The sequence below is a fragment of the Dermochelys coriacea genome, chromosome 3, assembly GCF_009764565.3.
Source record: "Dermochelys coriacea isolate rDerCor1 chromosome 3, rDerCor1.pri.v4, whole genome shotgun sequence".
Classification (NCBI taxonomy): domain Eukaryota; kingdom Metazoa; phylum Chordata; order Testudines; family Dermochelyidae; genus Dermochelys; species Dermochelys coriacea.
Window position 1 is genome coordinate 177,745,356 of NC_050070.1, and position 131,624 is coordinate 177,876,979.

At 42.6% G+C, this 131,624-nt stretch overlaps 2 protein-coding genes and 1 long non-coding RNA gene across 8 annotated transcripts; 1 reads left to right on the forward strand and 2 right to left on the reverse strand.

The window, feature by feature from the left end:
• Positions 1-25,975: 25,975 nt before the first annotated feature.
• LOC119853508 lies at positions 25,976-36,728 on the reverse strand. Its single transcript, XR_006280301.1, has 3 exons — positions 35,414-36,728; positions 28,883-30,586; positions 25,976-26,304 (listed from the first exon to the last, which is right to left on the reverse strand). It is a non-coding gene; the product is annotated as an uncharacterized LOC119853508 (long non-coding RNA).
• An 8,598-nt stretch (positions 36,729-45,326) lies between these two features.
• Positions 45,327-84,979, reverse strand: LOC119853507. 3 transcript variants are annotated; one of them, XM_043511890.1, is made up of 6 exons: positions 84,842-84,978; positions 80,434-80,504; positions 77,444-77,501; positions 48,228-48,461; positions 47,391-47,726; positions 45,327-45,806 (listed from the first exon to the last, which is right to left on the reverse strand). In XM_043511890.1, exons 1-6 carry the CDS (start codon positions 84,896-84,898, stop codon positions 45,597-45,599), a joined length of 966 nt encoding a protein of 321 aa, XP_043367825.1. In that variant the 5' UTR covers positions 84,899-84,978; the 3' UTR covers positions 45,327-45,596. The 3 variants fall into 3 exon arrangements, with proteins under 3 accessions (XP_043367825.1, XP_043367826.1, XP_038252573.2); XM_043511891.1 differs by lacking the exon at positions 80,434-80,504 and having other exon boundaries at positions 84,842-84,979; XM_038396645.2 differs by lacking the exons at positions 77,444-77,501; positions 80,434-80,504.
• Positions 56,081-98,203, forward strand: TMEM247 (transmembrane protein 247). 4 transcript variants are annotated; one of them, XM_043511894.1, is made up of 5 exons: positions 56,081-56,186; positions 57,026-57,105; positions 60,171-60,259; positions 75,081-75,401; positions 95,361-98,203. In XM_043511894.1, exons 2-5 carry the CDS (start codon positions 57,057-57,059, stop codon positions 95,364-95,366), a joined length of 465 nt encoding a protein of 154 aa, XP_043367829.1. In that variant the 5' UTR covers positions 56,081-56,186; positions 57,026-57,056; the 3' UTR covers positions 95,367-98,203. The 4 variants fall into 4 exon arrangements, 3 of the variants coding, with proteins under 3 accessions (XP_043367829.1, XP_043367827.1, XP_043367828.1); XM_043511892.1 differs by lacking the exon at positions 95,361-98,203 and adding an exon at positions 78,017-78,974; XM_043511893.1 differs by lacking the exons at positions 56,081-56,186; positions 57,026-57,105; positions 95,361-98,203 and adding exons at positions 68,939-69,294; positions 78,017-78,974 and having other exon boundaries at positions 57,346-60,259.
• The last annotated feature ends 33,421 nt before the right edge of the window (positions 98,204-131,624 follow it).

The window sequence follows — 131,624 nt, forward strand, 5'->3', positions numbered from 1 at the left end:
AAAATTCCTTTAGTTTTATTTTAAAAATCCAAAAATATTTAGTAAATTTTGAAAAAAAAGTTTGATTTTGTTCACCCAAACAATTTTCCCCCATGGTTTCAATTTGCTGAAAATTTTCATTTTCAGTCAGACCCAAAGTGAGCTTAAAACAAAAACCAAATCCACCCACCACCAATTTTTTGAAAATTGCCAAATGAACCAAAAAATTCCTTATTCGCTCAGCTCTCCTCTTGTGCAGCTCTCCTGTAGGGTAGAGTTTCTTTATACCAAAGATTTATATTGGAAAAAGTGTTCAAATATGGATTAAAAAAATGACATTTTTACCCAAAATGTTTTCTGTCCTACTCTCTTGTGTATACATTCCACAGTTTGGTGCTATGAAATAAAAGTCCATCTGGTGGATGATACAGTGGGCAATCTGCAGTGTTCAGGGTCCAAGAGCTGGTATACAGCCCATGTGAATTCCCTTGGGCTCCAGCCTGCCCCCACAGAACAACTTGCAGGATTAGGGCCATAGTAATGGATCTCAAATGCACCATAACCCTGATTAAGAGAAGGGAAGGTTTTTAAGCCCTATCTGCATAAACTTGTCCTGCCAAGAGAGTAAATCCTGCAGGTCTACAAATGCAAAACAGCAGCAAAACTGTGGTGAGATCATTCCGGGAAGCTTTACAAACCCCTGGTGCCCTGGGGCACGGCTCTTCAGCACTTCACCCCAGCAGTATGGAAATTCTGTGGGCTGTTCTTGGGCTGGAGAGTGGAGTGTCTAGTGTGTAGCTACTGGTGCTACCAAATATGTTCATTCACTGGCCACAAATCCCACTTTAGGGAGTTCCATGGGTCACAGGAGCAGCTGTGCCCTGGCAGGGCTGCTATCAGCCCCCCAGTGCCTGGGTGTCAGGAGAAAGATTCTGTCCCTAATATAGGTCATATGAAGTCCATTTACTCAGGCTTTGCCTGCATTATGTGAATTTCATAACGGGAGGGGGAGGGGGAGGAAAGGAAGCATAGCAAAGCATTCCTTCCCAGGTCATTGAATTAATCTTGGAGGTGTACATTACACATCTACTTTATACAGTGAAAAGGTTATCTTACTGGAAGCTGCCCTAAGAAACATTGTGAAGCTGCACATCTGTAGGAAGCGCATTTTCCTTTCACATTTTATCACTATCCAAATACAGCTATATTTTTCAGCACATCTTACACTGCATTTAAACCAAGGTTACTGAGATTTTTACAGTCACATTTTCTTATTTTTAGAAATGTTTTCCTCCCCTTTCTTGTTGTGTGATGTTCATGGGATAGTAATTCAATACCTTTTTTTATATTTTAAAACCTCCAGCCTGGTCTCTTTCTAAGTTATTAAGATGGCTGATTCAGTATCATGTTGTATATTGTCAGATTGTCTTCCCTGAACGTTCAATAGTGTTCAAAATAATTTTCAAGCTGCTTTTAAAAAAGAAATGTAGATTACGGTCACAGTTGAGTTCTGATTTTATTCATATTGTCCTTCCACAACTTTGAAATTGACTTTCCTTCTGCGTCAAAAGATAAATTCAAATTCTCAATTCAGTTTCAAAAGTTAGCTACAGAATAAAAATAATTTGAACCCCCTCCCCCTGAAAGACCACTCAAGCAAAGCACAAAACAAAAGTTTTCACAGCTGTAGTTTTGGTATGGGAGGGTACAGTACACATAAAAAAGGCTTAGTTGCCATTCAAGGAGATTAGTGCCCAAAGAGATAAAGTTTCATTACACAGCACTTTATTAAGAAAACTAGACACCAAAAAAAAAAAAAAAAAAAACCAACCACCTATACTGTAGCTTTAAGGCTGTAGTGAGGTCTAAAAAACACAATGCAGCACCTGCACCATAAGGAGTCAATGAGTAAAGAAATAGTCAAGATCTCCAATCAAATTTCAGCCCTTCCCAAACTCCGTTAAAAACAGTATTTTTTAATAAGCAAGAAAATGCAGTAAAGCACAGCTGAAGACATAGGTGGGCAGGATGGTAAGAGGGTTCTCTTTAGAAGAGTTAACTATACTCTGACTTTACAACACAACTATTTTCATCATGTTTACATGAGGTTTAATCAGCATAGATTTTCATCCATTATTTCATCATGTTTTCCTGTCCACTGTTTACTTCAGACGATAACTACACCAGGCCCTCCTGTATTAAACTCAGCGGAGTCCGAGCCTCTTGTAGCATCTCTCTTTAATGCATTGGAGCAGGGTTGTTTACAGGCCATAAAACTCAGCTACATCTAAATCTTAACAATTTAAACTGGTCGGGGAATACTGCTATCAACGTTTTTCCACTTTAAAAGCAACACAGTTTAGACATTTAGTACAATCAATGCATGTCAATGTCATGCTTCATTTCCATGCTTCATTTTACCAACCCGTTAATCAGACTAATGAGGCTCAGTGCGAAGAAATCCTTTTGTTTCAAGCTAAACTGTCCATGAAACAAGCTTTATAATGGTCTTCATTTGCTTTTGCAGTTTATTATTTACTAGTAATAGCAAAACTGCTGTAAACTTCATCTCCTAGACTTTAAAGAAAGAAGCTATATCTATCTATCTATATCTATATCTATATATATATATAACAAATCCTAGATTAAATTTGCAAGCACTGTGATAGTATGTTAATGCAGAAATGCTTTAACAATTCATTAGAGGGTATTTAAAATAAAGACAGATATTTGTAATCATATCTAAGGAAATAAAAAGTATGAATTTGTAGTGTATGATGACAGGATGAATGAAAATACTAGCAAGCAATCTATTGCCTGTGATTTAATGAACAATTCTCCAGCCAGCCAGTAGGAAACCAATTTTTTAAAACATACACAGTTTTGCCAGTCTTGGCCTGAGTAGTTAACGTTCTGATTAATTAAACAATCTAAGATGTGGGTCTCACACACACATACACAATCAATCACTATAGGAGAAAGACACTAATAGCAGGGGTGGGAAATCACGTATTCCTAGCTATGAACTCATTACAAGACTATATTTCAAGTCTGTGACATAACAGGGCCTGATCCTTCAATCTCTCCACACATGGACCTTCCATTGGCTGTAATAAGAGTTTTGCAGGTGGCGTACTTGCAGCATCATAGGAATTGCCATACCGAACAGAGACCAGGGCTCTATCTAGTTTAGAACCTAGTCTCTGACTGTAGCCAATACCCCATGCTTCACAGGAAGATAGAAGAGAAATGGGCAACCATTGAATAACCTGTTCATAGTGGATGTTTCTTCCTCACCCCTCAGTTTGTGGATGACTTATGCCTCAAAATGCAAGGGTGTGTTTTGTTTTTTTTAAACTTCTATTCTACTTTTGTGCTGGTGCATGATCTCATTAGCCATGTAAATATCCAATCCCTCTTGAAACCTACTATATTCCTGGCTGCAGTAATAGATCTTGTGGAACTAAATTCCACAAGTTAACTATGCATTTGATCAAATATTTCCTTGCATCAGTTTTAAATATGTCAACTTTCAATCTCATTGAATTGAATGTCCCAAAACTTCATTAATGCAGAGTTAAGATTGCCTAGCAGTGCCTTGTTCCTTTCCAGAATGTGGAGCATGGCTAAACTTAAATCCTTGAAAAACAGAAAGTGAACAAATAAGGCACACACCACTCCGCAATGCAGCCTTTGGAGCTGACAACAGCCTGTAGGAATGGTTCACTAAGGGGAATTCCAGAATAACTAGTAAAAGGGAGATATTTGGGCAATGTGATGGCAGATGATATTTGCTTTTGAAAAATGCATGAATATGTTGGTTGGGAGAAATAATTTGAACTGCTTACATACTTTATAGGGCTTTAACAGAAGAAATACATTTTGCAAAATCACTTAGTTCTTCTATCTTTTTTGTGCACATCTGGGCTCACCTATATTTCTGATCCTACCCAAACTCATCTCAGTGGTTCGAACTTATCTCAGCTAGTACAAAGCACCAAAATATGCCTTTGGGGAAGCACGGGGATGTTATTGAGGTTAAAGTTTAGGACTCCAGGTCAGAACATCAGCAATTCAAGCTAAAGAGAATAAAATGCACAACAAGACTAGGGCTCTGTTAATAGCTGTTGGGTTTCTAAGCAGTCTGTTGTCACAACTAGTGTTAATTCCCTAATCTTTACTAATCAGTTTGTGTTATCTCCAAATGCTATCATCTTACAGTTCACCCTCTCTTCCAAATCACTGGTGTATCTGTCCTAATACAGAACCCTCTGGTACCTCACTGTTAATCTTTTGCAATGCTGCAAATTAACCATTTGCTCTTACTTTGTTTTCTGTCTCTTATTCAGTTCCTAATCCATGACAATATTTTACCTCTCATTCCATGACTATTGAGCTTCCTTAACAGCCTTTTGTGAGGGACTTCCTCAAAAGATTTTAGAAAATCTTAGGAAATTTTTAATTAATCAGTTCTCTATTCAGTTCTCTATTCTCTATTCAGTTCTCTATTTTACCAACACACTCAAAAAATTCTAATAGATTCAATTTTCCTTTACAAAAGCCGTTAGGAAATACAACTTTTTGAAAGTAGCAAAAAACACCAAACCAAACACCAAACTATTACATTTTATCCAATGGGATCAAAGCACATAAGTGAATTAAAGTTTGCTATCTGATAATGTTGAAAATGCCACAGCTCAGCTATAAACTTGAACTCAGAAAATTAAAGCATTTAAGACCATTTGTGCACATCTGGACTCACGTACAGTTTAAAAAACCCTCTGCCTTAAATTGCCAACTCTAAAAAAATGTCAGTTTTTGTTGTAAAGTATGTTGCAAAGCAGGACAATCTTTGGTACATGATGATAAATAGAGGAAGGGTTTGTTAAAAATCTCTCTGACCCTCTACATATATAAAATACAGTTCAGGAGAACTCTGGAAAAGGCAATAGGCACATGATAGGTCTCTGAGAAAGTAAGTCACAAAGCACTGCCATGGTTACAGGGCTGGATTATGATATTCTGAGGCCCTAAATTATGTCAAGTGTAAGAGGCCCCATAACATAAAAAAATGAATTTGTTATTTTCACAGAAAGGACATTGACTATATAAACATGAAAGCTTTATATTTGCATATATACAAATGTGAAGTTATAAAACTAGAATAATAATCTTCATTTTCAGCAGCCCTCTCTGTAAGATGACATCATGACAGAAATAAATTTTAGACAAATTCTTTGAACTAATTGCATCTGTAAGTAAAGTAGGAGTAAACAATAGAATATAAAAATACAAAATAAAAAAATGCAGTAAATAATACAATTTACTAGAAGAGTTCTCAGGAAATTTTTCTTTTCTGTTGAGACATCTAAATTGTGGAATTCCCTGTCTGAATACACAATGGGACTCTTAGAGGATATCAGATGGCAACAGAGGATATAGGATGCATATAACCCACAAGCTTAAATCTCAACTATTAGTTATATTGATATGAATTACACCCAGGTAATAAGCAAACCATCAGAAAATTGTACACGTGTTGTATTTTTCCAATAAATTGATTTGCTTTGTTTTTATAGAAGGTTATGCTGAATTACCTAATATTGGTACTAAAATTAGTAAACAGAAAGTTTTTATTGAAATCAGTAAAAAAAAATAATTTAATATTATAAATATTGAGATTTATAGATCTATACAACAACAAATATATTTTTTTACAAATATCCTGGTAAAATAACATATATATATATGCCAAAAACCTGTTATTTTACCAGGATATTTCTGTGAAAGCTAGTGCTATTTTGACTATATTCTCTCACAAAAACAAGAGAGGATATATAATTTCTCAAGAGAGAGAGGGAGAGGACACCAGGCTGGATATTGGCCTTGTCGATACATGGGAGAGGAAAAAAGAAACAAAGCAGAAAGAGAAAGGGTGTGTGTGTGTGTGATTGTATTTAGTGTGAGGAAGCAGGAGGATTTGCATGCAGAGGATGCAATGATAATGTTCTCTTTATCCCATCCTTTGCTTGTTTTGTCCATTTAGATTGTAAACTCTTTGGGATAGGAATTCTCTCTTATTTTGTGTTTGCAGAGCGACCAGCACCATGGAGCCTGATCTCAGTAGGAGTCTGCAGGTGCTACCATAATAAAAAATAAATAGCATGAGGAAGAAGAGGAGCTTCACGCGCTGGTTGTTGATAAGGAGGAGTGATAAGAATTATTGTGCCACAGTTTAAATCAGACTATCTCAAATTCCTGCAACTAGTAAAAACCACGTGCGTGTTTCTCTGTCTTCCATCTATAATGCTTTTGCTTTAGTGCCTTGCAGGTTTTAGTTAACAATGCATTGCATAGACAGTTCAGCAGAATCCTCTATGTGCTGTATTTATTTCAACTTTTTCATGCCTATTCCAACTAAACAGTGTTTTGTATAAAAGAATTCATAACTGATAACACACTTAATGGACCACACCTAGGCAAAGAAAAAAACAAAACCAACAGAAATACCATAAGCCCACGCCATCAGCCTGGCTTCTTCCCTAAATGCCTGAGAAAACAGCTGTATGTCCATGGGATACAATGGCTCAGACTTAAGTAAACATTAAGGGCCAGATTCTGATCTCCTTACTCATGCTGAATAGCAACACCTTACTCCAGGAGTGGCTCCACTGAAGCGAGTTTAGATACAATAGCTTAAACCATATGGATGTATAAATGTTCTCTTGGGCATTTGGAGAGGTGGGCAAGATGATGGTGTGGGGATGAGGGGTTCTGTTGATAAGTTCCTTGTTAAGGTGGTTGGGTTTTTTGTTCTTTTTGCTTAAGCACAGTCCATACAATTAGGCGCTGACCATTTGCAAATCTGGCCCTAAGTGTGTAATTCAGTTTTAATTCTGTGAATGAAATGCTGTTGAATTGTGGAAGTCAATGGAAAACTTGAGTAGCAAGGTGCTATACAAAAAGTGTCTGGCTCTACGTCATTGGATTCAGAGCCATTTAGAGCTGCTGTTACTAAACTTTTCAGTTTAATTTTTAAACCTTATCCAGCTATACATTAGGTTTTGTGGGCCTTATACTTTCCCTTATATGGGGAAGTCCAGTCATGGAGAGGTTGTACAGGGACACTGGGCAACACCTGCGTGGCATACAGTTTTGATTTAGAATAATAGAATATCAGGGTTGGAAGGGACCTCAGGAGCTCATCTAGTCCAACCCCCTGCTCAAAGCAGGACCAACACCAATTAAATCATCCCAGTCAAGGCTTTGTCAAGCCGGGCCTTAAAAACCTCAAAGGAAGGAGATCCCACCACCTCCCTTTGTAACGCATTCCAGTGCTTCACCACCCTCTGAGTGAAAAAGTTTTCCCTAATATCCAACCTAAACCTCCCACACTGCAACTTGAGACCATTACTCCGTGTTCTATTATCTGCTACCACTGAGAACAGTCTAGATCCATCCTCTTTGGAACCCCCTTTCAGGTAGTTGAAAGCAGCTATCAAATTCCCCCTCATTCTTCTCTTCTGCAGACTAAATCATCCCAATCCCCTCAGCCTCTCCTCATAAATCATGTGTTCCAGTCCCCTAATCATTTTTGTTGCCCTCTGCTGGACGCTTTCCAATTTTTCCACATCCTTCTTGTAGTGTGGGGCCCAAAACTGGACACAGTACTCCAGATTTCTGGCAACATCATCATGACAATGGGGAAAGTCTCGGAGGCACAGGTATAAATCCAAAGTATTAACTTTGAAATATTGGTTGTTTCTAGAGGTTATCCTCAATTTAAACTTTGGATCTTCACTGCACGGTCAGCTGGGGATATTCAGAGTGGGCTCTGTAGATGGGATCTACAGTTTTTGGCTGGTTGACACAAAGCCCTGTATATAAATGTCTCAAACTCTGGTGAACCTTTCCTGATGTCCCACCTGCAGTAGTTACACCCTGATCTAGGCCAGTCATTGCATTTATAGCTCTAACGTTCTCTAGACACTATTGCTTCCCTAAACAGAATCATTTTTAAGGCAGCCTGTGAACACAGTTATACATCTCCCCCTGAACCACCTCAGTGGCAAGTAGGGGCAACAGATATTCAGTTCAGAAGTGGAGAAAATAGATTTCCTGTTTTTGAAGTATCACAGAGCCATTAAAAGGGACAAGTAAAATAAAAACAATATAAATCGGTGCTTCTGTCCCTGAATGTTTTGAAGCCACAGTTGTATATTTGTGCTCTCAGACATGCAGTTTTTAGGCCTCAATCTTAACTGAGGCTGAGCCCTCTGGCTCTGATTCAGCAAAGCCTTTAGGCATGTGCTTAATTATGACAATATCTCTAGAGCTGCTCACCTACTCTGAATTAAGTACCTTCTTAAGTGCTTTCCTGGCTCAGGGCCAGAGTGCTCAGTACTTGTAGGATCGAGCCCTAGTTTGTTGATAGAGAGAAGTCTAAATCTGTTTTCCCTGCATTAAAGTCTTGGCTTTGCTACAGCTCCTGTTTGGGTGTGTTCTGAAAGTGACCAGATGCCAGCTCCTGAGTCATCGGGTTCCATCTGAACTAATTGAATTGTTCTTGACGGAACATTTCACAACAGGTAATCACTTGTAGATCTACAAGTTGAGATGTGATTTACCAGTTCAATAATTCCCCAAATTGAGTTTAGATTGTTAAACAGTTACTTAGTTGCCCACAGTGATGCGTAGGTGTACTCCTGACTGACCGAGGTAGCAATTTCACCTCAGAGCCTGGAAAACAATACCAACTAGTAGACTTAAGGAACCTGGCCATGCTCCATTTCATAGCTGCCAAGCAGGCCACTGGGATGTTGTGCTGGGATCTCTCAAAACTGGGTGATTGGGGAACAAAATGGCGGATGAAATGTATTGTTGATAAATGCAAAGTAATGCACATTGGAAAGTATAATCCCAACTATATGTATAAAAAGATGGCGTCTAAATTAGCTGTTTCCACACTGACTCCAAGATCTTTCTTGAGTGGTTAGTTCTCTGAAAACATCCACGCAATGTGCAGCAGCAGTCAAAAAAGCAAACAGAATGCTGGGAATAATTAAGACAGGGATAGATAATAGGACAGAAAATATCATGTTGCTGGTATATAAATCCATGGTATGCCCACATCTTGACTACTGTGTGCAGATGTGGTCACCCCATCTCAAAAAAAGATATATTGGAATTGGAAAAGGTTCAGAAAAGGGAAACAAAAATGATTAGGGGTATGGAACAGCTTCCGTATGAGGACAGATTAATAAAACTTGGACTTTTCAGCTTGGAAAAGCGACAGCTAAGGGGAGATATGATTGAAGTCTATAAAATCATGACTGGTGTACAGAAAGTAGATAAGGAAATGTTGTTTACTACTTCTCATAACACAAGAACTATGGGTCACCAAATGAAATTAATAGGTAGCAGGTTTAACACAAATAAAAGGAAGTATTTCTTCACACAATGCACAATCAACCTGTGGAATACCTTGCCAGAGGATGTTGTGAAGGCCAAGACTATAACAGGGTTCAAAAAGAACTAGATAAATTCATGGAGGATAGGTCCATCAATGGCTATTAGCCAGGATGGGCAGGGATGGTGTTCCTAGCCTCTGTTTGCCAGAAGCTGGGATTGAGCGACGGAATGGATCACTTGATGATTACCTGTTCTGTTCTTTCCCTCTTGGGCACCTGCCACTGGCCACTGTCAGAAGACAGGTTTCAAAGTAGCAGCCGTGTTAGTCTGTAATCGCAAAAAGAAAAGGAGTACTTGTGGCACCTTAGAGACTAACAAATTTATTAGAGCATAAGCTTTCGTGAGCTACAGCTCACTTCATCAGATGCATTTGGTGGAAAAAACAGAGGAGAGATTTATATACACACACACAGAGAACATGAAACAATGGGTTTATCAGACACACTGTAAGGAGAGTGATCACTTAAGATAAGCCATCACCAGCAGCAGGGGGGGGGAAGGAGGAAAACCTTTCATGGTGACAAGCAAGGTAGGCTAATTCCAGCAGTTAACAAGAATATCAGAGGAACAGTGGGGAGTGGGGTGGGGTGGGGTGGGGGGGAGAAATACCATGGGGAAATAGTTTTACTTTGTGTAATGACTCATCCATTACCAGTCTCTATTCAAGCCTAAGTTAATTGTATCCAGTTTGCAAATTAATTCAAATTCAGCCGTCTCTCGTTGGAGTCTGTTTTTGAAGCTTTTTTGTTGAAGGATAGCCACTCTTAGGTCTGTAATCGAGTGACCAGAGAGATTGAAGTGTTCTTCAACTGGTTTTTGAATGTTATAATTCTTGACGTCTGATTTGTGTCCATTCATTCTTTTACGTAGAGACTGTCCAGTTTGGCCAATGTACATGGCAGAGGGGCATTGCTGGCACATGACTCTATCATGCATTCCTACAACTACAATACCCACCTGCTGAAGTGAAGAAACAGATTGACAGAGCCAGAAGAGTACCCAGAAGTCCCCTACTACAGGACAGGCCCAACAAAGAAAACAACAGAACGCCACTAGCCATCACCTTCAGCCCCCAACTAAAACCTCTCCAACGCATCATCAAGGATCTACAACCCATCCTGAAGGACGACCCATCACTCTCACACATCTTGGGAGACAGGCCAGTCCTTGCTTACAGACAGCCCTCCAATCTGAAGCAAATACTCACCAGAAACCACACACCACACAACAGAACCACTAACACAGGAACCTATCCTTGCAACAAAGCCCGTTGCCAACTCTGTCCACATATCTATTCAGGGGATACCATCATAGGGCCTAATCACATCAGCCACACTATCAGAGGCTCGTTCACCTGCGCATCTACCAATGTGATATATGCCATCATGTGCCAGCAATGCCCCTCTGCCATGTACATTGGCCAAACTGGACAGTCTCTACGTAAAAGAATGAATGGACACAAATCAGACGTCAAGAATTATAACATTCAAAAACCAGCTGGAGAACACTTCAATCTCTCTGGTCACTCAATTACAGACCTAAGAGTGGCTATCCTTCAACAAAAAAGCTTCAAAAACAGACTCCAACGAGAGACTGCTGAATTGGAATTAATTTGCAAACTGGATACAATTAACTTAGGCTTGAATAGAGACTGGGAATGGATGAGTCATTACACAAAGTAAAAAGAAAAGGAGTACTTGTGGCACCTTAGAGACTAACAAATTTATTAGAGCATAAGCTTTCGTGAGCTACAGCTTACTTCATCAAGTGAGCTGTAGCTCACGAAAGCTTATGCTCTAATAAATTTGTTAGTCTCTAAGGTGCCACAAGTACTCCTTTTCTTTTTGCGAATACAGACTAACACGGCTGCTACTCTGAAACCTACACAAAGTAAAACTATTTCCCCATGGTATTTCTTCCCCCCCCCCACCGTTCCTCTGATATTCTTGTTAACTGCTGGAATTAGCCTACCTTGCTTGTCACCATGAAAGGTTTTCCTCCCCCCCCGCTGCTGGTGATGGCTTATCTTAAGTGATCACTCTCCTTACAGTGTGTCTGATATACCCATTGTTTCATGTTCTCTGTGTGTGTGTATATAAATCTCTCCTCTGTTTTTTCCACCAAATGCATCCGATGAAGTGAGCTGTAGCTCACGAAAGCTTATGCTCTAATAAATTTGTTAGTCTCTACGGTGCCACAAGTACTCCTTTTCTTTTTGTCAGAAGACAGGATACTGGGCTAGATGAACCCCTGGTCTGACCCAGTAGGGATGTTCTTACGACAGCCTTTTACATAGAAACAACACCAACTCCTCCACTCTTCCAGCACTGGTGAAGAGACCCACAGCATTTTTGTTTTAAACTTGTTTTAAACCAAGATTCATTCACAGGTTCTTCCCCTTGCCTCCCCCTCCTTGCGGTGCCATTGCATCCTGTTTACTCTGCTCTTCATTTAGTCTCCTGTCCTGCATTCAGATCCATGTGGGCAGATACCAGTATAGACTCTCACTGACTGTGAGACTGTGTAGGAGTAAGGGCCCACTGCTCTGACCTGAATAAAAGATTAAACAGTATCCATTTTTAGGTGTATTATAAGATACCTTGCATGTTTATGGTACTGTGAGAGCAGGAAATAATAATAAATACATACCTTCCCCTAGGATTCTGGGCTAAACCTATAACTTGACCTATAACTGCTTTTCTAGAAAGAAAGATAAATAATTTAAACAAACCACAACAACAACTCCCCTCCTATTTTTAAAGCAATTTTCAAAATCCAACATTGCTCGAGAATCTCTTGGAGATGGATTCTCACCTTGTGGAAGGAAACCATTTCAGTCATGCACAAACACATGTTTATGTTTCACTTTTTGGAGGGTGGGGGCAGCTGAGTAATTCAATGTTGGGAGATTTTCAAAAGGCACAAATGGAAAATAAGTGCCAGTCCCCATTGAAAGTTAAGAGGAGCAGGACACTTATCTCCTCCTGTATTCCTAGATTTAAGCAAGGTAAGCAGCGCTAAAAGGTTAATTAAAGGCTCTCAGAAAGCGAAATGCTCCCCCCCTCCCCCGTTAAACAAAACATTTCAAGCACTATATCCTTAGCTATGATGATTGACACGAGCTTGAGAATCTGGCCCAAGGTTTATTATATGACTAAAATATTTGTCCTCATCAAAAAACAAAAACAAAACAAAAAAACCTAAGGCTATAAGAGCATAATGTAGTCATGTAGCATTTCCATCACTAAGGCTATAACTAGAGCCTGTTGAGAATTTTCTGTCAATGTTATTTTTTGTTGACAAATGCAGTTTCTACAAAACTCAAAGTTCCCCATCAGAGAACATGAAGTACAACATTTTGTTTGGAACAGTTCAATGCAAATCAAGAGACATTCCAGTTTGTTGAACTAAACGGATCCATTTCATTTTGAACATACAGTTCAACATTAAACTGTATCTGCCTAAGGTGCTATGGTGTTTCTTGAGAGTGATAGTTCAGGTGCTTCATGCTCTCATTTTCTCCTTTGGGCTGGGCTTCATCTTCCATGGTGCAAAGCAGTCTCCAGTTCGAACAAATTGCATTGTGTATCATGGGATTCATATGACTGTGGTTTGTTAGCCCAGTCCATAGCTGTGAATGAAGATATGAGGGATCTGAACTACAACTCCCATGAGGCACTGCAGCACCTTTGGCAAATGTAGTTTAATGTCAGTCTGACTTGAAACAGAACATCACAATTTGGCTCAGCAAATGGAAACTAAACATTTCTGAACTGAACTTTTTTAAAGAACTTTTTGTTCCTGAAAAAAAAGTTTCCATATTTTAACATTTCATCCCAATTTGGGACAAAAAACAAATATCAAATATCAGAAATTCTCACAGGACAGAAATTCTGGTTTCTCTCAGCACTAGTTATAACTTTTCATAAATGCAAAATTGCCCCAGAGCAAAGAAAATTATTATTTATTAATAATACTGTGTTAGCACCTAGAGGCCTTAATCCATGATCAAGCACCCATTGTGCTAGGCACTGTTTACACTTACATAATAATAATACAGTCCTTGTGTTTAATCAAAAAAAAAAATAGATACGTCTAGACCAACTCTAGCCTCATACAATAAATTTCTCTAAAAAAACAAGTACAAAATAATAAATCTAAAATGTGATTTTTCTGATTCTTCTCCTCTGATAAGAATCAAGTAAAATGTCTGGATCATTTCAGACAGATACCAGTTGGAAATATTCATTTGCAGGACAAGAAACTAGGTGCAAATGGACTCTTCATCATCCTCCACCACTACTGAAATAGACCAGCTCCGGGAGTCAGTTTGCATGTCCATATGTTCTTCTAAGCATTTGCCTATGAAAAAGGAGATAACGCACACAAATGCCTGGGTTTATATAGGAAAATTCATGTGCAAACAGGGACATGCACACCAGAGGCACAGACTCTGAATCTGGTTTGAAGGTAATTTAAATGGAAATGTGAAGACTTGGTATAGATGAGACTATGAACTCAATACTATAGTTGCTGGAATTTGCAAAACTCTTATGGTGATCAGATGATTGTGGCGTTATGTCTGACGTGATTTCTAAATGCATATGCACGGTGCTATGTGTGAAAAGTCAATTGTTTTGTATGTATTGTTGTGAACTGGCTTAAGGGGTGTTTTAATTACAGACATATGAGAGACTAAAATTTGTTCACTTTAAATATCACATGGGTGGGAGGAGAGCCACACAACTTCTGCACCCAATGCACACCCAGATACACAAACACAGCTCTGTTCCATGGAGGGTTTTCAAGCATGGCAGGAAAAAAGTCCCATCAACTCTTCCTATCTTCTGCCAATGCAGCCAAATTTTCAACAATGCCTTCTGAATTCATCCCTGCTGTTTTGGTGCACAGATGAGGGTAGTTAAAATACAGGGCTAGAGGCCCTCTGAAAAATGTTCTCTGTGAGACATATTGCAATTTACAGGAAACTTTCAAAAGCTATACTGCCAAAGCAAGCTGCACCCCCCAATCCCTGAGTTGTCCCAGGCCGGGCCTAGATTTACCCAAAATGATTCAAAGTAACTGGGCCTCAAGAAATCATGGACCCAGGTGAGTTTCCTGTGTCCTGTCCTACATTTCCACTCCCTCCCCTTTACTCCAGTACCTGTTGTAAATACTCATCGCAGAAGGTCACGAGTGTTTCTTCCCTCCCACCCTGCTCCTGGTCCCAAAGTTGTTAGCAAGCAGATCCAGTCTGCTCATAATCTGAATGTCAATGAGGAGGAGAAAACCCTTTTGGATAAATTCCCACAATCCAGAGCAACACTATCTGGAAGCAGATCCAGCCGACGCTTCTAATGGCCTTTGCTGCCAAGCGTGAATCCCTTTGGAGTTACCCAGGAGGTATTTTTCTACCCAGTTCAGTACCTTCTTAGCTTCTAAGGACAAGCTCCTGCTTTTCTTTGATGACTGATACATGCATCTTATTTTGACATGATTCACCGCTCAGCAAAGAACGGTGTCAAAGATCACTGGGTAATGCCATAAAACAGCTATCTTTGCCAACAGATTGATAGAAGCAACTTCTTGAACACCTGGCTTGAGCTATTGCTAAGAACACAATTATCCCCCTTTCATATATAGCAGAAAATGGTATCCTTTAAGATATTAATGCCCCAATTTAAAAAAGGATTTAAGCACATGCCTAGCTTTAACCATGTGTGGTTCTGTTAACATTGAGTACGTGCTTCAGTACCTTGCTGAATCAGGTCCTAATTGTCATTCCCCAACTAGACGGAAGTGGGGGAAGAGGTGAAAGGTCTACCTTCCTTGAGAAGACAATGTGTGACTTCTTCTAAATGGTACCTGTTGACTGACTACTCTGTCACAGTGTGACAATGAGGAACACTTCTGTTCCAAAGAAAAGAACTTTTAGTTTTGTTATGACTAAAGTACCTGGCTTCCATATGAGGACTGTGTGGTTGAAATAATTAGTAAAAGCAATAAGCAGGCAGAGGAGATAGCCTTAAGGGACAGAACATTTTGAAATATTATGCTTATTATGAATTGGTCATATGGGTTTTTTATGAGTAGAAGTGTGGGTGTGACCATGATCTCAGTGTTTCTACTGTGTTATGTTTCTTTAATATTTATACCAAAAGGCACTGGCATTGTTTATGTAATGTAGATGTGTATCATCGGAAAATAGCTTTAGAAGGACTCCTTCTTCTTCTAGTCTGACAATTGCATAGCAGGAGCAGGAATTAACAATTACAGACTTGAAAAGTATAATGCCTTTACAAGTTATAAAGACTTACTGTGAATAACAAAGAAAGTGAAAGCAAGGATAAGATCAGTAATAATCCATACATACAGAGACTTTCATACAAGGATCTCCAAGCACTTACTACACATTAAATAAATGACCAAGTAAATATTACTTCTATTGTACAATTGGAGAAACTGAGGCATAAAGTGGTTAAGTGATTTCCTTCCAGGATCCCCCAGCAAGTTCATGTCAGAGTCAGGAATAAAACCTAGTTCTACCCTACCATTTTCTCCCTCGATCACAGAGTAAGACAATTGGCAGAAGGAAGGTATAAATGATCAACTATAATAGGTCTTTTTCATCTCCAGATTCCCTCATTGAGAAAAACCTTCTCAAGGAAGCTACAATAGAAAGTTAGAATTAAGTAGCAGATGAAACCTTGTGGTAGTTATTCAGACCAGCCAAAATCCTGAGTCACTGTCTAGGGAAGTTGGTTTCCTATCCACTGGGAATAGGTACTTTGTCCAATGTCTTTGCTTCTGCTATTGCTTTATTTAATGTTATATTGAGTGTAAGAAAATCTTGGACTCATTCTGCAATGCAAATTATTTTCCTCCCACATATTATTTGCTTCAGTCTGCATTATTTTCACATCTAGATACTGGCAGAATCTGCTGATCCCTTGGTTTCAGTCTGTAGCATTTCCTCAAGGATATTTTCAGTTAGAGCACCCATCTGGTTCAAATGTGATCAGAAGACTTGTGCTATGGAGATAGCTTGTTCTGACTGTTAGGCCTTCTCTAGGTTACAATCCTGATCCCTCTTAGAACCGTGTAACAAAAAATCTGGGAAAAGTGACAAGATTTTTTGTGGCTATAAGCAAAGACAGACACAGAGCTAAATACTTTGCATCAGTTTTCACCAGAGGATTTTGGGGAGACTCCGACCTTGGATCTACTTTTTTCAAATGCACCTGCCAGGGATAAAGGAGGTGTTAGAATAAATTGAAAACCTAAGAGCATCAAGTCAGCACTAGGCCCAGATGATGCACACTCAACTGTTTTAAAGGAACACAAGAATGGAGTGGCTGAACTGCTAAGAAAAATATTCAATTGCTCATCAGAATCAGCTTATATACTGGAGAACTAGAGGGTAGCAGGTTTTCATACATTCCAAGACCAGAGGAGACCATTGTGATCATCTAGTGTGACCTCCTGTATAACACCAGCCATAGAACTTCCAAAATAATTTCTAGAGCAGAACTTTTAGAAAAACATCCACTCTTGACTTAAGATTGTCAATGACAGAACAATGCTTTACCTCAGCTGTGACTTGAGCCCACAACTCCTGGCTTAGGAGATCAATGCCTTATCCATTAGGCCACTGGGTCTACTAGCTATAACTGTCTTTACGAATGGTATTAGCAGTGATCCTAGGAATTTCAGGCCAGTAAACGTTATTCAGTATTGAAAAGTTTGTTAAAACAGACTTATGAAGCTGCAAGAGGAATAATAAGGTAGGGACAAAGAGCATGGCTTTTATAAAGGAAAATCATGCTTTCATCTCTTAGAATTCTTTGAAACACAGAAATACCAAAAAGAGATTGAAAAAGACTGACACTGATCAGTTAGAGAGGAAACAATAACTTGTGTCATGGTAGAGGCATACAAAATAATGGATGATTGAGAGAAGGTACATTGTTGCTCCTTGTTTACCCCTCATAATACAAGATGATGGGGGGATTCAGTGAAATCAAAAAGCTATAAAAATGTAAAACAGATCAAAGGAAATACTTTTGCATTGTGTTAAAAAAAAGGAACATACAGAATTCGCTGCAATGTGATATCACTATCGATTGTACTTAAATGGCCTCCATTACCATAGTATGGGATTCAGAGTAGCAGCCGTGTTAGTCTGTATTCGCAAAAAAGAAAAAGGAGTACTTGTGGCACCTTAGAGACTAACAAATTTATTTGAGCATAAGCTTTCGTGAGCTACAGCTCACTTCATTGGAGTGCTTCACAATCATTAATATAGTTCTCCTCACTACACCCCGTTGAGCTAGGGAAGTATGATCATCCCCATTTTACAGATGGGAAACGGAGAGAGAGAGAGAGAGAGAGAGAGAGAGAGAGAGAAAGATGAAATTACTTGCCAAAGCAACATAAGACTCCTGTGGTGGAACAGGGAACAGAACCCAGTCTTTTAAGTCTCAGATTAGCACCCTAAGGAGAGGAACATTATTCCTCACTGAGGCCAAGAGCTTAGTAAGATTCAAAATAGCATTAGTCATTTATATAGACTACAGGAACACCCTCCGTTATATCAGGTATGATTTATATAATTAGAGATATAGGCCCTGTTAACCCACTAATACAATGTTGTTGTTCTGGGGTCTCTAATGCTGCAGGATAAGGTTTACATTCTGAAGATTAAAAGAAAAATTTCACTTGTCAATGGCAGCTCTGTATCTCAGATGTACCATTATGGGACTGCTGGGTCAGGCTGGCCCCCTGCTTGGCAGTCTGGAATAGTAGGTGAAGATTTTGTTCTGCTGTCTTAGAAAACAGAGGTTTTAGCCCCAAGTAAGCCAGGGCATAATCCTAAATAAGATTTTTACAGCTGTCAGAGATGTCCTGAACGACAGACTAATGGCTTGAAAAAGATGCCATGCACTGGCATACTTCCAAGCTGCTTAATTTACAGAAGCAGGCTACATTTAAGCAAAGATTGGAGCCTGTGACATAAAACCAGCAAAAGCATAGAAATTCAGCTTTAATGCTGACATCCCCTTAACCTCACACCACAGTTCCAGTTTCCAAATAGAGCTCTGCAAGGTTAGAGTCAGTCTGAGTGTCATTGCTTTGTGTCACCATCTTTCTGTTATCTAAATCATACACAACACAACCTAGAGATTGAAGATAGTAAGCTTTTCTATCCAGCCATTGAAGTACAAGAAAAAAAAAGATACAGCAAAATTTCTAAGATAACAATACCAGAAGGTTAAATTATCTGGGTGACCTATCTCTAACCTGAACATTATGGTTAATAGGTTTCCTGTAGCCATCATGTGATTAGACAGCTCTTGCACCTGTTAACATATTTAGGCATATTTTTTGTTGTTAACGGCCACTGTTTCTTTCTAAATAAACCACTGCTTTATCTTAAATTGCTAAAGTCAACTTCCTCAAGCAACCACAAAATGAGAGGTTCTCGTGGGAAAAAAATGAGTGCCAGGCTTCGGCTTTCAATTTAAACCATCACAGTGAAATGTACAAGTTATTTCATTGGAGGGAAGAAAAAACAATCAAACTGATAAAAAATCCATAATAAAATTAGGTACAACAACAAATAGTAGAAAATCAGATCATGTGGATGTAGTTACACCACTATAAAAGTGCTTATTCCAACCTAGTTTAAGATTCCAGTTTGTTGAAGAAAAAAGGCTATACTGATATAAAGCACCTTATACTAGTACAACTGCATCTACACTGGGACTTTCACAAACAAAACTATGTCAGAAAAATAAATACCTAAAATAAATCACACCCCTTACCAGCATAGTTATGGCTGTAAAACTTTTACATTTAGATAAGCCCTTAGCCATGTTCCTCCCTTCTCTCACATACCTCATAATAAAGCAAGAATCTTCATTTAATTTTTTCTTCCAAATTATAATTCAGAGCCATATTCTAACACCCTTACTTATGTTGGGAAGTGAATTAGTTCATAAGAGACCCATTTGAATCTGATTCTCATTTATAGTAAGGTTGCTTTACAACTTCCTGACAGGGAAAAGAGATCTTGAAGTGAGTGTAAATGTACCTGCTTCTCACTTTTCACCACTCTGGCTGCCAAGGGGCCTTTTAACTGGCCTTAGTGTGACTGAGAATCAAGTCCATTGCACAGAGACTACTCATATGGAGTAAGGCCTGGTCTACACAGAGTGTATGTCAATAACTTGTTGAATATCAGAAGTCTGATATTTTACTGAAATAGTTATAACCCCTAGTGCGGATGCAATATAAAGGGGTCTTTTTCCAGATAGTTTATTCCTCGTCCTGCACAGGATTAGATATATTGGTGTAAAGTACCTTTGCATTGGTATGACAGAGTCCACACCAGGGGGTTGCACCAAAATAGTTAAAGCAGTACACGTTCAGACAAGGCCTTGAGTATGATGCCATCAGAGTATCAGAATCTTGTCCCTAGTGAACTGGTCCTCTCTAAGGCCATGATCCTACATGAGATCTATATTGGCAGAGCCCTGCCCCAGTCTCAGCTCCATGCAGGACCGCACCATTCATTATATAAGGCTACTCTATGCTAACTATGCACACACCAAAAGGTCACAAAGAGACCCATAACATGCACCATGCCCCTCCCATATCAATCACTTATTTTAAAAAGAAACAAATTCTGCAAAATCCAGAATGTGAGGCAAATAAACTTTCTTTCAAGTGTGGTGTTTGTCTAGGCTGCCAGACAAGTTTGGTAGCTTGCAACAAAATTTGATAGCCAGACAATAGAAAAAAGAATGAGAGAGAGAGAGAGAGAGAGAGAGAGAGAGAAAGGAAGAGAGAAACCACAGACCTTTTGCCTTAATTATTTAAATGGTTTATATTAGTAGTCAATGCATATGTGGTCTGATCTTGCACCTCGGAAGTCAATGGAAAATTCCCATTGTCTTCAATAGGCACAGGATCAAGCCCTTGGTTTTTGCATGGATTTCATGGTAATCCTTACAAAAACCATCTCTCTCCCCTTCATGTGAACTCATTCTTTTTGAAGCTTCAATTTTAGCGTAATCATTATTGCCTACATAATACCTGAGCAGTAACCAGGATGTGGTTAGGTTGCCTGGAGTTGTCTTTTGCTTATTTTTGAATTTACAGTATCTTAATATATCATATTATATATGAACTATATATAATATATAAAAATGTTTTATACTTACGATTTTGAACAATGACTTAATAAGGAATGGTACAATGAGCTGCTAGTTTGTAATGGTAACACTACAGTTTTACTTGCATTAGACTATATCCCTTTTGAAAAGATAGATTGCATCCCAGATTTGTGTATGATGTATTGGGTGGCCTCAAAATTAGTCAACCAGAGAGCTTGTTTTTGCTGCTTACTCAGTTCTTCCCACCTACTTATGTAGTGCAGCAAAATGCTCCTGAATGTTTTTTTAAATATTGCTTGCCTTCAAAATGTTGGCAGTACCCCATGCCACCCAACTTATCCAATACCTTACTAAAGTTTGCTTTATTTGCAAATGACGTGTAAAAATATAATTAGGAAGGCCAAAAAATAATTTGAAGAACAGCTAGCCAAAGACTCAAAAAGTAATAGCAAAACATTTTTTAAGTACATCAGAAGTAGGAAACCTGCTAAATAACCAGTGGGGCCACTGTATGATTGAGATGTTAAAAGAATATTCAAGGATGATAAGGCCATCATGGAGAAACTAAATTAATTCTTTGCATTGGTCTTCACGGCTGAGGATGGGAGGGAGATTCCAAAATCTGAGCCATTCTTTTTAGGTGACAAATCTGAGGAACTATCCCAGATTGAGGTGTCATTAGAAGAGGTTTTGGAACAAACTGATAAACTAATCAATTATAAGTCACCAGGACCAGATGGTATTCACCCAAAGGTTCTGAAGGAACTCAAATATGAAATTGCAGAACTACTAACTGTAGTCTGTAACCTATCATTTAAATCAGCTTCTGTATCAAATGTTTGGAGGATAGCTAATGTGATGCCAATTTTTAAAAAGGGCTCCAGAGGTATTCCTGGAAATTACAGGCTGGTAAGCCTGACTTCAGTACTGGGCAAACTGATTGAAACAACAGTAAAGAACAAAATTGTCAGACACTTAGATGAACATAATTTGTTGAGGAAAAGTCAACATGGTATTTGTAAAGGGAAATCATGCCTCACCAATCTACTAGAATTCTTTGAGGGGTCAACAAGCAGGTGGAGAAGGGTGATCCAGTGAATATAGTGTACTTAGATTTTCAGAAAGTCTTTGACAAGATCCCTCACCATAGGCTCTTAAGCAAAGTAAGCTGTCATGGGATAAGAGGGAAGGTCCTCTCCTGAATTGGTAAGCGGTTAAAACGAGTAAGAATAAATGGTCAGTTTTCAGAATGGAGAGAGGTAAATAATGGTACACCCTAGGTGTCTGTACTGGGACCAGTCCTATTCAACATATTCATAAATTAGCTGTTACAGCTCAAGAAAGAGATCTTGGAGTCACTGTGGATAGTTCTCTGAAAACATCCACTCAATGTGCAGCAGCAGTCAAAAAAGAGAACAGAATGTTGGGAATCATTAAGAAAGGGAATGTTGGGAATCATTAAGACCTCTATATAAATCCATGGTACACCCACATCTTGAATTCTGTGTGCAGATGTGGTAGCCCCATCTCAAAAAAGATATATTGGAATTGGAAAAGGTTCAGAAAACAGGAACAAAAATGATTAGGGGTATGGAACGGCTTCCGTATAAGGACAGATTAATAAGACTGGGACTTTTCAGCTTGGAAAAGAGATGACTAAGAGGAGATATGATAGAGGTTTATAAAATCAGGACTGGTGTGGAGAAAGTGAGTAAATAACACTTCCTTATTTCTTCTCTTAACACAAGAACTAGGGGTCACCAAATGAAATTAATAGGCAGCAGGTTTAAAATAAACAAAAGGAAGTATTTCTTCACACAGTGCACGGTCAACCTGTGGAATTCTTTGCCAGAGGATGTTGTGAAGGCCAAGACTATAACAGGGTTCAAAAAAAGAACCACATAAATTCTTGGAGGACAGATCTATTAATGGCTATTAGCCAGGATGGGCAGGTGTGATATCCCTAGCCTCTGTTTGCCAGAAGCTGAGAATGGGCGACAGGGAATGGATCACTTGATGATTACCTGTTCTGTTTATTCCCTCTGTGGCACCTGGCATTGGCCACGGTCGGAAGACAGTATACTGGGCTAGATGAACCTTTGGTTTGACCCAGTATGGCCATTCTTATGTTCTGAAGGAGACTATATACAAAAAGAAAATTATTACATGTCTCTGTAAAAATTATTACATGTCATCCTGTACCTAGTACTACACTTTTTTTTAATTACAATTCAGTTATCTTTCTAGAATCAGGTATATGTATATTTGATAACTATGTTGATATATCTCTGGAACTACATTCAAGATAACTTGGTTGGCGAAAGCAACGTGAAGATTCTGGCAAAATATTACTTTTATAGAGGACACATGTCTGATATTCATGGGCATCTGGTTAGCTCACCAGGTCCTTATAAATGAAAGGGTCTCATAAGTGACCAAGATGGACTCCCCACAGCCCCAATCTCCTTCTTAATTTGTATATGGTTATGCATAGTGGCCCCAGTCAAGATTAGGGCCCCATTGAGCTAGACACCATACACACACATAGCAAGAGAGAATCCTTGCCTGAACAGCTTACAGTCTACATGGACTTGAAAGGAAACAGAAACACAGAGAGGTGTAGTGATGTTTCCCAGTTACACAGCAAGTCCATGACTGAGCCAGGAATACAATCCAAGCTTCCTGACTTCCACTCTGGTGCCCCACCCACTAAACTACACTGCCTCCCATCTCTATCACACATGGACATAGTTCCAGTCATCAATGTCTTTGTCACCTCAAAAATCAGTCTGCTGCAACATGCCCTATGGGGGGGGGGGTTCATCTTTAATCTACTCAGGAACTGAAGCTACAGCAGAAAGTTACTACCTATGGAGGTACACAATATACTAGTGCTCTGTGATCTGAATTGACTGTTTGTTAATTTCTGGATGGGCTTTAGGGTCTTGGTTTTGACCTCTGAACCCTCATATAACCTGCCTATTTAAGTGATCGCTTCTCTCCCTGTGTGATACCACCACTGTTGCTGTTAGCATACACACACAAGCTGCAATTGCTCTGCTGGCAGGGGATTCTCCGTGAAGGGTCCTTTACTGTGGCAGCTATGAAAGAGGCTCTCATTGTTCCAGTTGTGTTATTAAGTGAAAGATACAGTACAAGAGACCATCCTAGCTCGGCAAGGACCTGTCTTTACAGACTACTTGCCCATACCCACCCCCTGACCCCCCCAAATACTAGGAACATCTCTACTCCACCTCTGTTGGAAGGCCACCTCAGTTAAACAGCCAGGTTTTGTCGGTCGCTGAAGCAGTCACTTGACACATTTAATTGTAACAGAAATTTGAATCTTTTAAAGTCAGGCAAGCACTTCAGACATTTTTGGGGCCCAGGTCTTGCCCTTCTTTTTGCAGCAAGACTCACTGGAAATGTTAGGAGTTAAGGAGAATAGGACCCAGCCTTTATGGCCCTTTCCTGAAAGGTGCTGAACACCCACAGATGAAGTCAGCAACTCACTGGACTGGAACATTAGGCAGTTCCTCATTCATGGATAGGGTTTCAATCGTCCACAGCCGCATATGTAGGCAGAGCTTCATTTCATACTAATGCAGAATAGGTTTAGGGCCAATATTGTGGCAGGAAGCAGATCACTTCAGCTTTCTCATTTCTGCTTCAGTACAAGGATTCTGAGAAGGTTTTGAACTGTCACCCAAGGAAACCACACACGCAGCTTGCTTTCGAGCACCTGAGTTTTTGCTTAGCTCAGGTATGCTAAAACTAAGCACTGCTTTCCATCAGCAGATTGTGCTATCTGAAAGATTTAATTTATTCAGAGATTATCAGATTATATAGAGCCTCCTCAGACTCCCAGCATGAAGCCAGGTTGTGTGGCCACTGTATAATCCCTTATCTGAACAGAACATATGCTTCTCTCTGTAGTCAGTCAGTTCTGCTGGTTGCCATGGAGGATAGATGGGGGCATGCAGTGACCAACCTCCTCCCCAGCCATCCTTCTTGCACTTTCCCGAGGACAGGACAAAGCTAGGACTCTAAGTGTAATGGGAGGCTTCTCATTCTCCCCCGGACTTTTTCCCCACAGTTACAGGATGGCTGTTTATCTGCTTCCTCAGGGAAAAACAAAACAAAAAATCCATTAATTTTCAAATTGTTCCTCTTAAATGTGCTAATGCCATTTTTCATTGCCATAATCAAACACTTTGTAATTAGTCCCCTCAAACATGACCTTGCACCTAAACTAGGAAGTGAAGGGATTGTGTGGTCTTTTTTAACTATGTACATGAATTTTCCATCACTGCAAGAAGACAGACCAGAGTAAATCAAGGGCTAATAATGATATACCTGAAAAGTTGGTTGCTCATAGTCACTTTGTACATGAAGACAAAGGCCAGGTGCCATTAACCTCCAAGACATATTATTAGCCCACAGCACACAACCTGTCATGTCTCATTGCTTCATTAACATACTAGAGAACCTCTGACAATGGCAGTGAGGCTTTTGCCTCAAAATTAGCAGGGACTAGAAGGTGTGATTTTCCCATATATAGAATGAGGAAAGGAAGATGCATTATTATATTGCCTAGGCATTTTGTGGGGGGAAAGATTTCTGTATATTTTGGGCCTGATCTAAAGTCCATTGAAGTCAGTTGAAAGACTTCCACTGACTTGTATAGGTTTTGGATCAGACTCCTTATGAGCTGGTAACTGAGTTTTTTCATAAAATTAATGAAAACACCATCCCCCTACTCAGTTATTAAATTAAATTAATTGTTTCCCAACCCTCGGAGAAACCTGTAATGCACGTACCTAGATATTTGTATGGCTGATGAGGTCTGTCTTTGAATCTTTGTGAGTGGCATATAATTATATTTAATACAATTTATTTTGCATTAGAGGAACAAGCTTTGATCCAACATCTTTGCAACAGAGATTCAAAGCAAATAAGACTCCAGGTCTATTTCAAAACTTCTATGTTTGTATAAAGTTTAACATTCCATTGCTTACCTTGCTTATCTTCTCTGTTCAAAGTATTTATTTCCAAATGGATAGTTTTAGATTTTATTATGTTTACGTTCTTTTATGTCACATGTTTCTGTTGTTTAGTAATTCTCAGTTGGGCTACACTTTAAGTTCGCGAGTGTGTGTTTATATATATATATATAAAAGGGACTTTGTCTGGTCATTTAGTCTCAAATGGGGGAGAGGGACAGTGTTCTGTGTTTGAACAGTGCCTAGGTCAATGGGATCCTGGTCAGTGACTAGAGCTACCAGGTGCTACCAACCAGAATACAAATAATAAAATTTAGTTTAAAATAAATAAATAAAAGGAGGCATTATAAAACTGAATAGAAATGTTTTCATGATTGTCTGAAATGTCAGTGAAAATAGTTTGCCTTCGTTTAAAATTCCCCGTTAGTTTGCAACCCAAACACTGGAGATTATGCTCCTACCAAAGAAAGTGAAACTGATAAGTCAATTTTTAGTCCAAGCAAGAGGAGAGCAAAGCAAGAATTTTCCAAAGTAGATTTGATTTTTTTTGTTTTAAAAACCTTCTCCATTTTAAAAAACAGAACTTTGCAACATAGATGAGATGTTTTTTCCCTGTCAAGTGCCTCCTGAGACAGCTGGGGAAACTTGCCATCTCCTGGGAACATCCTGGGAACCTACAATATACCAAGCCAGAAGGAACAGGGAGAGTGAGAACTACATCATTTCACAAGCAATTCAATTCAATTATCCACTTTTCTTTTAAGTAAAAAAAAAAATCATTCACAAATCAGGACTGTCTTAAAAGACCTTGGAAATTATGCCAATTGAGTAACATATCAAATTGGTCCTACATTCCGAGTTCCTTTGTAATGTAGTTATTTTAACTGGAACATTTTGAAACAGAACCCTTGTCCATCTATGTCCTGCTGGCTTCCCTGTGGTTTATCCCCTAATGCAAGTCCTCCCCAAGGTTGACCACACTGGAACAGAGCATGAATTTGTGCAGAAAATAAACAGGCATTTGCATGGCACTTTTGTAGCCAGAATTGCAAGGTATTTACATGCTAGATATGCTAAACATTCGTATGCCCCTTCGTGCTTCGGCCACCATTCCAGAGGACATAGTTCCATGCTGATGACTCTTGTTAAAAAAATAATGTGTGAATAAACTTTGTGACTGAACTCCTCAAGGGAGAACTGTATGTCCCCTGTTCTGTTTTACCCAAATTCTGTCATATATTTCATGTTATAGCAGTCTCGGATGATGACCCAGCACATGTTCATTTTAAGAACACTTTCACTGCAGATTTGACAAAACACAAGGTACCAATGTGAGATTTCCAAAGACAGCTATAGTACTCGACCCAAGGTTTAAAAATCTGAAGTACCTTCCAAAATCTGAGAGGGACGAGGTGTGGAGCATACTTTTAGAAGTCTTAAAAGAGCAACACTCTAATGCTTAAACTACAGAACTCAAACCACCAAAAAAGAAAATCAATCTTCTGCTGGTGGCATCCGACTCAGATAGTGAAAATGAACATGCATTGGTCCGCACTGCTTTGGATCATTATCAAGCAAAACCGGTCATCAGCATGGATGCATGTCCCCTGGAATAGCAGTTGAAGCATGAAGGGACATATACATCTTTAGAGCATCTGGCATGTAGCTGGCATTGCAAGATATTTACAACAGTGCCATGAGAATGCCTGTTCTCACTTTCAGGTGACATTGTAAACAAGAAGTGGGCAGCATTATCTCCTGCAAATGTAAACAAACTTGTTTGTCTGAGTGCTTGGCTGAACAAAAAGTAGGACTGACTGGACTTGCAGGCTCTAAAATTTTACATTGGTTTATTTTTGAATGCAGGGTTTTTTTACATAATTCTACATTTGTAAATTCAACTTCCATCATAAAGAGATGGCACTACAGTACTTTCTTTTGCGTTTTACAGTGCAAATACTTGTGATCAAAAAATATAAAGTGAGCACTGTACACTTTGATTTCAATTACAAGACAGAATACAATATATTTGAAAATGTAGAAAACATCCAAAAATATTTAAATTGTATTCGATTATTGTTTAACAGTGCGATTAATCGGACAATTAATCGTGATTCATTTTTTTTAATCGCTTGACAGCCCTTCTGCTGATACTGTTAGACATTGAACAAAAAAAAAATCCAGCTTTCAACTTTGAGTCAAAGACGTGGACGCAGCAGGTCAGTATATAGCCTTACATATGATATGACCTTAGTTACAGCAGTGTCAAATCAAAGTCACTCAAAAAAAAAAAAATCAATGGAGTGACATCAGCATGAGATCCAAATTGTCTCTTAATTTTTCAGTGGAGTCCCCCAAAGTTACAAATTGTTACTTTCAAAGAGCAAACGCATAGAAAGTCTCTTTTAAGGCTTCTAGATTTTGGAATAATTTATTAAGAAATTAATATTTTGTTTAAAAGAAAATGTGCAGCCCTGAAACAGAAATAGCAACATTAGCACTTCTACTCTGTTATAAGCCATTTCCAAAAGCCTCATACCAATCTTAATTTTCATTCACACTAAGGTCCTTTTCCACCATCCAGATAGCACAAAGGGGCCTTAAAGTGGGCATAAATTACATTTACAACTGCTGTAAATCCCCTTCAGTGTCAAGGGACCTCATAATGTAAATGAGAAACAGGCCCAATGTATTTATTATATTTTCCCTTTTATTTATATGGTTAATATATTTAGGTTTCCTTTGTCAGCTTAACTAAGCAAACACATTGCCCTGTCTTGGAAACAGACCCTCATTGCAAACTAGCAGACCTCAGCTCCAAAAGGTCTGTCCTGTATAAAGGTTTTAATAACAGCCAGTTCATGCCCTGGAGAGCTACATACAAGGAGGAGACCTACCACGCACAGATCTCCTCTCTCCCCCATAGAAGGCCAGCTGCCTCCTCAGCACAGACCCTTACCCCATTCCCTGGGCCCCACAGGGGACTGAGCTAGAGGTAAGCTAAGTGTGGTGGCACTACACACACTGTGTCCTCACTGTGCCCCTATGGATATTCTGGGCTTGATCCTGTGAGGGGCTGAGGGGGTCTTGGAAGTGCTGAGTGCCGTCACCTCCCATTGAATGCTTAACTCTGTCAAGAATTGCTCAGGGTCTTGCAGGATTGAGCCCTGGTAAGGAAGGTAACTGATATTGGTAAAGAAGGGGGCCAAGGCTTCAGAGCCTGCACCAAAATAAAGGGATACCCTTTCGCACCTGTAGATCCTCTAAGGTCCATGGAACTTGGGAAGTCAATGGCAGTTCTGCCAGCATAAGGAGAGACGGATCAGGCCCTTGATAGCAGATTTGAAGAGCTGTGATAAAAAGAACATGCAGCTATACTATTCCAACCACAGTTTTGGAGGTGAAGTATTTAGGGCATACACTTAAATATCTTCTGTTTATACAGGTTTTGTATACAAAAATAGTAACTAAACCCAATTCCTTTTTGTGTGGGAATCTGCTCCAGTTTTCACTCAAAGGTCATTTTGAAGTCTGTATGAATTTACAGTACTCTACAAATATTTGTCAAACACACAGGCTGCTGGTCTTCTTTGAAAGATAAAGATTATGAGAAAAGCCCCACAACTGTATAAACCTAAAAAACAAAGAACGCATGTCTGCTGGAGAACAAGTTTCCTGCTTGCTGAGACTGCCATCTCCTGGAGCACAGTTTGAGAGCTCTGATCATGAAAGATGCAGTTTCACCTTTCCTGTAAGTTTCCAGACTTGGTTTTATAGTTGCTTTGCAAATCAGCTGATACCTTAGAACTGTTCTATTCTGCTACTTCCAGTAAAGGGAAACAGACTGTTTGCAAGAACATCCCTCCCCAATGGATCTTTTCATCTTTATAGCAGTACAGAGTTGGATTCCACAGTGAGAAGGAAAAAATAATGTGTTGCAATGTTCTGGGAATGAGGAGAGGGAGAAAAATTAAACCGCTTGTTTGCGATGCCGTGTAAGTTAGATCCCATCAGGTTAGGAAAATATGGATCAAATTTTCAAAAGAGCTAACGTTGCCAGATTTCAAAAGAGCTCAATATATTGCATGCTGAGCTCTTTTGAAAAATCTTCCCAGAAACGTCACAATGAGAGCTGCTGGCTGATGAATACTTTGAAAACATTGGACCTTGTGTAGCTGACTAAATTGGAGATGAGCTCTTTTGAAAATCTGGCCCCTGTTGCTGGTGCTGAGCACTTGGAAATCTGACCTAATATTGATGTCCCTGTCCATGAATTTTATCTCATTTTATTTCATATCTCATTCCTTTTATTTTAGTCCTGTGGTTGTTGCTATGTGTTTGTATTTTGAAGGATCCACGGGTTTTTTTTGTATTTGTTTGGTTCAGTTGCCAAGAGCTTTGGCAGGGGTAAAGCACTATTTATTTTGTTATTTTCAAGATCTCTATCTATTTGTACAGCCCTTATCACCAAAGTGTACCATCACCCTGCAAATGTTAATAATTTATCCCCACAACACCCATGTGGAGTAGGGATGTATTATTTTTCCCTCTGTAAAATAGGGATAGAAACATTAAGTGATATGACAGGAATTGAACCCAGGCACTTGAGTGCTAGTTTAGTGCTTTAATCACTTGGCCATCCTTTCCTTTCCGGAGAGAAGTGATTGTTTCTTCTCCCCTTGTCCCTGTGAGTTATCAGGTCTAGCCACCTCCCACATCCATCACTCTGGGATGATGGATTGTTCTTTCACTCTAGATTAACAGCAATGGAAATTAGTGGCAGCGCTGGCTACTTGGGCACCTCATCTCCTGATGCAGACTCTAGCACCACAACTCCAGCGACTAGTCTCATTCTGCCTTGGATGGCGAGGGCTATGCAACAGCACTCGTCATTTCTTATGCTCCTTGTAAAGATCTTTGTCTTCATTTTGACAGAGAATTTTCTTCCTGTTTGACCTGGTAAAAGAACAAAAGAAGTCCAAGGTACCCATTCTGTAAGTTACCTTTGCAGTCAGTATAGGCAGTTCTGGCTGTTTCTGCTGTGCCACAGTCAATGAACAGCTTGGCCCCAGTCCATGAGAGAAGCCTCTTACGTGAATGCCCAGAAAAAATACCTCAAGGTTCCCCTCTTCACATTGGTCTAAGCTGTCATTTGTCAGTCAAACTGCCTTACAAGCCTGACAAACAAGTAGATTCTTCAGAGACTTCCTTAACTAGCCCCTAGGCGAGTTTCAAGAACACTCTTCTGCACCCACAGAAGACAACCAGGCAGTCATCTTCTTCCAGATGCTATTCCTATAGTCAAAATGCCTCCAGATATCCTTCTCTGAAGTAGAAGGACAGCAAGAGAAAATACCAGTTCTCAGTCTCTCTCGTGGTGTTTGAGAATAGCAAAGATATACAAAGGCTTCCTGTTGATCTTTCTGCCTCTTGCTTTGTGTCCACTGACTGACAGGAAGTTATTGAACTTTACAAACCATGGGCCACTGATCAGTTGATGACGTGCATTGTCTGCACACAAGTGGAACCTCAAACTCCAACCTACTCAGACTGTTAGGAGGATGAGCTTTGGATTCAAACTCAGCCCCAAACCTTTTCTTGCAGTTTTAGCACTACCCTGGATCCAAATAAAAAGAAGCAATTGTTGCAGTTCCATTGTGACAAACATCAGGAGAACAAATAATCTTGCTAGATTTCTTTCATCTTGGGTTGAAATCTGTGAGAGAATCTTATATGAATTTTGTGCTCTTCAGTACTAATCTAAAACATTAATCTTAAATATCAACCTTCACCTAATCATGGCCTGAACACCAGGTTTCTTAGCCCATCTCTGCTACAGTAGCTATCAAATAGCGTTTAGACAATTTGTTACATCAGGTCCCCTCCACACTTCAAGCAGAATATACATTTACCACATAACATGCAGTGTTACAAAATCTTGAGCTGGTAAGCAAAGAGGACAAAGGCTTGTCACTTCCAGCCCAAATTCAAAGTTTTCATTTCCACTATTCTGACACCTAGCAAGGCTGTGTTTGCCATCCAGGTAGAATTCAGAAGATAATTTCACCAGTCAATTGATACAGAAGCTCTGCGTCTCCCTGGTCTTCTTTCCTTGTCTGGATCTTGTCCTTACAGCATTGTCAGGGCCACCAGGGAGAACACAGGTTAGTGAGCTTCTTCACCGTATTTATTTGTTGCCCAGGAACAATTAATGTTTTCTTAATTGTGGGCTCTTCCTAGGCACACTCTGCAGAAATCACAGGAGAAGGCTGACAATGGATACCAGCTGACTGAGCTGGGCAATGCCCTTTGGAACAATGGATGGTAAAGACTTCTTTAATCGTAATCTGTCCCACAAACTGCTGCCACAGTAAAACCAAGCTGGGGTAATACAAGGCCCCAGTACCCTTTTAAGCAGAACAGAATCTGAAACAGCCCACAACATGATTCTGCACAGGGCAACATACAGCTGCATCATCTTCAGAGTCAACTGATCCAAAATTCTCACTGTGGCTTGGCAGGCTCAACCTGGACAACATATCCATGAAGCTTGGTCCTTAGTTTATTGTGGCCTTGGTGAGCCACTACATCTCTGTTCTGATTCCTGCACCACAGTGATATCCTGGACTGGGGAGTCTCATGATACCCCACTATGAGAGGCTGGAAAATAGAAGCACTTGATCAAACTGCTGTTAAAGTAGATGAAAGGACTCCCCTAGATCTGGACTGGGTTCCAGATTTGGGGCAGGAGAGTAAGCAGGCAGGCAATAGAAAGAGAGAGTACAGTGGGACAACAAAGATCAAGCAGAACAGACACTTCATTTTAAACAGGAGAGTGACTCTTCTCCTCCTGCCGCCTTTGATGCCCTGGTATTGTCATTGGCTCTCTTCCGCCTCTAGGTGCATTCATTGCACACTATATAATCCCTGCTTAAAAGGTTAGCTGATCTAGGAATGTAGGTGTTTGAGAGGAGCCTTCAGTTCCAAATCCAGGATGTCCCATGGAATCAAGCACAATGAGGATGCAGGAGAACTTTCTTTTATTCACTGGAATGGACTTTAAACAATAGAAATAAGGTGGAACAACTTCTCTAGACTAGTAGAAATATTCAACTATCCTCCCTTCCAACAGACAATGGACTGTCCCCTGAACCTTCTCAAGATAAGCTTCAAGCTTACTAGAGGCCAGACCAAAAAAAAAAATGTTTCTTTAACCCTGTATGACTGGAGCCATTGGTTAAGCCAACCTCACAAATTTCTAAGCACCCTCATGCCTTGGGCATTATTTATTTTGAGGGATAAGTAAAAACCTCCCATCGTCCTCCACCCCCACCATCACCTATCAGGGTAGGCATGCAAATTTTGTACTTTGGCTGGTAAGTTTCCATAACAATTTTGCAGCTTTGGTTTAAGCCATAGACAAATTGTTGTCTGGACCCCATCCTACTCTCTGCTTCTATAAGATAACATATCATCTGAAAACATCTTCTAAATGTTCTGCCTTAGACCACGTACCATCTTATTTTTAGAGACCTTTGGTTAGAAAGCCATCCAGGAGACACCGTTCATTGTCTGTTGACAAAGGGTTAAAGGAAATGAGATACCCATATCTCACTAAAATGTAATGAAATTTGGGTTCCTATCTTCCTTCGGATCCTCTGGAAATCATAGTCAATATACCTGTTTATATCAAACTAGAGCCTCTTTTGCCACTTCGGACTGACAGCCCAATTACATGTAGAGGTCAAAACACCACTCCTCGTTGATATCGCATTGGAAACAGCACAGGGTTGAGGACTAAGGTGAGTGCTGCAATAAACCTGCAAAATCAGATTACACCTTCTGATTTTGCATTTAATTGCGATAAAAGGACTCCTCACATTTTTAAAAACATACCTAAAACCAAAGCCCTCAATTACGGAGTGCAGATGTTAGCAAGAGAGAATGACTGTTGAAGATACATCTGAATCCAATGCAGTGATTCAGAAGCTCCAAAAGAGGGCACCCTGAGACAATTCAAATATTAGTAATTCCTTCTGCCTTTGAATCATTCCCCCCCCTGTACATTTGTGTAAATCTTGGCACTGGACTAGCACCTTTCAGCAGAGTATCCCAGCATAGTTTATCAACGCTAATGAATTAACCTTTACCCTGCTTCTGAGGTAGGGAGGTATTAGTCCCAATTTACACATGATGAAACATGAGTATTGAGTTAATCAGACTAGGCCACGGGGCTCACATAAGCTTGGATCCAGTAGAGCACGTAAGCACATGTTTAAGAACGCAAATAGTATCATTGAAGTCCATGGGACTACTCTTGGCCTTAAAGTTAAGTACTTGCTTACGTCCTTCGCAGAATAAGGGCCATCGGCAACTACTCAGGTTCTAGGTTTCAGAGTAGCAGCCGTGTTAGTCTGTATTCTGTGAGACCAAAAGCCAGAGCACTGATAAAGAGAATCATTACTTTTGTTATATTTTTCAAGACTCTAAATAGGTTTCTTAAGATTAAGCCAGTTAGGCCTTAGCAACCCTGCTTTCTCATTTCCATCCAAGCAGATACTCTTCCATATAAATCACAGAATACAAATTATTTATGACAACAATACACACATACTCTCTGTAATTAGGGAAAAGAATTCAATATATTGGGATTTAAATGGAGGGGCATCCTCAGAGTGAGGCTAAGTCCATTGGTAGGCTCACTACTCATAAGAGTGAAGTTACTCACATGGGCAAGTGTTTGCAGCATCAGGGCCTAATATTTCTAGCAGCAAGGCCCTGATTGTCCACTTACAGAAAGTGAGAGATGTGCTACCAGGAAAATTCTGCTCTCAGTTATATGAGTGTAAATCAAGAGTAACTTCTGTAGCTTCAATTACACCAGTACAAATGAGAGCAGAATCTGATTCCACATGAACCACAAGTCATAGCGAAATCTGATGACATTTGAGCTAGAAGTCGGGATCTAGAATCATTATTCTCCAACACAACTATATTTAATTGTTTTTATAAATCCAAATGATTTAAAAACTCTCCTCCTCATCCCCCAAATGAGAATGATTACAGTACACTTGGAGCTTGGGAAAGTTCTTATGCTATGAACAACCACTGTCCACCATCCCCTCCCCCCCATCCCCCCAGACCTTGGGAAAGTTCCTATACTATGAACAAACAATGTTACGTATACACACACGTGCTAAAGACATCAGTACTGGCACTTGAACTATTTATCAGGTGACCAAGAGAAAGCATCCAATCAGGACTAATAAGAGCAATAGTTTTAGTACTCCCTGCATTTAAGCGGAGAAATTGCACCTGATCATTCCCTTCTATTTGTCTGCAAGCACAGGCTGCCTGCTAAAATAGCAGCGAGTAAGAACAAGGAGGGCAGAAGATTTGTCATCTTTATTTTGTGGCTCTCTAACCAACCTCCACACCTGTTGTGCACACAGAAATCGGCAGCACAGATGCTATTAACCATCCTAAAATTAGAGACAATCAAGTGTCACACACATCCCACAAATAAAGGCAGGCAAACAGTTCCCCATACTCTATTGCTCACTTAACCTAAGGGGTATATGAGATAAGGGTGCCTTTAAAAGTAGGTCACTCTTACCTGTTCTGTACAGAATACAGCACCTGAGAGCAAACCGAAGATGCACCTATAGTTAGGAGCCCTAGATAAAGGGCAATACACTCAATCAATACTCTCAAGGCCACTAGTTAAGTGCTTTTCCTCTTTCTCCCCTTGTCCTCCCATGCACAGGGGATCAGACCACCTACCTCTGCAGCTTGTTGAAGCCTCCCAAGACAGAGTTAGTAGCAGGTGTCCCCTTCTTCTCCCTAATAGAGACAGGCAATAACCTTCCCTCAGCTGTAATTCTGTTCAGTTGCCTCTCCTCTATCTTCCCCTAAAAGCTGCTGCTGCTCCTCACTGGTACGGGGTGGAGCTTTTTGTCAGATATGTGATGCTATAATCAAATGATGCAGACCTCTGAGATGTTCACTGGGTCAGAGGATCACACATGATCTTGCTGAGGTATAGCTATGTCTAACAGAAGCCTGATGTCTTTTCAAACCCCTGGCATTGACTAGCAAGAAAATGAAACTACTTAAAGAGACACTGTCAGATTAAAATTATGTGTTGTTTTTTAAAATTCCTGTGTAATAAGTTTACATTATTTAAAGTACAAGATTTTAACTTATTTGATTTCCTTTCTACTATTAATGCTGATTGCTTGCTTTTTGTATTTCACCCAGCTGGGACAAATAAAATGGAGAGGTATCATTTTTATTCTTAGCTAAACTTTCACTTTGGGGCTTACTTGTCCTGGCACTCCCTCAAAAAAAAAAATTACTGGAATTAAGATTACAAAATGGGAACATTTCAACTGGGCTTTGAAAAACCTTGTATATACAATAGTTCATCTTAAGTTCAAAATGTAGCTTAGGGGGATTGGAGCTCAGGCAAACTCCTTGTTAACAGAGCTGGCATTTGAGCTTCATGAAACAGCTCAGCTTTAATTAATAATTATTTTAAAAAAACCTTTCCAGACTACTTCCTTGCAAAGAGTGGCTTGAAAATGAAACCTTATGGAAATTGATTTTGAGGGTTGAAGGAATTAAGCAGCTGGGATTCATTTCTGCAGCAGAAATCGGGGGAAACATAAGATCCCTCCCACACACACATGCAGTCACACACCCATTTTAATTCATACGTAGGCACCTAATTTAGGTCATTTCTTGTGCTCTGCTTCACCATAGAACTTCTGCCTAGAGTAATAATTAAATAGTAAATAATAGTAACAGCCTACCCTATTCCTCTCCTGCCTGGATTCCTGCAATAGATATAAAGAAATAGCACATATATCCTCATCCCTGAGCCTCAAAATTTGGATTTATATCAGGATCAAAACTTTTCCGGTGTTTCAGTTGAAATTGAGTCTGAAATTTCAGCTCAGTGTAGAGGTAGGGGACAGCCAACAGATCCAAGTTACCCAAAGTTAGGGGATTGTTTAGATTTTTAGGGTTTTGCTTCAGGCTGGTAACACCAGGTGCATTTCACTAATTAAAACAAAATCATCTACATTGTGATATCTTTTTTTATTTAGAATAATTTGCCCTTCCCACAAAAAGATTTCTTTAAATTTTGTTTCCAATGTCTTATCCTCTTTATTTAGCTGGCTGTTAAGGATGAAATCCTCTTCTCAGACAGACCCAGCCCTGTTTCTCTCAGGTTCCTGCAGATCTCCGCCTACTAGCAGGCCAGTGATTTCTATTGCCTCTTGACTATGGTGGTGCATACCTGGCTCTGAGGGAATTTGGGAATAAAGCTGTGAGAAAGTTGGTGTTGGCTGACAAATGTTTTTGTTGAGTTGAGTACTGTCAATGTCAAGCATTCAGAAATAATGAGACAGACCTCAAAACAGTGGGAATCATCATGCTTTTTTCTTTTTAATAATTCATTTTGTGCTCTTTTTATTGGCTGTCCAATTTGTGAGGCTTTAGGGTACAATGACATCGTGTTTTCCAGCTTTTCTTTGCAGATGTAAGCAGGGTCTGAATGAATTCTCCCCTGACAGCTAGCTGGGAGGAAAAAGAGACTTTATGTGTGTTCATGTAAATACAGTTTGCTCCTGCTCTGCTTAGATATCCAGCAGATAGAGTGGTGAGTTGCTCCAAGTAATCAACTTTGACTGGTGTTGGGTTACAAATCACTTTAGTACTGAATGCAGGGGTAGTGAAATGCTGTTACCAATGTTGTCATTATTGTATGAATAAAGAGGAGCAGAACTATGCTTAACCTGTCCCAGATGAGGGGGTCATTCTCAGCTGAAAGGACCTTGTTAAACCATGGGCTTGAATGCCAGACCGCTGTGAAAATAAGAGAGGTGGGGGACAGGTGTCCCAGCCAGGAAGTGTGGATTCCCCCCTGTTCAAAGAAAGGGCTAAATAGGCTTTATTAGGTGCCTCTTTATTATTTTAAAGGCTCAATCAGAGCTGAAATCAGTTGGGGGGGAGACTGCATTTCTCCCCAGCCTGTAAGACCTGAAAATTGCTAAGAGAATGATGTGCAGAGGTCACAGTAGAGAGGCAGGTGGCAGCAGAAGGTGACTGAGAGTTGGCTGGCGAGCGAGTGGCTGGTGAGGCAGTGAGCAGAATGAGTGGCTGGTGAGGCAGTGAGGAACCACAGCTGGCGGTTATCCAAATTTCACTTATAATTTGCACTTATCCATTTATAATTTATACTTATCCAAATTTCAAATCAGATCACTTGAAATTTGGTTGGGGTTCACCAAAATGTTTGAAAACATCATTGGAGCTTCAAGTCAAGCCAGTCTGAATGTTGGTCTCCTAAGGAGACAATATTTCAGAAATCTTCTTGGGAGAACTGGCCTTGCACTTGATAAATGCTCATAGTGTGGCACAGATCTGGGGTATGTGTGACTCTGGGCTAAGCTCACTGTGCCTCATTTTAGTTGCCATACACAGCAGTCTACATAAGTATATTTAGCCCAGGCAAAGGCACTCAGAACAGCATCCTAACTGAGATCAAGTATTGGAGAAGCACAGTCGTGTGTGCCCATATCATCTAATAATCCTTTTCTTCCATAGACAGTGGTTTGGCTATTCTGCACAAGACACTCAAATGCTTGGAGGACTGGTTTCCCCAGCCTGAGTATATTGAAAGTGCACAAAGAAAAGCATGTGAATGATACAGGAAGGCTTTAACGAAGTAAGTTACGGTAGCAGCAATGCAGAACAAAAGATGCCTCATAATGAAAGAGCTCAGTTCCTTCATAATGGATATGAAGATGAAGTAATATAGGAACAATGCAAGCTGGTTGTGCATAGGCAAAAGCCCCAGAGCTCCTCATCAAACTGTAGGGGAAAACTATTTGTGATATTGCATGCTTATGCTGTTGGCACAAAATGCCCGAGGCAGGCAACAGCTGGATTCGTTGCCCGGTGTGCGTTGCCCAATAATCACAACGGGGTGGAGAAGGAGAAAAGTTTATTTGAAGCTTCAAGCGGTACAGGGAGACAACAATCTCAAATCCTGCACACCAGTGCAAGCAGTTACACATATTTTATACATTCATTCTTTAGCATGCTTATCCAATAGCAAGCTGCCCTGAGTATCCATATAGCCAATCCGGTATACCAGCCAGTTCCCCTTTTTCCTCTTATAATCTATTCCCCCATATATGGAGTTGTTTGTTCAGCATTATCTGACATTCCTGTCCTGCTTGACCTAATCTTGCTCCAGCCAGTCTGCGCCTGCAATACACTGTTGCAAACTTCTCAGAGTGACTGCTGTGAGTATCTCTGGGCAGAAAAGGGAAGGGGGGGGGGCATCTGGGCCTAGAGCGAGGGGGCTTCATCGACACTCGTGGTCTTCCATCCCCTTGAGTTACCTAGTGGCCATGCCCGGTGTCCCCAACAACTCCCTCCTTTGAGAATACTCAATAGCCTTGTCTCTGAGTTTTCTCATTTGGGCTCTTATCTTTTTATAAGGGGACTTTGCATAAGCACTTCGTGGTAGCCCTGAAGGGAATGCATTACCATGTTTTTTACAAGGGCTCTGACTCATGATATTGCACAACATAACACCATCAGTACGATTAAGACAGGAAGAAAACTTTTCAACAACAGACTAAATAAACCACCAAGCCAAGATGACAAACCCCAGCCTGAAAACAAGGTTTGCAACCAATCACTCTCAGGGGCAGTGTAAGCAGCCTGTGCTCCTGCTCAGGCATGGGCCTCAGCCTGTACTACCTTATCAGAAATCTCATAACTGCTGTCATTTACATATACACAACATCGGGACCCGACAAGGGCACAAACACCCCCTTGGGATGCCAAAAGGTAGTCCAAGGCCAGCCTGTTTTGGAGGGAATACGTTCTGAGCTGCTGTACCTCCTTATTTAATGTTACTATTGCTGACCCTAGATCACGAATCGAGTCCTCTAATTCTAAGGCTACTTTTTCAAGCACCATTTGAAGCCATACAATATAGCGGCCTATGCATGCTATGGCTGGCCCAGTAATCAGTGGCACAATTCCCAGTATGGAGCACCCTGTAAGCTTTTCAGTTGTGTGGGGATTCTTAGCATTGCCCTCCAAGGCCGCATTGAGTCGCCGCCGGGTCTCTTCTCGTGACTCAACAGAGGTATCTGGGGTATTCCTAATCTTTCCTTTGGGCAGTGTGGTGGTTATTGAAAGATCAGGAACTCCATAAGCTATATAAAAGCTACCTGTTCAATTGGCTGGCAATACCTTGTAAGCCTTTTGGCCACATACAAAATAGTGACCCTGTAGGGCCCAGTAAGGACTGTTTCTTAGAGGGATTCCTGGGATATTTAAGGCTGCTTTTCCAAACAATTCATATGCCCCCACGGGGGCTTCCCATCCTCCCCAGTGGGTACAAGGGGGGGTATTCCTAATTGTGCCGTTCAAATTGCACTCACCATAAGGACTGCTGCAAACCCACCATTGGCCTGCTATAGTGGAAATATTAACTGAATGGCAATTTATATTTCCTGACCCTCCTTTTGTGGAAGGATCATTCGTAAGAGTTTCCTCAAAAGGGGAGGAACCATTACATCCACACTGTTGACCTCCCCTCTCAGTTTTTATCCAATATCCATCGGCCCACTGTGTAATAAAACAGGAGCTCCTTCCCACAGGATCCCTATAGTGATCAGATTGGTTTCGGGTAAAACAAAACACTCCCTCAGTGAGCACTGCAATTGAATACTCCTGATCCTGGTAGGTAGCTTGCTGAAAAGAGATCTTATCCCAGAACGGTGAGTCCGTTTGATTTCTACTTTCCTGCTCTTTGGTTGCCACTAATTCTGCTAGGGTTAAGGGCAGCATGACAAGGGGCACTCCTGTTCTGGGGGAAAGTGGAGTCGGAGCACACACCCAGCAATCAGTTTGGTTTGTTAAAGTAGCAACATAGTGCGCAAGTAAAACAAAGGAATTATGTTCCCGATATGCACAGTTTAAAAATAACAGCATAGAAAATAACAGGGTTACACGATTAATTATTACCAGGGTCCTCCCGGTCAAGGATTTCCAGTTTTTGAGTGGGCCCATTTTGGCGCTAAGGTGCCCGCTGTTTGTGTCTCTTAAACAGTAACTTTAACCCAAGATCGTCACTAGATGCGGAGTCAACAGGGTGGACGGTCCACTGCTCTGCTGATGAAGGGGTGGGTACTGCCTTCAGACGCGAGTGATGGATCCAGTTCTTGTGTCCCTCGACCTTTGCCACCGTATGGGAGATCAGCAGGATGATGTAGGGTCCTTTCCACTTTTCCTGGAGAGGCTCGTCTTTCCAGGTGCGAACAAGCACAGAGTCGCTGGGCTGTAAGGAGTGGACGGGAGAGTCCAAGGGAAGAGGCTGGGAGTCTTTAGTATACCTGTGAAGAGACAAGAGAACAGCAGACAGGGAACACATATACTGAGACAAAAAAACATTACCCAGCTCCCACTCCCCTGACAGAACCAGTGTGCCATTCATAGGCTATACCCTCCCAAACATAATTTCAAAGGGACTAAGCCCTAATCTACCCTTTGGGAGAGCGCGGATGCAGAGCAGGACGAGGGGTAAGGCATCAGGCCATCGCAGGGAGGCTTCTTGGCACACTTTTGAAAGATGTCGTTTAAGGGTCTGATTGGTACGCTCTGCTACGCCGCTGGCTTGTGGTCTTGGGGCGTATGGAGTTTCCAGGGGATCTGCAAGGCATTCGAGATGCTTTGGACGATCTTTGATGTGAAATGTGTCCCATTGTCAGATTCCATCCACTGGGAAAGTCCGAAGCGAGGAATGACCTCCTTAACAAACTTAAGGGCCACCGTCCTGGCAGTGCAATTGCAGCATGGGAAGGCTTCTGGCCATCCGCTGAATCAATCCACTTAAGACAAGGAGATATTTGTACCCTTGGGTCCGAGGAAACTCAGTAAAATCTATTTGCCACACCCGTCTGGGACCCAGAGTGGGTTCCAGAGCAGCGGGTGGCCCTGGATGTCCTTGTCAGGGGTTATTCTTTTGGCAGATTAAGCAGTCCACCTGTACCTGGGTAGCCAGGGGTTGGAGTCCAGAAGTTATAAAGTATTTTCCCATCAGCTGGATAAGTGCTTCCCTGCCAGCATGAGTGGTTTGATGTAATTTCTGTAACTCTAGCTGGATCAGGCCGTTCGGTAGAAGGACCTTCTCTTCCGGGGAATGGAGCCATCCCTCCTTTTCCTGGAGACCGAGTTTGTCGATTAGCTGTCTCTCCTCTCCAGAGTACTGGGGGGTCGGAGGCTCCCCCATGGATGGAATAAGGGCATGCATATGGGCATTCTCAGTCTGAGGGGATATCAGGGTGGCAGCATGCTTAGCCTCTCTATCTGCCCAGGCGTTACCCCTGGCCACATCTTGATCTTCCCTTTGATGGGCTTTATAGTGTACCATCGCCACTTCCAAGGGGAGTTGTACGGCTTCTAGGAGCTGGAGGATTTGGGGCCCATACTTGACTGGGGAGCCTTGAGCTGTCAGCATTCCCCTTTGCTTCCATAAGCCAGCATGAGCATGTAGCACTCCAAAGGCATATTTTGAATCTGTAAAAACATTGACCCGCTTTCCTTTTGACTGTTCAAGCGGACGGGTCAGGGCGACTAGTTCAGCCAGCTGGGCAGAGGTCCCAGTGGGCAAACCCTTGGCTTCCACAGTGTCATGGAGGGTTACGACAGCATAGCCCGCCCTCCTTTGCCCATTTATCACAGTGCTGCTACCATCAGTATACCACTCATGATCTGCATTTAGGACGGTATATCTTTTAAGTCCGGACGGCTAGAGTATTGGGCATCTATGATCTCTAAACAATGTTCCTGTTTCTCAGTCTCTGGTAGGAGGGTGGCGGGGTTAAGGGAGGGGCAAGACTGTAAGGTGACTTCATAGTTCTATAGAAGTTTAGCCTGGTACTTAGCCATCCGAGCCTGGGTGAGCCTAAGGGCCCCCTTTGCATCCAATAAGGCTCGGACCATATGGGGGGTCTATATCTGTATTGTCCCTCCCAAAGTTAGTTTCTCAGCTTCAGCCATGTTCAGGGCTGTGGCTGCAACTGCCCGCAGGCACGCTGGCCATCCCTTTGCCACTTGGTCCAGCTGCTTAGGCCACGGGACATTTCCATGCTCCCAACAACTGGGTGAGCACTCCTATGGTCACCCCCTTTCGTTCATGTACATACAACTGAAACGGCTTAGTGAGATCTGGGAGGCCCAGAGCCGGAGCTTCCATTATCTTCCTTTTCAAGATTTTAAATGCCCTGTCGGCCTCTGGGGTCCAATAGAAGGAGTCATGATCTGCTCCTTTTACACAATCATACAGGGGTCTAGCCCACAGTCCAAATTCCGGGATCCATATCCGACAGAACCCCGCCATGCCCAGGAAGGCTCTGAGGCGTTTATGATTAATGGGAATGGGAACCTGGCAGACAGCCTCCTTCCTCTCATTGGAAAGCTGATGCTCCCCCTACCTTATGTGGAACCCCAGGAATTGTACCATCGGGAGGGCAATATGAGCCTTGCTTCTCGATACCTGATATCCTCGGAGGCCCACAATGGTTTTGAGGACTGGGGTTAGGCCCACTGTAGCAATTAACAAATCATCTACATATTGAAGAAGAAGAGCCCCCTCCTCATTGTTCCACTCTTCTCCCTGTTGCTACAGTAACTCAGCTGTGTTGCCAAGGCCCTTTGACTCTTGTGCTACCTGTCCTCCTAAGCACTACATCCCTCGTGTTGCATGGAATGTATGTCTCATCTGTCAATCGGACACATCCCACTAAAATCCTCATTTTCCCCCTTTCAGCTCAATGGCACTTTTAGCCACCACCATCCCAGGTTATTGGAAACAGGTAATTACACTTATAAAGTGTTTACATTTGTGTTTGCACTCATAATTTTTAATCTCTTCACTTCTGGCTTAATAACACTGTTTAATTGTCAACAGCCATTCAAATTCCTCTGTCAGTCCAACCTATTTTAAAAATGTGTACAAACATCCAATCAACTCCTAAGCTATCACAGATATGCAGAAAGCTGTTAGGAAGTTCACATTGGAAACACGGTGGCATTACAGAACTACAGAGGGGAACCCCTATATATGGATCTTCTAGTGGACTTGATTTGGTTTCTCCACATTGATGCTGATAGAAATATCTGTAATCTAAAGGGTTCTCAGGCTGATTGGATTTTACACAAGTGATATCCCAGCTGCTTGACTTTCTGCAAAATCTCAATTACAGTTGTAAACTAGGATTGCACTGGAGTAAATATGGCTCTCATTGGCCAACATCAGAGATAGCACTTGTCAACCAGAACAGCTATCTTAGTCAGCAGCCTCCCCATGCTGCCAAGGATTCCAGATACAGTGTGGCTGAATTCAACTATGGCTAATTGCTGCATTACAGAGGAACCACAGAGTATGGCAGGGGAGTATCCTAAAGTCTCTTGTATGGAGTGAGCCAACTGTCATCTAACCTTGGAAAAGAGGAAATCTAGCTGCAATAAAACCTTTGACCCTTATTTTATTTGGACTAGTTACCTGAACTCACATATGTTGGTTGTGTCAGACAGCCTCAGTTTATTTACCATGTCAAGCCTCCTCTCAGGAATCATTCAATTTACTGCAGATCTCTGCACACATGCAAGCTAGAGGATCCTATTTGTGATCTTTCACTATTTTGAAAATATAGAGCTGTAGATCTGGCTGTGGGATGACTTTGGAGATCTGCACTCTTTCTGTGGTGGGTCAGTGTTTATCCAATAGCTAGACCTGGGTCTGAGATAGACTTACGTCCAGGGATGTGGTTCAAGGGGCTTGCTCTAGTTGCCATGCATAGCATAGGTTCTGTACGGAAACAGAATGCCATTTGAATACACACACAATATCATCCTGTCCAGGATCAAGCATATCAAAAGCACTCTCAGGAATATGTTTGAATTACATCCATATCATCCCCTAAAACTTTGACTTGAACAGCTCTTTAGGTGTTGGGATTGAGGTATCCAAAATGTTCATTAAGTTGTTTCCCCATCATGTACACAATGTCATATGCAGACCTCGCAGGAAAAACAAGGACACAAATGCTAGAATGATTTAAGTACATACAACAAAGCTTATGGGGACATGTGGCTGAATAATGCTCCAATTCTAACATTGTGAGTTTGTGAATGAGATTGTACTAGCTCCTCACCAGATGTTTCATAGGGTAAACAACTTCTCACCTTTCCACACCCGGTGGTAGGACTCTTATGTCGCATGACAAAGGTATTGTAAAAGGGCGAAATTCTGACTAGACTTAGTCCCAACAGAAAGGTCAGAAGCATTATCTCCTAAATCTTCCTTTATGGGTCATGAGTCTATAGCGATCTCAGCAATCACCAGAACTTGGCTGCAACAAATGTGAGTACTTGTTAGTGAAAATGAGCCACCCGTCCTCAAAAGAAATGGTGTGGAACTAAAGGGCATGGCACATCCCAGCTAGGAACAAGTAAACCCTCTCACTGAGAAAACACCAAGAGTAAATAACCATGTGGGCCCCCTTCCACACAGCCTCACAGAAACAAGGTTCATAGCCAAGCCGCTATCTTCCTCCAGGGAGGTGAGAATAAATGGACAAAGACACATTCCAAAGCGATTTCTATTACATGTATCTTTATTAGTATAGGTGAATGTGACAGAATTATGCTGAATATGTTAATGGAAGAACATGTAATTGAACAATGATATTCAGCTACAGTATTCAAAAGGAGTAAGTTAAACTTGCACAAGTTAGAGCATTGTGTATATAATGATGTGGAAATGCTAGGTGAAGCGCGGGTGGGATAATGGAGATGGGGAGCAGGAAAAGTGGGGAAAAAGTCAGGACAGATCAGCATCTGTTTCAGCTGTAGCAAATGTGCTGTGGCTTTAGCAACATTTTTTCTTATTTTTGTAATCCTGGAAAATCTTCTTGAAAATGAAATAGAGCACAACGGCAAAGCAAAACAAGTAGTGTTTTATAACAAAATAGAAAGCCAGCTCCCTCACTGTGTAAATGAGGTGTATAAAGATGAAGCAGTATAGAAACAAGGTGTACTGGTTCTGGGGCCGGAGTAGGTCATGGAGCCCTTGGCCAAACTGTGGAAAAAGGAAGAGAGATGCATGACATTGCAAAACCGCATTCTGCACACTACTTTGTACAGATCCTGTTGCTCAGCACACCCAGTCCTTTTGGTCTGTACTGGATGTTACCACCGGTGTAGCCCATGCTCTGTGTGAGCTCATAGTCACATATTAATTCATTTTTCAATAACCAAAAGCTCAATCATATGTACTTACACAACCCTTATATGGGAATGGTTAGGCCTTATGTTAATATAGGAATTGGCAGTTTCTTTCTTTGACTGAGCCTGAAAGATGCCAATATACACTAGGTCTGATTCTGATCTCATTTATACTGGTAATTCCATTAGTGTTACTGTTGCTTAACACCAGTGTAAGTGAGATCACATCCCTCCTTGTACTTGTTGCCAAACACACAAGTTACAGGTAACTTGAAAATCTCTGGGTTTGTACAGCACCTTGCCAAGTGTGGTCCTCCAACCTAACTGAGGCTCCTAATCTCTACTGCAGTACAAATAATAGATAATAATGCAAACCTTTCTATCTATCTTGTGCTAACTAACAGCACAAAGCCTGCAAGAAATGCTAAAGATACATATACATCTTACCATAGACGACATAGGAATAGACAGTCTGATACTTCTCTTACTCACACCAGTAACCAACCATTGAAAGTGAGAGGAGAAATAGCTCCAGAGACAGCAACAGTGATCAGGAAAACCCACTCAACTGAGATTTGCAAGAGGCACATCTTCTAAACCTTTCTGCCTCTGTCAAAAAATTATCTCCTTTAGACTGGACACCTGGTAACAATGGACCAAATCCTACAAACCCTTGATTATGTGATTTCAACAGGGCTACTTCTGTGAGCAAGGGGTTGCAAAATCTGGCCCATCTTCCAAATTTTTATGGGCTTGGTGACCAGATATCTACCTGCCTTCACAACTGTTTGCTTTGATATACTTGTGGCTTGGTCATCTAACTGTGCCTCAGGAAATCTCTCAGAAACTATTCTAGCAATAAGTCCTCTTTGACTTCTTCCATTATGGAGGCAGGTAAACCAAGGCAGGCCCTCAATATTTTGCTGCCCAGGGTGGCAAACATTTTCAGTGCCCCCCTTCGTGGCTGAGTAACACAAACACTTAAACAAGGGCTGAGCCATGTGACATGCCCCTCATGTTGATTTGGTGCCCTTCAGAAACTGGCACCCCAGTCAGCTGTCCCTAAAGTTGGCCATGAGTTAATCAGTAGAACCATTAGTAAGATCCATTACTCTGGTGTATTCATCATTTTGAAAACATTCCTTCTATGTTTTTCTTAAGCCCATTGAACTTTACCCAATAAACTTAATTTGCAAGTTAAAATTACTTTTACAGCTCTTTTTAATTTTATCACAGTCTTAGGGAACGGTTCTTAGGGGAGTCAATATCTTGACTTCTCTGTGAGCAACAGTGTGAGCTGCAGGGATCACATTCTCAGGTCTAATGTAAAAGCAGGATGAAAATGTTCTTGAATACTCAAAGGAATGAGGCTTTATGGAAGTGTGGAAACAGTTTCCCTCTCTGTCATTCCCAGCGCTTTTTTCCCATCCCCACTTACTGATCTGGGTGTTGCCTCTTGACGTAGCTGCTCCATAGTCTTCTCATGCTGCCGTTGCTTTTCATTGTCTTCCTGTTTGTGTTTCAGCCTGGTCAGTGCAGAATCCCACCTCATTTTCTCCAGCTCGAGATCAGTGGCTGTGATGTGTCTGCCGCATGGCTGTTCCAACTCCTCCAAATTGCTGATCTCACCCATGCTGTTGAATCCTTCTGGCTGCAAAGCATCAGCTTCTCTCTTTGCCCTGTTCTCCAAATGGACTGCTTGCCTCTTACCATCCAAGCCCTCTATCATATCTTCTGGGATGTATGATGATGTTGGGGTACCTCTGGAAGCATCCTGGTACAAATTGGGAGTAGGTATCAATTCATATTTAAGCTGATATAAGAGACCTAATCAGGCTTTGATGGGACAGATTTGGTCTCGTGTACCTAAGACTTTGGGCATTTAAATATTCACATGTTGACTCACTAGTCCTATAATATCCACCAGTTTCCTTTGAAAAGGTATTTTATAGAGTTGGTTGGGAATTTTCTGTTGAATTTTTTTTCCAATAGAAAATACAATTTCTGCACAATCAAAATTTTTCTATAGGAAAATCTAAATGAACTATTTTGTTGAGGTCAGATTGACCCAAATCAAAACATTCTGATTCATTGAACCAAATCAAAATGTCAGTTCGATATTAATCTGTGTTCATCCAAGCTGCTGCCTCATGAGAGAGGTGCCTCAGATGTCCCATGCTCCCACTCTCCTTCAGGGGCTGAGCTCCCTGGCTGGATGACATCTCCCATTATACACCATGATCTTACCTCTGGCTGAATTTTCACTTCCACTTACCATCTTCTCATGCTGCTGCTGCTTCTTGTTATCTTTATACTCAGCTATCTGCACAGTAAATTCAAACCCTGTCTGCATCTCCTTTAATGATATACCAGCTTGGTCTGAGTACTCCGACCCCTCCAGGTTGCTGAGCCGCTCCAAATCAGCTTGTGTCTCCTGGTCTTTAACATGCAGAGACTCTGTCTCAACATGGGAAACATCTGATGATGTCAAGGTATCTCTGGGGGTGTCCTGGCACAGATTGGGAAAAAGCACAGATGTTACTTTTAAGTTACTTTTAAGCACGTAACCCCTAAGAAGCCAAGGGACGGATTTGGAAAGATATTTAAGCACCTGCAAATGCAGATAGATGCCTAGTGGGATTTTCAGAAGACCCATGGTGCCTAACTCCCATTGAAACCACTGAGAATTAGGCACCTAGACAATTTGGAAAATCCCACTAGGCACCTATCTGCATCTTTAAGCACCCAAATACCTTTACAAATCTAGCCCCAAACAGTATGTAGGGATGAGGTGGAAATATGACACCATCCTCTTCTACACCAACCATTAGATTTGGCTGGGGCCCGGAAGGAAGTATGCTGCATCATCATATGGCATAGCACAACCAACACACGCACTGGAGCTCTGGGAAGGATAGCTTCTCTTTTCTGGAGGTACAATCCATTGTGGAGACCCCACAGAATGAAACAGTCCCCCGCTGCCCCAAACACAGACCAGTGCTTGCAAGATGCAATCTGCACTAATCAAGGTCAAAAGCATCCTTTCAACTGACTTTTCTGAAATAAAAGTTCAACCTGTCTCTTATCCCAAGCTACACAGTATTTATTTAGACATTTTGTAAAGGAGGCATAAGTCACAAAAGTCATCTTTATAAGACTATTTAGACAGGAAACAAAACACATTCGCTAATGCTCCTGAGCTACGTGATTGCCTAAAGCTGATGAAGAAGGTAAGGAAAACTGAAGAATTACCATAGTTGATTCAGGCACAAAAGTGTTGGAGGAGACTAGACTAAACATTAGAGACATACACAGCAGCCTGCTTCACAAGTCCCCCATTCAGAAAATTCAACCCCAGCTGCTCCGACAGACCCACACCATTAAAACCCAAACCAAGCTACTTTTCCAAACTGCCACAGTGATGTCATGAAATGCCACACCCTGCTGACATCATAATCACTCTGTTGCCACAACATATTACGTGCTCTCTGTTGCTAAGTGTCTGAACTGTCACAATACCTGTCCTCCCACATCCTCACTATTATCACTGATATAAATCTTTAGGTTTGGAGAGCAAGAAAAGGTCCATTGGTTAGGGCATCAGCCTGGGTCTTGGGAAACCCAGGGTCAATCTCTGCTCTGCTACAGACTTTCCTGTGTAACCTTGCACAAGTCACTTAGTCTCTGGATGCCTTTGTTTCCCATCTATAAAATAGAGATGATGGTACTTCGCAGGCATGCTGTGAACATAAATACCTTAACAGAGTGGGAGGTGCTCAGCTACTATAGTGATGGGGGGCTTCGAAGAACTTTAGATAAAACACAATTTGTGTTCTGTGTGTACTGGGGCATGGGCAAAAGGAGTATGAGCCTCCAAATTTGGCCTATGAATTATTATTAGCATTTATAAGGCACCTATCATCATGGTATTTGTCACTTATGTGTCATGTAAATAAACAGTGGGCTTGATTCTTCATAGCCCAGTACCTTGTGGAGTCATTTATACCAAGGCAAAGTGAGTGTGTCTCATTGGTACGTGATGTGTGGAGAGCAGGATCGTAGAAGCTATAGATGAGAAAGACATTAAATTATTGAGACCATCCCTGCTATATCAATTATCCAGTGTAGTGTCAGTTTATGTCTGGATTTTCAAATCCCAGGCTGCTACATCCACCCTGATACATGAGTGGATAGAATCCCATTTTTAGCTTTGAATGAGAATTTTCAACACTGTTTTTAAGTGCTTTTTCTGAAGCTCTTAGCAGGTGCACCAGCACTAGGTATTTGAATATTCCGAAGCTGTGCAAGTGGAGAAATAGGGAGCCCCAGAAGATTTATGGAAGTAGCATATGCCTTCTGAGTCAGTAGTGCAGGAGCCCTGGAATAATTGTTATAGCGCGGGTGCTCATGATAAAAACCATGAAAACCATGTATTATGTGTTTGTTATTACTACTTCAAGCCAGGGTGTGCCGTACTCCCCTAGTTCCAGCACCACTGCAATGGTGGAATGGAGATGTGTGGCACCCATTGTGCTTTTTCCAGTTAAGTTTCTTGCATCCCTGATGGCTACTGGAGAAATAACAGTGCCATACATTTACTCCAATTCTCAAGATGTCCTCCTTAAAGGATCTGCCTATAAATCTTATGGAAGAGCCATAAAAGGACTTGACATCCCTGCTCAGGGACCAAGTGCTGTGGTGAATTAGGGAGAAATCCATTTAATATTATATGTATGTTTTTGCTGAATGATTGCATTGGGGCAATGGGATGCTGTTTGCTCAGCAAGCATTAAAGTGATACACATGTAATAAACCTCTCATCTGGTACTTGCCAAACTGCAACCTCCCTCCCTCAAATTTTGTGGCCAGAGCAAGTAAGGTGCTGAGCAGCCTCAACTCCCAGTGGTTTCAGAGGGACCTGGATGGTGCTCAGCACCTCACAGAACCTTGTCCTTGATTTATTTTTTTTTATATTGGCTTCCAAATTCAAACCAGAGAGGAAGGTAAAGCCATTTCCTTCCATCCCCAAAAGTGGAGGCTGCTATTTCCTTCATCTAGTCATCTCTTTTGCTTTGCTTTTCTCCTCGCCTGCTGTCAGTTGGCCTGCAGAACTGAGGTTAGCAGTTAGCAGGCAGCTACACTCTGTGATGCTGTCATTGCTCTGAAGTTATCGACACAGATTCCAAGATGATGCTTTCTTTCACTTCCTTCTTTGCTTTAGTTTTTCTCCACAGCAGCAAGTGCAAGCCATGGTGTATAATATTCAGGAGAGCTGCTTACACTGCTGTTTGGGGGTTTTGTGGTTTCGCGTTTGATTACAAAGACTGTCTTTTAATAGATTCTGAGACACAGTTTAGAGTTGAACATGTTTTCTCTAAGCAGCCTTGTGCATCTTGCACTGGGGTCCATGTTGAAGGCCAAATTTAGAGAGGACTTTGGTGATGAAGGAGTGTGAGCATGTGCTAAGAGTTCCAAGAGGTGTGATTTGGTGTAAGTTAACTGGAATAAAGGGTAATCATGGATGCTGAGCCAGAGCAGGGGGAAAATTAGGGCCCCGTAGTGACTTTTAGGCATGACCCCCCGTCCGGAGAAGTGTACAGCTGCACCACCCAGCAGGAGTATGTCCACAGCCCTGCCCCTTGGGAAGGGGTACCATGTGCTTCCTTATGTGGTCATCCAACTCTGCCAGCAGGCTACAGATTGGAGGCAGGGTAATGGCTCTGCACCCTCCTTTTCTCTTTGGGATGGCTTTTGACACAGGAAGTGGCCCCTGTGCTGAGTAGAGCACAATTACAGCCCATTCATGTGCAGGGGTGGCCAAAGGAAGGCTCTTTCCCACATGCTGACTATGTTACTTAATGTCCCAGCCCCTGCTTTACGCACCCACACGTGGGCTTAGCACAGTCCAGCTCTCTCACTCTGTTTAGACATGAGTAATATCCTGATGTTTCTTGGCAACCCTATTTTATCTGTCTCCCAGTATTTCTCAGGGAGCATATGCTGCACCCTCTGAGAGCATGCAGCAGTGAGCATGGTCCCCAAGTATGCCTGGGAGCTCCTGAGGCATTGTGCATGGAATACTTCCCCTTTATTGTTCAGATTAATAGCGTTCCGACACTCTGTCTCCTGCACACAGGTGGCATGATTGACTTGTACATTTACTATCAACATTTCACAGAACAATAGAACTGCCCCCCATCAAAATGTTCTGTCCTGCTCTAATGCTTTCTGTCCATACAACATGACAAGGCTGAGAGATCAGCAGACAAGCCAAGGCAGGGCTTTTAGCAACAGAGAATATTGGCGATCAGAGTAGCTGGGAGAATGTGCAGGCAGGAATGTAGAATCTCATGACATCGCTGTCTGGTTAGGGTTTGAATTGTGCAGCTGGTGTTTGAGTTTTCTCCAGGAGCGAGTGGGAGGCTTGTGAATCCAGTGCTGTGTAGCTTCATTTCTCTCTCTGGCCTTGTGCCTAAGTCTTCCAGGTAAATATTACAGGTTTCAGAGTAGCAGCCGTGTTAGTCTGTATTCGCAAAAAGAAAAGGAGTACTTGTGGCACCTTAAATTTGTTAGTCTCTACAGTGCCACAAGTACTCCTTTTCTTTTTGTAAATATTACAGTTAATCTTGACTTGTCTTTATCTGCCAGATGTTAAATTGTAAATTACCTCAGGGCAGTGGTTCCCAAACTGGGGTTCGCAAACCCCTCGGGGTTTGCAGAACGTTACAGGGGGTTCGCCAGAAAAATGTCACTAATGGCGGCCAGAGGACCCCGGGCCTTGGAGGCAGCAGGTGGGACCCAGTTGCAGGGCCGGAAGCCAGAGCACCCCCCAGGGAGAGTGGGGCAGGGCAGTTGGGCCTGGCAGCCTGAGTCCTGCCCCCATCAGCGGTGGGGCCGGCAGCCCAAACCCCAGCACTCTGCGTGTGGCCAGCAGCCCAAGCCTCAGGGAGAGCAGAGCCAGGCAGTTGGGGCTGGCAGCCCGAGCCCCGGCAGTCGGCGGGACCTGCAGCCCAAGCTCAGTGGAGCTCAGTTGACTGGGGCTGTCAACAGGGTCCAGCAGCAGGAGCCCCACAGAGTGCGGAGGAAATTTAAACTTAATTCCCTGGGAATATTCATTTTTAGGAGGGGATTCATGAGATTTCACAATTTAGTGAAAGGGGTTTGCGGGCTGTTAAAGTTTGGGGACCACCGCGTCAGGGGAACTAGGATGAGTTTGTATTTTCCATCTAAATACTGTTAAAACAAATGAAACCTGTGTAATAATTTGTAAATAAATATTGCCATTTGTGGAAGTTAATGGAGATTTGCCATTGACTTCCATAGAGGCCAGGATTTCACCCACTTGAGAAAGGGGGTCTTTTGAAGGATGGTTGAAAAATTTGGGAGGGGTTTGTTAGTATTAGCGCCATGCTGTTTCTGATTGTTAATAGTAGTTATGTGATTGTCTAAGTGGTAGGTGCAGGTTTTTTTGTATATTTCAAGTATTTTATTGTTATATAGACTTGTATTTTAATTTTTGTGCAAACACCCAGAGTAATTTTTGTGCAAATGAGGATTTGACAATAAATCTAAACAAATTAATAAAATAGCAAAGATAGTGGCAAACTGGAGAGGGCTCAGAGAAGAACGTTAAAAATGGCAGTATTGAGGGGCTGACTTATGGAGAAAGATCTAAATATTTATAGTTTGGCTAAGCTGTGTGTAAGAGGGGAGTGAACACATTTAAAGTGGCATGGGGACTGTTTTGACTTCAAGGAGGATATGTTTTTATATTGGGGTTCCAGGTTTCATAGAAGTGGGCTCTGAGCACAGACTGACACTATGTGCGGACAACATGCTGCTAATGATGCTGGCCCCTATAGCAAATAACATATCATGTGTTCAGTTAAATCAGGAGTTCAATAGGTTGCGATTCAAAGTTTATTATTCCAGGCCTGAGGCATTAGCTCTTGATTTAGACTTAAAGCCACAATTGGAATTCAAAGCAAGTTTCACTATGAAAGACCTTGTCTGAGAGTTGGGGGTGTCCTTTCCCTTGCAAGCTTTTGGAGGATTGTCACGGGGTAGTTCTTCTTGCAGCTGGACCCTAAGGGACCGTTTTCCAACTGCCCTCAGACGTTGAGGAAAAGGACATATCAACCCACTGTTGGGATATGTAGTCATGTCCTTTTCAGAGAAGTGAAAATCAGCAGATGGGAAGGAGATTTCCCTTGATGTTGGTCAATGACAGAGCCTGATGTTCGGGATAGTTGTTATGCCCTGGCTTGAGGATATTGTAACTCTAGTTATATGTCTTTATAGATAATGTAAGGGCAACGTTAATAGCAAAACCTTTAAGAATGTAAGAGCAACCTTGCAAAAGCTCACACCATCTGGAATACTCGAGATATCAGTCTTTCAATGCGTCTATTGTTCAAATTAGCGTTTGCCATAGCCCCACGCAGGGAGCCCATCTCATATGTTGGGAAAGGGAGGACAGGAAGCTTCAGCTTCTTAAAGACTGTCTCTTGGGTAAAGGGGAAGATAGGCGATGGTCCTGAAGAGAGAGGCATCATTCAAGAACCACACACGCTTCTATCAAGCAGACCTATATACAGGGCTGTGTCTTCATAGGCCTGGCAACGACGATTGTTTGGATACCTGGTCTTATTTCCCTACCCATTCTGGGACTAGGGATGGAGTGACAACTGTAAAGAGTGTGCATGTAATAATCACCACAATATAGAACTCCTTACACTATGATCACACAATTCCAAATTTTAGCCTAGTTACCCCCTCCTTAGTTGTTGAACACTAGAGCTGGTCAAACATTTTCTGAGAAAATTACAACAAAAATGGTCTTGTTTGAAATATTCTACGTTCCAATAAAAAAGAAAATATTTTACCTAAACCAAAAAAATTCAGTTTTCAATTTTTTTTTAAAAAATGGCTTTTATGATTTTTAAAAAAATTACATTTTTCATTTCTGTAGAATGTTTTTTATGGAACACGCTTTCTCTTTTTTGACCAGGTTTTCATATCCAGATGTATTTGACCTATGTAGATGAAAACAGTTACTTTCCCAAGGATATTACAATCTAGATAGAGATCTGATTATTCATTTTGGATTTAAAGGACCAACCTGGCCCTGGCACAGCTCCATCCTACTGAATGGAGTTTCACCCATTTATGCTAGGGCTGAATTTGATCCAAAATGTGCTGAAAGCACAGCAAAATACAATGGATGTATAGCAATGCTTCTTAGTCTGATGAGTTAAAGTTGACAGGGATATGGAAGAAGGCAGTTTTAAGGAAGGACTTGTAAAAGATTTGGCATACCAAGAGGGAAGTCATGGAAGTGTTCATGATGATCAGTGTGGGAGAAGGTACAGTGTGAGAAAGTAAGGGGGAGGCCTGGACTGAGTAAAGGAAGAGAGTTGGGGTATAGGAGAAAATGAAAATTGCCCCTAAAAAGACACCAGGTTAATATCAGCAGGTCCAGGCTCTGTGGTGGAGCTCTGGGGACTGGGAACTACTGAGGATACTGAGGAAAGCTACAAATTGAAGACTCAGAGAAAAGCGAAAGGCCACATATAGATGAACTAAACTCAGACAGTCTTGGTACCACAGGCAGCCTCCTGAGATGGGGGAGGCTCTGTCTTCATCTTGTATGTATTGCCTGAGAGGATACCAGTACCATTCAGGAGTGGAGCGGATATTTTGCACATATATCAAGTTACTTTATACCCCGAAACAGCAAAGACAATGGGGGTGGGGGGAGGCAGGAATGGGAGGATCTGCAAGGAGGAGGATGCTATATCACTCTGAAATAATCTTCTTGTGGCCATCATTCCTATACAAAGGTGAACAGGGGTCTAGTATTGGTGGATGCATAGCGTGGGTAAGCAAAACCTGGTTTACTAACAACTGGGTTAGCAAGAGCTTACTGGGGTCATGAATGGCAATGGAAATTCTTGGGCTGGATCCTCAACAGTCTAAGGTGACACAATGAGAATCTCTCTATTAGGTCACAGGGCACAGTATATACCTTCTATGCACAGTCACAAACGATTGTGACACTAACTGGGAGGTGGGCAAATGTGAAAAATTCCATTTTACACACACATCAAATACTGATTTGTTGGTCTGCAGGGAGGTTCTGCAGCTGAACTGGGACAGCCCATGGGAGATCCTACCCCACTACCAAACCACCCTTCTCTGGGAACCACGAGTGGGAGGAGAGGTCCCAGTTCAGGCAGGTGCACACATGGCTTTAGAAACTATGTCTGATTATAGACTCTCTCTCTGTTTTTTTGTCATACCCTGGGCCAGCCCTAGGTGTTTTGCCCCGGCAGAAAATGTTTTCGCCAGCACTCTTGCCCTACTCCCCCCACCCCCAAGCCAAGCAGCCAAGCAAAAAAACCCCAAACTAACAAAAACAGTGGATTGGGAAAATTGTGCCTCCCCAGATTCTGATTTGGGACCCCCTGGAAGTTGGTACCCTGCTTGACTGCCCCTGAGGCCAGCCCAGGCCACATGGTGTGTATCAGTGTAGACAACAGTACAACAGCTGTGTATACATGCAGTGCCTTTAGCTGTAAGGTCGGGTGCTTCACAAACTCTGCCTCCTGCCCACCATTCATCAGGTGAACTAAGTATGCTCACTTCATACACATCCCCAACCCAGGGGCATCAATCTGGGATCTAGCCGTAAAAGGCTTTGTCAACACTATGAGCTAGGGGTGTGATGTCCCTGCTTGGGAGAGCTAGCGTAACCACATGTGCAATCATTGAGCTAATATGCTATTTATACTTAATGGAGCTGCCGTAGCACAGATGGCAGCAGAGGCATGTCACAGCTGCGCTGAGAACAAACCCACCTGAAAATAGTGAGTATTACTACTCAGCCTGGCTCAGCCGTGCCTCTACAGGGGCTACCCGCGCTATCACGGCTCTGCTGCTCTTAATACTCATGCTAGCTCACTGAGATCGAGCATGACGGCACGTATGTGATCGCATCCCTAGCTCATAGTGTAGAAATAGCCAAAGACACATTTTTAATTTCTAATTTAATTTGAGACCTGATTATTCCAGGAGAAACCAAACACAACTTCCACGGAAGACAATGGAGATTAAATATGTGCATCTCTGGAGACAAAGGACAAAAACAATGGGTGAGTACAAAACCGACAACTCCAAGAGTTTCAAAATTACAAGTCAAGCCCCTTACAAATCATGACTGGCTTAAAAATCTGACAATTAAAAAAAAATCCCTGCCCCCAGCACATCTGTTTTTCAAATCTTTAGGATTCATGTTTTCCAGCTATACTTTGCCCTCACGCGGGCTAGAATATTTTTTTTAAATGAGGCAGAGATTCTCACCTGATCATGATCACACAACACCAGGAGCTCACCCCCCGGATATCATAAGACTAAAACAGTGAGAGTTGCCAACACTATACACAACCATGAGGCCATCAAGCATAAGCTCACAGTGGTGGCAAAATATGACAGATGAAAAGCTGTAAAGTCAGAACCTGGTCATGCATCTCTCTTCCTATTTCCACAGTTTGATCAAGGACTCCGCAACCTACTCCAGCCCCAGAACCAGTAACCCTTGTTTCTATACTGCTTCATCTTTAAGCACGTTGTTTACACAGGGAGGGAGCCAATTTTCTATTTTGTTATAAATCACTACTTGTTTTGCTTTGCCATTGTGCTCTGTTTCATTTTCAAGAAAATTTTCCTGGATTACAAAAATAAGAAATAATGTTCCTAAAGCAACAGCACATTCACTACAGCTGATACAGATGCAGATCCATCCGCACTTTCACAGCTCATCTTTGTTATCCCATCCTTGCTACACCTAGCATTTTTACTATCATTATTGCCAAAATGATCTAACTTGGTCAAGTTTAACTTACTCCCTCTTTTGAATATTGCAGCTGAATATCATTGTTCAATTTCATGTTCTCCCATTAACATATTCAGCAGAATTCTAGCACTTTCACCTATACTTATAAAGTGGCATGTACTAAATCACTTTTGAATGCGTCTTTGTCCATTTATTCTCACTTCCTTGGCAGAACTATATGGTCATTTACTCTTGGTGTTTGCTCAGTGAGAGGGTTGACCTGATCCTATCTGGGGTGTGCCACTCTTTCCCAGGAAAGAGAACCTGAAGAAGAGCTCTGTGTGAGCTTGAAAGCTTATCTGTTTTATTGGATCAGCTTCTGTTGGTAAAAGATTTTACCTCATCCATTTTGTCTAACATCCTGGGACCAACACTGACTGAGAGTGACATAATTTGGTCCTTACTTTTCAGAGATCGGTCTTAATGCAACCCCTAAGTAATGACTGAATAAACAACCTGGTCCAAGCTCTGCACTTAAAGGCAAATCCAGGCTCCATGGCCTGCCCCAAGTAGCTAAGCTTGCTGCTGGGAAAGAGTACAAGGGGAGGAATTCATGTATGAACTTTTGCCTTTGCTAGAATATAGGGAAATCGCATTTCCAGTTCATTCAGTTCAATTCATTCCAAGTCCTTCCTCAGGGCTGCTGAGCAGCAGAATTACTTCATAAATCATTTGTAAAATGAGTCCCATTTATAGATACCCTGGATTTTTTTTCTATCCCTCAGCATTTAATTTTGTTTTTTTAAAGACTTGCATTGGTTTAGCTGTGGTGTAATCTCAGTAATACACATTCATTTTTTATCTAGGTTAATAGTGTTTCTTTGGGGTTGTTAGAAGGGCTATAAAAATGGTATTTTCCCCAAAGTGAACAGTTAAAAAAAGTCCAACCTTTAAAATATTGCCAGATCTGACTCAACTATTCAGGTCATTTACATACTTGAATTCACAGAGTCAAAATTCACCTCTGGTGCGTAAGACCACTACAGGCAATGCAGCAACACCAGCAATTAAGTTGACTCAGCTGTGTTCCTGATATGAAACTAGCTTTTAAGAATGTTCATACAACCATGAAGAGAATATTTTGGCATTTGGAGGAGGATAAGGTAGTGGTTCTGTAGGTTTTGATAAAAAGTTTATCACACACTTAAATGCAACATGAAAGAAACCAATGAGGTACTTGAAATTTGAGCATTCGAGATCCTTTGGACTGGAGATCTCTCTAGGACTTGAAGACTTTTTGGAAAAATATCCACACAATATATGTAATTGACCTGGGGGTAAGGCATGGGTCTGTAGAGCTGGGTTCAATTCCCAGCTACAGATTTGCTGTGTCACTTTGGACAAGTCACTCAGAGTGGCACTACAAGTTAAGCATGTGTGTGCTTTAAGCAAATCATAAAAAACAATACTTTTTTTTAAAATTGAAAATGGAGATGTTTTGTTTTAGGTAAAAAATAGTCACTTCATCTCTATGTAATCAGTTCCACATCTGTAAAATGGGTATACTACTTCCTTTCTACTACCCTTAGGCTGCCTTTTCTATTTAGATTGCAAGCTCCTCAGAGTAGGTGATCTCTCTCACTACATGTATATTACTTCTCTAATAAAAATATATTTTTTGGTTGAAAATAATGTGCTGAAGCGGTCAAAGACACACTGTGCACACGATCCACATACATTGCATTCACACTGATTCTCTCTTTTTGGTATATATTTTCCGCTGTATTAACACAGTATTTAAAATGTCCACTCCATGCTGTGATTTTATCTCCTGTTGCCTAGAAAACTTCATTTATGGGCCAAGTTCTATACAAGAGCCAGAGCATAACAGCCTAAAGGGTAACAGCATAAAAAAAAATACAGGGCAAGGGGTTATTTAAGGGACAACAGTTTATGTAATATACAATACCTTTGTACTACAGTGCACAAACACATTGTGTGTGTGTGTGTATAGTCCTTGCACACATCCATCCTTGTGTTACCAGAAGAGACTGGTGGAATTGATTTAAGGATCTTACCTCCCTAAAAGGATCAATTCCCCTGTAGAGTCTATCACCTATTAGTCACAGGTCAAATGAAACTTAGTCATTTTAAATGCTGAAAACAGGCAGGAGGGTTTATTAAAAGGGTACAAAATATAGAGAAAAGTACAATAAAGCATAAAACAGCTTGGTGGTTTTACAAGTACAGCTGGCTTGAAGCCCAGACCCAACCCCTAACCAATATGGACACAACACAAATAAAATGTCAACATTATTCAGTTTCTAGGAATGACAGCTCAGGTGTAGAGGGCTCACAATGCTCTCGTCTGTCTTGCTTCTCAAGTAACTCAGGTCAAGACCTTGAGGACAGCTACTGGAATCAGGAACTTGAGATGGAACAGGAGGAGATCTTCCTCGACAACAGACAACCAGGTAAGCACAGGTGTTTTGATGATGTTCCTCTTCCTCCATCACACAACCAAGCACAGACAGACACAGGCTGAACCGAACAAGGGCTGCCTCCTGAGTGGCCAGCCCTTGACAGAGCATGTAGCGTCCTTAAATAGACTCTGTCACTAGGCAGAATAACTGGGAGTCAGATGACCCCTTCCCGCTTTTACTATGGCCGGGTAGATTAGGCTTAAACTTTAACCAATCGGAAAAACAGACACCTAAAAAGGGCACCAACCTTGGTAACGAGCAGGTGGACTAAGATGGAGAGTGAAAGATAAAACAAAACAAACCCAAAAAATGGCTAAAAGCCCCAACAATTCCCCTCCTTGATGGTAGGAATCACTTTGGTGTTCCTTATTGTCACATTTAACTTTTGCCACATATGTAAACTTAACCCAGGTCATAGTTACACTGCCTTAAAAAAAATCAAATCAATCTGTAGTTAGTGTAACAAGTCTCTCTTATCTTTCTTTTAACCCAGGAAGTTAAAGATTCTAAATATATATTAATTACAGCTTGAATTATTACAATTACGAGATGTAACAACATTTCCCATGCAATGCTATAGTCTGTGTTGCTGCTAAACAGATTTTCCCACCAATGGGAAGAAACAGTTTCCTCCTGGGTTCTTTCTAAGATTCTTTTTATCTGTTGGGAGGAATGGTGGACCGTCCCCATTACCTCCTTTCCTTCCCTTTGTAACTGTTTTAGATGCTGTTCTAAATGTGGGTGATGCACCATTTGTTTTAAGAGCAGATATATTTACACCCAAATGAGCTGGTTCAATGTGTTTGTATAACAAATAATGGATAATTTGAACACTTATCTCATGCCACTAAGCTGGTGGGAGAGCTAGATGCGCTGGAGGGTAGGGATAGGATCCAGAGTAACCTAGACAAATTGGAGGATTAGGCCAAAAGAAATCTGATGAGGTTTAACAAGGACAAGCGTAGAGTCCTGCACTTAGGACGGAAGAATCCCATGAACTGCTACAGGCTGGCGACCAACTGGCTAAGCGGCAGTTCTGCAGAAAAGGACCTGGGGATTACAGTGGACAAGAAGCTGGATATGAGTCAACAGTGTGCCCTTGTTACTAAGAAGGATAGCGGTATATTGGGCTGCATTAGTAGGAGCATTATCAGCAGATTGAGGGACATGGTTATTACCCTCTATTCGGCACTGGTGAGGCCACATCTGGAGAATTGCATCCAATTCTGGACCCCCACTACAGAAAGTACGAGGACAAATTGGAGAGAAAGTCCAGCAGAGGGCAACAAAAATGATTAGGGGGATGGGGCACATGACTTATGAGGAGAGGCTGAGGGAAATGGGCTTATTTCTTCAGCAGAGAAGGGTGAGGGGGGATTTGATAGCAGCCTTCAGCTACTTGGTGCTGGGCTGTTTTCAGAGGTGGCAGATGATAGAACAAGAAGCAATGGTCTCAAGTTGCAGTGGGGGTGGTCTAGGTTTGATATTAGGAAACACTTTCACTAGGAGGGTGGTGAAGCCCTGGAATGGGTTACCTAGGGAGTTGATAGAATCTCCATCCTTAGAGGTTTTTAAGGCCCGGCTTAACAAAGCCCTGGCTGGGATGATTTAGTTGGTCCTGCTTTGAGCAGGGGGTTGGATTAGATGACCTCCTGAAGTCTCTTCCAACTCTAATCTTCCATGATTCTGTAAAATTAACATCACAGCCAATAACAAAACACTGAACACAAACAAATTGACATATGGATTATGAGGTATGGTGTAATAAACAAACCTTTTACATGAACTGCGTAGACATATACACTTTACATCTCCTAACACTAAGGCATATTGATTTACATCAGATGATTTAAACTGGTTGTCAAGGCGGATTCCGCACTCTAGCACTTTGAGTGCAGAAGGTGGGGGCCTGCAAGGATTCTAAAAATTAATACTGGCCACTCAAGACTTATATTAAACTCCCAAGGTTACAGCTTCTCTGACCTTGGATGGGTAGATGCTGCCACAACCCAAATGCAAAACCCCTTGGCACCCAGAAAGGCACACTTGGTTATTTCTTTCTCAGCTCTTCCCCAGAGAGGGAGGTGAAAGGGCTTGAGGGTATCCCACAGGAAGGAAACAAAGGAAGTTAGCTGTTGCCCCAGCTAATTAAACATATGCACAAACCTCTTAGGACACCAAAAATCCAATTCTGTTCTTTAATAAAATTTTAAACAAAAAATAAGATAATACATCTGGAACTTGGCTTTTTTTTAAATCTAGCAAAAGCCTACTTACAAAAATTAAACATGAAGAATAATCTTCTTGAGGTCCAGCTTAAAGGTTACAAGCAAAACAAAAAACATTTGGGATTAGCAGAGAGGAGTACACAAACCAGTAAGAAATAAAACAGAAATAAACCTAACCGCGTCTTTTTAAGCATTCCTGATCTATTTACATGTCTGGGTTGTTAAATAAGTAGTTCTAGATATGACCAATAGATACCTATGAATAAACCCATATTTCCTTCAGGTATAGTCAAGACACAGACAGTAATGGTTTCCATTTTGTGGCTGTAGGAAAAATGTACTAACTTCCACCAGGATTGATGGTGCTGTTCAAAAGCATTTGTAGCATTTTTCCATAGAACATTTCTGAGCGCGACAGGAATTAAGTCCATCCCTGATTATATTTTTAGCTACATCCATGCAAGTGCCATAGAAATGTTAGCCTGTATTGTTCCTAGTGCACTGATATTACCAAGATGGTCCTGTTCTTACACTAACAGCATGTGGGTAATACATCAGCAATTTTATATTCAATTATACTTAGTTGGTTAAGAGATGTCGTACATGGGCTCAGTAAGGAAGCAATATCCTTTCCAATTGCACCTATTTTATTGGCCAGGACCTGCTCGTCAATTGACTAAGACTCCCAATCCAATCCCTACTCCTCCTAAAATAGTTGCTACTGTATCTCACTTGTTGATCTTCGGGATGGATGCTCCAGGTTCACACCTTTTATCCACTCATCCCATCCTGCCACTAATGGCATTACATATGGTAAAACATTCAAATTGAACTCTATGCAAATTTAACAGGAGAAGCATAACCTTTTTGAATGAACACATGAAATTTACTAATGGAAGTTTCTTAAAATCCTGCTTTATCACTACCGGCACAAAGCTGTTAATATGTGGTTCAGGCACCACTAGCACTTTTACAGTTTCTCTTGTTCTGAACAAACTAGTGAAATACCATATGCCCGGATCATTTGGTTTTACAGAGATATAGATGTTTCCATAACACTTAACATGAAAACTTACATTACAGAACTTATTTACATTGGGATGCGTCTTAACAGAAGAGCTAGTACAATTTTGGCATTTCATAGCTACTACATACTGGTGAGGAGGGTGTATGCACATAAACACCCAACTGATTGATCATGTACTGCAAACCCATTTAGATTTTTACGTTGATTTTACCAATTTGCATTCGTGAAGGGAGGTTGGACTGTATACAGGAACATTTATGTGGCTCCCAAACCTCTACTGCATCAGAGCAGCCAATAGAAAATTGCCACGTTTTCCTGCAATTTTTTGAACAAAGGAGATTGGTTCCTCCTTAAACTTGTCCGCAGAGGTAACCCCCTGAGCTGAATTGGTTGTCGTAAAGGCCATGAGCATTTTGTTGCTTTTCAGCTCTTACCAAACCAAACAGTAATCATTTTCCTTATATGCCTATACAGAGATGATTCCTTTTAATAGCAAATTTGGTAGTTCAAAATCTATGCCATGTACTAATTCAATCCCAGTTATAGTTTTGAGACTCATTGACTTTACAATAATAGTGCTCATTTCCATTATCACTGACTAAGCCATGAAAATAAATGTGCTATGATACAATATAGAAATCATAATTGTTGATTTCCTGCAACAAAGGAGAAAGACAAATGTGTATACACACACACACACAAAGTTCCTCCTCCGCCTTGGTGGGTCCTGAGTTTATTGGGGGATTTTCTCGCCTCAGAGGTTCACGGCAGCCCTCAGTTTGGCCACTGTCGTGGCTCAAATCTGCCATTCACTCAGTTAGCCTCATCGATGGCCAGCATGGGGAAAGGAAGAACAATCCCCACAGTCTCTGCTGATCCAGCTAGTGGATCGGGGAACAGGCCAGAGACCTTCCCCTCTGGTGGAACCCACAGTCCAGTCCAACTCCTCTGTATCAAGTAGGGAGTTGGGGGGGGGGGGGGAATGGAGGGAACCTGGGCCTGCCCTCTACTCCGGGTTCCAGCCCAGGGCCCTGTGGATTGCAGCTGTCTACAGTGGCTCCTGTAACAGCTGCGTGAAAGCTACGACTCCCTGGGCTACTTCCCCATGGCCTCCTCCCAACACCTTCTTTATTCTCACCACAGGACCTTCCTCCTGATGTCTGATAATGCTTGTATTTCTCAGTCTTCCAGTAGTACGCCTTCTCGCTCTCTGCTTCTTGCGCCTCTTGCTTCCAGCTCCTTGCACGCACACCACAAACTGAAGTGAACTCCTTTTTAAACCCAGGTGCCCTGATTAGCCTGCCTGTCTTAATTGATTCTAGCAGCTTCTTGATTGACTGCAGGTGTTCTAATCAGCCTGTCTGCCTCAATTGTTTCCAGAAAGTTCCTGATTGTTCTGGAACCTTCCGTTACCTTACCCAGGGAAAAGGGACCTACTTAACCTGGGGCTAATATATCTGCCTTCTATCACTCTCCTGTAGCCATTTGGCCTGACCCTGTCACAAAAATGTTATATGTATGTGTACACACACACACACCAGACTCTTTCCATCCCTTCAGTTGGGTGGAATGAAACTATTTTAGTGTTTTTCTCTTTTTTCCCCCATTAACCTCCACCTGGTAAGTGGTTGGACTTGCTTTGTTAATGACAACAAGCCCTGCCCCTTTGGGGCTCAGTGAGTGATTTTGGTCAGAAAAGAATGAGTATAAAATACTTTATCACCCACTGTGACGAAGCAGGGTGTTTCCCTGGTTATGTTGTACGTGAGTCTTACTGTTTTGCATGAATACTGTATGTACCTCAGTTTCCCTGTGTATTGCACCAATGCCTAGGTGGTGGGAATAAGGATGTGTGACTTTTTCTGAGATCCTTGGGGACAGGTGAGGTGGCTCCACCTGCCTGCATGTAAGCGATGGCTAATGTCCTTCGCAACCTGAGACCCAGGAGGGGGATGCAACCAGATGACATTGTGCCTGGGAAGAGAGACAAAGACCAGGAGGAGATGCAATGTGCGTGTTGGAGATCAGGTCACTGAAAGCTGGGCAGCCTGCTGTGGGAGATTTGAGGGGGAGTCCAGAGCATCTGGCCCGGGATTCCCCAAGATGGACTTGGCTGAAAGTCACCGATTTCTGCGCTAACAAGATCTGTGCTGTGTTCCTGTTGACTAAAACTTTTGTTTTACAACCCTGGCTGAGAGTCATGGCTGACTGCGGAGTTGGGGTGCAGGGCCCTCTGGCTTCCCCAGGAGCGCCGCCTGGGCAGACATGCTGCAGGAAGCACACTGTGTGGAAGGGTGATGCTGAATGCTCCAAGGTCAGACTCAGGAAGGCCGAAGCTGTGCAAGCTTCTTGCCCTGGCAACAGTATGCTCAGAGAGAGGAGGCATACTACCCCAGTCATACAAAAGCAGTTCCAGAGCATCGGCCCGGTGACTCCCACATTCCATTCATTTTAGTGTGTCCTGCAGCCTTCTGTCCATCTGCCTAGTCTTCATTTTTAGTTTGCACAGCTGCTTGTTTTTGCAGATTGTTAATAGTGTGCAACAACTTTGTTATATACTGGTCCATTTTAATTCTGGCCTAATATTAGTCAGGTGGAATGCCTCCCAGCCACCATTTCTCTGGTGTTTTCATGGGTCTTCCAGTGAGCACTTCATGTGATGTACATCTGTGGGATGCAACAGTTGACTGAATTGCCATCAAAATGAAAGGCAATTGCTTACCCCAGTTTTTTCCTATCGCTTTCTATGATCTTTTTCAACACGGTCTTTAGGGTCCCGTTAGTCCTCTCGATCAGGCCCAAGCTTTTCAGGTGGCCCACTATATGGAACTTTTGCTCAATTTGTAAAGCCTGGCACAGTTTTTTAAATGGAGTCCTTAGTCCAAATTGATAACTTCAGGAATACCAAATCTGGAGATGCTTGCTCCAAGGAGTATCGCAGTGGTAATAGCAAATCCAAAAAACACCACACCACACCACACAACCAACACCACTACTTCTATCCACTTAGAAAATGGACCAATTACTACCAAAACAATATTGGTTTCCATATCCCAAACAAGGCAAGGGTCCTATAAAATCTATTTGAAAATGATGCCATCGTCCTCCTGTTGACTGGTGTAGTAGAGGTCCTTTGACAATTTTTCCTATCAGGATTGTTCTCAGTGGAGCAATGCAATTCTATATATATTTTTCCACATTGTCTGTTAACAGTTGGTTGGTGGCCAAATGTAAGAGCTTACTGACAGTCTTTTCAGCCCCCAAAATGCGCTTTTTGGTGAGCTAGAGCAATTAATACTTTTCTTAATCATGATGATATCACTAGCACAGGGATAGCATTGTCAATGTTGTTCTTAATAGCCATTACAAGTCCACTGTTGTGTTTATAGAGTTTTGGTAACATCTATATTAAAGATTTTCCCAACAGCTCATTGATCTTTGTCCTGTTTCTGTAACTCAACTATGTCTAAAATTGATTTTCAGCAGCTGATGATTGCATCTTGCACACAATGTCGGCAGACTTAGTCCACAAAATTTCAGATCCTAAAAGTGCAGATTTTTTAGTGAGAAGATCTACTTTGTTGTTCAGGCCAGATATCTCGGCCTAGTTCTTCCTATGTGCTTTGACCCTGAATAGCTAAGTCTTGCCAGTTCTTGATTCAGCCAGTTTCCAAATAAGTAAGAGGTATTTTGCGTGTATTATAGGCTTGTTATCTGCAGAAGTCATTTGTCTATCCATCCAGCCATCCATATGAGCATCCAAGCTAAAATGGCTTGGATGACCCAGAGTCAGAACATGTCACAACCTGGATCTGCTTCATCCAAGGTAGCTACTATGGCAACTACTTCAGCAGCTTGCACAGAACATTGAACCACTGTTCCGTGTAGTATTTTACCAGCATATCCCGCACAGGGTTTATCCTCATGATAGTGGCTGTAGTAGGAAGAAAGCCTGAGATGTAAGCCCTTGTATCACAGGCCTGGTATGAGGCAGGGCCTGCTCACAGAATTTGGTGAGAACAGAGGTGATATTGCAGAAATACACGTTCCTAAGAAGTGCTAAGCACAGAGTACTCATGCAAACACCAATACCAAGGATAGTACAAAAACATTCCGCAACAAACACACTGACCCCTCCTAAAAGATAAGGTCAGGATGACAGTATGTAACTTGTTTATATCTGGGTATAAAGATGTATTTCATAGAGAGTATCTTTGGACAGCCTAGGGGACGGTGGAAAGTCCCACCACTGACTGAGCTGCATCCATTGTCACAGGCATACATGTTTTAGTATCCTCATAGAGTCTGCCAGGTGCTATTACCATGCTTCATCGACAATAAACCTGGCCTGATGCCTTTGTACCTTAACAGACCTTGTGGTCATTGGGTGGTTTGCTCAAGGACTGCTGTGCCAGCTGTCTGCGCAGAGCTGGGACACATACACACAAACACACACACACGTGCAGCCAGACATCCGACTACAGTGGCAACTCCCATCAACCACCCAAATGTCTCTGCCAGAATCTTTAGCTTGCTCATAGGACGTTTCTAGTTCAAAAGGTGATTTTGGATTACTGGTGTTTTCAAATAGTAGTGGGCATTCGTGATCTTCTCCACTAGTGAGTAGAGCATATGGAACCATTGAGAGAGAGAGTCTTTTCCACTTCAATATCCATATTAAGTAGACTCAATATGAAGCCAGATAGTCGAGGGCTTGATCCCCACCCTCATTAATTTTACGGAGCAGTACATAGTGTATTGGGGTATGAACAGTCTTTCAGATAATGGGGGAGATGCCTATAAGATACTCCTAATGTTTCATTGCCCAGGTGAGGGCCAGCACATCTCGTTCACATGGTGAGTATTGCTTTTCTATTTCACTTAAATGTTTTTGATCCAAATGTGACAGGTTTGAGTCCCACACCACTATTTTGTATTAAGATTGCACTTAATCTCTCTTGTTGTTGCTAGCTGGAGCAGAAAGGGTTTGCCTGACTGTGCATACACAAGGGCTGGTGCCTGAATAAGAGCTTGTTTGAGTTGGCGGAAAGTGTCTTTCCTTTTCTCCCCAAGTCCATTCTTTACCCTTTTTGAAAAAGTTTAGGGGGGTTGAGCTAACTGAGTATCCCTTCATAAAATCTCTCGAGAACCCTGTAAGTCCAACAAATGATCACAATGTTATATCTTTTGAGGCTGGCAGCTTGTATATTAATTCAATCCTGCTGGCATCAGGTCTGCGTCCACGAATGCCCAACTCACCCTTTGTTTGAGCATTTGTGCCTTTGTGGGACTGATGAAGACTTCCATCTCACCTACTTTTTTCAGAACGACTTCCAATACCTTTAAGTTCTCTTCCTTTGTTATTGTTTCAATGAGGATGTCATCCACATAACTTATAATTCTTTCCTTTTCCAGATGTTCCCACATTTTGGATACATATTTGTGGCAATGTGATGGCACATTGTGGTACCCTTAGGATACTCGCGTGAAAGGGAGTTATTTCCACAGGTGAATGCAAACTTGTGCCCTATGCTATGACAAAGGGGAATGGAGAAGAATGCATTGCTCAAGTCTAATACAGTAAACAACTCAGCACCTGGAGCAATGGCCATTATTTCCTGAAATTTGGCTACAACTGGAACTAACCTAGGTGTAACTCGATTTACCTCCTGGTAGTCAGTCAGTCTCCAGGTGAATTTGTCCGCTTTTAGTACAGGCGATATGGGAAAGTTGCAGACACTATTTCTACAAGTACCCCTTGTTCTAAAATGGTAGGTTAAAACCCCTCCTCAGCCTCCCGAGAATATTTATACTGTTTTTGCAGCTTGGGGTCTGGACCCATTACCATTACTTCAGCTTGGATCTTTCCACATTGATGCTTATTACTGATGAATGCTTTCAGATACTGTCTTGTTATCTCTGTAACTGTTAGCTCCCATTCAGGAGTTTCTAGCTTTACTGGAGTCTGCAACTCTAGGCTGCCGGAATGAGGAGACCTCCTTCCTGTCTTTGAGTTTGTGTTAGCATTCTATTAGGCAGATCAACCACAAGGTTTAACTTTTTCAGGATGTCCATTCCCAGAATGCCATGTCCATCTAGCATCTGTATGCCAAATGATGCTCTTGTTGTTTGTTTGCCCACGGTACACACTGATTTTATAAAGGGCACAGTGCTTTCTTTACCATTGTATCCCTCTCATACCTTTACTCCTTGTATATTAAAGTCCTTGATTTTTGGAGCTGCTTTTGAGCAAATTAATGACAAGGTGGCACTGGTGTCAATTAACATGACTTGATTGATATATCCATGCTCTCCCTTTATGGTGGCATTTTACAGGCTTCCCCCAGACATCATTACTGATGAGTGCCACAAGAGGGAAGTGGGAGAGTCTGGTCCTGTCAGAGCAGACTTTCCTGCTGGTTCTGTGGTACTGGATGCCAGATGCATTGGTAGCAGATGTTGGAGGCTGTAACAGCAGTGCTTCACCTTCATACTTGGCTAACCTTTTGAATAGCTCCTCTGTAGGCAGGCAGTCTATTTAGTCTCTTTTCCTCATATTTAAAGTAATTTTCTCCACAACACTGATTGAAATCCTTTCATAATCAGCAGCTTCTCTGCTGTGAGAGTTGTTAGATGATTCTTGATTATAAGGAAGACATATTTGTTGCAGAATTCCTGCTTTCTGCATGAGATTTCTTGCCTTTTTGCTCATTGGACTTGTTGTTGAGGTGCTTTACAGCTGCAATTTTCTTCTTTGGCCAATGACTAAGGAAAGCCTCTTTCTGTAATTCAAATGCTTCAGAATTTTATTTTCCAGTTCTTTAATTGTTGTGGTTCTAGGATTTACGGGATATAAGGTAATCTTTATTGTTGGTAAGAGACCCTGAATAAACACCTCCTTAAATTCAGGCATATCACATGTTGCTACACCATTCACAATAGGAGATAAACCTGACAGCCAATACAATAACCACTTTCTTCCCAAAAACCTTTCTGGCCTTTCACCAGATTTTTGCCTCAGAATAAAATTTACTAGAATGTTCTCATGTAGGAAGTACAATGCATATACTGCATCATATCTCTCAGCTATCTCCCTTATGCTAGCCAATTGCACCTCTGTGGGTAGTGCTCCAAACTCTTCCCTGCACATACACTCATGTAGCAGAGCCCTAGTGTCATCTCTGCTAATAGCAGTCATGCTGCTGATCTTACCAAGCCAAACCAATGAAGTATCCTTATTTAATGGGCCCAGAGTTTTGCCCATTGCTCTGGGTTGGTCCGACCCATAAGGTTTTGTCTCAAACCTTGTTTCTACAGGTCAGTTTGGGCCATAATTTACTACAGTAGTTATGGTGGCCATTGGGGGGTAGGTGGTGTTCTACCCTCCCCCCTTCATTCCCTCATAGCTTGTTAATCTGAGGGGCAGAAGGTTGCATTCTTGTTTCTTTAAGCTCTCACAAATCAAAGTAATTTTCTGATCCCTCTTGATTAGGGCAGCTTTCAGATCCATAACCTTTTAAAGGGTCAGTACTCAAGGCATTGAGCACACCCTGGGCTCTTTTTAGCTTAGCAACTCCATTTTGTTCTTGTATGTGGCATGATCTACAACATTGTTTTTACTATTCTGAACCACTTTGACCAGCTCTCATGTAGCAGCTTGGGATTCCTCCATTTTCGTAGCTAAAACAAAGTTCTCCTTGTCTTTTTTCGCCAAGCACGCATTAAGCTCTTTAACCTGCTGCTCTAGCTGGTTTATTTGTAAACGGTGGTTTAACCCTTGAGCTGACAAAGTATTGCTTTGTAATGTTAATTTATCAACGTCAGCTTCCTTTTTAGTCATGTTCTTTCAACTGGGAGATTACCTTGCTTTTAGATTTTGTGTGTTCATGCCATTCTCTAGACACCATGACCAACCCATATATGAGAGCTCTTTTCTTTGTTTTCTTATTGGGGATAGGCTTAACCATTACAAAATTCTCCCAAGTTCAAAACAATTTTTCAAATGCATCCTCCCCATTAAAATTTTTTTTCCCTTTACTGAAAGAATTTACACAATGTTCCATTTAATTTGTATTGCACTCCTCACTCCATCCACTGGGATTGAAGGTTTAGAAACATTTTACAAATCAAGTAGTGTGTCTGGCTCATACAGCAACACTATTTCCCCCAACACTTTACTGGTGACTACCAAGAGTTGGGACAAGCAATGCTCAGCAACAGTGCTGGCCTGCCCCGGAGTTATTAAACTCTTTATCTCAAACAGCACTCCCACTTGGGGCCTATTTGCAGTCACTGGGCCCTTTTCAAGGCCCCTACACTCACCGGGCCTTTTACAGCCCGAGTGCAGTTTTAACAGGGCTCAGGATCAGTGCTGGCCCATTTCCAAGAGCTCCACCGAACTCTTTCCCAATAATGTCCACCAGGTTCTCTCAAGGCCAGAGTCTGCTGTACTCATGGGCCTATTTTTCCGAGTAAGCTTAAACTTTAACCAATCTACCTAGCAACTGTAAAGGCAGGAAGGGGTCATCTGACTCTCAGTTATTCTGCCTAGTGATAGCATCTATATAAGGGGACTACACACTCTGTCAAGGGCTCTGCTCAGGAGGCAGCCCATGTTCAGTTCAACTCATGTCTGTGCTCGGTCGTGCAATGGAGAAAAAGGAACATCCTCAAAACACCTGTGCTTACCTGGTTGTCGAGGAAGATCTGTTCCATCTCGAGTTCCTGATTCTGGTAGCTGTACTCAAGGTCTTGACCGGAGTTACACGATAAGCAAGGCAGACGAGAGCATCGTGAGCCATCTACACCCGAGTTCCTGTCACTCCTAGAGACTGAGTAACGTTGACATTTTGTGTGTGTTGTGTCCATATTGGTTAGGGGTTGGGTCTGGGCTTCAAGCCAGCTGTACTTGTAAAGCCACTAAGCTGTTTTATGCTTTATTGTACTTCTCTATATTTTGTTATGTACCCTTTTAATAAACCCTCCTGCATGTTTTCAGCATTTAAAATGACTTAGTTTCATTTGACCCGTGACTAATTGATTTAAGGACCCCACTGCCCAAAAAGGATTGATCCCTCTGTAGGGTCTATAGAGAAACACTCCATCAAAATCCATAGCGTCACCATACTATCCTACTTCAAATCCCTACTTAAAACTTTTTACTCCCATGAACCCTACAAATTGCGGATGATACTAAACTGGGAGGAGTGGTAGATACGCTGGAGGGGAGGGATAGGATACAGAAGGACCTAGACAAATTGGAAGATTGGGCCAAAAGAAATCTAATGAGGTTCAATAAGGATAAGTGCAGGGTCCTGCACTTAGGATGGAAGAATCCAATGCACCGCTACAGACTAGGGACCGAATGGCTCGGCAGCAGTTCTGCGGAAAAGGACCTAGGGGTGACAGTGGACGAGAAGCTGGATATGAGTCAGCAGTGTGCCCTTGTTGCCAAGAAGGCCAATGGCATTTTGGGATGTATAAGTAGGGGCATAGCGAGCAGATCGAGGGACGTGATCGTTCCCCTCTATTCGACACTGGTGAGGCCTCATCTGGAGTACTGTGTCCAGTTTTGGGCCCCACACTACAAGAAGGATGTGGATAAATTGGAAAGAGTACAGCGAAGGGCAACAAAAATGATTAGGGGTCTAGAGCACATGACTTATGAGGAGAGGCTGAGGGAGCTGGGATTGTTTAGTCTGCAGAAGAGAAGAATGAGGGGGGATTTGATAGCTGCTTTCAACTACCTGAAAGGGGGTTTCAAAGAGGATGGCTCTAGACTGTTCTCAATGGTAGCAGATGACAGAACGAGGAGTAATGGTCTCAAGTTGCAATGGGGGAGGTTTAGATTGGATATTAGGAAAAACTTTTTCACTAAGAGGGTGGTGAAACACTGGAATGCGTTACCTAGGGAGGTGGTAGAATCTCCTTCCTTAGAGGTTTTTAAGGTCAGGCTTGACAAAGCCCTGGCTAGGATGATTTAACTGGGACTTGGTCCTGCTTTGAGCAGGGGGTTGGACTAGATGACCTTCTGGGGTCCCTTCCAACCCTGATATTCTATGATTCTATGATTCTATGAAATCACTGCCAGCTGATCATGACTAGGCATGGGGTGAGCGAGACTACTGCCTACTATGCATGCTGCTGCTGTGTGAAGGAACAGTCTTCTTCACTGAAGCAGCAGGAAGGCAGCTACAGAAGGAAAAGAACTGATCTAGTGGTTAAAGTTTTAAACTTGAATCAGGAGAACTGGGTTTATCCCTGGCTCTGCTGCAGATTTCCCAGGTGCTGTTGGACACCTAGCAACAGAGCATTTATGATGTTGTAGCAACAGCTGGATTATGAGACAGCATAGTGTGGGACCTGTGACATCAGCATGACAGTTTGCTGAAATCTGGGTTTGAACTTTGTGCTTCTATCTGGATCGAACTGGGGCAGCTGGTGTTGAGTTTTCTGTATGGGACAGTGAAAGACTTGTAAAACTGCGGCTACTGCCTGTGAGTCCAGCATTGTCCAGGCTCATTTCTGTCTCCCTTAGCTTTGTACCCAAGACCTCTATGGTAAGAGTAATAGTTTTCTTCAGTTTCTTATTTTCTTCACCTTCTGTCATAGGCTTTAAAATATAAGCCAGGGGAAGAGTTTCATGTTTTCTGTCTACATCCATTTTATTCGAAGCTCTTGTGTGTGCTTCTTGTATACATTACATAAATAAATATTGTGGCTTTCCATAACCTAGAGGGCAGACCTGTCAGTGGCATGATCTCTACATAACTCCTGGATCTGCTGAAAGCCATCCAACCCATTCTGCTGCTGTTATTTAGCCTATTACTAATCCCAAGACAGGGAGGCCTCTCATCTTCATTGGCTCATTTTGGCATCTCATTTATGAACTGACAGAAATTAATTCAGAGTAGTAAAATATTTCTCTCCTGGCCAGATACTGCTATAGTCTTGGATGTCTCATGAGTCCATGGTTCTAAGGAGATGCTAATTTCATATCTGGTTTACCACCATCCACTAGACTTGAATCAGAGATAGATTTGTCCCCTATGTTTTTCTTCATTGACTTTTCAACTGACCCAGAGTTATGTGTTCTTTTTGCTTATGTCAAAGGCCTCGGTTTTAGTCAGGGGCTTTGATCTGGTTATGGGACTGGGTTAGGTCCCCTCTACTCATATTTGGGGTGGGGAGAGGGAAAGTTTACTCTCTTAATGACTGCATCTGAAGTTGGGGAGAAAGAGGGGCAAAAAGTGGAAGACAGAGCATATAGGACTATAAAAAGTCAGCGGGACAAAGTTTGGGGGAGCAACTGCCCCTCACTCCATAGCAAGTGATACTGGTGCTTTTCACCACAATACAAGTGGAGCCTCTGACTTTCTAGTAGTTCAGACAGGGCTTTGAATATTCAAGTGTAGTAGCTTTCTAGATATAGTTGGGCTGCCAGCCTGCAGTTGGCCAAGCTGAGCTAGTCCTAAAACATCTTTTACCAAAAGATTGTTTAAAAATAGTTTGTATCAGTTAAATAGGAGTGGGTGATTTTCCCTAATCTATGGACTAGGACACCCCTGAAAATAGCCCAGATGTCCCTGACGATGTGACAGAACCACCAGACATTAGGGACCAGGACCTGGAGACTCATTCACAAGCAGAACTGGATTCTCTGCAACCAGAACATGTTACCAATGATGGTGAGATCAACACCTGGGTGGAGATGGAGCAGCCAAACTTCACGCTGGCCCGAGCAGCTGAGACTGAGCTGGAGAAGATGCGGCTGGATATGGAGCTGACTATGCTGAAATATCAATATGAGGAGAAGGAAAAGCAGCGGCAGCACAAAGAGAAGATGGAGCAGATGTGCCTGCAGGCACCATCTGGACATGTGAGTACAGGTGAAAGTGTAAACAGGGGGAGGCATGACCCAGATGTGTGCTCTCCACATGGTCCCAGTTTAAAATATTTCCAAATCTCCACAAAGATTCATTTCTTTGAGAAAACTTCCATTCAGTCAGAATCAAACCCAAGAATGTGAACTCATAGCAGGATCTTACACATTAATTCCAGAGACTTAAAAAAAAAATACATTGGAGAAAAGTTATTTTGCCATTACTTGTACTTGTTACTGGTTTGCCTGCTAAATAGAGAGGGGTAAGAGCGGTTTCCCTGTCAGCCATATAAATGCATTACTGCATCAGTTTCCCTCACTGGTTGAGGTTTAGCCCTCCAATTTCTCCCCTTCAAGAGGGATGATAAATCAAAACAAACAACACAGAAGGGAAGTCCAGCAGACTCCTCCTCTAAGATCTGGCTTTCTCCTGAAGGACCAGGCACTTTTCCTCCCCTCACCCTCTGCCAAAAGCTCAGACCCTGGGATTTGGACTCTGACTCTACTTGAAGGGGCCAGCATACTCTATGGCAAAGGGATACAACTTCTACAGTGGAGCTGGTCAAAGAGGTCTTGTGACCTAAATTCCCTGTAAGGTGCGAGGCCACGCCTATTTAGTGCTGTGCATCTGCTCAGGGAACCAACCTGGGGACCTGCCATGGCCAGGGACCAGCCAGGGGACGGGCGCCCCTCCCCCAGCCCCAACCTAGCCAAGCCCTGGATCTGCCACAGCCCAGATCTCCTGGGGCCCAGGAAGGTGTACCTCTCCTGCAGTCGAAGCCCAGGTGCTGTTGCGGAGGGGTGGTGGGAAGGAAGAGGTGCCTCTCCCCACCCCAGCCCAGCAGCTGCTGTGGGTGGGGCAGGGAGAAGAGAAAAAGAGCTGCCTCCCCCCATAGCACCCTCCTGCACCTCAAACCCCTCATCCTGGCCCCACCCAGAGCCTATACCCCTGCACCCCAAACCTTTGCCCCAGCTCTGAGCCCCTCATCTCTGGCCTCACCCCAGAACCTGCACCCCCTGCCAGAGCCCTCACACCCCAACCCCCTGCCCCAACCTTGGGCCCCCTCCCACACTCCAAACCCTTCATCCCCACTCCCACCACATGAATTTTGTGGTGTGACACATCACCTCCACACTGGTGCCCATTACAAAATTTATTCCACACATGGATTGGAAAAATTAGAGGGAACACTGCCTGTGGCTAGATCATATTTTGAGGGTGTTCTAAAGAATTAAAGGGGTGGTTAAAGGACCAAACCCCAGGTGTAGCAAAGCAAACAGGTGTGATGGTTGATCTGAACAGCAGGTGCTATGCCCATAGAAAAATATGGAGAAACAGCAGGATCTAGAAAGAACAGGCTAGATAACAATTCATTTGTAGGGAAACCCAATTAGCTCTGAACTTAAGACTCATTGCATCCAAACTAATGGCAACAAATGGGGAAATGTGGTTCCTAAAACTGGCAAACCAATAGGAAAAATGGAGCAAATGTTGCTATTACAGCCCTGATGGACAACCATTCAATAGGTAAACTGCTCCTCTTTCTTTCCGTAGCACACATTGAGAAAGTACTGGTGAATGGGAAGGTATAGCTTAAGTTGAAGATAACTTTGTGCTGTACAAGATTCACCAGTTAAATTTACTTCCACATGAAGGCATCCTGGTAAGAGTGTGGTAGAGGAGTAACTTGTATCTGTGTTATTGGGAATTACTTTGACATCATTTACCCTACTAGCATGTGCAGTCTCTCAAACTCAGTTCAGGAATCTTAGTGGCAAGGACTGAATGGAAAAAGCCTGGTCTAATTCAGCCCTCAAGTAAATAAAAGGAACTCCTGAGATGCAGCTGCTTACATCAAGGCTGAGTTTGACCATATATCCTCAATATTAAAAAAAAAAAAAGGATGAAAGAAGTAACTGCTGGAATTCCTGTGTTAGCACAAGAAGCAGCTGCCACATGTTTAATGGACTTTAATTCTATCTTGACTGAAGAAAAAATGATTAACTATAGAGGTACCTGAACTTGAAGCATTGCTTACCAGAAGTTGTGGAAGGCTGTTTTGGGAGACTAGGCTCACGTACCAAAAAAGTGTCGCTCTGCAGGAGAGGGAAGAAAATGGGAAACACTTCATGCTTGAGTGAGTTTGTGCACAAATTGCTAGCAGTTGTTTTCTTTTAACTGGTTATCCAGGCATTAAAAGAAAAATCCACAGGATAATTTTTTTTCACCCTGCTGTTTGTAAAGAATGGTCAGAGCATTACAGAACCTGTCCGAGATGCCCAAAGCAGAGAAATAGCAGGAGGCACAAGTACAACAACTATGGAGCCCAGCCCTACATTAGAACAACCTTTCTAGAGTCATAGCTAAGTATTTTGGGAGTCCTGAATATATGACAATTAGCACAAGCCAAGCAGTTCCACAGCTCAATCGAATTCATCTGGCTGTTCAAACAGAATCGCACTGGATCTCAATTGGAGAGTTTGTCCATGGATCACATTAGTGACAGTTTATGCTCACAAAAGCAAGGGATGTGCTGGGCAGTAGTCTTTTCACAGAACATATATAGAACATGGCCCTGCAATATCACACATTTTTGCCCCTTTGTCCACAGCCTGCTGAAGGATGCCAGGACCTCCTCATGCCCCAGAACCAATTTGCTTTGTTCCTGTACTGCTTCATCTTCATACACATTATCTATACAGCAAGGGAACTGTTGCTCTTCTTTGTTAAGAAGCATCACCTATTCATCATTGTGGTTACCTTGTTATATTTAATTAAAAAGCTCTGGGATTATGTGTGTTGCTCTTAGTTCTTCCTCTGCAAGGTCTACATGGTTGAAGCCCGATTGATATACACAATGTTCTGATAGTAAATGGATAGTCATCATATACATGGATAAGAAAAGTGTTACATGAAGCCAGATTTTCAAGAGTAGCCACTGATTTTTGAATTACTTCAGTGTTTGTCTTAACTTCCCCATGCCCTAAATGTCACTGCTGTTAATGATATCATTGACTGACAATTCTGCACAATTGTCCCTATAATCCAGCACGGTTAGAAATTAGACATGCTAATGATTAGGTCACTAGATTGCCCTTGTGGGAGCTAACTCAGCGTTATTTCATACAGTATATTCTCCAATACTTTGTCCAGTTGCATTTTAAATGTTGCAGGCAAAAAAGACCTGCTTTTCCTGTGGGAAGTTATTCCACAGTATCACACTTCTCACCATTGAGGAGTTTCTTCTGACTTTTCCATTTCACAGTTTCATGCCTTTATTTCTAATTACACTGCAGGGCTCAAAGTAAAACCACCACCAAAGGGGAAAACAGTCACTAGGCTGAGAAAGGGGTGTCAGGAGCACTCAGGGGAGATGGGATAGAGAGGAAGCTAATGGGAGAAAGGACATTAGTTACCATTTCAAGCCGATACCTTGTTGGGAATCAGTGTAGTGTAGTGTGAATCTAGTCTTCCTTTGCATTTGCCAAAATGCCCAAAATTGAAACAAAGAGTGAAGTCAAAATGAACTTTTTTTTAACTTTGAGTCACCAAAAATTTTGGAAAATTTCATTGTCAGTTCAACATGAAACAATTTTTTCTACATTTTTCAGAATTGCCTGTGAACTAAAACATTTTTTATTCACCCAGTTCTAGTGAAGAAAATGGTTAGTCATCCACACCAGGCCAGGTCTGCCCCTACCCTCTTTCTGTTTCCTTTAAGGAACCTAGTGCCAGCAGCAGTGCTATCATGGAACAATGCTAATACTTCCAATCCAGATTGTGCCTGATGCCTGTCAGTAGGACAAGGCTCCTTGGAGTGTTTAATTTGTAATGAAAGAGGTGCCAACACTCAAGCATTTTTTTTTAAATTTTTATAACTGACGCAATAAGTCCAGAGGTGCCATGGCTGTTAACTGCCAAGCCTAGAGGCCCTGGCAAAAATTAAGCCCTGGCTTCTTGTGCCTTTGATTAGGGCCTGGCTCAATCCATCCTTTTGGAGATAGTCATACAAATCAAATAATTTTGATGATTTGTACAACAACATGTATTTTTCTCCTTCTTTGGGACACAAACTAAGACGGGGTACAATGATTTTTCCCCAACATGCACATGTGATGGCTACCATCAAGGGCCACACCTCACCAGGGACTGCCAGAGTGGAAAGTATGAATCTCTACAGCTTGAGCTTAAAAACCAGGCTCTTAGATTGAGAGTTACTGTACAGCCACACCCTCTATGGGTCAAGCACAGAGAGAGATTCATAGTCACACACTGATCAGTAGCTTACAATATATACTTTGTTTGGGCAAAGTTCATCCCCCATGTCCGAGGCCCATGCCATTTGAATCCCAACATGTCCCCGTTTACGTAACGCTGCTATTTTGGCCAGCACAGGGTATTGAATAAGGAACCTGCAGCATTAAACACAGGAGTTGCTATAGGTTGTGCTAAAAAACCCTACCTTTAGAGGTAGGGTTTATAGCAGAGTCATATCCTTGGATAGGGCATCAAGGGGGATACCACACATTCTCCAGGGTGTTACACACACTCATAAGTGTGATTGGACTTGCCCTGTCTTGCTCTCCTGCCTGTCCCATATAGAGACTCCCAGTCTAAAAGCAGGGCACAGTATCTCTCCAACTTCTTCATATCATCAATGACTCAGCATGATGCTGTTGTGCCTTCTGCCAGCCATCATAACCTCCCAGCCTCAAAACCTTCCCTTTAGCACCTACAGTACAGTTACATGAAAGTGTACTATTACAACAGCATTGAGGAGACCAGGAGAGAATAAACTTGCTTTGATGTTGTGTGCAGACTTGGATACATGCCCTGTCCCCATTACATTTATTAGCACCAAATCATCTGCTGAGGGTCCACAGCTCTAATCACTCTAGTCCTTTTGCTGTCTGACTCTAGCCTCATGTGTTTGTCATTCCTTCAGTTTTAGTGTTATCTTCAGCTTTGATCACATATGATTCTACACAAAATGCACACCTGACAAAGACAGCCCTGAAGCAGCCCTACCTGTGTCTGGGAGTTCTGCCTAATCCTGGCTGATGCTTCATCTTTGTGATTGAAGCAGCTCCATGGTTCATCTGGAAATGCCCCACAGACCATTACTAATCCACAGACCACAGTGTGAGAACCAATGTCATAGCAATCACCCTCACTATCTTACTCACTTGAAGCCTAGCTTAGCACTTTGGCTTTCACACTGGTGCAGACAGGAGATTGAGAATTGTAGCCCCAGAGAACTACTATAAGTATTAAATCACTTACCCTCTTGAATGCTTAGAGATAGGTATATGACCCATGATTCAGTGGAAGGGAAAGAAACCTGTGGGGTCCTACAGGAGGTGTCAGTAATATCTGAAAACAGATAACCTCAAACGTAACAGTCCTTGTGGTTTCCATTTACCTCGGTGCAGTGCAGGTAAAGGCCTATGGCACATACACAGGCTGTCATCAGTGCTAGTCACTGGGAAGTTACAAGTGCTTCTTATCACAGGGTCCATTTGCCACAGGGAATCTCCTCCTGGCTGCTCAGGGGATTAGCTCTTTCCAGGTCCAAGGCCCCCCCATCTGCTACTTGCTGCACACCCTGTTGCTTCCCTCTCCCTTGCTCTGTGACTCAGGGTTGCTTCCTCTTTGTGACTTGGCCCTCTGGCATGTACCCCCTTTCAGGTTATTAAAGGCTTTCCTTACCAGAAGTCTTAGCCAATCATAGAAGAATTATAGAAGATTAGGGTTGGAAGAGACCTCAGGAGGTCATCTAGTCCAACCCTCTGCTCAAAGCAGGACCAACCCCAACTAAATTATCCCAGCCAGGGCTTTGTCAAGTCAGGCATTAAAAACCACTAAGGATGGAGATTCCACCACCTTCCTAGGTAACCCATTCCAGTGCACCACCACCCTCCTAATGAAATAGTTTTTCCTAATAGCCAACCTAAACCTCAAGGGTATGTGCTGTTTAGGAAAGACAGAAACAAAGGTAAAGGTGGTGGAGTAGCATTGTATATCAATGATGAGGTAGAATGTAAAGAAATAAGAAGCGATGCAATGGATAAGACAGAGTCCGTCTGGGCAAAAATTACACTGGGGAAGAAAACTAGTAGATCCTCTCCTATGATAGTGCTTGGGGTGTGCTATAGACCTCCGGGATCTAATTTGGATATGGATAGAGCCCTTTTTAATGTTTTTAATAAAGTAAATACTAATGGAAACTGCGTGATCATGGGAGACTAACTTCCCAGATATAGACTGGAGGATCAGTGCTAGTAATAATAATAGGGCTCAGATTTTCCTAGATGCGATAGCTGATGGATTCCTTCATCAAGTAGTTGCTGAACCGACTAGAGGGGATGCCATTTTAGATTTAATTTTGGTAAGTAGCGAGGACCTCATAGAAGAAATGGTTGTAGAGGACAATCTTGGCTCAAGTGATCATGAGCTAATGCAGTTTAAACTAAATGGAAGGATTACCAAAAATAAATCTGCAACTAGAGTTTTTGATTTCAAAAGGGCTGACTTTCAAAAATTAAGGAAATTAGTTAGGGAAGTGAATTGGACTGAAGAACCTATGTATCTAAAGGTAGAGGAGGCCTGAGATTACTTTAAATCAAAGCTGCAGAAGCTATTGGAAGCCTGTATCCCAAGAAAGGGGAAAAAATTCATAGGCAGGAGTTGTAGACCAAGCTGGATGAGCAAGCATCTTAGAGAGGTGATTAAGAAGAAGCAGAAAGCATACAGGGAGTGGAAGATGGGAGGGATCAGCAAGGAAAGCTACCTAATTGAGGTCAGAACATGTAGGGATAAAGTGAGACAGGCTAAAAGTCGAGTAGAGTTGGACCTTGCAAAGGGGATTAAAACCAATAGTAAAAGGTTCTATAGCCATATAAATAAAAAGAAAACTAAGAAAGAAGAAGTGGGGCCGCTAAACACTGAGGATGGAGTGGAGGTTAAAGATAATCTAGGCATGGCCCAATATCTAAACAAATACTTTGCCTCAGTCTTTAATAAGGCTAAAGAGGATCTTAGGGATAATGGTAGCATGACAAATGGGAATGAGGATATGGAGGTAGATATTACCATATCTGAGATAGAAGCAAAACTGAAACAGCTTAATGGGACTAAATCGGGGGGCCCAGATAATCTTCATCCAAGAATATTAAAGGAATTGGCACCTGAAATTGCAAGCCCATTAGCAAGAATTTTTAATGAATCTGTAAACTCAGGAGTTGTACCGAATGATTGGAGAATTGCTAATATAGATCCTATTTTTAAGAAAGGAAAAAAGTGATCTGGGTAACTACAGGCCAGTTAGTTTGACATCTGTAGTATGCAAGGTCCTGGAAAAAAATTTGAAGGAGAAATTAGTTAAGGACATTGAAGTCAATGGTAAATGGGACAAAATACAAAATAGTTTTACAAAAGGTAGATCGTGCCAAACCAACCTAATCTCCTTTTTTGAAAAAGTAACAGATTTTTTAGATAAAGGAAACGCAGTGGATCTAATTTACCTAGATTTCAGTAAGGCATTTGATACCATGCCACATGGGGAATTATTAGTTAAATTGGAGAAGATGGGGATCAATATGAACATCAAAAGGTGGATATGGAACTGGTTAAAGGGGAGACTGCAACGGGTCCTATTGAAAGGCAAACTTTCAGGTTGGAGGGAGGTTGCCAGTGGAGTTCCTCAGGGATCGGTTTTGGGACCAATCTTATTTAATCTTTTTATTACTGACCTTGGCACAAAAAATGGGAGTGTGCTAATAAAGTTTGCAGATGATAGAAAGCTGAGAGGTATTGCCAATTCAGAGAAGGATCGGGATATTATACAGGAGGATCTGGATGACCTTGTAAACTGGAGTAATAGTAATAGGATGAAATTTAATAGTGAAGTGCAAGGTTATGCATTTAGAGATTAACAACAAGAGTTACAAGTTGGGGATGCATCAATTAGAAGTAACGGAAGAGGAGAAGGACCTTGGAGTATTGGTTGATCATAGGATGACTATGAGCTGCCAATGTGATATGGCTGTGAAAAAAGCTAATGCGGTTTTGGGATGCATCAGGAGAGGCATTTCCAGTAGGGATAAGGAGGTTTTAGTACCATTATACAAGGCACTGGTGAGACCTCACCTGGAATACTGTGTGCAGTTCTGGTCTCCTATGTTTAAAAAGGATGAATTCAAACTGGAGCAGGTACAGAGAAGGGCTACTAGGATGATCCGAGGAATGGAAAACTTGTCTTATGAACGGAGACTTAAGGAGCTTGGCTTGTTTAGCCTAACTAAAAGAAGGTTGAGGGGAGATATGATTGCTCTCTATAAATATATCAGAGGGATAAATACAGGAGAGGGAGAGGAATTATTTAAGCTCAGCACCAACGTGGACACAAGAACAAATGGGTATAAACTGGCCACCAGGAAGTTCAGACTTGAAATTAGATGAAGGTTTCTAACCATCAGAGGAGTGAAGTTTTGGAATAGCCTTCCAAGGGAAGCAGTGGGGGCAAAAGATCTATCTGGTTTTAAGATTCTACTCGATGAGTTTATGGAGGAGATGGTATGATGGGATAATGTGATTTTGGTAAGTAATTGATCTTTAAATATTCAGGTTAAATAGGCCTAATCCCCTGAGATGGGATATTAGATGGATGGGATCTGAGTTACCCAGGAAAGAATTTTCTGTAGTATCTGGCTGATGAATCTTGCCCATATGCTCAGGGTTTAGCTGATCACCATATTTGGGGTCAGGAAGGAATTTTCCTCCAGGGCAGATTGGAGAGGCCCTAGAGGTTTTTCACCTTCCTCTGTAGCATGGGGCACAGGTGAATTGAGGGAGGCTTCTCTGCTCCTTGAAGTCTTTAAATCATGATTTGAGGACTTCAATAGCTCCGACATAGGTGAGGTTTTTCATAGGAGTGGGTGGGTGAGATTCTGTGGTCTGCACTGTGCAGGAGGTCGGACTAGATGATCAGAATGGTCCCTTCTGACCTTAGTATCTATGAATCTATAAACACCCCCACTTTAACTTGAGACCATTGCTTCTTGTTCTGTCATCTGCCACGAAGAACAGCCTAACTCCATTCTCTTCAGAGCCCCCCCTTCAGATAGTTGAAGGCTGCTATCAAATCCCCCCTCACCCTTCTCCTCTGCAGAAGAAATAAGCCTAGTTCCCTCAGCCTCTCCTCATAAGTCATGTGCCCCATCCCCCTAATCATTTTTATTGCCCTCTGCTGGACTTGCTCCAATTTGTCCACACTATTCCACTTCACTGGCCCTGTGATACCACTTCCCTAATAGTGGGTACTAAGGGAACCCAAGACCACCCTCCACTCTACATTCCAACTCAAGGACTCTCCAACCAGCAACCAATCTCTGTTCTATTCTGGACCTTACTGCCTTTTCCCTGAGAACTTCCTTACCTTCTGGTTCTCCCCTCCTCTGGGTCTACCAGCCACAGAATGCCACCCTCCTTCCATAGAGTAACGCTACTTACCTCTGTCATGCTAAACACACCCCCTTACTCCCAAGAACAGACTACTTCCCTAGAGCCCCTCTCTGCAATCTGGCTTTATAGAAGCCCCACTTGTTCCTGCACAGGTGAGCTTCCACTCATTAGGGCTTTCCTCTCAGACTTAATTCTCCCAGCTTGCAGCCTAATAGGTTAATTGGCCCACCTGGCTTCCATTAACTCCTACAGGGAGAGTGTGGGGTGAACACCCCATCACACTTGCATGCATACATACATGCTTCTTAATAAGGGTAGATAACATCTTACAGTTATATAGTCCTTTAGAGTCCAAAAGATCCTTAAACCCTTTGCAACTTCTATGCACATAGCTCTGGTGAAATGCAGCCATGTCTGGAGTGACAGGTAACCAACCAACACAGAGCATCTGCACAAGAGTGGATACTCCAAATATTTCTTATCTTGTAAGATCACTGGGCCATCTTTTCCTTGTGTTTGTACAGTGCCTAGCACAAAAGATCCCAGACTGAGGTCTCATGGCTTAACCACAATACAAACAGTGAAAAGGCAAATTTGAGCTGAGGGAAACCCCTTATTTTACCAAATAAATGCTAAGGACCTTGAATTAGCTGGGAAAGCAGATGGGACCTTGGTTGTAAAGGAATCCCCTAGGCGGTCACTATGAAAGGAGGTCACTAATGGGGGTGTTTGCAGAGAAGATGCTGGGAAAGAGAAGCTCCAGCAATGAAACACAGAGGGCCTGATTCTTTTCTCATTCTCACCAATAACTCCACTGATTTCACTGGAGCTGCTGGGTCCTGATTTACAACATCAGTGAGAGAGGAGAATCAGGGAGGGTGGGAGTGAGTGAGAATGAGGAAGCAGGAATGCAATGGCACTGAAAAACAGAGCCAAAGCAACACAAGTTGGCTATGGAGGAGTTAAACAGAGGCAGGAGTCAGAGTTGCAGCCATGTTAGTCTGTATCCGCAAAAATAACAGGAGTACTTGTGGCACCTTAGAGACTAACAAATTTATTTGAGCATAAGCTTTTGTGGGCTATAGCCCACTTCATCGGATGCATAGAATGGAACATATAGTGAGAAGATATATATATACACACACATACAGAGAACATGAAAAGGTGGAGTAAGAGGCTAATTAATTCAGACGAGTTATTATCAGCAGAAGAAAAAAAAACTTTTGTAGTGGTAATCAAGATGGCAGGAGTGTTTGTGTAGAAAGGCAGTGCTTATGCACTGGTCGAATAAGTCCTCTTGTTTCTTTGCCACTGAGCTGAGCAGGGCTCTCTGTACAATGAGAGCCTTTGGGAGCCCTTGGAGACATGACACGTGCTGCAAGTGCTCTGAAGTCTGCCCCTGTACGTGCAGCCTCAGCCTTCCGCTTCCTGAGCCCCGCTCGCTCCTCCAAGTCCTACGTGAGCAGTGGCAGCCACAGCTGCGCCACCACAAATAAATTATTAACCAGTTTAATGGGCCCTGACCACTAGGCTCTCGGTTTTTTTCCTTTTCCTTCTGCTTGTGCTGTGTGTTGGACTCAGCTTCATTATTTTTTCATTTCTTTAAAGCATTTCCTCCTCCTGCACATAAATAAGAAATTGTTTCTCCTTGCTCCTTCAGCTGCACACAGACAGCAGCTTCACATCCCCTACCCCCACCTTGCACAGGCCGCCTGCTGCTGCTATGAGACAGAAGCTCTGTAACGCTGCAGGGGAAGCATATCTCCCTCCCTGAGTGCAGCAGGAAGTCGGGGGAGACCAGTTCTGTCTTCAGTTCAATGGGAATGCAGCTCAGGGCAGAACATGGCACAGGGTTATTTTGATACCAAAAGCAGTGGACTACTTCAATAATTATTATAATGCTCTCTATGAATAACAGCGGCACTTCTAAGGTGCTCAGCCTCCAACCACCTTACACACTACATCAACATTAATGCATCCCCAAAACTCAAGAAAGGTGGACAAGTAATATTAGCCCATTTAGAGCTGGGGAAACTGAGGCACAGACTGATTAAGTGACTTACCCTGAGGATCAGGCCTACTGTGTGGAGTTAGATATGTCAACATCAGTGGTTCTCAACCAAGGGTACGTGTACCCCTGGGGGTACAAAGAAGTCTTCCAGAGGGTACATCAAGTCATCTAGATATTTACAACAGGCTATGTAAAAAGCACTAGCGAAGTCAGTACAAAACTAAAATTTTATATGACTCGTTTATACTGCTCTATATACAGTACACTCAGATATAAGTACAATATTTCTATTCAAATTGATTTTATAATTATATGATAAAAATGAGAAAGTAAGCAAAGTTTCACTAATAGCATGCTGTAACACTTTTGTATTTTTATGGCTGATTTTGTAAGCAAGAAGTTTTTAAATGAAGTATAACTTGGAGTTGGGGTACACAAGAGAAATCAGACTCCTGAAAGGGGTACAGTAGTCTGGAAAGGTTGAGAACACTGCTCTACCCTACAGCTGCCACCACAGCCCAGCGAGAGTACTGCAGCAGTGCTGCTGTAACACGGTAGTGTAGATCCTTCCTACAGCAATGGAAAGGGTTTTTCCATCAATGTAGTTAATCCACCTCTCCCAAAGGCAGGAGCTAGGTTGATGGAAGAATTCTTCTGTCGACATAGCCAGGTCTACACCAGGGGCTAGGTCAATATAATTATGTCTCACAGGGCACAAAAATTTCTACAGCCTTGAGCAATGTAGTTGGTTGATCTAATTTTTTAAATGTAGACCTGGTCTTAGTTATACTAAGGCTCTTTAGGCCCCCTGAGAATAACCCCTGTACATGCGGCCTCCTCAGATGGTACAGAAATGGGATAAGGGCTGTACACTGGCCCTACTCCCTGCACCTGGCTTAAAGGATGGCTCAGGGGCATGTCAGAAATGTTTTGAGGGTCTGGTCAGAGTGCACTGGCATTACAGTTATTTTTTGGGCCCACAGAGTAATATTCCTATTAATTAGAGTAACCCTGAGGCTGCTCTAAGTTTCACTGGAGATGACCTAAAATAATGGGAGCGCTCCCTCCTCCATATGCCTTGCTTTAAGCAAAAGAATGGAGTAACTAGGCCTAGTGAGTAGATGGCAGAGTGGGAAGAGAACCCAAGAAGCCTAAATCCTGGTCTCGCTTTCTATTCTTTAATGAGCTGAAGTCTGTATTTGAACCCAACAAGTGACAAAGATTAAAAACCCAACTACCATACATCAGGTGTCTTTCATTGGCCAACCTTTTTCTGACCTCTTGACAACATCCCAACCACAAGCCTATAAATATAGGCAATTTAGTGGGAAAGCCTCTTTCCCCATCTTAACATTGACAAGTAAAGCCAGCATAATGCTACCATGGGCTTTTAGGTGTCTGTCAGGAAAAAGAGAGACAAGGTAGGTGAGGTAACATCTTTTATTGGATCAGTTTCTGTTGGTGGCCTTTCTAATATCCTGGGACTGACACGGCTACAACAACATTATCAAGGAAAAGAAAGACTTGGCTTATCTGGCTGGGTATGTGCCTAATGCATCTCAGCTTTCCAAACAGAAAAAGAGAGCGGTAATCCTCATCTTAAGCGAATACGGGGCAAGGACTGGACCTGACATGACACTCTCTCATCCGGCCCATTATTCTCATCCAAAAGCAGGATATGATTTTGAGATTTTTTTTTTTTTGCTAGAGACCACCAACCCCCATTAAATCATAGTATTGTAGGTTGAAAACATTGTACAATGCAAATAAACATTGAATCTCTTTCTAATATACCCATTGCTTTATTTCCTTTATTTCTTCCAATTCTCCCAACTCACACAGGGACATGGCCTTCTGCAAATCAGCTACCCTGACCACTTGGCCTCATGGAGTCTGACCCCAGTAACAGGGAACCTATTGGAGCATCCAAAACTACCACACCCAATTCCAGAAGCTTCTGGATGTGGAGTGCTTAATCTGCCTAGCAACAATGTGTGGTTGGGACCAAGAAGAGAGTCCTAACTCTGCGCAAGTCCCTACTTGTGCAGACAAAGTGTCGGGCCCTGGAGAAGACTGACTTGAAGTTTATTGACACAACTTCCAAATTTGGTCATGGCCGCTTCCAGACCATGGAGGAGAAGAAGGCTTTCATGGGACCACTCAAGAAAGATCGTATCGCTAAAGAGGAGACTGCTTAACATCTGGAACAGTCCTGTGCAGCTCTGGGGTCTGCCTCAGACAAATAAAACTACAGACATTTTCAAAAAAACAAACAAACAATGACCCAGACACAACTGACTCCTGCCTCCCCCCAATCGGTCTCTTAAAGAGATATCTCCCTATTCGGCACATGGGTTACATATTCTCCAGCTATTTTTATTTATCGGGCTCAAGTCTTATCTAGAGCTGGCCCAAACATGTTTTTTTTAATATTCCCCTCTCCCCTTTGAAAATATGAAAAAAATCACTTTTGTGGACATTTTTAGCAGAAAATTTTGACTTTCCATAAAAAAAAACTTTCTCCCCCCCAATTTTTGAGTTTTTTCAGTTTTTGGTGACTGAAAAAAACAAAAAGTTGTGGCTGAAAACTGCCAAAAACAAAACAATCTTTTTTTTTTTGGATCAAAAATGTTCACTTTGGGGGTTTTCAGTTTTCTAATGAAAAATTGAAACTTTTCAAGTAAAGACACTTTCCTTGAAAAAATTAATTAAACTCAATTTTCCCGTGAGAAAAAAGTATTGATGGAAAATGTTCAGTCAGCCCTAGTCAGCATATACTGCTGAAAATCAAGATGAACTTGATTGAAAGGCTCTCAGAATCAGGCCTTAGTGGTTTCTCTGCCCCCTTTCCTTATCTCCAGCCCCTTTCAACACCACCATTCCAATCTCGCCTCATCATTTTTTTCCACTTCCACACACTTCAGCACACCTTGGTCCTGTCTCCCAACATTTCTACCCTTCCTCCTACCCCCCATTCCTCTTGGGATGAAGGCTGGAGCATTGATTTGATTTACCAAATGTGAGCGATGACCATATCTACCATTAAGAATATTATGGTAAATATGTCAATGTCACCAATCAAATGCAGGTGAGCTGGTAACTCTGTTAATAAGCCCTCCTCTAGAGAGAATTTGCATCTGGATCCATCTTCTTGAAGCCCCTGGTAGCACCCTGTGCACTGGAACCCTCAATAAGATGTGTAGATACTGGTCCCTAGCAGTTCCTAGGAGAAACAATAGTTTAGTTTTATCCCATGTATTAACATGATTTGGGTCAAGAAAGCAGATTTGGGATGGGGGAAATTCCCCATGGAATTGTAAAGAGAGAGGTATTTTTGTGCAGTTTTGTAACCACGCAAGTCATTGGATAGCTTCATCTCAACATTTTTGCTGGTGGTTGTGAAAACAAAAGGAGTTTCCAAAAAAGCAGAGGAACCCCCCTCTGGTGAACCCCATTTCTGGTGAAATTGAAGAAATAAAAAAGCTGGTTTGCTGTGGACAAAGTTTGCTGAATACAGTATCATTTTGTTATGGGACGATTTAAAAAAAACAAAACACTTTGCCCTTCTGTGAAATATTGTCCCATTAGCTGTGAAAAACAGCTCTCATGGATAGAAAAAGAAACACTAGGCCAGCTTCTCCACTGCATTATACCTTGGGTAATCATTTACACCTGTGCCAAGTGGGTGTAAAATGTCACCAGGTCAAAATCCTGGCATTTAACCCCCACTTTGGACCAATGTAGATGATTATGCCAGGTGCGAGACAGTGGGGAGTCAGACTTAGAATCATAGAAGATTAGGGTTGGAAGAGACCTCAGGTCGTCATCTAGTCCAACCCATTGTGCCCCAGGGCAATTTGACCAATTTTTGTAATCTCAGGCTTCACACCTGAGCATGCACAATGCAGTTTTCCATAGTTAAGAAGCATGCTCCTTGTTAGTGTTGTGTCAAACAACTCTATAAGGTCCTGTCAGGTAGGAGCTTGTCCTCAGTTGCTAAGTGTGACAGTTTTGAAAATCTGTCTATGTAAAATTTATGAATTGTTGCTGATGTTATGAGACTGTATCTCCCAGACCAGGAAAAATTGAGTTGTTAATCTGAATAGCCTTTCATTCAGACTGGAAGATCTTAGAACAAACTAACCTAAGGGAAAACTAGTTCTAGCCAGGTTGTCTGCAGAAGGTGGGGGTGGAGAAGTAGAAAATTCCCAGCAGAACAGAAGGGACAAAAACAAGGTATTAAACTGGCTTAAAAAAACCTCAAACAAACAGACTGGGAGGTTCAGGCAACACAAAGGCCATCCTCTCTGAACTAGGGAACCTTTTGGCCACCAGATCTGAACAAGCTGCAGGGGTCATAGGAGAAAAGGCTGAACTGGGGAGGGCACCTGAGACTCCTGAAGGCACTGACCAAAACCTAACTCCCAAGTATTGAGAACTCTGAGGGAGAGAATTGCATACAGGTGTTTCTTATGTGCCTAAATTCTATGCATCTCCTGGGCTTCATCTATGAATAAGGAGTGATTGCTTTGGGAACTCCTCTGCATAGTTTCTGTTACTTGCTTCAACTGTCACATGTCCCTGAAGGATTAAACTATAAATTGAAGTACCCATGAGGGTGGAGGATGTGCCGGAGCAACTGGGGTGTCAGAACTGGTCCTGGAGCCCAGGGACGCTGGAGTATGGGAGTCCCGTTCCCTAGAAGTAGTATCAGAGAGAATTTGTGCCCAAGAGGCCAGAGACTGGATGGAGCATGCCCAGATTCAAGGGAACTGAGAAACAGACTGATCTAGTGCATGGGTTCAACCACAGGTGCCTAATGAGTATCTACAAGGGGGAGCTCAGCCAGGCCCGTGATGCTATGATGCCCCATTTTCTGGAGAGGTACTTATGATGCCAACCATGGCAAGTATAGGTGTACTTTGCAATGACAATGCAAGTTCATCTACAAGGACTGAACCCTAGGGTCTCTGGATCTATATGCATGAGGCTCTACTGCCTGAGCCAAAGTACTGGCTTCATTTAGTTAGAAGCAATAGCCAGCAGCTATTCTCTGTAGCCCACCACCAGGGCAGGATGAAGACCCACTTGGCCAGCATGTTACATGCATACAGTACATTCTTTTACTCACTGAGCCATATAGTCACGTAGTCCAATGGTCCAAGCAGCAGACTGGAAGTTACAATTCAGTTCTAGTTCCAACTCTGCCGCTGGTTTGCTGGATGACTTTGGGCAAATCACATACCCTATTTGTGACCCATCAGTTGTAAAATGGGATAATAGATTCATAGATACTAAGGTCAGAAGGGACCATTCTGATCATCTAGTCTGACCTCCAGCACAGCGCAGGCCATAGAATCTCACCCACCCACTCCAATGAAAAACCTCACCCATGTCTGAGCTATTGAAGTCCTTAAATCATGGTCGTCATCGTAATAATATTTATGGACCTCAAAAAGAAAAGGAGTACTTGTGGCACCTTAGAGACTAACAAATTTATTAGAGCATAAGCTTTCGTGAGCTACAGCTCACTTCATCAGATGCTTTTGGTGGAAAATACATTGGGGAGATGTACATACACAGAGAACATGAAACAATGTGTGTTTTGCCATACACACTGTAACGAGAGTGATCAGGTAAGGTGAGCTATTATCAGCAGGAGAGCGGGGTGGGGGGGGAGAAAAACCTATTGTAGTGATAATTAAGGTGGGCCATTTCCAGCAGTTGACAAGAACATGTGAAGAACAGCGGGGGGGGGGGAGGAGGGAATAAACCTGGAGAAATAGTTTTACTTTGTGTAATGACCCATCCATTCCCAGTCTTTATTCAAGCCTAAATTAATTGTATCCAGTTTGCAAATTAATTCCAATTCAGCAGTCTCTTGTTGGAGTCTGTTTTTGAAGTTTTTTTTTGTTGAAAAATTGCCACTTTTAGGTCTGTAATGGAGTGACCAAAGAGATTGAAGTGTTCTCTGACTGGTTTTTGAATGTTATAATTCTTGACGTCTGATTTGTGTCCATTTATTCTTTTATGTAGAGACTGTCCAGTTTGGCCAATGTACATGGCAGAGGGGCATTGCTAGCACATGATGACATATATCACACTGGTAGATGTGCAGGTAAACGAGCCTCTGATAGTGTGGCTGATGTGATTTAGGCCCTATGATGATGTCCCCTGAATAGATATAGGGCCTAATCGCATCAGCCACACTATCAGAGGCTCGTTGGAATTAATTTGCAAACTGGATACAATTAATTTAGGCTTGAATAAAGACTGGGAGTGGATGGGTCATTACACAAAGTAAAACTATTTGCCCAGGTTTATTCCCCCCCCCCACGCCCACTGTTCCTCACATGTTCTTGTCAACTGCTGGAAATGGCTCACCTTGATTATCACTACAAAAGGTTCCCCCCCCCCGCTGTCCTGCTGATAATAGCTCACCTTACCTGATCACTCTCGTTACAGTGTGTATGGTAAGACACACATTGTTTCTTGTTCTCCGTGTATATAAATATCCCCACTGTATTTTCTACTGAATGCATCCGATGAAGTGAGCCGTAGCTCACAAAAGTTTACGCTCAAATAAATTTGTTAGTCTCCAACGTGCCACAAGTCCTCCTTTTTCTTTTTGCGGATACAGACTAACATGCCTGCTACTCTGAAACCTGTAATTTATGGACCTGTGTAAAGTGCTTTGAAGACTTTGCATGAAAGTCAGTGTATCCCTACGGATTAACTGGCAAAGCTTGCAAAGCTTCATATGTAACTTGATAGCATTTCTCTGTATCTGTAATGCAGTAAATTTTGAATGCCACATCCAATTAATTCCAAAATTTCAGGGAATGTTCGAGGTACCAATAAGCAGAACCCTGTTGATTTTTTCTGAAAACCAGAAAGGAGAAATGGGGGACCCACAGCCAGTGGCGCTAGAACAAGGGGGTGCATGTCAGGGGGCCATGGTCATCCCACTTATTAAAAGTGCACAGGCCTGGCCAGTCCACATTTTGCCATGGCAGATCCCCACCCCCTTTCCCTTGAAGTCCCCCTGGCCAGGCTAGCAGCTGGTGGCGCCTGGGGGGGAATCCGGGCGGTTGGGGGAGCCGCGCGGACCCTCCACCTGTCTGTGGTGCGGGGGGCTGAGAGTAGCCCCTAACCCCTGTCCCTGCCCCCCGGCTGCCTGGCCCAGGGCAGCTGGAGGTGTAGGGTCCACGCCAGCTCCCCGAGCCAGAGACTGAGTCGGAGCCGGCCCCGTGCCAATGAACTGGGCACCCCGGCTCCGTGGCAGGGAGTTGTCCCGGCTGCCACGTGGCCCCTGGTCCCGAGGCTCCCGGGAGACGTTTCCCGGCGGGCTCCGCGCCTTCCCGCCAAGCTGTGCTGGTGGAAAGCGGGCTGGCTGCAGGGGAGCCTGAGGCCACCCGTGCTGGTGGCACTGGGGGGAGGGAGGCACCCGGGAGCGAGTCCCCCACAGCTGCCTGCCCAAGTCTTACCCCAACCCGGCTCCAGGTGAGGGCGGGGCCTGGGAAGACCCGCACGGGCAGCTGTGCGGAACCCCGGCGTGGCCCCGCCACCGGCCCTGGACAGTGGGGACACGGGTCGGGTGCTGCTCTCGGGCCCCCGCCCCACAGGCGGGTGGAGCCCGCGCGCCTCTTACCATGGCTGGGCTACGGCTCCAAGGCACCGCCCCGCTCCCCGGCCGAAGCCGGGTCGGGGTAAGAGCTGTGCGGGAGCCTGGGTCCCTCTGCCTGCTGTGGAGGGGGTCCAGGGGGGCAGGGACACGGGCAGGGGCTACTTTCAGCCCACCCCTGCCCCTCCCTACCCTGGGCAGGCTCTCCGGCCCCGCTCCGGCTTCCCCTCCTCCAGGGGAAGAGGAGGGGCGGGGCCTCGGAGGGGCAGGGCCGGGGCCTCGGGGGTGGGGGCTCCATTCCCCCGCCCCCACTTTTGGGAAGGCTCTGGTGCCCCTGCACACAGAGGCCCTTGCATCTGATCAGCAGAGCCAGCAGTTTCTTTAGAATTGTCTACAGCTCAAAGAATCAATTGATAGCAGCCATTAACACCTTCCCTTATAACAACTCCTCCCCATATCAGCTCTGCTGATCCTCCCCATGAGATTAAAATCCTAACACCAAGAAAGAAAACGAAGAATGGAGTGGGGAAGGGGGAGGCATGGGGGCATACGCAGAGCCCCTGGCATTGCGGGGAGAAAGGGGGACCCTGGGAAGGAGGAAAAAGATTCCCTGGCATGAAGGAGTTGATGGGGGTTGCAGCAAGTCCCTTAAAGAGAAGGAGATGGGTGGGTGGCACATAGGGAGTTTGTAAGGGAGAATGGAGGGATGCCATGGGGCCCCTGGTGTGTACAGTGAGCTCAGCCCACATAAGCACAGTGCGACCCCCAAGTTGTTCAGACTGTTATAGCTCTTGGGGAACCAGCTAGTTGGGGATTCTAGTTTTCTTTTACATTTCAGTAACTTCTTTTCTTCTCCAGCACTAGCGTCAAAGCAGCCAGCAGGGAACGTTCTGACTATCAGAGGATACATCTCTGAAGAAGATGCTGTAGACTGACCACCTCTCTCTGGTGAATGAGAAGCTGTGAAGAACTGCATCGTTTCCACAGAGAAAGCAGAATCAACACTGGGCCACGATGATCCAGAGTAGATTTAGCAGGGTGAAGAAAACAATGGGGAAGGGAGCTTTTTCACATCTCTCTTGCAGTGGATAGTGTCCTGGCTTGATGGGTGTGTGAGGGCCTGTGTTGGAGCAAACAAGAGCACAGTTTATATGAATATTTAATTCCTTGTTGCAGTGGGTTTGAAATTCATCCGGCTGTCCCAGTTTAACAATGGCAACTTCAATTTCATCTTCATCCTGCAAGACTAGCATTGTGACTAGCACAATTGATGTCTACCCCTGTGGGAACAGTGAGTGCTAGCATCGAACCAGCAGAGGGCGCGCAAGACACGGCTACTATGTTTCTGAGCAGCCTTTAGACTCCTGGGTATTGCTGGCCCAGCAGTGTGCCAGGTTTTCGAATACAAGTATGCAGAGGGTTGGAATTGAGCTCCGTGCTTTGCTCCTTGGTTGGCACAAGCTGGGAGAGAGGAGCACGCCTCATTCTAAGGACCCTTTGACCTATAAAGTGAGCAGTTTCTGTGGACTTTCGCAAGAGCAGTGTCCAGCCTTCAGTCTGTGGTTGTGGAGATGAGAGAAGCTCAAAGCTTTAGGAAGAGTACCTCAGAGGCTTACACACATCTGGGGAAAAGTAGTACATCTCAGTTTTTTAATTCTTTCCAGGCCTACAATTTTCAAGGGGGCCTAAGTGAATTAGGTGTCCAATACCCATTGAAAACTCAGTTTGATATGGGTACTTAACTCCCTTATGCACTTCGGAAAATCCTAGCCTAGGTATTTAGGGACTATACAAATAACAACAACAACAATTTACTTTTGCAGGTGCATTTTGCACCTGCAAATAACTGTGCCCACAAATTTTACACCACCGATGCTCCCATTTAGAAAGAGACATACTTCACGACATTCACAAATCAGGGATTGAGATGTCTAAGTAGGAGCATTTGGCTCCACGTTTAATTGCAGGTGCCAAATTATGATTCTTGTCATGGTTATTTTTAGTAAAAGTCATGGACAGGTAACGGGCAATAAACAAAAATTCACGAAAGCTATGACCTGTTTGTGACTTTTGCTGCTGCGGGCTCCTTGGTTTCCCCCACCACTGTGGTGGCTGGGAGCTGTTGGGTTCCCCCTCCTCCCACAGCAGCTGGGAGCTGCAGGGTGACCATATTTCCCAAAGAGAAAAGGGGACACCCCCAGCCACTCACCTGAGGCACCCCCCTCCCCTTCCCCCTCCCTCTGCATGAGGCTGTCACTGGAACCCTGAGGAGGGCCCCCTCAGGAGTCTGTCACTTGTCGCTGGAACCCTTCCAGGGCCCCACTGTGAGCTCCAGAGTCCTGAAGCCCCTGGGGCTGAAGCAGAGAATGTCACGGAGGTCTCTGGAAGTCATGGATTCCATGACTTCCATAAATGTAGCCTTAATTATCATAAGTTCAAAAAGAGAAGCCATTGATTAAAAATCTTGGGTACCATTTTCCAAAGTGTCGAAGGCCCTGTCTAAACTATAGGTGCTAAATTGGCATGACTACAGCACTCTAGCTAGGGTGCTGCAGTGTAGAAGCTTCCTACAGTGATCGAAGGGGGTTTTCCATCACTGTAAGAACTCATCTCCCAAAGTGATGGTGTTTGAAGTTGATGGAAGCATTCCTCTGTCAATCTGGCTGCATCTACACTGGGCATAGGTGGCGAGTTATAGAGGGCCATGGTGCCCATGCTCCACCAATATTCTGGAACGTGAGCCTGGCTCCACCAGTGTTTGGGCTTATATTTTCAGAGCCATCCCATCCATAGGACAGACCGGAGCAACCATCCCAGGCCCCACACTTTGGGGGGACCCACGCTTCCGGGGGGATGCAGCATCCATGATAGCCTGGGGGCTTAGTGGAGAGCCTGACACTGGCAGCAGTGAGCGACCTGGCCCCAGCCCGCCCGGCTCTGCTCTGTCTCTTCCTGCCCCTGCTCCACCCATGCCCCCACTCCACCCCTTCCCCCAAACTCCCGCCCCACTTCTTTCCGGCTTCTGTCCACTCTCCCAAGCGACGCTGGGAGCTGGCGGGGTGGAGTGGGGTGGGCTGCGGCGCTTGCTTGTCCTGGACCCTGCATCCCCCTGAAGTGTGGGACCCGGGGTGGTTGCCCCAGTCCATCCTATGGATGGCAGGGTTCTGCTTGGATCCATTCTGGGCACCACCAAAAATTATACAAACCTGGCGCCCATGACACTGGGGGTTAGGTCAGCATAGCTATAATGCCCACGGATGTGAATTTTTCAAACCCTTGAGTACTGTAGCTATGGCGACCTGACTTTTAAGTATAGACCAGGTCTAAATGACTTAGGAGCTCAAACCCCAGTGGAAGTCAATGAGACTCAAATTCTTGAGTGCTGAGCCCTTTTGCAAACAGATCTTAGAAGCCTAAGTCACTTATGTGCTTCTGAACATTTTACCTCTGTCCCTTAGAGTCCAGAAGATTGCACTCAGCCTTCAAGAATGTTAAGATAGGTTATACTGTGGGCCTTAAAATATTATGGTAACCTTTTAAATTTCTTTGCTACTGTTGGAGAGGCAAATAAAGAGTTATCATAAATATAAAGGGAAGGGTAAACACCTTTAAATCCCTCCTGGCCAGAGGGAAAAACCCTTTCACCTGTAAAGGGTTAAGAAGCTAAGATAACCTCGCTGGCACCTAACCAAAATGACCAATAAGGAGACAAGATACTTTCAAAGCTTGGGGGGGGAAACAAAGGATCTCTCTCTGTCTGTGTGATGCTTTTGCTGGGACCAGAGCAGGAATACAGGTCAGAACTCCTGTAAAGAGTTAGTAAGCAATCTAGTTAGATATGCGTTAGATTCTGTTTTGTTTAAATGGCTGATAAAATAAAAGTTGTGCTGAATGGAACATATGTTCCTGTTTTTCTGTCTTTTTGTAACTTAAGATTTTGCCTAGAGGGATTCTCTATGTTTTGAATCTGATTACCCTGTAAGGTATTTACCATCCTGATTTTACAGAGGTGATTCTTTTACTTTTTCTTTAATTAAAATTCTTCTTTTAAGAACCTGATTGCTTTTTCATTGTTCTTAAGATTCAAGGGTTTGGGTCTGTGTTCACCTATGCAAATTGGTGAGGATTTTTATCAAGCCTTCCCCAGGAAAGGGAGTGTAGTGCTTGGGGGGATATTTTGGGGAGGGAGACGTTTCTAAGTGTGTAACACTTTGGTGGTGGCAGCGTTTAACCTAAGCTGGTAAAAATAAACTTAGGGGGTCTTTCATGCAGGTCCCCACATCTGTACCCTAGAGTTCAGAATGGGGAAGGATCCTTGACAAGGGTCCTTTCACCAGAGGAGTTCAAAGCACAGGACAGATATTTATTAATTAAGCCTCACAACACCTTCTCAGTTTGGAGATTTGATGAAGCAATGTTTTGTTATTGTAACTCTTTAGATTTTCTATCTGTGTTTATATATTGATAGATTCCTAGAGCACTACAGGTACGAGAGAAACCAAAATAAATACAATCTTTCACATGGGGAAACAAAGGCACACAGGTTGAAACTTGTTCAAGTTTTCATAGTGAGGGCTGGTCTGCACTAGAAAATTAGATTGACCTAGCTACATCATTCAGGGGTGTGAAAAATCCACACCCACAGAGCAAAGTAGTTAAACTGACCTAAGTCCGTGTGTAGACACTGCTAGGATGACAGAAGAATTGTTCTGTTGACCTAGCTGTGGCAGCTTGGGGAGGTTGATTACCTACGCTGATGGGAGAACCCCACCCTTGCCTACAGTGAAGCACTGCAGAGGTGATGCTGTAGTGCTTCAAGTGTAGGCAAGCCCTAAATCTGTGACATTGCTTAAATTGATTAAAACTCTTGACTCTCAGCCCCACGTTCTAATCACCGGACAGTTGTGTCTATACTACTCGGCCCATTCATACCAATATATTTCATTCTCTCTCTAAGGATTGTAGCAATAACATCAAATTCAGCCTTCTCATAAACTGGTTGATTGACTCATAGTATCTGCTTGAAGAAATAGGGCCAGAATTTCAAAAGAGTTCCAGCACCCAACAGCCCCTATTTAAGCAGTGAATAAGTGCTGGATTTTCAGAAGACCTAAACTCCCACGTAGGCACCTAAAGGATAGATTTTCAAATGGGCTCATCACCCAGCTTCTCCCATGGAGTGTACTGGGAGGTGCTGAGGAATCTTGGCCCATAGTGCTTTACAATCATTGTCAGTAACCTATGGAGGGAATTTTTGTTTTTGTTTTTTTAGAACCCCAATCAGATGGATCAGTGCAGTTAGTTCTTTCTGTATTCAAATGACTTCAGCCATCATCAGGCATACCCCATGTACTGGCAGGCCCCCTCACAAATCCATTGTAGACCAGCCCTTTGGGTGTTTTTGAGCATACAGCATGCTAACCACTGCTAGCTGTTTGTTTGAGAGAAAAAGATCAATAATCTATGTTTTCCTTGTCTTACTGTTAGAAAGCAGATTCTGTAATACTACTTCATAGATATGTTGGGCAAACCCAGTGCCTGCTGCTGCATAATGTAGCTATGCAGTCAGAAGATCAGAATTAATCTGCACTTTGAGTTGGCAAGCTTGTGTGATTTTACTGATGCAAGGAGATCAGTGGCCAAAGAGTTGCTGCAGAACTCAGGCTGCTCAGACAGCAGTGACAACGAGTTGACTAAAAGAAAAACTTAAGGGGACGTTGTATGTCATTATTTATTAGATTAATGAGAGACTTTCATGGGTGGCTAACGGTTTCACGGTTTGGCTAACAATCTCTTCTGCATGGATATCACAGCAGTTGTTAAATGCAATGTGTCAGAAGAAAAACAATTGAAGACTTTTAGTATCAATACATATAAGATTTTTATAAGAACCTATCATGGAAGCCAAGGACCTGAGCCTGCTCTCACTGAAAGAGGGATGAGGCCATAAGTAATAGCAAATATCATTTTCATAACTAAATAGACTTATTAAGATGCCACTAAGGTTACCATAACCCAGCCTATGCTCCTCAGTATAAGTTTAGGAGGGTATTACTATCCCAGCATGGAGATGTAATGAAGCAAACTTTGTTATAAATGATTTGGAATTTGATGATTCTTCTAATCTTATATCAAATATGTCTGGCCACCACACTATCACATTCCTATGGCACCAAAACAGGGGGTTAAGAAAAAAACCTGAATATATCACACAGAACTATATATGGTTATAGTCTCACATCAACATGCACCTGTAGCAAGAAAGGAGTGTGTAGAGTGGAGAGAGCACAGACTAGGAGTCAGGACACCTGGGCTCAATTCTTAGTTCTTCCACTGACCTTGTACAAATCACTTAGCTCACAATTTTCAAACAAGAGTGCCTCAAATTAGGCATCAAGGATATGATTTTCAGAGGCGCTGAGCATCCCAGCTCACTTTGAATACCTCTTACTTTTGAGCATCAATATGGACTTAAGTACCCAGCTTTAGGAACCATAAGTTTTCAAGTGGTGGCTTTAACTCTGTGCCTCAGTTTACCCATCTTTAAAATGAACATAAAGCCACACACCCTTACAGCAAGGTGTTAAGAAGCTGAATTCCTTAACATTTGCAAACTATTGTGAGCTTTTTGGATTAATGGAGCTATATATGTACAAAGTATCACGCATTTTGTTCCTAAAATATAGCCTTTTAAAGCTATGCCTATGCTAAGTCTGTTCATTTGGTTAAAAGATGGCTATAAAATTGTATTAGAGAAAAACGTAAAGTGCTCATCTGCCACATTGCTATGGCACCATTATTCCCAAAGGGTCCCCAATGCTTTACAAACTCATCTACAAAATATTTGCAAGGATCGCTTCACCTACCACCTTCTGGGGTGCTAAGCAGAATCTTCTCTAAGGTTGTGGCATGAACTTCCCTACTCCTGCAAAAAGCAACATGGGATCTTTAAAGTGTGGGACCTTGGCTTTCCGTGTGATATATAGATGGCATCTGTGATTGGGAGATGTAGCGCATGCATAAATAATATAGATGTCTATATGTGATGCTTGGGGATAACAAAAGGAGCCTTTTTCCCTCCCTCCCTCCCATTCTTCTGAGGCTCTCTCCAGGAGGGCCAGGCCCAACAGCAGTCCCTATATTTAGAAGGGTATAGGGCACGGTTTCCCATGAGTACCTCCTGAGAACACCGATCATCCCAAAGCTGGGGAACAGACCTGGGACAGCATAGCAGGCATACTTGCCCAGGGCACGGAGGAGGGATTGTGCCCCTTGAAGTACATTCCCAGCCAGAGTCCCCTAAGGGTGGTATCACACTGTCATATAGTGTATATAGCACAGGGTCAGCTTCACCACTGGCATAGGAGACCTCTTATACCAGCAAAGAATTTGCCCTGGCTGTATAAGGCAATGCTCTCATGGTGCAGGTGCATTTAGTGGGACTTGCTGGAGTTGTCCAACTGTACATTCTAGTAGGAGAGAGCGTATATTAGAATGAAGATCAGCCCTCGCATTTTGAAAAAGTAATGTTTTAGGGGCAACTCTTTCCCATGATGACATTGTCACCGGTACCCTATCTGGATGGCACAGACACAGGCTTTCCCAGGGGAAGCACATGCTTTCTCATGTAATTTAGAACGTCCAGAGGCTGCTGTCCTGCTTCACTGCTCTTGCACCAGGCTGACATGACTCAGCATCTCCTATCAATCAAGGAGAGCACGCACTAATACTGTTGAAGGCCCAGATGTGACATTTCCCATCCCCACCTCCCTGCAGATGATAGCATCCAGCCAAACTGCTTCAAACTAAGAGGGCAGTGGTGAAGCTGGGTAGCAGCAGTCAACACAGTGACAAACAGCCATGTGTCCGATAGTTAGCATAGGGGACTGGGAGTCAGGTTCTGTGCTTGGCTCTGCCACTGACTCATTATGTAACGCTGTCCAACTCACTTAGTCTCTGTGTCTCAGTTTACCCCTCTATAAAATGGATAAGCCCTGATCCAAAGTCCATCCATCCCAATGGAAAATCTTGTATTAACTTCAGTGGGCTTTGGATCAGGCCCATTTATTAGAGCTGATTGACATTTTTTCATCAAAACTTTTTTTTTTGATGAAAAATGTTTTTAACCAAAAAATGTTATGCAAAATTTGCATTTTAGTTAAAGTTGTCCAGCTTTTCAATAGAAAAAACTTAGGCAAAAATCCGGTGATAATGAGGATATCATGCACAAGAGTCATGGGGCCCAAGCCTGCAGTCCTGACTCTCACACAACTCCCACTGAAGCCTATGGCAGCTTTGCATGACTGAGGACTGGACTCTCCACTTAGACTCTCATAATACTACACTATTTCTTACCATCACTGCTGTACAGACCAACTCGATGCAAAGTATATTTTATAAAATGTTCACAAACTCTTTAAAAAATTTAAATAATTTTTTCTGAAAATTTTCAAGGAAAATATTGACTGATTTCCACCCAGCTCTGGTGAGGATGACTCCAGGTGTTGGAAGCATCCATTCAGTGCTAAGAGTAACTGTAACAGTGCTAGGAGGTATAACCTTTGATGTATATATTCCCAATTAGTAGTTTTAAAGATAAGGAATAAAGCCAAACTCAATTCTTTAAGGTTCAAGGCTTCACGATGGTTACAGATAATTTAATTTAGTGGAGGACATTGAATGACACAGTGAGTAATAAAATTAACTATTTTATTTTAAATAAAGTCTTTAAACAAACAGGCATTACAAGGTAGCCACACACTGCACTGATACTCATATTCTAAGATGAAATGATGCATTAAGGGGTGATCAGTCTGTGGATAGGAAGAATTGGTATAATCCTTTCTCTAATGGTATCTTGACAGTGGACGAGTGCAGCTAATCTAAAATTAGCACACTACCCTTTTTATAATCAATTATAATAATGCCCATTAATTAATTAACATGAAATCCACCTTTAAGAAATCTATAATTCTGCTACCATAATACAATATCTTCTATTTTCTCACTGGCTATGTAACATTAAGCAGCATCTTAATTAACATCTGTGTAAATGCCATGCCAATAACTATCAATATACACAGCATTTTCCAAAATATTAACATTTTATTTAAAACACTTGTAGAAAACAGTTAGGACCAAACCAAGTTTATACCATGACCTGGGGTTATGTAGAAACTTACCTTTAACTTTTCTCTGAATTTTCTCACTTCACTTTATTCATATTTTACCAGGCCTCGCTTGACTATTGCCAAGCCTGTTTTAGGAAATAGATTTTGGGGCCTACTTACATTTCTATGGAACATAAGCAAGCATCATCTCTATCAGCTACCAGGGTCAGGTCATCTGCTCCCCTCTATACCAGTGGTTCGCAAAGCCGGTCTGCCACTTGTTCAGGGAAAGCCCCTGGCGCGCCGGACTGGTTTGTTTATCTGCCGCGTCCACAGGTTCGGCTGATCGCGACTCCTGCTGGCCGCAGCTCCAGGCCAATGGGGACTGCGGGAAGTGGCGCGGGCCTAGGGATGTGCTGGCCACTGCTTCCCACAGCCCCCATTAGCTTGGAGCCATGAACCGCGGCCAGTGGGAGTCGCAATTGGCCGAACCTGTGGACACGGCAGATAAACAAACCAGTCCAGCGTGCCAGGGGCTTTCCCTGAACAAGCAGCGGAATGGCTTTGAGAACCACTGCTCTATACAACATGAAGAGTGGCTACATGATACCTCCCCTCCTTTGCTTGGCAGGCCCTTCTCCTTTAGCTCTGCTCTTTGGGCTGGGGGAAGGACAAAGATGAGATCTGTTCATTATGCAAGGCCTGCAAGAAGGGAGTCAATCAAGAATTATTAAGTGCCTGACTGAGCAGTACACAGCCCTTTGCTGCATAGCCATAAAATCTTATTGCAATCACTGCTATCTTTCCCCACCTATCCATGGCCATCAGTCCTATCTCACTGTTCTGCCACCCCTTTGTTGCTTTGACTGTAAACTTTTTGGGCAAAGGACCGTATGCATTGTATCTGTCCTGGGAGGTGCAGCACAATTTTGGATACTGTAGAATACTAACAATGACAGCGAAAAATGGAGGAGAGAGGAGAAAAGCTGGCCTATGTGGCATGTTCCTCTTACAGGTATAAAGGCAGTGGAACTTACCGTGAGTATAGTACTGAGAGATTCTGCTGCTTGAGACCGCTTTTTCCCCACTCTCCCCAATATCTTTTCTACACTACTGAGTGGCACTGAATGTGGAAGGATGTGGGCTTATTAGGAGGTAGGGAGGCTGGGTTGAACAGAAAGCCAGTGTTGCATGGCTTTATCAATTCCAGCCTCCATGATTTTGGAAGGCCAACCATCTTTCTGGCTCTCTGTAGCCCCAGCGATAGCAGCCAAAGAACCAGGAAAGTGTTCTCCTCCACTGCACTCTAAGGCATAAATGAGTGGTTCGGGTCCCCAGCCAGCCAACATTGGTCTACATAGGATGGGAAGACAAAGGCTAAGGCTCTCTTTCTCCACTGCAAAGTCATTCAGAATAGTAGTGTTTTGCACTGCCTTTACAAAGGTTTAAATGACAGCACAAGGTGCAAGCTGTGGAGAATCATGTCATAGAAATATTTGTAAGTTAAATATGTACAGGACATAAAGGGTAAGTAACTTATCAGCTAAGTTATTGCTGCTTAAGACTTGGTTAGGTGCATTATCATGACAAGGTCCATTTGTTTGTGTGAACCAGCACTGAAATAAAAGTGCAGACACTGTGACACAGTGAACTTTTCCCTTGTTTTATGCTCACACTTAGCAACTGTATTGTGGTTACAACTCTAGGATTAACATGTATCCTTTTCAATGGGAAATCTGGCTATGTGCTTTTTACAGAAGAGGGGAAATTCAAGTTTTTAAATGAAGTCAGAAGCCATAGTTAATGACTTGTGTAGTCAAAGTGACACTGGGTGTCAATGAAATGTTGAGGTATCACAGTGGTATGAACACGTCCCAGAAATGTTCTCTGTATTTAGAATGGAGAATACCGCACAGATCACAGCAAGTGTAACTACTGCAGGTGGTAGATTTTTAAAGGCAACCCCAGCAGCATTCAAAGAACATGGGGGATATTGGCTTTTCTCTATTTACATCTGCTTAAGTAGGTACATGCTCAATAGGTTACCCAGATCTTCTGGCATTTGGAACTGTAAGATGTGTGTCAGCTTAAATCTACATCACAAGATCTTAGCAAAAGGGCTCATTTGACTATAGAATCCACACTGGATTAAGGGAAATACATACTTTTCTCCTCACTCCTTAGAGAGAGAGAGTGAAAAAAATCAGTCTTGTTTTTTTTTCGTATGGCTGGTGTATAGCAGCAACTACAATTTCACCTGAAGTTGGCTACATCAGGAGTCGCAGAATTTATTGCAGTGATGCCTCCTTCATATTTATAAATTGGGCAGCAGGTAGTGAAATGTTCGATGGTCATGGGGAACCACACTCGCACACTAGGGAGTCCTTGATTTTCCATTTGTGCATTAGATATCTGCATCTACCTTGGTTGGTTTAAATTTGGTTCAGAATTGACCAAGATGACCATGGAATGTCAAATCCAGGAACCTTCTGCGTGGGATCTGGCACAAAGGGCTTATTTTTAAAATCTTGTTTAGCCCAATCTGTTTTCCAAGCCTCCTTCTAATCATAGCCTGATTGCATGAGGGTAAATGAGTGTTCCCAGAAAGGCTAGCAGGACTTAAGACGTTGCGGGGGGGGGCATTGTCAAGGTCTTGGTGAATAGGAAGACATCTGTTTTCCTGCATTTGCTGAGCTTCGGGGAATGTTGCAGCAGTTCGGCATATCGGCAGGGGAGCGCTGTTAGATGGGACAGGTAGCCATGGTGTTGGTTAAGGGTTCCTGTGATGCACTGTATCATGTATTTAGCTGGGTATCCACAAGTTGTGTGTGGCTGCATCTGCTCCATACTGGTGCACAATATTCAGCTAATGAATATATGAGTGTTATTGCAAATGTTCGCAATGCTGATGCACCCCTGCTAGTTTCTGGATTATATTGGCGCTCGTTTTTATCTTTGCAGCTACGTCTCGAGATGATCATGGAAGGAGAGGGTGGTCGAGTTTGACTCCGAGATATTTTGGAGTGTAATTGTGGTGCACATTTTTACCACAGAAAGCTACTTTCAGTGTGTTTTTGGCACTCTTATTAAGATGAAATGTGCTAACTATTGTTTTTCAGGGTTTGGTTTGAGCCTCCATTTCCGGAAATATTGTTCCATATTTTGGAGGTCCTCAGTTAATGCCTTCTCAATGTCATGATGCTTGGATTGTCATGGCAAGATCATCTGCATATCCAAACTTTCATGATTTAGCTGGAGGCATGTCACTTATGTAAATATTAAAAAGGGTGCGCAAGTACAGAGACTTGTGGTATCCCATTGTTTATGATACGGGGTGAGCTGGTCTTATTACCCAGATACACCCTTAGTCGACTGTTACTCAGCATGGTCCACAGCAGGCGAAGTGTGTGGTAACAAGGTATAGATTTTAGCAAGTTTCAGCATCAGGCCCTTAATCCATACAGTATCTTATGCAGATGACAGGTCAACAAATACTGCGCCAGTCTTTAGGTTTTTTTGATAGCCAGCCTCAATGTGAGTTGTGAGTGCCAGAACTTGGTCTCAACAACTGTGTTTTGGCCAGAAGCCTGCCTGTTCGACAGGGATAATTGACTCAGTAAAAGTGCATTCAAGAAGTTTATAGGTCATACATAGTAGAGAAATTGACCTATAGCTTTCTGCTTTATCAGGGGGCTTTCCAGGCTTTGGAATGGCAATTACCATTGCCTCACGCCATATTTCAGGGATCCGTACTGTCCTTAAGGTAGCTGAGTACAGTGTTGCTAGTCAATCCTGTATCAATGGCCCACTCAAGGCTTATGCACCCTTTAAGTTCTATTTTGATGGCGTAAATGCGGGGCAGGTTTAGTGCTGGCTGTCTGCAAAGAGGTGAATTTCATGCCGTGGGGGCACCCCAGGGTAATTATTTTGACCTGTCAAGACACAGTGGAATTTAAAGTGCTTCTAGTAAAAAGTTGCAAAGGCAGTTTTAGACAAGAAGCAGTAGACTGATTAAATGACATTTTCTTGGGAGAAAATCCTGGATCCAATCATTGTATTTAAATCATTTGTAAACCATGGTACTGTGTTTTATAAAAGATGTCTACATTATTTCAATAGTCTCCTACCCCACCCCCAACACTTGGCCATTTGTAAATCTTGCTTCCAATTTAACCCTTTTAATCAAGTTCTCTATATCTTAAACTAAACCAGTTAGATAATACATTTTATTCCTGACCATATATCCTGAAGTATCAATTTCATATAATCCTCCAGAATACATCCCAAATCCACAGGATAATTTTGTGTGTTGGATCCATAGTCTAGCATATGGACAGTAAACCCAGTTCCTTCCTCTGACGTGTAGGTCCACTTACTGTTGACTTCAGTGCAATTCTCAACTCCAATTGATGCCCATTGATTTCCTTCCTCATAAAATACAGGTTCCACTCTGAAGAAAGCCAATGGAAATTGTACCTGCTAATATTAGGTATTATACAAACACATAGCAAGACAAAATCACTGCCTGACAGAGATTGGGTTATATTAATACATTTTAAGGTCAGGAAGGACCAAAATGATAATCTATTCTGACCTTCCACATAACATAGGCCATAGAACCTCCCCCAGTAATTTCTGCATCAAGCCCATACCACCTGTGTGAGCTATCGCATCTCTTTTAGAAAGGTATCCAGTCTTGGTTTAAAGACTGTGAGTGATGGAAAATCCAGCACATCCCTTGGCAAATTGTTCCAATGGTTAATTACCCTCACTCTTAAAAATTTGCATTTATGACCCTCCATTCAGCAAAGCATTCAGGCACATACTTAAATCCCACTGACTCCAGTGGAGATATACCAGTTATGTGCTGGTGTAACACAGTGAAGAATCAGGTCCTAGGTGTCCTGCCCTCTACAGTTCCCTCTTAAACAACTTCTTTAGAGATTCTGTTACAAGATGGCAACACCTGGCATGCTTAAACCTAGAGAAACATGGGCTGAGTTGTGCTTCTTTGCTTTAGGGAGCAGCCTGCTTTGACTCTGTGTTTTGTTCTTATGTGTTAGGGTTCTGGATTCTAAGAAATAAAGTAATGTTACGTGGGAACCTTTCAGCAAGAGTATTTTATGTTTTTATATATTTTCTCTGGGTATGCTCTGAACACAGCTATGGTAGTATGTAATACAGAGAGAAGTAGGCTGTTATTCAACACCAGAAACTAATCCACTATATTTAATAACAGTACAATCTTGTACAAAAGATGTATTTTTCCCCCCAAGGAGTTAATTCTCATTTTAAAATAGCTATAATGGAAGAATTCACCAAGAATCTTAGAAGTACAGTTACTTTGCAATAAAAATGATTAATTGGGTTTCTTTCAAAGATAGCAAAATGATATAAGAGGCATCTAACCCTATAATTTGTTTGTCTAATCATTAAAACACATCTTACACATTTTAAGTATAGTAATGCTATTCAGCCTCTGAAAGACTGTATTACAGGAGTGGGTGAGTGAGGTTCTGTGGCCTGCAATGTGCAGGAAGTCACATCATGCTGGTCCCTTCTGATCTTAAAGTCTGTAAGTCTATGAGTTTATTCATATGGGGACAGATAGTACATAGGGCCCAGTCTGTACCCAGAACTCCCAGTGGGAATTTGGGAGAACAAGGAATATAGGACTGGACCCCTACTGCACTGGCAGAGTTTGCTTACTCAGTAACCCTATAAAGTATATGGCTGTCTAGGGCTTTACTGTGACTGTTAGCCATGGCATTGCAATATGGTGGTGCAGAGCCACACAAACCCAGTGTGAACACATAAGGCACTGTGCCACTTGGGATGACCCAGTGAGCAGAGGGAGTGCACCCACTGGCATGAACCATAAGGAGTGCAGAGTACACTCCCTTGCATGGTTGCCCTGGAGATTGCCTAACCTCTGCTTCCTTTGGGGGTGATTAGTGACCTCAGGGAGGTTCCTGTGTACTCATGGGAATGTGAGGACTGAGAGTGTGACAGCCCCTGCATGAGACACATGGGTGGGAGGAAGGGAAGACTTCTTGCCCCATCATCCAGCCTTGGGTGGCTGCACAGACACCAGTCACAATCTGGCCCTTAATTGGGGTAAGAGAAAAGATTCAATGCAGTGCAGTGAATCAAAATGGAGGACAAATGCTACTCTTAGGGCTTGACTACACACAGGTGTTGCACTAATTTAACTAAAGGGGTGATGTTTAGTTAAACTGGTGCAACTGTATGTAGGGACACTACACTGGTCTGGGGCAAACTAAACTGATGTAAAGCAGGTTTAAACTGACTGTAAGAATGTCCATGCACTAAGTTAATAAAATCAGTGCAACATCATCCCTTTGGATAAACCAGTGCAACTCCTGTGCTCAGAGCAGGGCCTAGTGGGCCTGAGCCACCACTGTCCTGCTGCTTGCATAGTCATTCACGCCAGTGTGAAGCACATATTGCTCACTGCCACAGTATGCAGCAGGGATTTGTTTGAAAACTAAAATTTCCAGCTGTGGCTGGCCTGTGTGTATTGTAGTGTTCTGACCTGTGTGTATTGTAGTGTCTAATGTTTTAATGGCTTCCCCATGCACTGATTATTTTTAAAGTAATCCAGAAAATGAAGGTGGCATATTCCCATAAGCCTCTGATTATCTAATTGACATATTTCTGTTTCCACCAGGGTGTGTTATCTGAGCAGATTCCTCTGTATAAACAAATGTCTCATTAAATGATACAGGGCCAAACCCTAGCCCAGCCCATAGTCACTGCACAAGGTCTCAGCAGCTCCATGGTGCTTCCAAGATATGAACCCATGGATCCCAAGGTTGTAGAAGTTCTTCCAAAGGGTTTGTGTGACCACTATCCTCCTCCTAAGTGCAGTCCATGAGCTTGTGGCTATCTATGGCAGTCAGGGTACTGAGGAATGGTATTAGAGGAGACCAGGCTGCCCTAATGTCCAAGGTGGAAATGGGCTCCTCACCAACTCAGTAGGTGACATGGCCCATGGAGAGGCATCAGCTGGGGAGAGACAGACATCCCCTCCCCACCACAGAGCATCCAATAGAACATAGTGTGTGACTGAAAATACCATCCCCCTGAAAATACCACAGGGATCCAGGTCCAGACCCTCTCTTCTACTCCTACAGGATCTCCAGTCTGTGGCACACCTGGGAGGGAGGAATGTGGGGCTTCAAAAAGGGTGAATGGGCAGGGAGCTCATTAGTGCAACCATCCAGTTTCCTGAGCAGCTCCACATGGGCCGGCTCCAGAGCCAGTACAGATGCCCTCCTCCCCCGTTCTCAGGATCAGGTAGCCCAGCCCTCCCCCCCCCCCCCGGCTCAGATTATGAGGCAACCAGAGACTACTGTGCCCCTTACTAACACATGACTGGAGCCCAGAATTTGTCCCACGTGTAGGCCTGCCTTGACATGAGTAATTGGACATGGGTCAGGCCTCATTTCTTGGGAGACAGGAGGTAGATGGATCAGCAGAATGTTAGTACTAGCTAAGATAAGGGGGAACAGCCATGGAACCATTTACAATGTCTAAGACAAGCATGGAACAAAAGATGTGGTAAAGAGTAAACTGTGCATGGAGAGTGTGTGGACAGAGAATGCTGTACAGGGATTGGTTCCTACAAGCCAGTTCCAAAATGTGTGATGTGTTGCAATGTAATATGTAAATGCATATAAAGGAAGAGGTTTGCTGTGTAACTTTGAATGCATGGTATGCCCTAGACCCACTCTGAGGCTTGAGTCTGATCAACTCAGCATTGTTTTGCTGTATGCTGAATAAAGGAATCTGAGTAATGAGGCTAAAGTTGGAATGAGTTCTTGGAAAACCAAGTGGAAGAAGTCTCAGGGGAACCACAACACAATGATGCTGTCAATTGGATCCTCTCATCTAGAGAAGGTAATGTACACACCCCTTAGTGTGAGCGTCGCAACCTAGTATTAAGGGAAAGTGCATTGGAAAGGGTTAAGAGTTTAAATAAGAGGAAGAACCACACTGGAGAAGTGGGTTAAATCTAAGGGCCAACCCTATACTGCCCATAGAAGTATTAGGGGGAGACTGAGACCAGGTGAAAAAGGAATTCCAGAGAGTGGTATTAGATTTAAAAAAAGAGAATGCTTGGCAGAACACAGCAAATGTCCAGTGAATCCAATAAATAAATAAATAAATTATTGGTAGAGCATAGCAAAGGTCTATAAATTTTCAAAAAATAGAACCCATTGGCAGCCTTGAAAAAAATAGTATCTAGTTTTGTTTTGTTTTTATCCGAAGGCAAAGAAAACCCAGATCAAAGCAGCAGTTTTACACAAATTATTTCTGGTGGCTAAAACTTTACCAGCAAAATGTGCCGTCTTGAGGAATAAATGCAAAAAGCATAAAAAGCAAATCAAAATTATAATAAAGAAAACAGACTAAATGGAAAAGATCCCTGAATGGTCAAGGAGAAAAAAATGTCTGTTTCCTATCTGCATAAATCCAAGGTAAAAAGCAGCCCTCTTTCAAGGACTGCATTTAGTAAGTACAGCTTTGCAGGCAAAATATATTCAGTTAAAAATAACTGCTAAAAACATAAAAAATAAGCTTAAAGATGCCAAAAAAGACAGCTGAGAAATGTTATTCTGAAAAATAAAATAGAATAGTTACAGTCCCAAAATTTAGTAGCAAGTAAAATCTTAAAAGTATCTTAAACAATGAAAAACCAAAGTAATATAAAAAAAAGTATGGGTAGTTAAAAGGAGCTTTTGCACTGTAGAGCTCAGAGGGGACTAAATAGTCAGGGGAAGTGGAAGTAATACCCTGTTAAAAAGGATATTTAAGTGTTAAAAGGGTGTTAAAAATAGAATGTTTGGTTTAATAATACAGCCCACTTATGGCAGTATACCTTGGTGTATTCATGCCTGGTGAAATCCTTAGCAATCAAACAAATTGTGCAAAGGGGAGGTCAGGTGGTGACACCTACTACCACTCCCCCAAGATGCCTTTACAGCCATTCTGAAGGAAATGGGCCTTTCCCAGTAAATGGGTCTGTAAATAATTAATTGTGCAGGCTGCTGCAAGTACAAAAATAATCTAATGTAAATTATTTGACTACAGACAATTTATTTAAAACCCCTAAAGGAAATGGGAATTGCTATATGTCTTAACTGGTTCCATATATACTAATAATGATGTGACCTGGAGTCTCTCTCTCTCACCAATAGAAGTCGGTCCAATAAAAGATATGACCTCACCCCTCTTGTCTCTCTAAACTTGGTATGTTACTCTAAAACCATGCTGACACAGAGCTGCTGTGGGAACATAATCAAGTATTTCAACAAAAAATAGGATCAAAAGTACTGTATCCAGTCAATGAGCAAAACCAAGGACTCATTAATAAAGCTTTCTTAACTATGTAATATACATAATGTTGTAATTACTTTTTTAAAAGTATGGCATTAAGTCAATGTTTTCTAATAATATTATATGTAATGTGTAGAAAATACCTGTTGTAAAAAGTAAATACATTCTTAAGTAATATGGAGGAAGAAAATGTGTCCTCTTTTATCACCGCAAAAAAAGTTAAAAATTTGGTACAAGACAGGTGATACCTGCTGGTGCAAAGTAAAAAAATTAACAAGGGTCCAATACCATGAAGTTAAATATAAAACCGCTGCAACCCATACAATGTGGAAGAAGTTTGTTTTCTCTCCTCAAATACTGGTGCAAAACAATGAAATATCTGGAAAACCCCAGACTTGTGTGGTTGTTTGTAGCTGGGGGATATTTACATGTAGGTGTAATGTCTTATAAACAGAGTTGTTGGCATGTGGGCTCGCTCTGGGGGAACGGTCTCCAAATCGCACAGTAAGGTTGAGATGCTGGGATGTTGGTAAAGTAAAAACTGCCTATGGTGTGATAACAAGTATTGCATAGTGGCTGAAGTGGACAACTTTTGATATGGACCCAGGGAATGTTATTTTAATTGGCCTATGTTGTGTTTAACACTTAAACTTCCTGTGGTAATTCATTTAAAAAATTATATTTTGTGCGCCTGATTTATAATGTACTTAAAATAAAAGCAAAGTGAAAATTACAAAAGAGTGCTTTAAAGACAGAGCAAACTTATAAAGTGGAATTACACCCTGGTAAACTACACCATAGGAGATCAGCTTGCACTATCTGGCTCACACTTTAAGCCTAAAGAAAAGGAGTACTTGTAGCACCTTAGAGACTAACAAATTTATTAGAGCATAAGCTTTCGTGAGCTACAGCTCACTTAGCTTATGCTCTAATAAATTTGTTAGTCTCTAAGGTGCCACAAGTACTCCTTTTCTTTTTGCGAATACAGACTAACACGGCAGCTACTCTGAAACCTGTCATTACACTTTAAGCCTAGTATTAAAGCTGCTTCAAATAATTACAGCTACTGTGGTCTTGAGACTGTGTTGCTGGGTAGTGAATTTAAAAAACAAAGCACAGGAAAGCAGGAAAATAATGCAAATGAAAGAAATGCAAATATATAAAACAAAACTAAAGCAAGAGCAGTGGGATGTAAGCCTGGCTTGACATGAGTAATTGGACATAATTGATGCCTCATTTCTTGGGAGACAGGATTAGGGAGGTAAATGGATCAGCAGGCTGGAAATGTCTATACTTGCTGAAATAAGGGGAACACCCAGTGAACCATTTACAATGGACAAGTTAACAATGGCTAAGATAAGCTTGAAATGTAAGATGAGGTAAAGAGTAAGTTGTGCATGGATAGTGCATGCTGTACAGTGGTTGGTTCCTACGAAGTGACCAGCCAATCCCAAAACATGTAATGAAATGTATAGAAAAGGAAGAGATTTACTGTGTAATTTTAGGTGTGTCATATGCCCTATACCCACACACTGCGCTTTAGTCTGATCAACTCAGAGTAGCTTTGCTATATGCCAGATAAAGGAACTTAAGTGATGTGACTGGAATAGAACTGAGTTCTTGGGAAAAATGAGTGGAAGAAGTTTCAGAGGAATCCTAACACTAAATGGCAAAGAGTCCTGTGGCACCTTATAGACTAACAGACGTATTGGAGCATAAGCTTTCATGGGTGAATTCCCACTTTGTCGGATGCATGACTAAGTGATTAGTATTGTCCACTGCATCCTGACATCTAGGGGAAATATTTCCTGCTCTGTAGGAATGAGCTTATTTACTCAGGTTTATGAAATGAGGGATGAATCTAATACTGTCTGTGATGTTGCACTCCATATGCTTTTATGAAAATATGCTAATGAGTGTGAATATAATGTAACTGGAATATGCTTCAAGCAAAAGGTCTCTTGTAAGGTATCATTACAAAGCTTATAATCTACTGAGTGTGTTCACCCTATTTGTATGAATGTATCATTCTTGTATCTGAAGCTAGAAATATGAAGTATTACTATGAACTCCTTTTGTAACTATTCAAAGTGTGGGCCATTAATAGTGGCTTGGAATCTTGATGGCTCCCATCAACTAGGACAATTGGTGGTAAATGGCTCTGTTTACTTGCAAGCCTCAACTGCATACATGCGGGCCAATCCTGGAGGAATGGAGGGGGGCTCACAGGACATGTGACCATGTCACCTGGTACTGGAATCCATCTTAAACCTGGTGCTTTTCCTTTTAGAAGGAGGGGTGGGAACCCAGAGAGACAAAGGATTCCTGCCTTTTGCCAAAGCTATAAAACAGAACAAAGGTTTTCATGAGAAATCCCCTAGTTGCCACCTGAGCTGGAGCTAACAAGAACTGTACCAAGGGAAAGGATTGGGCCCAGACTAGGAAGTCTGTGAAAGAAGCTTATTGGAACATCTCTAAAGGTGAGATTTTATCTGTAATCAGTTTCTTAATGTACTAGGCTTAGACTTGCATGTTTTGTTTTATTTTGCTTGGTAACTTACTTTGTTCTGTCTGTTATTACTTGGAACCACTTAAATCCTACTTTTTATACTTAATAAAATCACATTTGCTTATTAATTAACCCAGAGTAAGTAATTAATACCTGGGAGAGCAAACAGCTGTGTATATCTCTCTATCAGTGTTATAGAGGGTGGGCAATTTATGAGTTTACCCTATATAAGCTTTATAGAGAGTAAAATGCATTCATTTGGGGTTTGGATCACATTGGGAGCTGAGTGTCTGGGTGCTGGAGACAGGAGCACTTCTTAAGCTGTTTTCAGTGAAGTCTGCAGCTTTGGGGTGTGTGGTTCAGACCTTGGGTCTGTGTTGGAGCAAACTGGCATGTCTGGCTCAACAAGACAGGGCTCTGGAAGACCAAACTGGCAGAGAAAATGGGCTCAGAGGTAGTCTCAGCACATTAGGTGACAGTCCCAAGGGGATCTCTGTGACTGAACCCATCACACTATCTGCTTTAGTCACTTTGTACAGCAGGGAGTCTGCAGCTGCTCGTTGAAGTTATAGCAAGTCTCATATTTGCTGTGTTTATGTTTTGTAAAAGTTACTAATCTGTGCTAAATTTAAAAGAGAAATCAGGGACTCCTACTAGCGAATTAGGCATTGAGATACTCACTGTAACTCCTGTTTTGATTAGGTGGATTGTGAGAAGCAGAGCAGGGTTTAGCAGCTTTACCTCCTTCCCAGTTCAAGTCTGGAAAGTAAAACTGTAAAACCCTAGACAAATTGCTAACAATCCTGTCACTTCATCCATTCTCAATAACATCTAGCCAGCTCTGACAACACATTACACATATAACAAGCTCCTGTCCATCTCCTCAGCACCGCAGGGTTTTTGTGGTGTCTAGGTCTTGTGCTGGCTCTCCGTGCCAGGGTGAATATGACCCACAATTGACTGAATACAGTGGAGTAAGATTTGGCTCAGAATACTTGACATTTTTATGAAGTATCATCAAAAAATAGCTTTTTTAATAGTCTTTAGTAATGGTAGTAACCAGTCATAAGAAAAGCATGAGGTAAACATCACAGACCAAATTTTCAAAGGCATTTAGGTGCCCAGAGCCCAGGCTCCAGCCCAAACTCAAATGTCTACACTGAAATTTTACCACCCTGCAGCCTGAGTCCCCTAAGTCAGCAGACACAGGCCAGACATAGGTGTTTAATCATAGTTTAGACATACCCTTGAGTTTCTAACTGCCACTGTAGGCACCTACATTTAAAATTTAAATCATCAAACCCTGACTTCAGCTGCTGCCTAACCCTGCAGGCATCTACTTTTCTGCTGATGGGCAATTACACACAGCCATCTAAGTCCTGACATCATCAAGCAGCTTGGCATCTAACTCATTGGTGGAATTCACAGAATAAGTATTCCCCTGCCTGTTTCACCTCTGGGGATTGAGCTGGTATGTGCATTCAGCGACTGCCATAGAGCACATCTGCTGGATTGGGCCCCAAACAAAACAAAAGAGGAGGAGATGTTGGTGTCACTACTTCCTTTTTACCCAATAACCCTAACCACTGGGCTATTGCATAAAAGGGGGACATTACCACCACCACCTTCTCCTCCTCCTCAGTTTTCCTTGGAAAAGGGATGACTTGATTTAGATCCCTAACTCCAGAAGAGGGTTTACAGCTATGAATCACAAGTGGAAGGAGATGCTTCCCTCTGGCCCAGACTTAGATGCCTAACTCCCTTTGGGGGGTGGAACTTAAGGGGCTCCCCACTCAGCTTGCTGGCTTCTGTGAATCCCTTTTTTGACGCCTAACTCTCCCCATTGTATAGGGAGCCTGGATGTTTAAGTTAGGTGCTGCAATGTGCAGTGTACGTCCCCCTAGTGAATCCCACCTCTAAAAACCTTTGAAAATCTACAGCTAAATTCTTCTAACAAACAAGCATCAATATGTGTACATATAATAAAACCACTTCTCTAGGATTTTTTCATCCAACAACCTCAAAATGCTGAACTAATATTAGCTAAGCCTTATAGCACTCCTTTGATGTTTGCAGTGTTGTTGTAGCCATGTTGATCCCAGGATGTGAGAGAGACAAGTCTGAAGAAGAGCTTGAAAACTTGTCTCTTTCACCAACAGAAGTTGGTCCAATAAAAGATATTACCACACCCACCTTGTTTCTCTCAACATGCTTTTGGGGCAGGGAAGTACTATTACAGGTATAGAAGAAAAGATGGGTAGAGAGAAGCACACAGAGAGTAAGTGATTTACCCAAGGACACATGGCAACCCCTGGCAGAACTAGGAATGGAACTATTAGGTCTGTGTCAACCTTCCTCTCCAACCACTAGGTGAAGTCATCTCCCATTTTATAAGGAACAACACAGCTCATAATCAGCCTAACTTTCCAAATAGTCAAACTATGAAAATTTGACGGTTTGCACTGAACTGGAGTAGTTTTGGGCGGGCCTAGCAGTGCAGTGCTAATTAGAAAATCCATTATCATGAATCAGGCTCAGCAAGAGACTGGTGCTTGTGGATTTCACTTCTTGGTGAAATGCAAGAAGCTCCATTTTCAGAATGCTTATGTGAGTACACGACAACCAGGAAATGATTGCACACCTTCTTCTTGAAGTCTCAGGGCTCAGTGAAATGCTTTTATTTAACTCTTACATGGACAATAACATGAACAAAAATGGAGTCACCATCTGACTCAGACAGAAACCCAACTGCTGTCTGTCTCCACATCTCACTAGCCTACTTCCTCCTAGATACTCAAATGTTTACTTGCCAAATAGGTGAAAGTGAGCAGAGCTAAAACTACTGTAGTGCATGTGCAATTTTCCATAGATAGGTGTGCAGACTACTTCCATTCTGTCCGAGAAAACATTCATGACTGAAAGCAATGACAATTTTGGATAGCAGTATGGTGACCAGACAGCAAATGGGAAAAATTGGGATGGGGGTGGGGAATAATAGACCCTTATATAAGACAAAGCCCCAAATATCGGGACTGTTCTTATAAAATCAGGACATCTGGTCACCTTAGATAGCAGACAGCTGCATTAACAGAAGCAGAAAAGTTTCTTGTCACCCTTTCTAGTGCCAAAATATCTTTGGGCAGTTGGATTGGCAGGAGAACCATCAGCAGGGTCAGACTTTAACAGCATGTGGCACTGATTGTATGGTGGGAAGCAGATGGGACAATACCTAGGAACAGAGGGGCAGCTCATTTTTGGAACTTAGAAAAGAATGTCTTAGATATACAGGCCCCTTTTCATCTCTAAATAGAACTGAAAATCAACACCCGGGATTGGGGAATCATTGGCTTGTCATTGAAGTGGACAATCCAGGAGCTTCCCATTTTATAAGGTCGATACCTATGGTGGTTGTGAAAACGCTGGTGCCTGGAGAAAGTTTGCATATCCACCATAGACTAGGGCAGGGGTTCTCCACCTTGTTCTTTCTGAGGCCCACCCCAACATTCTATAAAAGCTTCACAGCCCACATGCGCCACAATAAATGGTTTTCTGCATATAAAAGCCAGGGCTGGCGTTAGGGGGTAGCAAGTAGGGCAATTGCCTGGAGCCTCATGTCATAGGGGCCCTCATGAAGCTACATTACTCAGGCTTCAGCTTCAGCCTCGGGTGGCGGGGCTCAGGGCACCAGCCTTCAGCCCCATGCAATGGAGCTTTGGCTTTCTGCCCCAGGTCCCAGTGAGTATAACGCTGGCCCTGTTTGGCAGACCCCCTGAAACCTGCTCACAGTCCCCCAGGGGCCCCGGACCCCTGGTTGAGAACCGCTGGGCTAGGGTCAAGGGACAGGGCACTGCTTTTGGATCAAAGGGCTTAGGGGATGGAGGTCTGTTATTGTGTCAAAGGTTTACAAAGCTGGAAGAGAGGTATTGTAAACTTAATTTATTATAATATTGTGTGAGCAGGAATGCCCTGAGGAGGCATGCTCCGCCCACAAGCACCTGGGCCAGTGAATGCACCAAGGACTGTGCACTGAGATATGTGCCTAAGTTCACTCACTGGCCTGGGACAGGAGAGTTTGGCAACAGAGCTGGGCCAAGAACAAAGGCTTCACTTCAGGAGAACCTAGCGCAGGGGTCAGCTACCTTTGGCACGCAGCTCATCAGGGTAATCTGCTGATGGTCCGTGAGACATTTTGTTTACCTTGACCATCTCCAGGCCCGTCCCCCCGCAGCTCCCAGTGGCCACAGTTTGCTGTTCCCGGCCAATGGGAGCTGCAGGAAGTGATGGCCCAGCCCGCGCCACTTCCCACAGCTCCCATTGGCCGGGAACGGTGAACTGCAGCCATTGGGAGCTGTGGTGGGCCGTGCCTGCGGACATTCAACATAAACAAAATGTCTCATGGCCCACCAGCGGATTACCCTGATGGGCTGTGTGCTGAAGGTTGCCAACCTCTGATCTAGTGAGATTTGAGAGCTGTGAAGGTGCTCATCGGGTTGTCTCTGGGGAAGTAAGCTTAGGGTTTCCTCAGCTTCGGGTGGGGTGGAGGAGAGTTTCTGAAGCTTGAAGGTGAGGGAAGGGGAAGACTCACCATGTGTGAGTCCAGGGCAGAGGGTTGACAACTAAGGGGTTACAGATTTGTTACTTGGGAATCAGCTCAGAATGCAACTGCCACAGCTCAGAAGGGGGATCCTGGACCTGTTACCATAGGGAACTGAATTTCCACAGCAGAAAGAGGTGTGCCATGTGGGGAGGGGAGTGGGACTGGGAGGATCTGCAGCTTGGAGGGATGGTGCGGGGAATGCCTGAACATTGGGCAATCCATGTGGTTGCTCCTTACCTCCATTCTACCACTTGGCCTCATGGATTCCTACTGGTATCCCCAGAGCCTCTTTTACAGTACAGGGCAAGAAACAGCCCAAGTTATACACACTCAGCATATGATGTTTTCCCGCACAGGCCTGGGGACGGAAGAATCTGAAGGAGCCCAACTGTCTCCTCGCTCATCCCCACCAGCTCCACAGAACCTGAACCCTATGGAGGGGCTCCCTCTCATCCTGCGGAAGGAGAATTGTGGCTGTCATAAATATAAAGGAAAGGGTAACCACCTTTCTGTATACAGTGCTATAAAATCCCTTCTGGCCAGAGGCAAAACCCTTTCACCTGTAAAGGGTTAAGAAGCTAAGATAACCTCGCTGGCACCTGACCCAAAATGACTAATGAGGGGACAAGATACTTTCAAATCTGGAGGGGGGGGGGGGGGGGAACAAAAGTTTTTTTCTGTCTGTGTGATGCTTTTGCCGGGAACAGATCAGGAATGCAGCTTTACAACTCCTGTTAAGTTAGTAAGTAATCTAGCTAGAAATGCGTTAGATTTCCTTCTGTTTAATGACTGGTAAAATAAGATGTGCTGGATGGAATGTATATTCCTTTTTTTGTGTCTTTTTGTAACCTAAGGTTTTCCCTAGAGGAATTCTCTATGTTTTGAATCTGATTACCCTGTAAGGTATATACCATCCTGATTTTACAGAGGTGATTCTTTTACCTTTTCTTTAATTAAAATTCTTCTTTTAAGAACCTGATTGATTTTTCATTGTTATGGTCCAAGGGTTTGGGTCTGTGTTCACCTGTACCAATTGGTGAGGATTCTTATCAAGCCTTCCTCAGGAAAGGGGGGGTAGGGCTTGGGGGGATATTTTGGGGAAAGATGTCTCCAAGTGGTCTCTTTCCCTGTTCTTTGTTTAAAATGTTTGGTGGTGGCAGCATATGGTTCAAGAAGAAGGCAAAGTTTGTACCTTGGGGAAGTTTTTAACCTAAGCTGGTAAGAATGCAGGTCCCCGCATCTGTACCATAGAGTTCAGAGTGGGGAAGGAACCTTGACAGTGGCATAGAATGGGAATTCCTACAGTCCATGAGGGCAAGCTCCCTGCCATGAGCCCATAAAGAGGGGAGCATGGGGCCCTTAGCTATTGTCATATTCTCATTAAGGGCTATATTAATAATACATAATGCTTACATAGCCCTTTTGATCCCTAGATCTTAAAGCGCACTCAAAAAGAAGGTAAGGCTCAAACAGACACACCATGACTTGACCAAGTCGCACCACAGGTCAGTGACAGAGTCAAACCCCAGGCACTCCTGACTCCCAGGGCTTTGCCTCCTCCCCTAGAGCTCACTACTTCCCTTGACAATGTTCAGACACCAGTGGTGATGAATGCAATCGCTGCGACCATGCCAAGCCTGAACTTTTCCAGTAGAGCCTTTCTGGAGCTCTCTGCACAAACCACAAATTACCTGAAACCCTTTTTAAAAGCAAAGAGCCTCACATTTGTTTTATTGTGCTGACAACTTAAACAAGGGTGGGTGGGATTTTGTTGCTCCCAAACAATACCACTGCAACTTTTGGATTAATAAGCATGATAAATGTCAATACAAAGGGAAAACTGTTGAGAAAGTTATATTCAACAGAAAATAGGAGTCAGAACCGAATAATCATACAGAAAAAAATCTCTAATCTTAGCTGCCTAATGTGGAACAGTGCTGGAAAGTTTCATGTCTGTCTTCATTTTCTAAGAATGGCCATAAATTGGAAGTGTGGAAATACTGTAGACTGGAGACTTGTTAGTGGAAAACTCAAGTGAGAAATATAATAAAGTAATCTTTACATTTAGACCGCTCTTTCCATCTGTAGATCTCAGAGAGCATCATTATCACACCAGACATGGGGAAACAGGTTAAGAGGCTTGCTCAAGATCACCCAGTGAGTCAGCAGCTTATGCTCTAATAAATTTGTTAGTCTCTAAGGTGCCACAAGTACTCCTTTTCTTTTAGTAGCAAAACTGGAACTTTAACCCAGCCAGCCCCATATTTTGGCCATTAGGCCACAGCTGCTCCTACTGTGAAAACCAGTACAATAGAAAAGTGTTCTCCAGATGGTACCCTTAGGCTTGCACATGAAGGGTCCCCTCCGACATTGAAATGAGGCTCAGCTGCCTACAGAGCACCATCTCTCCTTTTGTTCCCCAGAACCTTGCACAGGGCTTGGCTTTTCCACCCAGTCCAAGGCCTGTGCAGGGGAGTGGCTAAAGGGATGCACATTATCTCCATTCTATTCCCATGGACAATCCTCAGAGAGAAAAATCTAGCCCCAGGCAGCATTATCCTTCTGTGAAGCTCCTGGTGTCCTCCCATGACTCTGGAGCCACTGTAGCAAGGCAGAGGTTCTGATACCATGGTGCCAATGGAGCAATCCTAACAGAGAGCCAAAGGGGGGCTGCTGGGGCCAGTGCCAGTGCAGAGGCACAGGGTCTCCATGTGGATGGCTCTGTCCTTCCACAGATCTACCAAGGCTGGGGTCAGCCCGACTGTGTGATGGAACAACACATGGAGAACTTGGTGAGAAGATTGTTGTAAGATTCTCTCCCTCTGATATCCCTCTCACCAGCTCTTCCTTGGGAGGGGTAACCTAGGCCATGGGAGTTAGGACTTGAACATTTTCATTACATTAGTCAGTGACTGAAGTATGTTTCCCAAGTGAAAAAGAGTTTTGTTTAACTGGCACTGTCTAGAAGCCGTTGCACGCGCTGACCTTTCCATACAAAGTACATCTGTCTTCCAAATTAACACTTCTCCTTTAAGAACTTATTGTGTTGCTTAAATGCCTTCTACTTACTTAGTTCCCAGCTCTGCCCCCATGGGGGGTGGGAGAGGAAGGGAACTATGAGGTCATGTTTTAGTCACATGTCTGCTGCAGCATCTGTCAACTGTGATACAATTACTAAGACATAACTGTGCATTTATGACATTCAAACCTGCTAAGCAAAGCTTCTCCTCCTTTGGTGTATTAGCCAGTTCTATACTTAGGGATCATCTTAAAAGTTGTCTAAGCTAACCAAGGATATGAACCATAATGCATCAGTTTATTTTAGAAGTTATTTATTATATTAAGTACGTCATTGTAAACTGAAAATCACACGCTGACCCTTGTGCTAGTTAAATCTGTTCCTGTGAAATGCTTCAGGACAGTCTCTGATCTTTAGGAGCACGGTCTGTGGTGCTCCAAGCACTAAGATCTACTACAGACTCTAGCCCTGGGTGAGTTCCCATTAAACACTCAAATGCTTCTAGTAAGTGAAGGATTTTTCTTTACTGAAACTGGCAGAAAGGAAAGAGTGCAAATAGTGTAGTGGGTTAACTCTGAGAGGTTACAATAGAAGATCATACCATATGCATGGTAGAGTGATATAAAGGTTTCATTGGCTTGAGTTTGGAATGACCCTGTTACTCACTAGTAACAAATCCACAAGTGAACTATGCAGCTCATTGCAGTCATGTGCCAACACCCCCTTTCTAACAGTATGTCATCATATATTCTCATTCTGCCACAGAGCCTACAGAAAATGGCAAATGTAGTGTGTTAGGCAGATGGATGGATAGATGCAACATGTCTAAATTTTGGAGTGTAACTTTCACATTAGCTTGTATATATGTTAAATCTCAGCCACCAGGTTGCAGTAACCCATCTTCTATCCTATGAGTTATAAACTAATAGATATACATTGAGTGAATCTGACTCTCCTCTCCCCTCCCATTGGTACATGATCCCTTCTGTCTCTTGACTGGGGCCCCTCCCATTTACCTTAACCTTCCTCTGTCCATCCTTTTCCCTCATAGAACACTTTATAAGGGTATGTCTACACTGCAATTCAAAACCCACAGCTGGCCCGTGTCAGCTGACTCTGGCTCACAGGGCTCAAGCTAAGGGGCTGTTTAATTGCAGTGTAGATGTTCAGGCTCATTCTGGAGCCTGGGCTCTAGGACACTGCAACGGGGGAGGATCCCAGAGGTTGGGCTGCAGCCCACATCCATACATCTACACTGCAATTAAACAGCCCCTTAGTCTGAGCCCCATGAGTCCAAGTCAGATGGCACGGGTCAGCCACAGGTGTCTAACTGCAGTGTAGACATACCCCAAGGGGCTTGGCCCCATCCTGAACAGGCCAATAAATTCACACTGCTGGCCTGCCTCTTAACATATAGTCTCTCAGAGCCGTTGGCCAATTCCTCCCTGTCTCTGGCCTACTCTCAATCTGTGCTGCCCCTCCTCTGCTGTCCGAGGGCGTGACAGTCAGGGATAGGAAGTAGGGGAGGTAGAATATAGATGGATGACAAGCTGTGGAGAGGTCTGGAGGTTTCCAAGCTGCAGGAAGTTGGGTTGGGGCAGGATGGTCTCTACCCTAGACCTGCTTAACCTTGGGCCCTCAGGATTGCTTGCAAAATCTCAGGACTTTTGTTGTGGCAGCAGCTGTCAGTGCCACATGTACCATGTCTATATGCAGCAGCCACAACCGCAGAAGTGGCATCAAATAGATTAGAGGAGAAAGATGGTGGGTCTGGTCAAGACAGGCTGCAAAGAAGAGATCTCTTGAATTATCGAGCCCCATTCAGGTTAGAATTATCCAAAGTTGGGGGATAGATTATTTCCCCATGTTAAAACTTTAAAAGTACAATTGTTAGAAGTCTGTTTTCTTTTCAAATGGGAGAAAGAAAAAGGGTTTAGAGAAGATGTGGGGAAGGGAGGCACCTAAGAATAAAATCTTGGGATTTTCAGGTTCCCATTGTAATTTTTTTATTGCCTTCACATTTAGAAATTAAAAGCTCCCATGCACAGGCTTGGGTTTATTGGCTGCAGTGGGAGCAGAGTCCAGCAGGCAGTCACATATGGCAGCATTGGCCTGCTAAACCCAGGGTTGTGAGTTCAATCTTTGAGGGGGCCATTTAGGGATCTGGGGCAAAAATTGGGGATGAGTCCTGCTTTGAGCAGGGGGTTGGACTAGATGACCTCCTGAGGTTCCTTCCAACCCTGATATTCTATGATTCTATGATTCAAGACTAGTCACATGGCTGTACCACCTCAGAGAGCTAGCTGGAAGCAGGCAAAGAAAGGCTGGAGAGCCCCAGGGCTCCTGTAACTGCTGATAAGGGAAGGGCAGACAATGGAATCAGTCCGCCTCAAAGTTCTGAGTGCCTCCTTCACCCCTCTGCCTCAGGGAGAGGGAGTGGAGTTGCAAGTACTTTCCTATCCCTTGTAGCTTCAAGGAAGGGGGGAGTAAAGGCCAATCCCACCCAATGGTTCCTACTAGTTCATTAGATGGGAGGGAGCGGAATGGTTAGTCTGCTAGGGTGGCCAGTCAAGAGTATAGTGAAAGGGCAGGAGTGGCAGGCTGAATTTAGTTCAGGATGGGAATCACAAACATGGGGAAACTGGTACCCCCTGAGCAATGCCAGCACACCATACACAAATGTGTAGGGCCAGCTCTGACTGGCTAAGATAGTTCTCAGAAAAGAACTTCTCCCATTGGACAGACACACATAGTACAAAAATCACCCTTATGCCTGGCAGGCTGAACTATAGTGTTCTTCTAATCCTAGAGGAAGGTTTGGTGTTGCTGCCCATATCATCTCACTAGAGCTGGTCACAATTTTTCAACTGAAACTTCTTTTTCTGATAGAAATTTTTTTTTTTGACAAAGTGAAAATTGTTGACAGGAAAGCATCTGCTTTTCTTAAAAAAATTAATTTTTCAACTGAGAAAACCCCCAAATTGCCCCTATTTGTTTTGTTTTCAACTAGAAATTTTTGATTTGGGGGAGTTTTCAGTGAAAAGTTTTGGTTTTTTTTACAAAAAGTCAAAATTTTCCATGGGAAAAGACCTGTTACTAAGCAGCTGTATATACTGGTTCTGTGGAATCTGTGGGGCTGTTTCTTTGGCACCTGTTAAAGGGGTTAAAAAAAATCACATATAAATGGGGGGAGGAGTTTTTGTAACTGTACAGGTGACTAACCTGAATTCCTATTCCTGGGAGAGAATGGAATAGCATGCTGTGTGCACTCTGAATACTACACACAAAAGGAAATGACAGTGAAACAATACTAAGGGTCCTAAATTCACTGCTCTGTGCCTACATATTTCATATATGGCATGTGCAATGCCACATATGGGATATAATCACCCCATAGAATCTAGGCAACATGAGTGCACTCCACATTTCCTTCCCCTTTGGGGAGGCATGTGTGATTCAGATAGCATGGGGAGGGTACTTATTGCATTATCCTTAACATCTTAATCTGTGAAATGTTATGTCCTCTTGGTGTTGCTCTTCTCTTCCCTTTTGCCTCCAAGCTCCATTGTCTTCTGCATCCCTCTAAACATCTTGTCCTTAATTAGATAGCAATTTCTTCAGGCCAGGGACTGTCTTTCACTATGGGCATATGTACATTGCAACCAGGGAGTGTTCCTGTAACTCATGTAGACATACCTGAGCTAGCTTTTATCTAGCTGGCTTGGATATTGGGCTGCTCAAGGATTCACCCAGGATTCCAGGCATGCTTGAACAGCCTATGCTCAAGCCCATGCTGCCGCAGCTTCACTGCTGTCAGTATTGGAGCTAACTAGGTTAAAGCTAGCTTGAGAGTGTCTACAGATATCACAATCACACCACATAGTTGCAGTGTAAGACATACTATATGTGTTTGTACAGTACCTATGGGCCCCAACCACAGTCAAGGTCTCTGGGTACTACCATTATAATATTAATTATTATATTAGTTTGCAATAGTTCATGCTTTGTATCAGATAAGTGAGTTGTGCTCTGCAGGGATTTGCAGATGTCAAAAATTCTCCGAGATCTTCCTTAACAGAAAAAGCATTAGAAATAAAAAGAGCATAGTAACAAATTGGCACTGTGGCAAATCCTCTTCTGACAGTTTCATTCACACTCTCTCACCAAGTGCAAATTAATCTAGAATGGGAAATTCCGGGGATTTGAAGAGATGTATGTAATTTAGAACTAAACAATGGGGCTCTGGGTTAAAAGAAGTATCCTATTCACAACAGGTGAAATTTATCCCTTTGTAACGGATCGTACTCTCTCTCTCATGCAACTTTAAGCTAATGTTTTCCAACCTCTTGGGTCTAGTCATTCTGCCGGCCCCGAACATTCAAAATCATGAATCAGGCTCTAAAACATCATGAGACTTAAAATTATACATTTTGGGTTCTTTTTATTTGTTCTGATTTTTTAGCCTTTGGGTTCATAATTTCAATCTTTTCTCCCCAACCACGGGGGCTAGAAACTGTCATTAAAAAAGGAAGCTGAGATTCTTGTGAAATCGTATGACTCCAGGATCTGGCGCTTTAAGAAAACAACTACCATGAGACTCATGATAGAACAAGAAAGCTTGGCAATACTGAACTAGCTGAGGGAAGGTGAGGGGCAGAAGGTTGGATTTGTGTGGGTGTGGAAGGCTGAGGGACCTAAAGTTACCCACACAGACAGGAAGCATGATCTACTGGATAGGGGACTAGACAGAGACTCAGGAAATCTGCGTGCTATTCCCTGCTCTTCTGTGTCCTTGGGGAAATCTTTTCACCTCTCTCTGTGCCTCTGTTTTGTCCCTGTTCTGACTGCCTCCTACTATGTTTATATAGTTTCTGGTACAATGGTGTCTCAGTTACAGATGGGGCCTCTAGGCCCTACTGTAAAAAAACAAACAAACATCCTCCTTCTGCTGCTACCCCTGCCCCCACAAACATGCTGTTTCCTAAACACCTCCTGTGTCCTCCCCTTTTCCAGGGTGGGCCCTAACCTAGCCTGGCTGTGGGAATAGATCACATGTACCCACCTACATTCTCAGCCAACCAAAGCTTCTCTTCTGCATTCATGTGGTCCTCAGCTTAGCCTCAACTGACACCACTGGAAGCACTCACATCTAGCAGCATGAAACCATCTGATGTGTGGGTAAAATGAAGAGGGAGGAGAAGCAAATATTTTGTTAAATGCTGTATACAAACATTCCAGAAGGAAATGCAATAGTAGGCTGAAGTGAGAGAACAAAGGAGAGATGGTGGCAACTATAGCAGGACATGATTTGAGGGGACACAGCAGGGAGAGGGGGGCATCAATCAAGGGAGGGCTCCAAAATTGGAATCACACACTTATATCATTCAGAGGGGAGAAGAATGCACCCTCATGGAGTCTTTGCAGTGGCCCCACATAGACTAATAGAGGGTGGGGGTGGGCCAGGGCAGAGGTCACTCTATACCCAATGGCCCCATTATCCCACACAGTGGGGAAGATAAACTTCAGCAGGCATTCTATCCTATATGCAGGAGTAATGTCCACAGACAAGGAGCTGGGCTACAAGGGTCCCAAGATGGAGGGTGGATTTCACCTGCTCAACCCTCCTGCATTGCACCTGTGTAAAATCAGGTTACTCTGGCTTTCTATTGGGGAATCAACTTTCACCCCAATGTGGATGGATCAATGATAGAGCAAACAACTCACAACACATACCTCAGTCAAGGAATTCTATGAGTTGTCCACAAGCAGTTTACAATTTTAACTCATTTAGTTGTTCTTCAAAATAATTCACCCAATACCTTCAGCAAATAACCCTTGTTTAGGAGATTGTATGCAACCATGTATGTAGGCATTGCTGGAATTCACTATTTGAAATCCAAATCCAAATCCAAATTTTTGCTGGGGCACATGGTCACTGGATACACTTCTGTTCCTTGAGAAGTTGAACATCATTATCCAAATCAGGGTTTAGTGTAAATATTTGGGATTATGATTAGTAGGGCCTAGACACCCCAGACATGGATCAAGACCCCATTGGATTAGGTGCTGTACAAATACAGAACAAAAAGATTGTCCTTCATCAAAATGTGTTGTTGTTTTTTTAAATGAAGATGTCATTTAAAGTGTTCATGGGTGCATTCTGCCACCAGCAACCAGAGGCTGACATTGTGCAGTTAGTAATGCTGGTGTCCATACCAATGTGGAGGAGGCAGCTGACATGGGCAACCCTCCTCTACTGCACTGGTTTCCTCATCTAGCCCTACAACTGTTCCTTTCACTCAGAGAACATCTTTTCATCCTACAGCCAGTGAGGATTAGAATCCTGAAACAGGAGCCAGTCAGGGAGGCACAAGACAGGGGTTTAGATAGCTGACACAAATGAGGCTGAGAGCATATCGGTTGCTGTACTTATGGTGGGTCATCCTGCAGGACTGCATAGAGTACCCAACGTATTACTGATTCAATTGGTTACACTGGAAATAAAATAATAATAAACCCCCCCGCAAATCTCAGCATTAACATAACCCAGCTACATGTAAATAGATAAAACTAGCCTCAGCCTAGCCAAACTGCATGGAACTCTAGTGATAGAAGAACAGTAAAAGGACCTAAGTCTGGATGCCTTTGTAAGCTATCCAAAACTCTGGAGGATGGTCAGGCCATATGGCCCTTAAATTCCTACCTGGTGTTAGAGTAGCAGCCATGTTAGTCTGTATTTGCAAAAAGAAAAGGAGTACTTGTGGCACCTTAGAGACTAACAAATTTATTTGAGCATAAGCTTTCATGAGCTACAGCCGATGAAGTGAGCTGTAGCTGACAAAAGCTTATGCTCAAATAAATTTGTTAGTCTGTAAGGTGCCACAAGTACTCCTTTTCTTTTTACCTGGTGTTGTCTTCTTCTAGGGAAAGACTGGTAGCCTACTACCTCTCTCTGGCATCTTTGCTGAATGGACTGTTCTCCCTTCCAGTGTATGTGTGGGGCTAGTCCCTAAATTCTTCTATGAATCTTCTGGGGGTACAGGAGATCATTAAATGATTATGGCCCACACCCAGTGAGAAGCAACCTATTTTTCCCCTCATTGTGTCAACACACAAAATACAGCTCCTTCCTCTGAGAAAGTGAGTAAAAAAAATGGTTTCTGCTCACCTTCCTGACTACAGGCTGGGAAATCATGTAACCAGAATCAATACTATGTGACTTATGTGACCAATAAAAAACCAACAAGTTTGAAATTCAAAAAGTAACAAGCATTTATCCCAAAATTTTTGCACTCCATTTTAGTAAAACAAATTTTATATGACTTTTTTTTTCAAAAGTTTAAATGTTTATCAAATGACATTCATTTTTATTTAAGGTTTTGTGAACTTAGAAAAGGGGCATAATTTGATGGAGGAAAAACACTTTTCTGACAAATATTTTGCCCAGTTCTAATCACTTAACTTTTACCCAGGGATTTTTGTATAACTTGTTCCGCATGGCTATGTGATATGTCTTTTCCTAAAGATGCAGTAGAAGACATCTACCATCATGACAAACGGAACTATTCATGTGTAAGTTAGCCACATATATCAGTGCTTGCCGGATTGTGGCCCTAGTATCTGTTAACATCAGGCATGAATATTATTTCGTTTCACCTACATCTGTTTGTTTGTGTTCACATAGATCCCCACTGTTTGATTCTACGGTATTCAGGTTCTTATTACCACCTTATTATCATAGTATCTGAGCACCTACCAATGGTATATTATACAACATGGCTAACATCTGCCCTATGTGGTTTGTTCTCTCTCTTGTCCTCTCCCCCAAAGGAGAGTGGAGTGTTTTGATTTAATAGGGTTTGGAGCTATTTCAATATGTACACGCTGTTCTGTGTTTATATTAGCGAAGGCAAGGTTGAATAAGTGTGCTGTGCCCTCGATGTGAGAAGTATTGAGGTTGTGTATGCCTGAACACCTTTTGTGCCCCTACAGTGCTCTACAGAAATAAGGCCATAGTCTTTTTCTAAACCAATATGTGTTTCTTCTGGAACCCTCTTAAAGGGCCAAATTCAGGCTTGCTGTAAGCAGGTGAAACTCCACTGATTTACATCAGGGCTGATTTTTGTCCAATGGTCTATTACCATAAAGCAAGCATAGTAATAGTGTTTAGTGATTTCTATAGTAGCACTTTTATTTCCTTGAGCTCCTTGCTGTTACTACTCTATGAGGAGCTATAGATTGCCACTTTCTGGTGATGTTTCAAGGGACACCAGCGGAAATGGATTTGGAAGCAGTATGCTTTCAGGTACCCAAATGCATTTGAAACAACTGAATTCTTGAATACCTCAACTATTGGGGTATTTCATCATTAATACAGAATTGTCATGATATTGACAGTTGACTCAACAATAACTCTTTCTGTATGTTGTAGCTTTAAGAATTTCATTTTAAAATTAATTAATTGCTTCGGAGGCTTTTCTATGAATTCATCCCCATAGTATCTCATTGCACCCAAAGTTAATGT

Excerpts from the sequence above, each read along its gene's own strand:
- TMEM247 (XM_043511892.1), top strand. The coding sequence starts at position 57,057 with ATGGAGATTAAATATGTGCATCTCTGGAGACAAAGGACAAAAACAATG. Across the intron at positions 60,260-75,080 it reads CCTCGACAACAGACAACCAG|GACACCCCTGAAAATAGCCC; the intron begins GTAAGCACAGGT and ends TCTATGGACTAG. Across the intron at positions 75,402-78,016 it reads TGCAGGCACCATCTGGACAT|CCTGCTGAAGGATGCCAGGA; the intron begins GTGAGTACAGGT and ends CTTTGTCCACAG.
- LOC119853507 (XM_043511890.1), bottom strand. The coding sequence starts at position 84,898 with ATGGAAGGAGGGTGGCATTCTGTGGCTGGTAGACCCAGAGGAGGGGAG. Across the intron at positions 77,502-80,433 it reads GGCAGAACTCCCAGACACAG|AGCGACACTTTTTTGGTACG; the intron begins GTAGGGCTGCTT and ends CCTCTCCTGCAG. Across the intron at positions 45,807-47,390 it reads AAGAGGCAACACCCAGATCA|TTTGGCCAAGGGCTCCATGA; the intron begins GTAAGTGGGGAT and ends CTTTTTCCACAG.